This window comes from Cajanus cajan, chromosome 6, assembly GCF_000230855.2.
Source record: "Cajanus cajan strain Asha chromosome 6, NIPB_CcT2T_4, whole genome shotgun sequence".
NCBI lineage: Eukaryota > Viridiplantae > Streptophyta > Magnoliopsida > Fabales > Fabaceae > Cajanus > Cajanus cajan.
The window spans coordinates 20,475,852-20,601,655 of record NC_138522.1 but is presented as its reverse complement, the minus strand read 5'-3'; the positions used below and the strand labels follow the sequence as shown (position 1 = coordinate 20,601,655).

Below are 125,804 nucleotides of genomic sequence, written 5' to 3'. Positions count from 1 at the left end.
GTGACATCAAGCGTGACCTAGACCACATCAGGCAAGACTAAGAAAGAGAGTTTCCATACCTCTTCACATTGGGCACGGGTGATCCCATGCCATGTGTGAGTTTGGTAGAAAAACTTTAGTCTCTCTACACCAAGTGTGAATCAAATCTCATCAAGCACCATACCTCTTTCCTTTTAAAAATAATTTACTTGATTAATTGATTATTAAATGAAGAATCACAAGGAATGATTGATGTTATACACCAAAAGAAGGAAATAATTAATGAGTAATGATGTGTAAATTTATGTAATTTTTTTATGTTTTTACCTATATTGATGTATGATGAAATTTGATTGAGATACCATTAAATGGATATGATGGATTCTATGATGATGATGTATATGGTGAGGATTTTGATGAGATATGATGAATAAGTTCAGTGTTGGAAATTATCACTTGAGGAGTTAAGTATGCATATTTTTTTGTTGTTTTGAGTGGATTAAGTCCATGCATTCAAACTTTATTTCGCGAGATAGTGTAATTCTATGCAATGTGATATCATAGGTCATCTACTTATGTCCCAAGGGGTGTTTTGGTGAGGAAACATCTAATGGAAATAGTAGGCTACCATGGCTAACTATATAACACTTCGACATGATCCTAATAGATATTCCTTAGTTAAGGTGGTTCGAGGATCATTATTGATAGGTGGTACCGGTACCTACACTATTTGATGGGGTGCTCTTGTTACATTACTCCTAAGCTATTTTGTATACTTGATGATGAGGAGAAGATTGGTACTACGTGCATGTAGAGCTAGGAGCATGCATTACATGAGTCATAATTTATTATTATGTTGTATTTTGAGACAAAATGATAGTGAATGATGGACAAGAATGTACTAATGGTTGATGATTTTATACGTGAGGTGGATTGTGGAATGCATGATGTAATTGCTATTCATGTATGTTGTGACACCCTTACTACCCCAACACATATACTGTAACTTTACAAATAAATGTTTAAATAAAGGGTTCACATGAGAAACTTCAAAAATCGTTCTTCAATAACCACAATAATAAAGATTTAGAAAATGAAACACAAGAGTTTACAAATTATTTTCAAAATGATATTTACAATTCCAAATCCATATAAAAATTCTGTTCTAAAAGTCCTCTGCCCCGATGTCACAATATCAGAGCATACCCCTAATTTAACTGTTGGCATTCTAGATGCCACTCGCAGCCGAATCTTCCTCACCTAAAATATCCACAAAATTGTACGGTGAGAAAAGAAAACATCTATATGTAAAGTACATACAAAAACACAACATATCATCTCATTATAACTCAATACTCAATGAAATATTCATAAACATTTCAATGTATCATAACTTTATCAATCGTGCATCATCATCACATCACAATTCGCAATCACCACAAACATCACAAATCTTGCAATCAACCCTATGTCAAGGTCACGCCTATAACATCTCTTGCCCAAGGTCGTGCCTGTGACACCCTTCTACCCCATAATAGATAAGTAACAACAATAAGAATAATTCAATAAATATAACATCAAGAAAGGGTCCACATATTTTAATAAAAACTCATAGGTTCACAAGTCTTGAAATAAATAGAAATAATAATAATAATGATAATAAAGTTTTACTCTTAAAATAAAATTATCAAGGTCTCTAAAGAAAAATGAAAGGGATCTAGAATTTACAAATATAAGGTGAATATAAAACTCCTAAAAATAAGTCTCCTCAAACGACAAATAACAATTCATAACTAAAGCATCCTAAATTCATGCCCCAATGTCACATCCTATCAGAGCAGAACCCTTTCCCTTTAGAACTCAACACTATGAGTGCCTTCATCTTCACCTAAAAGAAAACCACATAAAAACAGGACGGTGAGAGATAGATAACATCATATATGAACACAGAGCTACCCAATTCCCACCCCACACCGTGCACCAAAATATCATCATTAAATATAAACAACAAATACATCTCATATAATTACCAAACATAATTTTTTTTCAATCATACAAGCTTTCATACACATGCTCACTATATGCTCATACATATCTCCTCTCCTAAGAGTCTCAACTTGGCACTCCGCACAATGGGCGTACCTCGTCAATTCCATTAGTTGTTGCCAATGCGGGCATACCGTTCTCACACCCTCCCAGGGCCGGTATGTTGCACGGTTAAACACCCAACGGCCCGTGCAAAGGCAATCCACCCACCGTTAAACCCTTTGTGGCCAGTGAGCTGCGCAGTTAAACACCCAACGGCCCACGCATGGAATGCCTCCCGTCATGGTCCCCCCTGTCTCAACCCCTCTCCGGGCCCAGGGTCCAATGCAATATAGCCACGTCTAGCTTCTCAAGCACCACATGCAACTCATGCATCCCACGTAACTCATAATTAATGCATCTCCATTATATAACATCATCACATGTCAATAACAATCCATGCAATATCATCCTCACATGCTAGGTACCTATCATTAAGTTATCAACATCATAGATCACAAATTTCACATAATTCTTCACACACATCACAATATCTATGACATTCAGTTAATAATTTAACCATAACTCGAGATATACATATCCTTTATAAGTGATCCCAACTCCATTAGAATCCTAACATCAATATATACAACTTTCATGAAGAACACAAATCCTAATAAAGTAATTTAGTTTACCATTCAGGGCTCACAAAAATTGATGTTGTGGTTCGCACACAGATTGGAAGGCTCAAATTGCAACTCACATAACTTGATCAAATATTAATATTTTTACACGATTCTTGTTTCTAAATGGTAGCCCCAGATGTCTAGTTTCTAACAAAACAAACGGCACTCGATTTGGATAACTACACAGAAAGATATCGCAAAATTACAAATGTATGTCGGGGTCCCGACGCCCGACGCCCAAAACTGGCGCTGAGCGCCCAAATCTCTGCCCAGACTCCCCTCTGTGAAATTAAACCTGCGTTTTACGAGTTCCAACAAGGTTTTTACCAATTTTCACTACTTCTACACCCGTTGGTTCAGTTTAACTCCATTTATATTCTTCATACGTTCCAAATCAATCCATACACATCTCAAGCCTCAAAAATTGGTTTCCATTGGTTTTACAAAAAAAAAAATTTAAACTCTTCTTAACACATAAAATTCAAGTCATCAAATTTAAGGATAAAGAATTAACAAGAAAGCCCCAATGGAATTCAAAGACAATTCAAGAAATAAGTTCTTCCAAATGAATTAAGAATTTAGAACATCGATTGCACAGATAATCGTTCAGAATTTTAAATAGAGTTCCTATAGGGACTTAGGGATTGCCCTCACTACCCGAACACCCCTATATTCACATATGAAGAAACCCATCTCCCCCGTACCTGGATGAGCAGAAGATGAATGATCTTGGTGTGATCTAAGATCGTTCCTAAGTACTCTTCCTTAGAGCTCTTTGTTTCTCCTCTTTTTTTCCCTAACCCTTTAGAACGCAAATGAGGCAGATAGGGTTAACACCACCTGACTCCTTTCTTAAAATTAATCCATTGGACTGGGTCAACCCAACCCATTTTCCTTCTCTTCTAACCCACTTCTAATTTTCCTCAAAATAATTAAATAAAATAAATACATGTATATTATAAAATATTTTTTTCTCTATAATAATAATATATTTCTGACCCTAAATATAATAATATAATTTCAATAACAAAATATCATATAAAATCAACCTTCTCTTAAAACATATAAATATTTATTTAAAAATGCTAATAAAAATATTTATTTAATACGTACAAAATAATTGTCCAAAATAATAATTATTTAAAACGTACAAAATAATATTCCTCTATAATTATTAAAATAATTATGACCAAATACCATCTAATAATAATAATAATAACCTTTTTGAAAATTGGGGTGTTACAATACTTCCCTCCTTTAAGAAATTTCGTCCCCGAAATTTTTGTAATGGTAGACTTCTCTCTTCTTACTTTCTAATCCTTATACAACCTCACTACCTTATTGATGTACAACTCTATCAATTTCACCAAAGGATATCTAAAGGTAAAACAAGTAAACTTGGCGAGTCTATCCACTAAAACACAAATAGAATCGATCTCTTAAGTATCTCAAACAAACCTACAATTAAGGTCTATCCATTCACCATTACAGTTCCAAAATGGGACGTCTAAGTGCTACAAAATTCCAAAAGACTTCTTGCATACTAAACACGAGCATACAATTTCTCTACTCCTCTCTTCACCTTAGGCCACCATGCTTCCGCTGCACCACTCTGATACATCCTCCTAAGGTCCCGATACATCTCAGTAGCTCCTAAATGAATGTCCTTCCTCTAAAATCATCTTTCTTAATTGAAGGTTACTAAGCACCCAAATTTGTTCTTGCACCTCAAAATAACATCGATTCTACTCAAAAAAATTATCTACACTCCTACCAATCTTTTCCACTTGGTTCTCTAAGAAAGGCTCTAACTCCTAGGCTTCTCTAATCTCATCCATTAATTCACTAGTCACTTTCAACATAATCAATTCAATGCTCCTAAGGATAATCTCACACACAAAGCATAAGTCTCTAAATTCTTCAATCAAATCCAACCCTTAAATCATCATAAACGATATACCAGAGGTTATCATAATCAAGGCATCTGCTACAACATTGATTTTACTTCTATGATCATCTCTAAAGATTAAGCACCTAAGCGTAAGTTCACTAGGTATACATATCAGATCTCTAATTTCACCACTCCATCTACGCCCAAGTCAAACTCTTATCCATCACCTTATCATATAGCCTCATATCTTGTCACCAAAATTGTGCTTCTCCAATTTCCTTCAACAATCCATTCGTTACTCAAGTCATACTTAGTCTCACACTACTAAGAGTAACCTTATAAGCCAAACTTAAATCTCTAATTTGAGCCAAAAGGATTCATCTCTCTAATCATAAGGGAAGATAAATATAAAGGTTTCCTACACAAAACATCGGTCACCACAATAGCTTTACTCAATTAACAACTAAGTTTGAAATATTAGTCCTCTAGAAATTAAACTATCTCTTTAGTCACATAATTAACTACTCAGTCAATAGATAATTAAGGCTCTAACGATCAAAAAATACTTCAAGCTTGGAATCATATACATAATGTCTCCAAATCTTAGTATAAATATTAAAGCTACTAACTCAAGGTCATAGATAAGAAAATTCCTCTCATGAATTTTCAATTGCCTAAAATCATAACCTACTACCTTTCCTTCTTGTCACAATACTCCTCCCAAACATATCTTTAGAAGCATAACTATATATCACAAAAGGCTTACTAAGATCGGCCAATGCTCACACTAGCGCACTAGTCGATCTTTCCTTAAGAATTTGGAAACTACTATCACACTTACTATCTCACACAAAAATAACACTCTTCTTACTCAATATGTTCAAAGGTAATTCTATCTTAGAAAGTTACTCAATAAATATCCAACAACAATGAGTTAATCCAAGAAACTCATAACCTCGCTAATAGACTCATGTATCTCTCACTTAAGCACAACTTCTATCTTAGATAGATCTACGTTATACCTCCGCAAGAAAATTACATGGCCTAGAACACTCATCTCATACAGTCAAAATCATACTTAGATAATCTATCCTAAATTTATCTTGGATATATCTTCACACTTAACTCTTAATATGGTGATATCACATCCTAAGATCAATCTCATTAATACACAAACATCCACTAATTGATCCATAAAGTCATCTATCCTCATATATACATACATGCATATCAAATCATATTAGAATACCTACTTTAAAATCTTCATATATACTATCCCTAAGCATATACGAATCAATCATCGTTTACACCATAAAGCATGAATCAACTTTACCACATAACATCATACAATCTTAAACAACCTCTCAATCCACCTAACATCTTAGAATCATGACAAAAATCAATTTTTATCCTTGCATTGTCTAACGATTCAAAAATATCATGACACCATACATATCCCTTCAACAATGATCAAAGAAAATGATACCTAGAGAGTTATACTCATCCAAATGATCTCAAACCTATCTCAAAAGAAAGCTAAGATAATAAGTTAAAACTCTTATGAAGACATAAAATTCTAAAAGATCCTCTTCTTAGCTAAAAATTTCAAAAACCGCAGCAGATATATTCGGCGCTTACAGCTAGACCTTTGATCACCAAAGTAGCTATAACTGGAGTTCTAGACCTCCGTTTTACCTGATTCCAATTCCATTAGAAAGATAACGTCTAAGGATACAACTTTTATGAAGATCATAAAATCTAAATCTGTCAATATGGTAGTCATAATGGCACAACAAAACTGCAGCGAAAATATCCTCTACACCAAACAGCAATAGTATATCAATATATCTAAGGCCACAAAAATACATCAACCCTTCCAAACTCACACCTCAACTTCATATTCAAGCTTCCCACTACAATCCTAAACCAAACAACTCACATATTTAGCACAACAGACTTAGAAAATAAAACTCACATGCTACCTAAACCATAAACGGTAAACATGCCAACACCAACACTCAAGGGAATTACCAACATTTCAATCTCTCATCAAGGATACCAAAACTCCAATTCTCATATACAACCTCCTTGGATTCAATCGCTACAACTATAGATTCTAGAAACTCCATTAACCGTAAACTCTCGACAAATCAATGTCTCACCCAAATCTAAGGTCCCAATAATTTCTAGTCGATTAGCAAGGCTTCGTCCACTACTACTGGCACATATGCTCGCAATACGAGCGATACCACTCAACCACTACTTCTTACGTAAGAAAGAAGTATCAAAACAAATAAGCAATCATGAATAGCCTCAACTAAGCTATATCATGTCTTTCAGCCAAATTCTGAGAAATCAATATAAATGTAAGCACAACACCAACAACACAAGGGAAACATCATCATCATCATTATCCTCATCATAAAGCAAAACATATTCCATCATTCATCTACCAAACAAGCATAGTAGACTCATAACTCATGGCCAATTGGATCGACCTGCTCTGATACCACTAAATGTGACACCCTTCTACCCCATAATAGATAAGTAACAACAATAAGAATAATTCAATAAATATAACATCAAACAGGGTCCACATATTTTAATAAAAACTCATAGGTTCACAAGTCTTGAAATAAATAGAAATAATAATAATAATGATAATAAAGTTTTACTCTTAAAATAAAATTATCAAGGTCTCTAAAGAAAAATGAAAGGGATCTAGAATTTACAAATATAAGGTGAATATAAAACTCCTAAAAATAAGTCTCCTCAAACGACAAATAACAATTCATAACTAAAGCATCCTAAATTCATGCCCCAATGTCACATCCTATCAGAGCAGAACCCTTTCCCTTTAGAACTCAACACTATGAGTGCCTTCATCTTCACCTAAAAGAAAACCACATAAAAACAGGACGGTGAGAGATAGATAACATCATATATGAACACAGAGCTACCCAATTCCCACCCCACACCGTGCACCAAAATATCATCATTAAATATAAACAACAAATACATCTCATATAATTACCAAACATAATTTTTTTTCAATCATACAAGCTTTCATACACATGCTCACTATATGCTCATACATATCTCCTCTCCTAAGAGTCTCAACTTGGCACTCCGCACAATGGGCGTACCTCGTCAATTCCATTAGTTGTTGCCAATGCGGGCATACCGTTCTCACACCCTCCCAGGGCCGGTATGTTGCACGGTTAAACACCCAACGGCCCGTGCAAAGGCAATCCACCCACCGTTAAACCCTTTGTGGCCAGTGAGCTGCGCAGTTAAACACCCAACGGCCCACGCATGGAATGCCTCCCGTCATGGTCCCCCCCTGTCTCAACCCCTCTCCGGGCCCAGGGTCCAATGCAATATAGCCACGTCTGGCTTCTCAAGCACCACATGCAACTCATGCATCCCACGTAACTCATAATTAATGCATATCCATTATATAACATCATCACATGTCAATAACAATCCATGCAATATCATCCTCACATGCTAGGTACCTATCATTAAGTTATCAACATCATAGATCACAAATTTCACATAATTCTTCACACACATCACAATATCTATGACATTCAGTTAATAATTTAACCATAACTCGAGATATACATATCCTTTCTAAGTGATCCCAACTCCATTAGAATCATAACATCAATATCTACAACGTTCATGAAGAACACAAATCCTAATAAAGTCGTTTAGGTTACCATTCAGGGCTCACAAAAATTGATGTTGTGGTTCGCACACAGATTGGAAGGCTCAAATTGCAACTCACATAACTTGATCAAATATTAATATTTTTACACGATTCTTGTTTCTAAATGGTAGCCCCCGATGTCTAGTTTCTAACAAAACAAACGGCACTCGATTTGGATAACTACACAGAAAGATATCGCAAAATTACAAACGTATGTCGGGGTCCCGACGCCCGACGCCCAAAACTGGCGCTGAGCGCCCAAATCTCTGCCCAGACTCCCCTCTGTGAAATTAAACCTGCGTTTTACGAGTTCCAACAAGGTTTTTACCAATTTTCACTACTTCTACACCCCGTTGGTTCAGTTTAACTCCATTTATATTCTTCATACGTTCCAAATCAATCCATACACATCTCAAGCCTCAAAAATTGGTTTCCATTGGTTTTACAAAAAAAAATCTAAACTCTTCTTAACACATAAAATTCAAGTCATCAAATTTAAGGATAAAGAATTAACAAGAAAGCCCCAATGGAATTCAAAGACAATTCAAGAAATAAGTTCTTCCAAATGAATTAAGAATTTAGAACATCGATTGCACAGATAATCGTTCAGAATTTTAAATAGAGTTCCTAGATGGACTTAGGGATTGCCCTCACTACCCGAACACCCCTATATTCACATATGAAGAAACTCATCTCCCCGTACCTGGATGAGCAGAAGATGAATAATCTTGGTGTGATCTAAGATCGTTCCTAAGTACTCTTCCTTAGAGCTCTTTGTTTCTCCTCTTTTTTTCTCTAATCCTTTAGAACGCAAATGAGGCAGATAGGGTTAACACCACCTGACTCCTTTCTTAAAATTAATCTATTGGACTGGGTCAACCCAACCCATTTTCCTTCTCTTCTAACCCACTTCTAATTTTCCTCAAAATAATTAAATAAAATAAATACATGTATATTATAAAATATTTTTTTCTCTATAATAATAATATATTTCTGACCCTAAATATAATAATATAATTTCAATAACAAAATATCATATAAAATCAACCTTCTCTTAAAACATATAAATATTTATTTAAAAATGCTAATAAAAATACTTATTTAATACGTACAAAATAATTGTCCAAAATAATAATTATTTAAAACGTACAAAATAATATTCCTCTATAATTATTAAAATAATTATGACCAAATACCATCTAATAATAATAATAATAACCTTTTTGAAAATTGGGGTGTTATAGTGCCACCCCCGACATAAGTATTAATTACCTCACACATCCCACACCATGTCAGGGGTACGCTCGTCCTTGTAGCATCACTTACCCAAGGTTCGTATCATCCCTGGTCATTAGTGCGAGGAACCACAATCACATCACAATCACATCACAATCAATTCATCACAATCCACAAAAATCTTACAATTAACACTATGCCAAGGCCACGCCACAACTAACATAAGTGATATGGGTTAATTGCCTCACTCATCCCACACCATGCCAGGGTCACGCCCTCCCTGTAGCATCACTTACCCAGGGGTCGTGCCATCCCTAGTCATTGATGTGAGGAACCACAATCACATCACAATCCACAAAATCTCTTGCAATTAACCCTATGTCAGGGCTGCCATATTTGACATAAGTGATATGTGTTAATCGTCTTACTCATCCCACACCATGCCAGGGTCACGCCCTCCCTATAGCATCACTTACCTAGGGGTCGTGCCATCCCTGGTCATTGATGTGAGGCACCACAATCACAATCATAATCACATCCATACAACATCTCATTTCATAGCTCAATTTCATATCACATACACAATTCCATATACACAACAGATAAATCTAACAAAATAAGGGTTTACACACCCCTCAAGCATTTCACATCTAGATTATCAATTTTTAACAAGTAATACAACAATAACATTCATAAATTAATATAATAATCAATGGAATGACCAATTTAATATAATTTCAACATAACGGTAAAACCCCTAATTGTTCCAAAACCTAGCTCACAGACACTTTTCTACAATTTTGTTCTCCCTCTCAGATCATCATTCTTATAAATTAAATATATATTTCTAATCCTCAACACATACAGAATCTAATGGGATCATCAATTCCTCAAACATAAATAATCCAATTTTTCCAAAACCTAACCTACAGACACTTTTCTATAATTTCGTTCTCTCTCCCAGAGCATCATTTTTACAAATTAATCATATATTCATAGTCCTAAATACATACAGAATCACATAAGACCAATAATTCTCCAAACAGAAATAATTATAAAATTATTCATAATTCTCTTCTACCCAATTCCCTCATGTAACTTTTCATACAAATAATCCCCTTTTTCCCCCGTATATGGATAAATAGCAGTTGAACTAAAATAGGGATCTGTGCCCTTGGTCTTCAGAGAGAAGAAGAGGGGAAAGAAGAGAGAACAGAAGATAATAGGAAGAGAGAATGAGAGATGTGTGAAAATGACAGGTGAGGGGCGTTATTTATAGGATTTCAGGCTCACCTACCGGAACGGCCAGTTCCAAAAGTGGAATGGCCGTTCTGGACCCTTCGAAACTACACAAAATTCTCAATTGGAACGGCACGTTCCAAAACCAGAACGGCCCATTCTCAATCCCAGCAGAACGGCCCGTTCTCCAAACTAGAACGACCCGTTCTGCTTCTCCAATTTTGGGCATTTTTCTTATTCCGGAACGGCCCGTTTCACTTTTGAAACGGCCCGTTCCGGGCAATCAATTGGGCCTTTGGCCCAGCGATTTTGGGCTGTTACATATGTGTGTTTATCTTTATATCTTGTATATGCTGCTTATGGATGAAATGTATTCTCACTTCCTATGTTTGTTATGCTTGTATTTGAGCTGAAAACCATTTGAAGGACTAAAGTAGGTACTGAAAAATGAGTTTGAGGAGGGAGAATCATAAAGAGGGGTCTTGCTCTACTAGTGTGACATGGAGACTGTTTTAAAATTAGTAGCTTAATTTTGAGTTGGATTTCTATTAGATTTTTGTAAATGTGTAACAAATGGGAAAAATACTTTCAATAACAAGGAAATAATGCACTCAAGGGACAAATTGGAACAAAATTGAAACTTTAAATCTAGGTGCGATTGTGCTTGCCTATAGCACAACCGTGCTTCAAGAGAAGCACACCCCTAATTGAAGATTGCATGCTTGTTCTATAAATCACGGTCGTGCTTGCTAATACACACGATTGTGCTTCCCTTGAATACACTCCCTAGTTAAGGAAGCACACACTTTCTACTAAGGAAGCACACACTTACTGTTGAGGAAGCATGCCCATTTCACCAAACATGGTCATACTTGCTGATATGCATGGTCGTGCTTCCCTTTAAAGCACCCCCTGTCGGAAAAAAGAATGTCCTTTTTGATAAGCTCACCTTATTATTAAGTATGGTTGTACTTGTTGAGATGTACGATCGAGCTAAGTTTTTCGTAATTTTACCTAATAATAAGGATGTTTATACTATGTTTTTAGTATCCTATTTTATGTTTTAGTCTTTAGAATTTCTTTTTTTTTTTTTCTCTTTGTTCCCCATTAAGGTTTTATAAAAGACTAAAAGTCAAATTCTCAGACAAGATTTATTCCACTCTTGAATAGTTCTTTTGTCTTGTTTTATGAATTCTAGTATACTGTTGGGTTATTTGCCTACATGTTTGGCTAGTTTTCTTATTCTATGTTTGTGATGTAATTATTTCTCGTGAAGCTTCAATGATTAATTGAATGAATTTCTTTTGTTTGTTGTTGTATTATTTTAGTGTTTTTCACTCCTATGTCTTTTAATTAAAAGTGCATACTCATACTCTTTTATTTAATAAAATCCTAAAATAATCAAACTTTGAAAATTTGCATGATTAAGCTAGTTTTCTTGGTTTCCAATTGAATTAATTTATCAATTCACTTCTACGTTTTTATGCTTTGGTTTTACAAATAATCTTCTTACAATTAATTTGAGTTTTTCTTAAGGCAAAGACTGTTAACTTCCTTGAATAAAGGTTATTTTAACAAATTTAAAAGTAAAATTGGAGGCAAAAGATTGGAATTTGTGAAATTCATTTTTGGAGAGGATCAAGGATGACAAGTCACAACTTTAAGGTTTTTACTGTTGAATCTTATAACACTTTCTTATTTTATATTTTAATGTCACACTCAATTTAATTTCTATTTTTTCAAAATACTAAAAATCACAATTAGGTCCATAATTGTTTGAACCTAATTCTTTGAATGTGATATTTAAACTCTACCCATTTTTACTACCACAATAAGATGCATTTACCTTTAAATGCATCTTTAATTTTATGCAACATCTGGTTGACAATTAATTTTCAATAGTTACTTTTTACCTCTATCATGTCTTCAAATCTTAACAGATATTTTCCATCTTATTTAAGGGAAGTCTTAAAGAACATTACGATTCCCTAAAGCAAGAAAAATAGTGTAGCTCATACTTAAAGCCTTTGTTGAGGAAAACCTACTTTCCGCATCACCCCTCTTTGAAAAATAGAGACCCACTTCTATATATTACAACCAAAGTGTTCATTGTATAAACAAAAAGAAGTGAGATTTAATTTCTTGAAAGAAAACCTCTATAGGAAAGAGTGATCTTGTAGCCTATGCAAATCACAAAATATAAACTTGTTATTTGTATTTTGGGTATCCTGACCAAGACCTAAGAAGTGTTGTGGTCAAGGATTTAGTGCGTGAACTTTGAGTGCATCTGCTTTGGGTGTTTTTGAAAGGGAGTGTGCTCTGTTTTATTAATAACAAGGTGTGGTTGTTGTGTGATCAACTATTAGAGGTGATGTTTGGTTATAGTGAAAATTTCACTAGTACGTAAAGTGATAACCGGATGTAATGCTAGATTTAGTGTGAACCAGTATAAATATGTTGTATCTATCTTCTCTATCCTTCTCTTTTACTTTGCTGCATTTAATTTTGTTAATTTGATAAAAGAATTTAAGTGTCTAAATTAGATAACCCATTAAAGAATATTATTTCAAAGTAAAACAATATGCTTCACTAAAACCAACATTATTGAAAATCATTATAAGCCATCTAGTGTTTTGCAAACCGATGTTGCAATTTTAGCACATAGTACGTTTTCCATTTTGAACTAGTAATATAACTTAAAAATAACAAATTAATTTTAATCAATTCAATTTAGTTTAGACTTTAAGAATATTAATATTTTTTTGTCAAATCAACTCAATATTAAACAAGTTGATTCGGTTCGATTCATCGAATATCGAATGAAAAAAATTAAGTGAAAAATGTTTCGAAAAAGAAACATGATTTTGTATCAAGTTTGATAGATAATATTGTAAAAAATGTAAATTACACATTTGAGTGTAGTTGACTCTCAATCATTAAATAATAACATAAAATAAAAAAATAACACATGAATAATTGATTAAATGATACTACTTTATCTATAATAACAATAAAAATTAACTAAAATAACCAACAAAAATCAATGCTTTTAACATACACCAAATTATCTAATAAAAGTCAAATTCACGCTTAATTGTCTAACTACATAGTCAAATTACTATGTAAATAAATAAATAAAAAATAATAACGCACTAATAGTTTATTTGTTTTGAATTTCAAAAGTGGAAATTCAGTACTTGAATCAATCAATATTGAATTTCAATAATTCAATATTTGATTTGGCTTGGGTCCAACCCAAACAAGAAAAAAATCTAAATCAATTAATTTGCTTCATGTGAGGATGAGCTATATAGCTAAAAAAAAGTAAATTAAATGGCTTAAGGACTTCATAGAATGCTCTTAGAATATTAAAATATTATTGTATTTTATTTAATATTATTCTATTTTCTTAAAATAGGATGATCCACTTGTAGGGTCATCCTTGATTGTTATATTAGGTTATAAATTTTCCCTCTGGCCTTTGAAGGCTTCAATGACAAATATTAATGATAGTTTTATCTTTTTTATAACTTCTTGTAGCTCTTTAATGGTATAAATATATAGGAATAGTGATAGAGTAGTATTTTACTTTTTATTTCATCTTGTTTACTATGCCTCCCGTGCAGGACCACCTCCAAGTCATCTCCAATAAATTAAATGTGTTGCAAATTAAGCTTGTTTATTATTGAACATTAAGAATTCACACACACACAAATATTTTTACATTAGTATGATATTATTTACTTTAAATCTAAGTTATCATGTTTTTACTTTTACTTTTAGTCATTTTTGAAAAAACTTATTATCAATAGAAATTGTATATATCTTTTATAGACATTTATTTCTTGTTGTAATCCAATAATGTGAGATTTTATGTTTTTCAAAACCTATCAACAACAACTAGAAGATTCACAGTATCTCATGTCTCAACAAACTATGCATGACATTTTTGCCTTATTGGAGCAACTCCCATCCACTTCACCAGCCCCTCTTTATCCTACTTCTCGCAGCACCCTCTCAATTTTTCCCCAAAATTTCCCCATTAATACACCAAAAAACCCACTGTCCAAAACCCTTCAAACCCAAAACACCCTCCCCCTCCCCCCAAGGCAAAAGAGATAATTCCCCACCCTTAGACTCAATTTGTCGTTCCAATATTTCTCACAAGTTGCTTTCCATTAATGATTGAGTGACCAGTCCAATTTCTTTGCTGCATGTTCGGTCTAAGCAACTTGTTTGCTTACTTATAACTACACACACCCATTGCCATGTGGTGGCTTTTAAGGCGTTCCTACAACCGTTAGATTCCCAATTTTTCTTTCCACGATCTCAGCCACCCAACACATACACAGCCAATATCATTTCTCTCTCAAAACTTTTCAAGAGAAGATTTTATGTGTAATGTTAGGATGGTTTTAGGCTCAAATAAAAAAGGAAATTAAATAGTATTAGCTAGGACTTCATATGATGGTCTTAAAATATTAAAACATTATTATATTTAATTTTAATATTATTTTATTTTCTTAAAGTAAAATTGTGAGACTTGTAAGATCATCCTTTAAAGCTATTACTAAGTATTAAATTTGTATCCTCTAACTTTTGAAGTTTCAATAAGAAAATATCAATATTAGTTTTATCTTTTCAATTTATAACTTCTTGTAGTTCTTTCTAATCAGTAGAAATATAAGAGTAATGATAGAGTAGTAATTTACTTTTTATCACTTTAATTTGAAATATTATCAGATTTGTGGGATATATATTACGGACTAATGAACACACACTATTGTGTTATTTTAGTAGCTTGAGCATCATCTAAGGAGTTACACTTGATGGACTTTCGAATCATATTTCATAAATGAGAAAATTTTACGCGCCAAGCTAGTCTTTAACCCGCCCTATTTTCAGAACATGAAGAATCATCCATAATTCAGTGCAAGTAGTTGTTGAACAGCCCTGTGATATATTAAACTATTAAATAAACACGTGACAAAAGTAAACTAATTTTAGCTACTAAGTATAATTAACTTACCTTTAGTCCCACCTACTACTTACTGATATTCACAAAACTCCTAAATTATTATACAAGTGGCAAAAAATAAACTAATTTTAGCCATTAATTAACTTGCATTTAATTCTACCGGCTATCTTAGGTTTTGAAATTCAGTGATCCATGTAGCTACTGATCAGTGTTGGTGTATGAGATTCAGCGGATTTTATGTTTCAAGCTACAAAAGAAAATATAAATAAATAGAATAATATTCAATTTAATATAAATTAAACTTGTCTTTTGATAAGCAAAAATGGATTAGGAGTGAAAAGAGAAAAGCAATTGGTAGCTAGCGAGTGGAATTTCGGTTAACTGGGTCCAGCTTTGTTCAACTTTAATTCATATTATTGCTTTTATGAAGTCAAAAAGAAAAGTCATAATACAATCACTTTAATGAGTATCCAAAGCTTGTGAGGAACAGAAGCTTCACACTGCACAACACAAGCCTAGCCTTTGTAACACAAGTAACATTAAGAAACACAATCCCAAATCCAACCAGATATAAGAATAAGGTGGATGAAAAACTTTGGTAACAGATATATGATGAAACAGCATATTTATTTATGCCTCTATTTCAAACCTTGAGCACTTGATAGAACCCATGGCTATGTCAATCTCTATCAAATTTTCTTCCTCATTCATTTCATTAAACTCTGCCAAGAACTCCATGAGGCTTTGTTGGTTGAAAAGGGCCTCAGCTGAAAGCTCCCTCTTCTTCTGTTGCAAACTGCAGGACTCTTCCTTGTGATGATGACCCACAAAGTGTCCACTTGGAAGTGCAATCTCTATGAGGCTGTCCTCATCAGAAATTGTCCCATCTGAGCACTCATCAGGTGTGTGATCTACTTCATCATAGTCCTCACAAGTGGACAAAAACAACACATCTTGACATTCACTCTCTGATATCTTATGATCTAGTGATGGTGCAGATGAGTCATCATCACTGTCTTGTTCTTCTTCACTTTCCTTTGCTTGTGTCACACTTTCATTCTTAATAACAATACTTTGCGCTCTCTTCTCCTCAGAACTCAAACTCAAACAGTTTCCTTCAACGACTACCACTGCCTTGTGTTTCCACATGTAGAGAAGAGTGGAGAAAAGCAGTGCCAGAGATGTGAAGAGGAGAGAGAAGAACATGTATCCCACCACCACCAGTTTGTAACTGGAAAAAAGCAGCAAGAGAGCAAGAGGAGCCATGATCCATGAGGGGGTCACATTATTCCTGATGAATATGCAAAAACATGAAAGCATTTGGTGTGCTACTTTGCTTTTCCACCACCCCATCAATTTCAAAAAGCCTATTTAGCTATGACTATGAGTATGACCCCCCACAAAAGTGTTATCAAAGGAGAAAAAGCAGATGAAGAAAAATAAATAATTAGTAAAATAATAAAGAGGACTTTTTTTACTTAGGAAGGAACATTTGTGATAGCAAGTGCAAAAACATTGGCAGTTCAGTGATTGAGATGCAGCTTCTCAGACAACAGAAAGAGAAATTCATGACTAAGGCTTAAGGGTTTTCAAGAGCAAGTTTCTTCACTTGTTAACATGCTAAGCAACGTTAAAGCAACAACCAGATTTCCAAAGATGAGACTAAAGTGGTTTGCAAGAAGGGAGCAAGTAAAAACAATGGTTTTTGTTTCTTTCACAATGCCTAGTACTGGCAAGTGGCTTGCGTTAAGATAGATTTACAGTTCCCAAGTGCTGCATTGAATTAAAAAAACCAAAACGAGTTAATTTATTTATTCTAACAACAGTTCACTGGCTTACCGTCTCACTGATTCTCTTAATAAATTCATCCAGTTAAACCCTGGCTTCCCAGAATATTTAATTATTTTGTTACTGTTTAAAAGCTAGAAATAAGAGAAGCCATGTGCAGATATCTGAGCTCACCACATGGCACTACCTCTCCCACTCCGATGCCATATTTTTTTATGTAAAGTAAAAGGATGTTCCCTATATTAAAAACAGAATTACCCTAAGAGGGTAGGGTTGCCAAAATAAATCGTTAATCAATGATTCAACCTATTCATTCATGGTAAAGTTAAAACTAATTCATATATTTATAAAAACAGAATATGACATTTGGGTTGGATGGATTATTTTAATCGATGGATTTTTTTTTATCTATTAAATTATTTAACTAAAAAAATTTAACTGTCCCCCAATGTTAAACTAAAACTGATTCTTGTACATTCAAACAATCTATTTTGAGGTCTATAAGAGAAAGAAAGAAAAGAGAAAAATATAAATAGGATAGTTAATATGATATAATAATAAAAGAGATAGAAAAAAAATCACAAGTATTAGTGACGCATATAAAATGACAGTATCTAATTATATATCATTATTTTTTTTTATTAAAATGTATATCTCATACAATTAATTGTCTAATATTGAATAGAAAATAGATAAAATGTTTGACTTATATATTCAAAATCTTACAGTATATTTTGATAGAGAATTTTATGAGGGTGAAACATTTATTTTTAGTGAATTTGAAATGCAATTTGTTTGGATGGAAAATTAAGAAAAATTGAAATTTCAGTAAAAATTTTGATTAGTTCAAATAGTAAAATTTTAATTTTTTTTTAAAAAAATAAGAATTTGAAATTCTTTTATACTTACTCTGTGTGTATTTGTTTTATTAGAGCACCTCCAACGGGAGGTGCTTATGCTGTCCCTTAAAAATAAGCTCCAGTGCTTAGAAGCACTTCCCATTGGAGTAGTCCTAGCTGACATAGAAAGTTGCTTATTTTTTAGCAACGGAGCTTCAGCAAGCAACGTTGCTTAACTCTTATTAACTGTACCAAATTTTATAAAATGTAGTGTGAGGTGTCAAAAAGTGTAATATAAGTTGTAAAAAGTAGGAGTGCTTATAAGCAATTTTCATTGGAACAAAAATTATAAAAATATAGTATGAGTTGCTTATGAGTGACGTGGCACAGTAGGACCCATTTAAAGTGATTGGGAGTTACTTATAAGCAACTCCCATTGTAGATGCTCTTAGTAGTATTCATTCCTAGACAACTAAACAGAAAAATATATGAAAAGAAACTTCCAAATAAACGAACTTTTACCTTTCTCAAACTAAAAACCCAACACACTCTATTTTGGTCTAACTTGTCTCTAGTAAGAGAAAGAGATACAAATCAGTTGTGTTTAGACTACAAAATCGGTTTTGGATTGAAAATCGATGTTGCTCCCACCGATTGTAGGGACATACTCTTAAAATTGGTTTTTGAATCCTTTCAATTAAAAGTATCCTACCAAATCATTTATACTTATAACCAATTTTGTATGTACGACACTTATGAAATAGGTTATAAACAATCAATTTTGTATTCCAACAAAGTGCGTGGAAGATGAATTAATATTATCACTCCAAGTATTTGGTTTTAAAAGATCACCAATATGCCTTGTGATAACCATTTACAATCAAACTCATTTTAGCAATATAAATACCCTTCACTTCACCGTATTTCAACAAACACCTTAGATGTATAAAAAAAAAATAAACAAAAACAAAAGCTCATATTTCTTCATTACAAATAAAATTAAAATTCAAACAAAATAAAAGAAAATTACAATGTGCTAGTATACTCAACTAAAAATAAATTGAGCAAAATATGAATGTGCTTCTAGAACTAAATAGCGGTAATTTTAGCACCAACTTCAAAATTATATATTTGGATAAAAATTATAATTAAAAAAAACAGAACTTTGTATTTTTTTTGTATATATAAAGAACTTTCAGCACATAAAAATTCATTTATTGTAGCATCCATTCAAATGGTAGCCGAAGAAAAATAGTTGTCCATTTGTCATGGATCAGAATGATAAGATTGCAAAAGGAAAAAAAACGATTAAGCAGTTGAGATGACATGGTTATAATTAAAGCCTATTTTTTTTTCATTAAAAAAATAACAAATACCTAAATCAAATTTTGGAAGACTTGTCTGTAAACTACATTTGAAGTTGCGGTTGTAACATGACCCACATCGTTTCATATGGAAATTTTTAATTTAAAATAAGATGTAACCCTTAATATTATATCATACAATTGACAATGTGATCTTTTGCAATATTCTCTTATGCTTTTGTCTTAAGTTTCAGCTAAATAGAAGTACATTCATGCATTATATAACATAATTACTATAGGAATTGTTTTTAAGTTTAGTTTTTCCTTTTACACTCGTTGCATTCTACTTTTCTTTGTTATTTGCATAAATTAGGTAAAAATATTATTCCTCATCGTCGAAGATCAATGAAGCAAGATAAGAAAAGAGGAGAAAAAGACAAGTTAGAAAAGGATCACAGTCATGACCGGAGGGTTACGCCCATGATTGCTTTGAAAGAAAGAAGAAGAAACAAAGACATAAGAGGTTACAGTCGTGACCCACCAGTCATGCCCATGACCAACCCAACAATAGAAGAGAAGAATCAAAGGTCGAATGTGTCATAGTCGTGCCCATTAGTCATACTTGTGACATGGTCCTATTGTCAAAAATTATCTTTTAGAATATCTTATTTTATCTTATCATTAGAGCTTCATTTTGAGTTATCTTGTAGGCTTTTCTAGTTTATAAATTAGATTTTTTTTGGAGTTAGAAAGGATACCTTTGATTTCACACTTGATAGATAGATTGAAGAGGAGTAATTTGTGTTAGAGTTCCTCTAATTCTTAGGTTCGATTCTTTTTATGTTATTTTTTTTTTCTTCTGGGAGAACTACTATGAACATGTGTGAGTACTCCCTCTTTTTTTGGGATAAGGGCTTAGCCCTTGAGAATTGTATATGTTAATTTGAATATTTAGTTATTTAATTATTATTTATCTTCGATCTTATTTCTTTACAAATTATATATGTTAATCAATTAGTTATCGCTTTTCACTTAAATGTTTAGGGAAGTATTTAGAAGTAAACCTAAATATTGGAACCTAAAGTAATAAACTTAAGTTTTAAACCACGAGATTAGGTTTAATCCTTTGAAGATCAACTAAATTAGCATAGGTCATAATGGTTTTAATTGAATATAACTATCATGAGAATAGGAGTTAATTCCATTAAATATGCCTTCGTATCTTGAGAGGGTTGCTAAGGACACCTTAGGTTAATTTACTTTCAATAAGAATAATTAAATATTTAGGTAAAATCATTTGAATATAAAGGAACTCATTGAGCGAACGCTAATTCCTAGAAATCCCTTAATCAATTAAAATTCTTGTTTCATTCACAATTAATCTTAATTATTCTAAACTTATTCTTTAATTATGAATTTTATTTTTATTTGTTTAAATTTATTAATAATTACAAGGTAATAAAAAATGTAGTCCCTATGGATTTGATGATTTATTACGTACATAACAACAGTACACTTGCGATTTTCTCACATCACAATGTGAAAATGCAACATGTTTGAGAAATTGCCTTTCACATTATTTAACTATTCTGATGTTTGAGTACGAGTATAATCTCCTAAAACAATTTGATAATATTCTCAAATAATATAAATTTTCCACTCCTTGGAGGAATAAATTGTAGTCTTTCAAGTATACAACTTTTTTTTATTTTTATCAAGGACACCTGTGATTTTCACATTTTTTTCTGAACAAATTTTTGAAGAAAACACATACAAAAGATTATTTCAAGATATCTTTTGTTTGCATCCATCCATGAAAAAAAAAATCTCTTCCTTATTGATTTATCAAGAACCTGTTGAAGATTGTCATTCATATTGTACAAAACAAATTGTAGTCCAACTAAATGTAATGATAACTTTTTCACAACAATTTCTCTATAATGCATGTCAAATTTAAAAATTCTCTATATTGTCTCACATGACAACATTACCTACAATTATAATACATCTTGATCTCTGCAACATCCTATTTTCTGTAAATAAAATAATATAGTTTAATATATAATTTATTTTATTTTCTTAATTTGGTTAATTAGACTTTTAAAATAAATAAGTCTTTTTTTAAATAAAGTAGATATATTATGTTAAGTGTGTTGAGTTAGTGGGTTTGGTTGCATAAGTCCAACCACAGTGTAGACTTAAATAGTTAAATAGAAGGAGTTAAAGTCACATATTTTCATAGTTTCTATTTTTGGCTTTTCATGCTTAGAGAGAACCTATAGATAACTTTGAGAAGAAATGAGCAATGTTTGGAGACGAGGGACCGCACCACATGCATCGGATTAGAGGTGTGAGATCACATCGCATGCATTAGAGATCATTGTTCGAGTTAAAAGGAGTAGGATTGTCTCTCCACATAGGCTTGTATAATGACTATAGGTAGTAAGTGGACCCTAAGCCTCCATGGGTATCATTTAATGTGTTTGATGAATTTGTGGACATTATTGATTAATTGTTATGGATATGACTGTGTTTTTACAAATTTGTTAAGTATTATATTGGATTGTGCTCTATCATGTGTTTTGTTATTGCAACTAAAGTGAATTATTCAAGTATCATGTGCTATAGGAGTACCTTATATGTTATTAAGTCTTTGTTATGCAAAAATAGAGAGAAGAGATGGAACTTTTGTGCCTATCAATTGAGTTAGATGTGATTTCCCAACTTTGTACAAATGGAATTTCAAGTATAGTAAATGGAAAAACCAACCTTAGAGGTAAATCTAGAAGTTATAGATAATTGTCTTTAACTTTCTAACAAAATTAAGATCAACTTGATAACATATGTATAGCTCTAGATGTTAAGTTTAGATCACACGAGGTCATAAAAGTTTAAGATACAAAAAGACAGTTTATGAGTGGTAATGATGAATTTTCTATCCTTGAGTGCTTAATCATAGGAATGGTTTGAGATACTTATATCAATAATTAAGAAAAAGAAAGTGTGAGAGATAACATTTATGAGTGAGTTATGATGAGGGTGTGAAACTATGCTTGAGATCTTGTGTTTGAGACCTTGTACCTATGTGTGATGTACATGATATGAGATACTTATGTGTGATATGAGTTAAGTTTGAGTAATGGTTTAGCTATGAGAAATATAGGTTATCTTGGTAATTTGTTGAGTCTAGAAACAATAGTCTAGCCGAGTGAAAGTCTAAGCTTGACTTAGCAATGCGATAAGTGTGTAATGCATTTGGAGCCCATGCATTCATGCCTAACTTATTTGGAGGTGGATTTGACTCTATGTGAAAGGGTTTATATTGTCTTCTACCTTAGCTTTGGGGGTGTTATCATGAAAAACATGTTATTTGAGTGGGATGAGAGGTAACCATGCACAGTTGTGATACCTCAACTAGCCCTCGGTAGATTTTGTTATAGTGAGAATGGACTGTGTGTTGATTACTCATTGTATGGTAGTCATTTTTCTTATTCATATATCCCTAGACTATTTTGTATGTGTGCTACTTGTGTGATGTATGATTGGTAAAATTTACATGTAGAATTAAGAGCATAAGTCATATGTTTCTTATGACGTGAATGTGTATGAGCTTGAATTATTGTTGTTTGTGTTTAGATACTAACTATTTTCATTATATGTGCTTATACATATGTAAGATATATTCTCACCCCTTCTAAGTTGTATTGTGTTTCTTACTTGGGATGAATACTTGTAAGTGTAGATCAAGAATATGAATTTGAGCATATGGAAAATGAAACTTAGGCTTTTATTTTACTTTGATAGGACTAGTCAGATTAGTGTGACATCAGGGTTTAAAGGACTAGTTTATGCTTCATTTTGCTTATAATTGCTTTGTGTGAACCTTATTTTATATTGGAACTTTCTTTTATGATGCTTAACTTTTTAGGCTTCTTTTGAAAACTTTTAAAGGAAATTTTATGCCTATTTATATTCCTTATCCATAACTTATTTTATTAATAAACATTATAGCTTTATTGAGTATAACATACGATGTAAATTATTTTTTACTTATGAAGTGAGATTATTAAGTCAAAAGATGGTCTTAGATCTCTCAAACTTTATAGTTTTAATGCTAACAAATGAAACATTATTATAGGAGAAAATGTCTTAAAAAACATCTTTGAAAATATGTTTAAAAATGTTTATTAGACAAAATGTAAGACGTAGATCGTTTGTAAAACATAGTAAATTAGACGAAGCATACAATTTGTTTCATGTTCATTATTTATTAAGACTAATGATAAAATTTGTTTTGAATACTTCATTCCTTAACAAATCGAACTAGAAAACCATCTTGGAACTTACAAATCTGTTAAAGAGAATAAGATCATACTTTCTGTCAAGACCAAGGACGAAGATTCCTAAAATCACGAGAATAGCAAATAAAGTCATGATTCTTGTGCACTATGTTGACATTGTTTCTACAAGCTCCATTTGGTATGAAAAATTGATAAGTAGTCTCCTTGATCGGATAAAATGTACCATTTGGTGAAATGCATTTAAAGCTTGCATTGAATGAGTCAAGTAGTTACTTGCCATCACAAGAAAAGATGATAAAGATAGATGAAACAAACTTGTGAGTTGGACTTAAAGTGTACAATGGTCATCTTCTCCAAACTACTATATAAGAAGATTCAAAGCTCAAGAAAGGAGTGACACACAATATATAGAAATGACTTGTACAAAAATATATACAAAGAAACACTTTTTGTAAATCATACTTATTCTTTTTTGTAAAAACTTACTACTTTGTATTAATTGTATAATGTTTAAGTGAGACGAATACAATATCTGTGTAATCTTTATAACCATTGTTATAAGATTAAGTCTAAAGAGACTTGTCAAAAAAATAATACTTGTTTAAATCTGGAAAGATTTGGTTGAAAAGAATATTTGCTTATTAAACTTGGAGAGACATGTTAAAGGAATACTTAAATAGTTGTTTGAAGAGACAAATCACATGATACTTAAGATTGAGCTAGAAGTAACTTGTTAAAAGAATAATTATATCTTTGTTGAAAGATGGTAGAATTCAATTTGGTTGATTTGAGAACTAGACATAATTTTGATGGTTGAGATAAACCGATATAAAAATACTTAATATTCCATTTGACTACTCTTTACACTTTATCTAACTAGCATTACTACTTCACTGTAAAAAACTTGCGAATTTTTGATACACACCATTTAACCCCCCTCTTCTAGTGTTTATATTTTCTTCACAAAGATTTTATTTATAAAATGTGTTTATGTTACGTATTTTTCATGTTTCCATAGAGTGTTTCATTAAAGTGTAATTTGAAAATTTTGTTTGTGGCCAAAGGTCCTAGTTGCTTTGTTAGTGGTAAGAGTTAAAATAATACATACATGATTTTAAGTTTGAATCTTGTTGTCATTATTATAATCATTTTAGATAAAAAAAATTATGCCATTAAATATATAAAAGTCCTCTCCTTTCAACTCTTCCGTAAAATAAGATAGTAACATTTTAAAGTTTGATATCGTTTTTTTACATTTAATTAGTATGCATTACAGGGCAAATGAAATGATTGCTAATGAACAAATGCCACAATTGGATGTACTGTCTACCAACAACAGACACATAAATCTTAATAATATAATATAATCATTTGTTTTTGCATATCACACAGGTGTTTATCTAATTATATCTTAATGGGAGAAAGGAGAAGACGAAGAAAAATGTAAAAAAGTGGCTTTATAACCATTACATAGCATTTCACTATGTTTGCACAACTCCTTTGTTCACAAGCATATCGTAGACTCTATCCACCTTGCTTGGCTCTACCTTAAACAGTGTACGTGCATCAGATTTATTGGTCACATTGCCCTTTGAAATTTCGGATGACATGGTCTGCAGCATGTTGAGATAGTGCGACGGTAGAACTCTGATCTCGTTACAAAGCTTTTTCTCCTGCACGTTAATCATTTACAAAGAACCAATCAGATAGAACACTCCTTCCATCAAAGTCCAGTACACAAAACTCCCACTATTCTGGGGTGTAGGAAGGGTCTGATGTACATAGCCTTCTCCTCCAAAAAATTTAAAAATAAAAAATAAAAAAGCCAATGAAAGCTGAAAGAAAGAGAACAGCAGCGTAGAAATCAAACAAGGATAGAATTCTCACAGATTCGGATAGTAATTCAGCCCCAGCAAATCCACTGATATCCCACTCTTCTAGCGACCTTGTGATGGTTTGTATGGCAGCAGGTGAATCCTTGGCACCAGCAAATAAAGCTGAAGTCCCCTTTTGAAGGCCCCGCGGACTAGTATCAAGTTCTCCTTTGAGATAATTTGGCCTCAGTAATGTCTTGGCACTTGTTCCAATCTGACCACTTTCTTTACAGGCACTCGATTCAGCTTCCTTTGTCCTCTTTTGTTCAATAAATCGATAAGCATCAGCAGCAGTTACACAGCCAGCAATTCGGGCTTCCTACAACATATTTCAAATGGAAATGGCATCAGATTAGGTCCTTAAGAGATGTGGCCAAAATTAGTATAATTTGATCAAGGCTAAAAATCAAGAAATCCCTCCCACTATAAGTCAAGCGTAGAAACTAGTAAACCTCCTATTGTTTGAAGCTCGCCAAACAGCTCCCTAAACTAATCAAAATACAAATGCAGGTGACCCAATAATGAATCTAAAATAAGTTTTGATATAATCGTAGAATTTTAGCTCAGGACTTAACATTATAAAATCGACTTGTAAGGTGAGAATTGTCAAAGTTTATAAGTTCAATTTAAGCATATCTCTAATCAATGTAAAACTAAACCACCATCTTTGAGGCTTTAATTAATTCAGAAAAGGGCCACAACTAAAGCAGGTAGGAGTGAGTGCAATTAAGGTGACTTCCCAATATTAGTGTTACAGATATTGTGGATAAAGATATTATGGTTATTATTCTCATTATCAATCAGGGATATGATTAGATTAGTTTCCATAATACTAGAGATTAGTATCTTTATCATTTATTGTATTCTCTCTATAAATAAGATTGATGTGTGTTCAACTCACACAATTCCTGAATCACAAAATGGTATCTAGAGCTTAGGTTTTTCTTTTAGAATTTTTTTTTCTCTCTTCTTGCAAAGGCTCTCACCCACCTCCGACCACCGCTTCTGACCACTGCCGCCGGCCGCCGCCCTCGACCGCCGTCGCCGTCACTGACCTCCGGTCACCGCTGATATTCATCTTTCATGGTTGCTTCTACTTTGACTACGACATTTAACAACATCCTTCCGATTCCGTGTGAGAAGTTGACCGGAGCAGCAAATTATACCACTTGGGCAGCTACGGTTCAGCTTTGGTTTCATGATCAAGGACGTGCTGCCACTTAACCACTCATTTTTCTACAATTGCTACTGATAAACGTGGCTAGTGGCAACAAATTAATGCCTCACTATGTACGGTTATTTGGTTTTCTATTGCTCCGAACCTTCAACATTCTTATCAAGCATTCGACACATGTTACGATGTTTGGCACAAGGCCAAGAAAGTTTACGCTAATAATGTTCAACGTCTTTACAACGTCATCACCACTATGATGACCACCAAGCTTGAGAATAGGGACATACAGACATATTTGAGTAAGCTTGACCGTCTAATTGCTGATTACAATAATTTAATGCCTTATCCCTCTGATGTGGCGACCTTTGAGAAATAGCGAAACCAGTACTTCATGATTCTTGTTGGTCTTCCTCCTGAACTAGAGTCTGTCCGTAATCAGATTTTGTCTGCCCCTATTATTCCTACATACGACATTGTTAGTGAACAATTGTTGCGTCTCTCCATCTCTCATACTGTGGCTACTCCTTCTGCAACTGCTGTAGACTCCTCTGCCCTTGTTTCTCACTCATCTGATCGTGGTAGTGGACGTAATGAAGGTCGTGGAAAACAGAATCGTCATTGCAATTATTGCCGCTACTTTGGTCATATTGAAGTTAACTGTCACAAAAAGGCCCGAGAACAGTCATCATCAGCAAATGTTGCTCATGTGCCCAACACTACCTCCTCTACCGACTTTTGCTCTCTTACAGATATCACTATTTCTGCCTCTGATTAACAAGATCTCCTTCAACTCCGAGCAGCCCAACAATCTGCCTCGCCTGCCACTACCATGGCTCACTCTGGTAATCCATTAGCCTTTATGTCCCAGTCTCCTTCTCTTGGACCTTGGATTCTTGACTCCGGTGCACCTGATCATATGACTGGTAATCAATCTTTTTTCTCTAAATTGTCTTTCTCCGACTCCTTGCCACCTCTTGCCGATGGTTCTCAAATTAAAGTTCATGGCATTGGTCAAATACACCCACTCCCTCACCTCCCTTTGCACTCTGTTCTGTTTGTTCCTGGTTGTCCTTTTAATTTAATTTCCATTAGCAAACTCACCAGTACCCTTGATTTCTCTGTGTTGTTTGTTAATAATTCTGTTCTTATTCAGGATCGGCGTACAGGACAAACAATTGGAGCAGGACATGAGTCTGGGGGATTGTATCGTCTCTCACCATTGATTGCGCGTGTCTCCACCTCTGCCGATCTTGCTCATCAGCGTCTTGGTCATCCCAGTTTGGAGAAATTACGACTTTTAGTTCCTAGCCTTTCTACCATTAAAAACATCCAGTGTGAGTCATGTCAATTAGGGAAACATGTCCGTCAGTCTTACCAATCTAGTGTCAATAAATGTGCTGCATCACCATTTACCCTGGTTCACTCTGATATTTGGGGATCCAGTCGAGTCTGTTCAACTTTAGATTATTCTTATTTTGTTACCTTTATTTATGATTTTTCGCGTTGTACTTGGGTTTTCTTAATGAAACACCTTTATGATATTTTTCACATTTTTCAAAGTTTTTTCATTGAAATTTCTTCTCAATTTAGTCAATCTATTAAAATCTTATGCATTGATAATGCAAAAGAGTATTTATCTTCCAAATTCTAGTCTTTTTTTCCCTCCCAGGGTATTCTTCATCAGACCTCTTGTGCCCACACACTACAACAAAATGGTGTAGCTGAACGCAAAAATCATCATTTGGTTGAGACAGCTCGTACTATTCTCCTTCATCATAAAGTTCCACTTTGATTCTGGGGTGATGCGATTCTTACTGCCTGTTACTTGATTAATCGCATGCCCTCCTCTGTTCTCAGCAATCAAATCCCATACACCATATTGTATCCACAAAATGATCTTTATCCTGTTCCACTTCGTGTCTTTGGATGTACATGTTTTGTCCATGATCTCACCCCAGGTAAAGATAAATTTTCTGCTAGGTCTCTCAAGTGTATATTTCTTAGGTATTCTCGACTCCCGAAAGGGTATCATTGTTTTTGTCCACAACTTCAACGCTATATTGTTTTCGCTGACGTTTCCTTCTTTGAGTCATCCTCTCCTTTCTTTACTGAGGATATTACTAGTCATACTTGATGGAATCATCCCTAGGAAGGCAAGGGGTGACACATTGAAAGAGCCAAGAAGAATGGGCTAGACAGGAAGGTTTGGGCCAGTCAAGGCCCAATGGGCCCGATGGGCTTGGAAGGCCAAAGTTGAGATTCTCATGGGCCATATCTTGTTTTATCTATTTTCTTTATGTCTTGTATATATCATGTTAGTATAGGTTTTCTATATTTTGGGTCTTGTATTTTGGACCATCTAGGATAACATTTTAGGCTATAGGCTTATTGGGCCTAGTTTTGGGCTTCATGGGCCTTTGGGCTTTTGGTACCCAATATTGGGCTCATTTTCATTCTTGTAATTTTTACTTTCCATTGTATTTGCTTGGCCATTGTATTTAGGCCATTAGATTAGGATTATTGAGGGATTACTTAAATAGGTTCATTAGGCTAAACTAGATTTAATTTAGAAGGCATTTAAGTTGAATTTGGGATCACATGGATGGTGCCACTTGTGGCTGAACATGTGCTTAGCCAAATCAACCCTAAATGCTTCCTAAATCAAATTAAGATGCATGAGAGCACCTAGATTCACGGACTTTCACATGGGAGTGAAGATTTGAATTCAAATTTCAAATTTGAACTCAAATCTTGGCGCCACATGTGGTATTTGAATCTTAGCACCAAATGCTTCCCTAGCTGAGCCTATATATGCATGATCCTTCATAACTTGTATTCACTTTTGAATGAATGAGAATTCTAAATTTTACTTCAGCCAAATTCTCTCCAAGAGTCACCGAAACCTCACCCACTCTAGTTCTAGGAAAACCTCCATTCCTAGACTTGAAAGTGAGCTTTCCTTTGGATCTTTAGCTTGGATGCTTCCATCCTTAGCTTAGGGATTCTTCCACCATTCCAATCATCTTCTTCCATCATTTGAACCGTGGCAAGCTCAAGGAAAAGGACTTCACATTCGGAGAAGGTCAAAAGAAGCAAGAATCCTTCACTTGCTTCAACCATACTCCATCAATACTTCTTTGGATGATTAACCTACTATTCCAACTTCAACTCCGACTGTAGTAACTGATCCACCACCATTACTTGTCTATCAACGTAGGACAAGACATCCACAGGTGGTTCCATATATAGCTCCCCCAGCTTCATCTTCTGCTCTAACCGACTATCTAACAACGCCTCCTGCACTTGAACATTCTTTGCCTGAGTTACCCATTGCCATTCATAAAGGTATTCGATCTACCCGCAATCCTCATCCTTTATATGCTTGTGCTCTTTCTTGTCATCGATTGTCTCCTTCCTACTTTTCTTTTATTTCCTCTTTGGATTCTGTGTCTTCCCCAAGTCTACAGGTGAAGCTATGGCTGATTCTCGGTGGAGACAGGCGATGCTGGATGAAATGGATGCTTTGCAGACTAGTGGCACGTGGGAGTTAGTACCTTTACCACCTGACAAGTCTATCGTTGGTTGTCGATGTACATAGTGAAAGTTGCACCGGATGGTAGCATTGACCGCTTTAAAGCGCGATTGGTTGCAAAGGGCTATACTCAAATCTATGGTCTAGATTATGGGGATACTTTCTCTCCTGTCGCCAACATGACGTCTGTTCGCTTGCTTCTTGCTATGGCTGCAATTCGTCATTGGCCGCTACACCAATTGGATATTAAAAATGTCTTTTTAAATGGTGAATTACAAGAAGAGGTTTATATGGACCAGCCCCCTGGCTTTATTGCTTCTGGTGACTCACCTTGTTTGTCGTCTTTGTCGTTCTCTTTATGGCTTGAAGCAATCTCCTCGTGCTTGGTTTGGACGCATCAGCTCCGCCTTGATTGAGTTTGGTATGACTTGCTGTGAGGCTAACCACTTTGTTTTCTTCCTTCACTCCTCATCTGGACTTTGTATTTATTTAGTGGTGTATGTTGATGACATTGTCATTACTAGAGATGACTCCGATGGTATTTGCCGCCTCAAATCTCACCTTCAACGCCAATTTTAGATGAAAGCCCTTGGTCCACTTAGATATTTTTTGGGGATCGAGGTTGCTCACTCCACTTCTGGTATTGCAATTTCCCAAAGAAAATATGCTCTGGACATTCTCACCGAGACTGGTATGGTTGACTGCCGCCCTGGTGATACTCCAATGGATCCCAACGTCAAGCTTCTTCTGGGTCAGGGGGAGCCATTGGATGACCTAGAAAGATATCATAGACTTGTTGGCAGACTTAACTATCTTATTGTCACCAGGGCAGACATCGCATTCCTAGTAAGTGTGGTAAGCCAATTCATTAACGATCCTCGTGATAGTCATTAGACTGCAGTAATACGGATCCTCAGATATATCAAGAAGGCACCGGGCTGAGGACTACTATAGGAGGACAAAGGCAATTCCAAAATTGTCTGTTATTCAGATGCTGATTGGACAAGATCACCATTAGACAGAAGGTTTACCCTCTGGCTATTGTGTTCTAATTGGAGGCAACCTAATTTCATGGAGAAGCAAGAAACAAACTACAATTGCTAGATCCACTATGGAAGCTAAATATCGTGCTATGGCAGTAGCTGTCCACCTTGTACACTTGCTTTCCTTTTGGGCAAGAGTACACTTGCATGACCATCTTGTACCCCAGAAAAAAGTTTAAGGGAGATTTTTTATCTCCATTTTCAGGTTCAATTCTAGCTTCAATCCAAATGTCATGTTTGGAAAAATAAGGTGCTCATGAGCCTCCCTTAAACTTCTTGAAGATGAGGTTGGCTGAAATGACTTTCGTGCTCGTGGAAAGTGACATCCCTTGACACAGAAATTTGGGACGGTGGGTAATAGCATTTATTCCATTTTTGTGTGGATGAGTACCCTACAAAAACACATTTTAAGGCCCTAGGATCAAGTTTTCCCCGATCAGTACTATGGACATGAACAAAGGACACACCCAAATATTCTAGGTATAAGGATATTTGTAATGGTCAGGTCTGAAAAAGAAGGATAGGACTTTGGTAGGACTTTTTGAAGCTACAATCCTAGAGGGAAATCTATTAAATAAGGTGAGTGGCAGTGAGTATGGCTTCCTCCCAAAAAATTTTAGGAACACAGTTTTGAAAGAGAAGAGCCCAAGTTTGATCTAATAGATGACCATTTTCTCTATCCACAATGACATGTTGCTAAGGTTTTTTGACAAAGACTTGTGAATTATAACTTCCTTTTGACAAAAGGAATTAAGCACGTGATTGAAGTAATCTTTTAGCATTGTCTGACCTAAGTTGCTTGATATTAGCTCTAAATTGGTTTTTTATCATTGAGAAAAAATGCGTACGAAAATAGAGCTAACTTCTAATTTTTGTTTAAGTAAGAAAACTCAAGTAACCCAAGTACAATCATCTATAAAGGTAACAAACCATTGAGCACCTAATACATTTGGAACATTAGAGGGGTCCCACACACCAATATGAATCAGGTCAAAGGAAGAAATGCTTATTTTATTGCTAATTGAAAAAGGTAGACGCTTGAGCTTAATGAGCTCACACAACTCCCAATGAATACTCCACATCTAATTTTTCAAAATAGAAAGGAAATAACATTTTTATAACTTAAAAGGACAGATGTCCTAAGCAACAATGATATAGCAAAACATTTTGCCAATTGGTCATCACCGATTAGATATGGAGTGGCTTTTGTCAGGCAAATTTAAGTCTTCCATGTAATAAAGACCATTCCATTCTCTAGCATGTCCAATCGTCCTCTTCGAGTTCTTATCCTGCAACATACAAGCATTGTAATGAAAAACAACATCCCTTGATAGATCCTTTGTAAGCTTTTGCATGGATATTAGGTTGGTGGACAATTTGGGAATATGGAGAACATTTTTCAAGTTTATTAACAGGCTTGTTTGGACATCTCCTTGTCCAGCTGCAGTTATGAGAGTTCCATCAGTTGTGAAAATTTTCATGTTGTTAGGACATGGTTGATATGTGGAGAATATTTTATGTAAGGGTGTCATGTGGTCAGTGGCTCTAGAATCTAGCAGTAATGTTGGTTAAAGGGTGTATCTAAGACATTGAGTTTAAAAGAAAATGGAAACTTACTTGAGTAGCCCAAAGAACAAGTACCTGTTGGTTTCTTAGGTCTACTAAAAAAGGATCTTACTCTTTTTCTCTCGTCCAGATTGAGTTGGACATATTCTCCTCTCTTTCTTTAGAAGTTTTGGGATTTATTATCCTCTATTTGAGCCATGGCAAATTGTGCGATGAAGGCACTAGATAAAGAAAATAAGAAATTGTGCAGCAGCAACATAGTCCTTGTGCAATGAAGGCACAAGGATTTGCAGCAACAATAAAGGAAACCATCTAAGGTTAGCAACAGAGCAGTGGCAGCTGCCTTCTAGGGTTTGTAGCAGCAATGGAGGCTACCGTCTAGGATTTGCCACAGCAATGAAGGCTGTTGTCTAGGGTTTGAGTTGAGCAGTTAGAACCTCCCAGATTTTGGAAGCTCTAATATCATTTTAAGAAAGTGATTTGGGACTTAATTCAACCTTACAAAACTGGTTTGTAAAGTGAGGATTGTTCCTTACTTATTTACACTATTATGGTATCATCTCTAATCGATGCGGGATCTCCAATAATTAGCATCATATCTTTTTGCTACAATTGTAACCTGTTCCTCATATCTACTTTCTCTCGCATAATTTTCCATCTTCAAACTATAACAAGCTTTCCCTTTGGGCAAGAGTACACTTGCATGGCCACATTGTACCCCAATCTAAACCATGTTTGAGACGACATACTACTACAATCTATTGAGACCTATTCGCTATAGATATGACCAATGTAGTCCTTATAAAGTTTAGACCTTAATTACTTTACAAGTTGGTTTAGTGGATTCCCTAAGTATTATAGTATGATAATTGTGTCTATTAGAGTGGGTGCACAGGCTCTTACTATGAGCACAGACGTATTGTATCTTTTCTCTTGTTAGTTAGTTTGTTATTTTTCTATTAGAGTTCAGTTGCAACTGAACAATTGTATCTCTTCCTTTATATTCCTTCGATTTTTGTATCAAAAGTTAGATGAATAATAATACAGTTTACTTTCTATCAAATCTATTTAGCTTCACCATGAAGTTTTACATGGTATCAAGAACTTAATGTTCTTCCATAGCTTTTGACGAAAATTTTTCCACAGCCACCAGTTGGCGCTAACCTAATCTGTACCCACCATTTCTGTATCTAATGCACCCACCACCTTCTCTTACAATTTCATAAAATAGAGAACAATTTTGTTCTTTGAAAATGAAAAATCAAAAAATCAAGGGACATCAGCTTCCTCAATTTCTTGTGAATCCTTCCATTTCGCCATGATTTCTCATAGAAGTAGATCACAAAGAAGGCAAACTAAATTTTGTGTATGCACAATGGGAGTATTTTGTGTATGCACAATGGGAGTAGCAAGATTCTCTCCAGCTTTCAAGACTATAATTGCCTATTACTACACCAATTTTGTTATGTATCATTAGTTGTGTTCTTCGTTGGTAACCTTGGTCTAACTTGTCAAGAGCAAGAATACTCAGAATGCCATAGCGAAATAATAAGACAGAAGATTACTCCATCTTTGAATTCATCCTCAAAATCAAAGCAATTGTTAATTCTTTATGCTCCATTAGAGACCGAGTCTCCTCTTAAGAACAACTTGATGCCATTGTTGAAGGGTTACCCGAAGGGTATGATTCTCTGATTAATCTTTTTAATAGTCGTTTGGAGCCTTTCATTCTTGCTGAATTAGGAGCACTTCTCTTGGCCCAAGAAGTCAAACTTGACAACGTAGTGGCCCTTTTTGTCATGTCGTCGACGAGTGGGTTGCATGGTGGCATGTGGGCCGGAGATCTGCCCTGAAATTTAGACATCCGATTGGCAATGGAGAGGCACTCATCCTGGTCTGACCACTGATCCCAAAGGCAGCTACAGTGACAGCTGACAACAGCAGAAATGCAAAGCTCCCAGGATTGGCAGCTCTAATACCATAATCGAAATAATAATTGTACATTAATTCTGTTCAATACATTCTCTAATCTCCCTATTAAAGCTAAAGGACAATGCTAAAAAGGGGAAACTGAGAGGGAAAATGGATATGGGAAATAAATAGTATATCATGAGATATCTATGACCCCGAAATATACTCCACAAAATATCTTCCCCATTTACTGAAAAATATCTTTACCATTTACAGCAGAGGACCAAACACATTGACGTAAATTGCCACATCATCATGTAGAAGACCAAGTTAGTAGATATAACTACTAACTTTCTCTAGCGATTAATTTGCAAATGTCTTCACCAAACTCTTGAGAGGTCTAAGAATTAGTGATATGCATAACAAGTTTGGTGGATATAATTTATATGCTCCAGCTTGAGGGGAGTGTTGAGAATCAGAATGAATACTCTCCATTTATTGTATAGTGATTTATAGGAAAGTAAATAATAATCTAAGGGAAACAAAATATCCCCTAATCAGGCATATTGAATATTATGTGCTTGTATAAATAAATCTCCGTTGTGTAGTTGAGATAAACAGATTCACTTATCGTGTCTCTATTCTCTCTCTCTCTCTATCTCTCTGTATTTCAACACTTTCAAATTTATTTTAAGAGTATACCGCAACTCTTTATAATCTTTAGAAAATAGCTACAATATATCTAGATAAAGCAAGTTACATCATCAAAATGTGTAGAAGAATGTAATACCTGTAAATCTTGTATTCTTTTGACCAGCCTGTGTTCTTCAATAATAGTTTTTAGCAAATCCAGATGCTCTTGTTTTGAGTGAAACCGTGTGAAGACCTTGTAACGCTGACATATTTGAAGCTCTTCAGGCAAGAGAGATTTCTCAAAAGGATCAGGATAAAGTAAATCTCTTTCGAGTATAAATATCTTTCTGCGCTTCCGTTCATCTAACCTGCCCAGAAGTTTCATTATGTAGGGGTGTTCAGAAAAACCAGTTTAGACAAATCAAACCAATAACAAATCTAATCCTTTTTTAAAAAGCCAAATTATTCAAACTGGTTTTTGAACCTCAATTGTTTCATTTTTCAAACTATGCTTTGGTGGACTATTCCATTTAAAAGGTTTGGATGAAGAAAAAACCAATTTTGAGCTAGTTACTGTTTTGTGCCAAGCCAAGAACTCTGCATGGGAGATAAATGCTCTAGAGGTTTCAGAGAGGTTTGGATCCACTCCTCACAACTTTCCAATTCTCCTAAAGTCCCTGTAACATGACAGTTGTCCCCCTTTCCATAGGTAGTTAGTGACTTATCGTTTATAACAGAAAACTACCTTAAATGGGCCTAACAAATTGCATGCCCATTCCCTTTTATTCTAATAGATATATGCTTAATCACGAGCTTCTTTTCCTAATTATCTCATGCCCTAACTAAATTATTCCACTAACTATCTCTATGGATTATGTAATAATACACCCCCCCCCACCTTCCTCTTTAAACATTCACCTTGTCACCAAGGTGAAAAGCTTGTGGTAGATGAAAAAAAACCTTTTCATTCTCCAAGATTCCAATTGTTCACTTTACTCTTTTCCATGACTAATACAATTCTAGTGGTTCTTGCTATGGCAGTGTATTCACCAACAATTTCCTCACTTCATTCTTTTTTTCTACCTTTTTGTTTAGGGGTAGATAAAAAATTCGTAAGCACAAATACTCCCTACAAGTTCTGTTGGATAGGAATCCCAAAATTTATGGGATATTATTATGTTGCAGAATTTCAAGGATTAGGATCTATAATTTATCTTTTATTGTTATTACTGATTTATAGGGCTTCCTATCTAATTATAGGAATTGCCTATTATTTGTTTCCTTTTTTACTTCCCTGTTTTACCTATTTATATACTAGACCAATCATTTGAATAAAATAAGAAGAATGATTTCTTCCGCTTCTAATAATATGGTATCAGAGCCAACTGTTCTTCATCCTAGATGAAAACTAAATACAGTTTCATGGCTGTTGCACCACCCACACAACCATCCACACCAGAAAATATTTCGCCTTCCAATAGAAATCTAAACAACCCAGCCCATATGGCTTCATCCTTCCAACCTATGACCTAAACCCCTCAATTCAAATAACCCAACACAAATTAAATGGGTTAAACTTCCAAGAATGGTACCAGTCGGTCCTTCTTGTCATCAAAGGGAGAGGAAAAATGGGCTATCTTACAGAGACTTTTGCAGCTCCACCAATGACTAATCCTTCCAACAGTAACTGGGATGCAGAGAACTCCATTGTCATGGCTTGGTTGATAAACTCAATGGAACTTAAAATTGACAGAACTTATCTTTTCTGCAAAACTGCCCATGAAATATGGACCATTGTTCAGGAGATGTACTCAGACCTCCAACACTCTGCCCAATGCTTTGAAATAAGGTCAGTTTTGCATAATACTCAACAAGGTAACAAATTTGTAACCGAGTATTTTAATATGTTGGTAGAGTTATGGCAAGAAATGGACTTGTTCTATACTGTTTCATTGAAATGTTCTGAGGATAAATTGTTGTATGACCAAATGCTGGAAAAAGAGAGGGTATTTGATTTCCTATAGGGACTAACAAAAGAATTAGATGAAGTTAGGGGGCGGATCTTTGGCCTCAAACCACTACCATCTCTCAAGGAAGCCTTTGCCATGGTTAGAAGAGAAGAAAGTAGGAGGAAAGTGATGCTGCAAAACAATCCTACAATTGAGGATCCTCATCTAAACTCAGCTCTTGTATCTCGGAAAAATGATCTATAGACTATCCGTCCTAAAGAGGCCAAGACATGGTGTGATCATTGCCAAAGACCTTACCACACAAAGGAGACATGCTGGCTCATTCATGGAAAACCTGCAGATTGGAAACCTAGAAGTCAGCGCAAAGCTGCTGCCTCTGTTAATGTTGTTGAATCTTCTACAGATTTAAAGAAGCAATGTTCTGCTATTTTTTCTGATGAGCAAATGGGTATGCTAAAGAACCTACTCTCTCAACTCAAACCTAAAGCTTCTGCACTAGCAAACTCTACTGCAAACATTGCTCAAAAAAGGTAATAGTCAGTTTTCTTTCATGTCTAGACAGGAAAATACAGGAGAATGGGTCCTAGATTCTGAAGCTACTGACCATATGAAAGGGTCATTTGCTGACTTTACGTCATACAAGAAAGCTGATAAAGGTGTCACTATTACAGTAGTTGACGGTAATTCATCAATGGTAGCTGGTACTGGTGACTTAAACCTATCAGGACTAAAACTAAAATCTGTCCTTTATGTTCCTGAATTAAAATACAATCTCATATTTGCCAGTAAATTGACTAAAGATCTAAATTGTGCAATAATTTTTTACCCTACTCACTGTATTTTTCAGGATTGGTCTTCGGGGATGATGATTGGCAGTGCTAAGGAACACAATGGTCTGTACTTTGTTTCTGTTAAGATATTCTAAGATATAGTTTAGATATATTAGTTTATCTTTTCCTAATTTATAGTTTATCTTAATCCCTAAACTTTAGGGATTGTTTCTGTTAATTGTCTATTTATTTGATTGTACCCATCAATTCAGAATAATAAGAAATTATTCATATTCAAGTTGGTACTAGAGCACTCTGGTCCAGGAACCCTAATCCAGCCGCCAACATCTAGGGTTTTCAAGTTTTGTCCGCGATTGCCGGAGTTGACACCGCCTGAACATTAAGAGGTCGCCGATCGACCTCTCCGTCGCAAGCCACTGTCATCCGCTGTCTCACGCTCTCTCACGCGCGGTTCTTGTTGAGGAAGCTCGCCGGCGCATGGGGTTCACGCGCCGCCCTCCAGGCCTCCGTTTGCGACGCGGTTCACTCCGTTGGACTCGCCGGCCCTCCCTCTTCTCGTTTTGACCCTTTTCAGGTTGTGGGTCACACTCTAGGTGGTCTGTTGGTGGTCGTTTGGTTGCGGCCTTTGAGTTTCGTGGTCGTTTGGTTGCTGCCTCGAAGTTCCGTGGTCGTTTGGTTGCTGTTCCGGAGCTTCGTGGTTGTTTGGTTGCTGTCTCGGAGTTCCGTGGTTGTTTGGTTGTTGTCTCAGAGTTCCGTGGTCGTTTGGTTGCTACCTCGATGTTCCGTGGTTGATTGTTTGCTGTTTCTGTGGTTTTTATTGAGTTTTTATTTTTCCCTCCTTTTTCTCTTCATGGTAGAGATTCCTAAGGAGAATCCAAAAATTGAATCTTCCAAAAGGGGGTTGGTCTCGTTTGCCTTTTCTGGATCACCTACTATTACATCTGAAAAGCATAATGGTAAAAATTATTTGGATTGGTCCACTGCAGTTGAAATGTGATTTTTAGGTCAGGGTCTCTATGATCATCTTACTAAAAGGGCGTCCGAAGTTGATAAAGAGGTGAAAGATGAATGGAAACAGGTAGATTATCAACTTGTATCTCTATTGTGGCAGTCCATTGAGACTAAATTAATGGTGCATTTTCGTCCATACAAGACATGCTATGATATTTGGAAGAAGGCTCAGAATGTCTATGCCAATGACATCCAAAGATTATATGAGTGTGTTATGGTCTTGCAACCCTTCGTGTTGATAATGATTTGCTGACATATTTGAATCGTGCTTAATCCACTATTGATAAGCTCAAGCTAATGTTGGTTAGTGATGATCCTCAACAAATATTCAACAAACTTGATAATATGTTTATGGTGTTTATCCTTCAAGGACTTCACAAAGATTACGGATCTATCCGAGATCAAATCTTGACAAATCCTGTCATTCCTACAGTAGAAGAACTCATAGATCGATTGATTTGGGTCCCTTCACCAGAGGCAGATCCTAACACAGAATCTGAGTCCTCTGCTTTTATCTCTAGTACAGCTGACCGTGAAAGTCGAGGGCGCGGTCGAGGTCGTGGTCGTGGTAAAGGGGTAGAGAAAACCTCCATTGTACCTACTGTCAGAGAGATGGACATACACGAGACAGGTGTTATTCCTTGCATGGCTTTCCGAGCAAGATAGCTAATGTGGCTCAATCTCCAACTTCAGCTCTAGAGCTCAAGATTGAATCTGAGGAAAATCATCCAATCTCATTATCTACCGATAATTACAAAGAGTATCTTCAACTGAAGGCAGCACAACAAGCCTCTTCCTCTGTCACTGTTGCTCACACGGGTAATTCAACCGTCTATCTCTCTCATTCTACATCTATTGGACCTTGGGTTTTGGATTCTGGTGCTTCTGATCACCTAACTGGTAATGTCTCCCTTTTTCCTAGCCTATCATCACCTAAAACTCCACATCATATCACTCTTGCAAATGGGTCAAAAGTCCAAGCCACTAGTATTGGCCAAATATCACGTATCCCTTCACTACCATTAAAATGTGTTTTACTAGTTCCTGGATGTCCCTTTAATTTGATTTCTATAAGTAAGTTGACTCGGTCACTAAATTGTGCCATAAGCTTCACTTCTGATTCTTTCTTGATACAGGACCAGAGTACGGGACAGACGATTGGAGTTGGATCTGAATCACATGGTCTCTACTACCTTCAACCTTCTACCTCTACCATATGTGCATCTGTTGAGTCTCCTAGTTTAATTCATCGTCGCCTAGGTCATCCAAGCTTGAATAAATTAAAGAAAATGGTACCTCATCTCTCACGCCTGGAATCCTTAGAGTATGAGTCGTGACAATTAGGGAAGCATGTTAGAACTTCTTTTCCTAATAGTATTAATAGTCAAGCTGTGTCTTCTTTTGATATCATTCATTCTAATGTTTGGGGCCCTAGTCAGGTTCCTTCTCTTTTAGGGCATAGGTATTACGTCACCTTTATTGATGATTTTTCTAGATGTACTTGGATATTTTTAATGAAAAATCATTTTGAGTTATTCAATATTTTTCAAAGTTTCTATTCGGAGATCAAAACTCAATTTGGCAAAGTAATTCGGATTTTACGAAGTGACAATGCTAAAGAATATTTTTCAGATTGCTTCAAATCATTTATGACTTCCCATGGCATACTACATCAATCTAGTTGCCCTCATACGCCTCAACAAAATGGTGTAGCTGAGCGAAAACATAGGCATATTGTGGACACTACTCGTACTCTTTTATTGAATGCCAATGCACCTCTAAAGTTGTGGGGAGATGCTGTACTTACTGCAGGGTATTTAATAAATCGAATGCCATCCTCTGTCTTGAATGATCAAGTACCTCATTCCCTATTATACCCATTGGATCCCATTTACTCTGTTCATCCTCATGTCTTTGGTTGTACTTGTTTCGTCCATGATCTTTTCTCAGGACGTGCTAAGTTGTCTGCTCGGGCTATCAAATGTGTGTTCTTAGGATACTCCCGTGTTTAAAAGGGGTACCGCTGTTACTCTCCTGCTACGCATCGGTTTTACACTAGTACAGATGTCACTTTCTTTGAAAATACACCATATTTCGTTACTACAGATGTCTCTTCGGTTGACTCAGATCTCCTTTCTCAGGTATTGCCTATTCCTCATTTTGATCTCGGTGTGCCTTCTACACCTACTACTTTAGAGGCACTAGAGATTCCTCCCACACCACCAGGGTTTGATCGTCCTCTACATCGATTTGGGATAACTTATGAGCGTCGGTCACATACTACTGTTCCTCCCAGTGCTTCTATAATTAACCCATCCAGGATGGTGACAAGCAATTGATGAGATGACAACTTTAGACTCAAACTACACTTGGGTACTTGTCCCACCTCTGCCTGGAAAATCTGTTGTTAGTTTTCGGTGGGTAATGTTAAAGTAGGCCCTTATGGACAGGTGGATAGATTGAAAGCCCGTCTTGTGGCTAAGGGATACACGCAAGCAAGTATATGGTTTGGACTACAGTGACACTTTCTCTCCAGTTGCGAACATGGCCTCGGTTTGTCTCTTCTTAGCCATGGCTGCTATGAGGCATTGGCCTTTGTTTCAATTAGACATCAAGAATGCCTTCTTACATGGTGATCTAGAGGAAGAAATTTATATTGAGCAACCTCTCGGGTTTGTTGCTAAAGGGGGCTCTGGTCTTGTGTGTAAATTACAGAAGTCCTTGTATGGCCTCAAACAATCACCTCGCGCTTGGTTTGGTCGGTTTAGCAAAGTTATACAGGAATTTGGAATGATCTGCTGCGAGGCAGACCACTCTGTCTTCTTTAAACACTCACTGACACATGAATTTGTCTATCTTGTTGTTTATGTAAATGATATTGTGATTACAGGTGATGATCAGGAGGGCATCAAGGCTCTGAAGCAACACTTATTTAAACACTTTCAAACTAAAGACTTAGGTCCCCTGCGTTATTTCCTAGGGATTGAGGTCGCTCAGTCAAAGTCCGGTATTGCGATTTCTTAGAGAAAATATGCCCTTGATATTCTAGAGGAAACCGGACTTACAGATTGTAAGCCAGTTGACACTCCTATGGATCCCAATGTGAAGCTTATGCCTAATCAAGGGGAGCCTTATCCTGACCCAGGAAGATATCGGAGATTAGTAGGAAAATTGAATTATCTCACCATGACCAGACCTAATATATCCTTTCCTGTCAGTGTTGTAAGTCAGTTTCTTAACTCTCCTTGTGAGAGTCATTGCCATGCAGTTGTTCGGATCCTTAGATACATCAAAAGATCACCAGGAAAGGGACTTGTTTACAATAATAGAGGACATACAGACATTGTTGGATATTCAGATGCAGATTGGGTAGGTGATGCACGTGATAGAAGGTCAACATCAGGCTATTGTGTCTTCATGGGTGGTAATCTTGTCTCATGGAAGAGTAAAAAGCAAAGTGTTGTTGCACGATCAAGTACATAAGCAGAATATCGTGCTATGGCTCACACCACATGTGAGCTCCTGTGGCTAAAATTCTTAATTCAAGAGTTGCAATTTTGCAAGGTTAGTCATATGGAACTAGTTTGTGATAACCAGTCAGCTTTATACCTCTCCTCTAATCCATTTTTTCATGAGAGAACAGAGCACATAAAGGTTGACTGTCATTTCATCAGAGAAAAGATCCTCTTCGGTATCATCAAGACCTTCTCAATTTGCTCCAAGGATCAACTTGTAGATATCTTTACTAAATCTTTACGAGGTCCTAGGATAACATATATATGTAACAAGCTAGATGCATATGATGTATATGCTCCAGCTTGAGGGGGAGTGTTAAGATATTCTAAGATATAGTTTAGATATATCAGTTTATCTTTTCCTAATTTATAGTTTATCTTAATCCCTAAACTTTAGGGATTGTTTCTGTTAATTGTCTATTTATTTGATTGTACCCATCAATTCAGAATAATAAGAAATTATTCATATTCAAGTGTTTCTAATTCACCATCAAATTCGGATTCTCCTCAAACCATCTCCCTGTCAACCGTGTCAAATTCAAATGTTTTTCTATGGCATAACCGTCTTGGTCACCCTAATTTCAATTATTTGAAACACTTGTATCCAGATTTATTCATCAATAAAAATATTTCTTCTTTTCGATGTGAAAATTTCATTCTTGCAAAACAATCTTGAACTAATTATCCCTCTCATCCCTATCAACCATCACAACCCTTCCACCTCATTCATAGTGACATATGGGGTCCTTCTCGAATTCCTAACATAAATGGAACCAGATGGTTTATCACCTTTATAGATGACCATACTCGTGTGTGTTGGGTGTACCTCTTGAAAGAAAAATCTGAAGCTAGAACAACCTTTAAATAGTTTCATAAACTTGTCACCAATATTTTTGGCTCATCAATTCACATCCTTCGTACTGATAATGGGCGGGAATACTTCTCTAATGATCTTAATGATTACCTACAGGAACATGGCATATTCCATCAAAGTTCTTGCAACCATACCCTGCAACAAAACAGGGTTGCTGAAAGAAAAAATCGGCACATTTTGGAGGTTGCTCGTTCTCTTATGTTCACCACAAATGTTCCCAACCATTTTTGGGGAGAAGCTGTGTTAATTGCTACCTATCTTATAAATCGTCTTCCCTCCAAACCTCTCCAATTTTTAACCCCCCCCCCCCCTTAACTGTCTAAAAGGTTTTTTTCCTTTAGTTAGAATGTTGGAGTCTATTCAACCAAAAATATTCAGGTGTACAGTCTTTGTTCATAACTCAAGTCCTACAAGAGGAAAACTAGATCCAAAATATCATAAATGCATATTCCTTGGTTATTCTCCCACACAAAAAGGGTACAAATGTTACTACCCAAAATCCAAAAGGTTCTACATATCATGTGATACCACTTTTCTTGAAAATCAACCTTTCTTTCACAATGATTCGTTTCAGGGGGAGAATATGATTGAACCTCATCATTGGGATCCTTCCATCTCTTCCAATTTCTCTTCCTTTACCTCAACCTAAACAAAAAGAATCCGAAACAGAATCTACTCAAATAACCAGTCAAGGGGGAGAATTAGAAAAAGGACTCAAAATGAGTTCAAATTTTTTCCAAAATTCTACACTAGGAGACATAATGTTCCTTTGCAAGGTCAATCTTCAGACCTGGAGCCAAATCATGTAGAAGCAATAGATTGTAACACTGAAGGTAATTGTGTAGTTGAAAATCTTAATGTTGAAAAGGATACTATAGATGAACTTGACTTGCCTATTGCCTTACGGAAAGGAGTTAGATCTTGTACAAAGCATTCTATATCAAATTTTGTTACATATTCTAACCTATCTCCGAGATATAAAGATTTTGTTACAGAATTGGATAGAGTTCAAATCCCAAAAACTGTCTTTGATGCTCTAAAAGACAAAAAATGGAGAGCTATTTTCCTAGAGTTAATGGCTGCACTAGAAGAAAATAAGACCTGAGATATTGTCAAGCTTCCCAAGGACAAGAAAGTTGTGGGCTGCAGATGGATATTTACCACAAAAATGGGTGCAGATGGGAAGATAGACAGATATAAGGCGAGGCTAGTGGCCCAAGGCTATACCCAAACCCATGGTATAGATTATGAAGAAACATTTGCATTAGTTGCAAAACTTAATTCTATTAGAATTTTCATTTCTCTTGCAGCAAATCTGGATTGGAAACTACACCAATTAAATGTGAAGAATGCTTTCTTGAATGGGAAGTTGGAGGAGGAAGTTTATATGAAATTGCCCCATGGATTTGAAGGAGAAAAGAATGATGTTGTGTGCAGGTTAAATAAGTCCCTGTATGGACTGAAACAGTCCCCAAAGGCCTGATTCACAAGATTCAGCACTACTATGAAACAACTTGGCTATGTTCAAAGCCAAGTAGACCACACCCTTTTTGTAAAAAAATCCAAAAATGCAAGAAGGGCTATTCTTATTGTCTATGTAGATGACATGGTAATCACAGGTGATGACAATCAAGAAATTGACAATCTCAAAAGTTGTTTGCAAGCAGAATTCAAGGTTAAAGATCTTGGACAGCTTCAATACTTTCTTGGGATGGAAATAGCTAGAAGCAAGAAAGGTATTTTCATCTCACAAAGGAAGTACACTCTTGATTTGCTTCAAGAAACAGGGAAACTAGGGTGTAGACCTGCAACAACTCCCCTAGACCGAAATTGGAAGCACAAGATTATTGAAGATGATCCTCTAGTTGAGAGGGAGAGATATCAACGCCTTGTAGGAAAACTAATCTACCAATCTCTCACTAGACCAGATATTGCCTACAGTGTTAGTGTGGTCAGTCAATTTATGCATTCTCCTAGGAAGAGGCATTTGGATGCTATAAATCAGATTCTTCATTATCTCAAAAGTACTCCTGGAAAGGGATTACAGTTCAGAAAAAATGAACACAGAAGTGTAGAGTGTTTTGCAGATGCTGATTGGGCAGGTTCAGTTGAAGATTCAAAGTCTACCCCATGATACTGTACAAAAGTATGAGAAACTTAGTGACATGGAGAAGTAAAAAACAATCTGTTGTTGCAAGAAGCAGTGCAGAGGTTGAATATAGAGCAATTGCTCAAGGAGTTTGTGAATTGATTTGGATAAAAAGATTACTGCATGATTTATTTATTCCCTTTCAAGAGCCTGTGAAACTATACAGTGATAGCAATTCAGCCATCAACATAGTACATAACCCAGTGCAACATGACAGGATGAAACATGTAAGAATTGACAGAAACTTCATCAATTCAGAAATGGAAAATGGTACATTTTCTCTACATTATGTTCCAACCAAATTACAAGAAGCAGACCTACTGACAAAGGCTTTATTGAAGTCAGATTTTGAGTCTAATATTAGCAAGCTGGGAATGACTAGCATCTATTCACCAGCTTAAGGGGGAGTGTTGGATAGGAATCCGAAAATTTATGGGATATTATTATGTTGCAGAATTTCAGGTATTAGGATCTACAATTTATTCTTTATTGCTGTTACTGATTTATAGGGATTCCTATTTAATTATAGGAATTGCCTATTATTTGTTTCCTTTTTTATTTCCCTGTTTTACCTATTTATATACTAAACCAATCATTTGTAACCACTAGGGTTAGCCTAGTGGTTGGGTGGGGAGGGGTTGGAGTAGTTAGAAACATGAGGACCTAGGTTCAATCCTCACTGCGACCATCTTTGTAATATTTCCTATCTTTACCAAAAAAAAAAAACCAATCATTTGAATAAAATAAGAAGAATGATTTCTTCCGCTTCTGATAATAAGTTCAAAAATGAATAGTTAAATGGTACTTATTAATGATGTAAGAGCGTGGATACAAAGGTACCTAGACCTGTGGATATCTACACTTTGAAATTATATAAACACATTTAATTATATACAAAGCTGTGATATAATTTATTTCTAGTATAGATATATGTTGAGATTTGATTAGATTTTCACTATTTCTATTCTGTATTTCTATTATTATATTTCTGGTTTATTTCCGATTTGTATCCGTTTATTTCCATCCCTACAATTAAAGGATTATGTAATTAAATATATTGCATATCATTGAATATAAATAAAGTTGTTGAGGACCTTCTTTCTCAAGCATTTGGATTAGGTCATATAACCTTATTTTCAAGTTCATATTAGAGCTAGGTTTCGTGGGCCAGATAAAAGTCGAGAACGTCTCCGAGAAGGGTTGCTGTCAAACTCGTTGTCCTAACGACCACCTCTATTTGAGGTCAAACCGTCGACACCAGAAATAGATAGAGTCGGTCTGTCAAATTCTAAAGTCAGCGACACAAGTAGAGCCCCCACGTACCCTCACATATTTTTCCTTAGAGCCTCATCAGCTTGTGGGCTTCATGCACCACCTTCCCAACCTCCGCTTGCAACGTGACTTGGTCTATCACACTTGCCACTTTTACCTTCCTGTAAAAGGTCGTCCAACCTTTTTTGGCATCTGTTGTCCTTGTTCATCTATGTCCAAATGGTCGAATCCTTTAATAAAGGCACGATTTCCTTTGTTTTCTCTAAAAGTCCTTCCACTACATAAGAAAAATCTTCAAAAGTAATTATATGTAATGGAAAACAACTGTAGAGATATGGCTCCTTGGTCAAGGACTGGCCAATCACTTGGAAAAAAGACTCAAAGATATTACTCAACAAAATTGTGACCAATGGAAGAAAGCAGATGCACAATTGGTCACTCTTTTACGACAACCTATTGACGCCATGTTGATGGTCTACTTTTGTATTTACAAGACGTGTTAAGACATTTGGAAGAATGCTTGGGACTTGTACTCAAATGACGTCCAATGCCTTTATGATGTAATTCATAATTTGGCCACTCTCCAAATGACAGACCATGATGAGCAAAGCCCAGTCTACAATTGATGAAGTCAAAACCCTTTTAATTGATGATGACCACAAGAAAATGATTAGTAGGTTGGATAATATTTGTATGGTGTACGTTCTCCATGGCCTTCACGATGATTTTGAATTTGTTCACAATCAAATCTTGACCATCCCGAATGTCCCTACTTCAAAGAACTCATGGGACATTTTTTGCAAATGCCCTATCAGGAAACAATGTCAGGTAATGATCCCATAACTACTCCAAAAATTTTTGCTTTTGTTGCAGGATGTGGAGGTCATGGCCAAGGTCAAGAGCATGGAAGAGGTCGTCGTGGGGCTGGAGGAGGTCGCCCAGTTTTCATACTATAAACACATCAAACATACGCAAGATAAGTGCTATCAATTATGTTAAGATAGTGTGGAGATTTATTAGGGTTAATCATATCTTAACTAATCATATGATATCATGTAAATCCTTATTTTTTCATTATAAATAAGAGTTGTGTGCTGAAGATTGACACACAATTTCTAAATAACATGGTATCTAGAACTTAAAATTTTTTTACGGTGAACAATATCGCACATGGATAATACCTACACGTGAATAGTACCTACATGTGACATCGTTTTCCAATGACCCCTCAATTGTGGCCGACTGCCTCCAATGACCTTGTTTGGCTCTGTTTGGCCTCTACTTTGCCTCTTTGGTTTTGGTCCCTTTTCCCCTCATCTCCCATGGCTGCTCTCACCTCTTCTTTGTCCACGACATTTACCAATGTTCCCCTAATTTTGTGTGAGAAATTAATAGGATTGGCCAATTATACAATCTGGGAAACTATGGTTCATCTTTGGTTTCATGGTCAAGGACGTGTTGACCACTTAACCACCAAAGCTTCTGCCATTGCTGTAGATGATCAAGCCCAATGGCAACAAATTAATGCCTCATTGTGTACAATTCTTTGGTTTTTCATTGCCTCGCCTCTTCAATATTTGTATCTTATGCTAATGATGTTCAGTGCCTTTACAATGTTATCACCTGGATTTGCAGACATATTTGAGTAAGCTTGACCGTCTGATCGATCAGACTACAACAACTTGATGCCTTATCCCTCTGATAAGGAGACTTTTGGGCAGCAACAACACTAGTTCTTCATGATTCTTACACTTGTTGGTCTTCTTCTTGAGCTTGCGTAGGTCCATAATCAAATTTTGTCTACCCCCACAATTCTTATATACGACACAACTAGTGAACAATTATTGCATCTCTTCATTCCTCGTATTGTGGACAATCCCTCTACATCTTTTGTTGACTACTCTACTCTTGTTTCACACTCATCTGATTGTGGTAGTGGATGTGGAGGCAGCCGTGGAAAACAAAATCATTGTTATAATTACTATCTCTTTTTTGGTCATATTAAAGTTGATTGTCACAAAAAGGCCCAAGACCAGTTACAATTAGCAAATGTTGCCCAAGTGAGCAGTGTTTCCTCTCCTACATATTTCACTATTTCTGCCTCTAACTATCATGATTTCCATCAATTTTGGCCAACCCAACAATTTTCCTCGCTTGTCACTGTTGTGGCTCAATCTGGTAATCCTATAACCTTTATTTCCAATTCTCCTTCTTTTGGACCTTGGATTCTTAACTATGGTGATCATATGACCGGTAACCAATCCCCCTTCTCTCACTCTCACTTGTCTTTCTCAACCTCCTTGCCATCTATTACTCTTTCAAATGGTTCTCAGATTAAAGTTCATGGCATTGGTCAAACATAGCCACTCTCTAACCACCCTTTACATTCTATCTTGTTTGTTCCTGATTGTCCTTTTAATTTAATTTTCATTGGCAAACTCACTCGTACCTTTGATTTCTCTATCTTGTTTGTTAACAATTCTATTCTTGTTTAGGATCGACATACTGGACGAACGATTGGAGCAGCATATGAGTCTGGGGGATTATATCGTCTTTCACCACCGATTACTTGTGTCTCCACTTCTATCGATCTTGCTCATCAGCATCTTGGTCACCCTAGCTTGAGAGAAGCTACACTCTGGGTTGCATCAAAAAGACGTTGAATATCATTAGCAAAAATATCTTGGTCTTCCTTCCAAAATGAACGACATGTCTTAAATGACCTGAGTATCTATAACACCTCAGGTTCAACAAATTGCCATAGGACATCACATAATTGGAAGTCAAGTTTCTGCCATTGAGATTTATGTTCAGTGGGTATGTCACTAACTTCCTTCTCCAAAGTCATGATATCCTTGACCAAGAAACCATAACTCCATTGAGGCAGACCAAGACAAATAATTTTTCCAGTTCAGCTTTGCAGTAGTGATGGTGGGAGTACCAGCAAAGGGAAAAATAGGGCCTGCGGAGGACATTTCACTTGACAAAGAAGGAGGAGAAGAAGATGAATAGTATTCGCGTTTCAAACAGCCCCCCAAAACCGTGAACAGAGGGCTGGAACAGACTCAGAAGGAGTGGACGAGCACAACGGTGAACGCGCGGAGAAGCTCTGACGAACAGAAGGCGGCGCATGAATCACACGCGTGTGACTGGGCAGAAGATTGGAGCGGTGCGTGAGGGTGCATGAGATCTCCTCTATCCCCAAAAAGACACAAGGTTGGGTTGCGCTCAACAAGGCACACCAAACCCTAAGGTCGCCGGAAAATTTTGGTCGTCGGCGGACAGCGGCGACAAACGCCAGACAGGGAGGGACAGCAGAGCGGGATCAAACCCGCTCTGCTACCAAGTTAAATTTGAAATCTTTGCAAAAAAGGTGCTCAGCCACACCTCAGCTAGGGTTTATATATATATATATATATATATATATATAAACAAAATACATTAATCAGAAACTCTCAGCCTATGAGCCTACTTCCCTTTTTGACAGATAGAGCCAAAAATCAGCTTTTAAAAAGCTGAACAACCTACAAAATAATTGTTTTTAACACTAATCATTGGCCCATCAATTGCCACCGGATTAAATGACTCGTCTCCTCGGACTCTATTAGAAAGTTTAGGGTTTAGGGTTTAGAAAGTCAGTTGTCTAAGATACAACAAGAGTAATATACTCTTATTTGGGAATGTAATTATGAGACTATAATGATATACCTCAAAACCAAAACCTAAATCTGAAATAAAGAAAATAAAAATCATAATCTTGACATAAAGATAGAAACTAGTTTGGATGCTTAACAATCATGAAATTTACACAAATGGACGAATTTAATGATCCTTTTTTATAAACAGAGCTTAATATGATAGTAAAGAAGTTGGAATCTAGGAATGATTTAACAATTACACAGAATTGACAACAATAATTCACTCATACCTTTTTGAGTAGATATGAAGCACATGCAGTTTCATTTTATGTTCGGCTTCAGTATCAGTGTCCTTAAATTCCATATCTGCCAACACTTGCTCTGCATCATTGTCATATTCAATGTCAAATTCCTCTCTCTTAAAACTGTATCCACTCAACTCTGTCATAGAAGGCCTATCTTCCCCAGATAATTTAGGTTTCTTCTCTCCAATGCTCCGATCTGCTTGAGACTCTATTACATAAAATGCAGTTTTAAACATTAGTATATAGAATTTATATTCTGCAATTTCTTAGCTGAGTATGCAGACAAACATGATTTCTTTGAAACTATGAAACATTTAGATATCATATGATACAAGAACCTAAATTAGGCATTTTAAGATGTATGTGGATTACTATTAGCTGATTCCATATTAAATATGCCTATGTCAAAGAATATGGGTGATAGTAGATCCCGACCCAATTTGGTTAATATAATCCCTGCCTCAAATGCTAATAGAGTAACATTACCAATTAGTAAATGTTAGAATAACCACATGCATTTCATGTGTCACACATGAAATAGTTCCACTTTACTAGCCATTTAACTTGTCTCATTCAATGTGTTTGAGCACGTGTGTGGTCTCGTTTCAATTCTCTCGAGCTATTCCATCTTACCCATCTAAGTCTAAACTATATAATATAGATACAAATACAGAAGTGGTTAGTTAGAGGAATAAGCTGAGCCACAGGACTCTCAATCACCCAAGTGTGTAATTTATTGCAGCATTCATCCTTTTCTGTCCTATTTCCTTTCATAGAATTTCACCTGCATTAAAAGAGAAGAGCTGCAAACCTAATTTGCATGCCATTTGTTCTTACTTCACAGCAAGAGGTAGACATTCTTACAAAAGTATTAGAGTACAGGATTTTACTGTTTTATATTACGTTGTATAATGTTTTCAAAACATGAAGTCCAAAATAGGGGTTGAACAATTCAAAATTTAAAACTAGCCAATGTTTACATTCTGTTGAAAACAATAAACATATGAAATGAAATGCTAACTCAAAAAACAAAATGAAGAGACACTATCTTTCAGAACATTCTTCAGAAAACATACCTTCCATCTTAACTCCGTCATTATTTTGGCTCACATTGGAAGCCTTCTTAATTGTACTTGAGTAAGCTTTGCCACATTCTGAACCCATATCAAGCATATAAATTATACCAATGACAAATTTCAGAACAAAATGTTAAAACAACACTTTTCTCAAGCTATGTGATCCTACCTGAGGTTAACCTAGACATTGTTTGATTATAGATCTCTGCCTTCTTCGACTCTTCGTAGCTGTTACACCAAAGAATTAGCCTAAATGATCAATTCAAATAATCATAGTTAATGGGTGAACCATACCTTATTCCATCAGAGAAGGGAATTTCTTCTTTCAGAGTAAGCTCTGCAGTTAGAGGAATTTCTACAAGAATAACATGTAAAGGGTTTAAACATGTAGAAGAACTTTGATGAAAGTACCAATCCCATGTAATGGCCAATGAATGATAACAAAAAAAATGAGAGAATTCTCTTTTAAAGGACTCCCCTTTACAAATGGTTACTATTTAAGGCTTTAAGCTAAGTCCCCCATCCTTTCCAACTAAAACAACCAAACTAATTGTATAACTACTTGTTGATAGGATGTCAAAAGTGGATTAAATCTCTATTTGATTCCCTAAAATATTTTTGTCAATAAGTTTGATTGTGTAATTAATTTTTTTCCTTGTATAGCTAGTAATTACTTTATTTTTTGTATGATTACTTTGTTACCTTTTTTAGTTTAGCTTGTTTTAGGTATTCATTATTACTAATGTAATATCTTCTTTAGTTATATTAGGATTTAGTTTCCTTCATTCACTTGATGTAATTCCCCTTTATAAAAAGGAAGAAACCCAACACAAATAATTATCAATAATATATCATATTTTTCAACTTGGCATCAAAGCACAATCTATCCGCATCTGATTTGCAATCATGGCCGACAGTTCCTTAGCCATCAACGATGATCAAAATTCACAACCATAGGAACAAAGGGTCATTTTTGGCGATTCTCATTCTATTCAAATCACCTCTTTCGGCTTTGTTAGAATAGCTTATTAGAGTAGCCTTTGTATTCTGTTATTTCTTCTTTTGATATATGTCTGATGTGTGTCTTAGACTCCTAGGGTTTTACATACTTTATGTACTCAATGTTATATAAATAATGAAAAAGGAAAGAAGTGTGTAACACACACACTATTTTTCTCAAACCCTAATATTCAAGTTGGTATCAGAGCGGGTCCGATCCCGCTCTGTCGTTCGTCTGCCGCCGCTGTCCGCCGCCGCTGTCTGTCGCCGATGTTCGCCGGCGTCCGCCGCCGATGTTCGCCAGCGTCCGCCGCCGCCGGCCACCGTCCGCCGCCGCCTCCGGCGACCAAATTCTTCGGAGAACTTAGGGTTTTGTGCGCGCAACCCAACCCTGCTGGTTTCGAGCTCATCCAAGCCTCCACGCGCTCCCACGCGCCGCCCCAAGTGTCTGTCCGTCAAGCGCGTGTGTCTCACGCGCCGCCTCCTGGTCGCCGGAAGTCCGCCATGCCGCCACCGTTGTGCTCGCCTGAGCCTTCTGGGTCTGTTTCAGACCTCAGTTTAGTGTTCCAATTGGTCGTTTGGGTCTTGGTCACTGTTCATCTTCTCTTTGAGTTGCGGTTACTGTTCATCTTCTCCAGTTGTTCCTTCTTCTTCGTATGGCATCTCCAGGTCAGGTTGAAGCTTCTACAATGGTTTCTAGTCAAGGGAGAAACGTTCGTCCTCAATGCTCATACTGCAAGAGGATAGGTCATATCCAAGAGAATTGTTATTCTCTTCATGGTTTTCCAAATCTGTCCAAGTCTAAGAAATTGAGAAAAACTGATAGAATGGTCCCTAAAGATGACTATCAGAAATTTCTTCAATGGAAATCTATGAATCAAGCTCAATCTTTCTCTACCACTACTGTTTCTACAGCTTGTATTTCTCATTCAACTGCAAATCAAAGTCCATGGATCATTGATTCAGGAGCCTCTGATCACATGACTGGTAATAGGTCTATGTTTTCTACCATGTCTCCACTTAAATCCCCTCAACTAATTACCTTAGCAAATGGATCCAAAATTGCTCCCAAAGGAATTGGTCAAGTCTCTCTGTCTCCCTCATTAAATTTAAACTGTGTTATTTGTCCCTAATTGTTCTTTCAACTTAATCTCTTTAAGTCAGTTAACCAAGTCTTTAAATTATTCGGTAACCTTTAATGCTGAATCTTTTGTTATTCAGGAACATGGTAAGGGTCGGAAGATTGGTGAAGGACATGAATCTAGTGGTCTCTATTATTTTGAAACACAACCTCTTGTGTCTTGTGTTGCTGCTTTGTCACCCAAGCTCCTGCATGACCGTTTGGGTCACTCAAGTCTATCCAAGCTGAAACTTTTGGTTCCTAATCTTAAAAATTTAGAAGAGTTAGGTTGTGAATCATGTCAATTAGGCAAACATGTTAGATCATCTTTTCCCAAGGGAACCGATAAAAGATGTAACTCAATTTTCACTACCATTCATTCTGATATTTGGGGTCCAAGTCGTGTAACATCTTTTGGTTTCAGATATTTCATAACATTTATTGATGAATTTTCTCGATGTACTTGGGTATATCTAATGAAAGATCGTTCTGAACTGTTGTCTATTTTCATGTCTTTCTTCAATGAGATCAAAAACCAATTTGGGAGAACAATTAAAATCTTTAGAAGTGACAATGCTAAAGAATATTTCTCTTCTGAATTGTCTTCTTTCCTATCCTCACAGGGTATCTTACATCAGTCTACATGTCCACATACACCCCAGCAAAATGGAATAGCAGAAAGGAAAAATAGGCACCTTGTGGAGACTGCACGCACCCTAATGCTCAATGCAAAAGTTCCGGTACATCATTGGGGTGAAGCAATCCTCACTTCTTGTTTTTTAATAAACAGAATGCCTTCTTCTTCCCTTGAAAATAAAATCCCTTACTCCATTATCTATCCTAAAGAACCCTTGTTTCATGTCTCACCTCGGGTCTTTGGGTGTACTTGTTTTGTCCATAATGTCTCTCCTGGTTTGGATAAACTATCTGCTAGAGCCATTAAGTGTGTTTTCTTAGGCTATTCCCGTCTTCAGAAAGGGTATAAGTGTTACTCTCCAGAGACCAGAAAATACTACATGTTTGCAGATGTCACCTTCTTTGAACAAACTCCATTTTTCTCACGCACCACTCATGATTCTCTTTCAGTACAACAGGTGCTACCAGTTTGTTCTCATGTTCCCATTCCACCTCAAGTTTCACTTCATAACCAAGAGGTTACTCAGTCTATTATTCCCGAAACTACTCCTATTCAAGCTACTCCACCTCCTCTTGTCACATATCAACGTCGAGCACGACAAATTGATCCAACATTACCTGAAGAGTCACCTGTTTCATGTCCTTCACCATCAGATGTCCCTGCTACGGATCCTAGTGAGGATAACTCAGGATGGCCCATTGCTCTTCGAAAAGGTATTCGGTCTACTCGAAACCCTCATCCTATTTATAATTTTCTGAGTTATCATCGCTTATCCCCCTTGTATTTCTCCTTTGTCTCTTCTATATCTCCTCTTACCATTCCTAAAAATGTTCATGAGGCTCTTGGTCATCCTGGATGGAGACAAGCCATGATTGATGAAATGCAAGCTCTTGAGCATAGTGGTACATGGGAGCTAGTTCCACTTCCTCCTGGGAAACAACCAGTTGGATGCAGATGGGTCTATGCTATTAAGGTTGGCCCTGATGGTACAGTTGATCGGCTCAAAGCCCGATTGGTGGCAAAGGAATATACTCAGGTTTACGGCCTCGACTATAGTGACACTTTCTCTCCTGTGGCCAAGCTTCCTACTGTTCGTCTCTTTCTGGCTATGGCAGCTATTCGTCATTGGCCTCTCCACCAATTAGACATTAAAAATGCCTTCCTTCATGGTGAGTTGGAGGAGGAAATTTACATGGAGCAACCTCCTGGATTTGTTGCTCAGGGGGAGTCTGGTTTTGTTTGTAAATTGCGAAGATCTCTTTATGGCCTCAAACAATCTCCTCGAGCTTGGTTTGGAAAATTTAGTCATGTTGTACAAGACTTTGGGCTTAAAAGAAGTGAAGCAGACCACTCAGTTTTCTACTGTCATACTTCACCTGGGAGATGTGTTTATTTGATTGTTTATGTCGATGACATAGTGATTACAGGAAACGATGTATCTACAATCTCTCAATTGAAGAAACATTTGTTTAACCATTTTCAGACCAAAGATTTGGGACCTCTAAAATATTTTCTTGGTATCGAGGTTGCCCAATCAAAGGAAGGCATTGTGATCTCTCAAAGGAAGTATGCTTTGGACATTTTAGAGGAAACAGGCATGACTGATTGCAGACCCATTGATAGTCCTATGGATCCTAACCAAAAACTAATGACTAATCAAGGTGAACCGTTTGCAGATCCAGAAAGGTATAGGAGATTGGTTGGAAAACTCATTTACCTTACAATTACAAGACCTGATCTCTCTTTTGCAGTGGGGATTGTTAGTCAGTTTATGCAGGCTCCTCATATCGATCATTGGAATGCTGTTTTGCGTATTCTTAGATATATCAAAAAGGCTCCAGGACAAGGATTACTGTATGAGGATAAAGGAGACAGTAGGATTTCTGGATACTGTGATGCTGATTGGGCAGGATGTCCCATAGACCGACGTTCCACTACTGGTTACTGTGTATTCCTAGGTGGAAATCTCATATCTTGGAAGAGTAAAAAGCAAAATGTTGTTGCCTGATCTAGTGCTGAGGCTGAATATCGTGCTATGGCCTTAATTACTTGTGAGCTTATGTGGATTAAGCAACTTCTTCAAGAGTTAAATTTTTGTGAAGGCCATCCAATGAAATTGTATTGTGATAATCAGGCTGCGCTCCACATTGCTTCCAATCCAGTATTTCATGAGAGAACCAAACATATAGAAGTTGACTGTCATTTTGTTAGAGAAAAGTTGTTGTCTAAGGAAATTGTCACTGAATTTGTCACATCCAATGAACAACTTGCAGATGTTATGACTAAGTCATTGAGGGGGCCTCGCATTCAGTTTTTATGTTCCAAGCTTGGTGCATACAATCTATATGCTCCAGCTTGAGGGGGAGTGTTAGAATAGCTTATTAGAGTAGCCTTTGTATTCTGTTATTTCTTCTTTTGATATATGTCTGATGTGTGTCTTAGACTCCTAGGGTTTTACATACTTTATGTACTCAATGTTATATAAATAATGAAAAAGGAAAGAAGTGCGTAACACACACACTATTTTTCTCAAACCCTAATATTCAAGTGCTTAATTGGTTGAACTATCTCCGGTGGTTCCAATTTGTTCAAATGTATATTTGTGGAAAAGGAAAGCTTGAATACCTTAACGGGGAGCAAGCCAAGCCCAACACTAATGACCTACAACACACTGTGTGGGATGCTAAAATATCCATGGTGATGACATGGTTGGTGAACTCCATGGAGGAGGATATCAATAGCAATTATATGTGTTATTCCACAACCAAAGAATTGTGGGATAGTGTCCCTGAAATGTATTCAGACTTTGGGAATAAATCTCACATTTAGGAAGTGATCTTACAAGCTAGAGAAATTTGGCAAGGAGGTGACAATGTCACAAGATACTTCCGCTCCCTGAAGCAAGTGTGGCAAGACCTTGATCTCTTCAATACTTGTAAGTGGAAGTCAGCCAAGGTCACCAAACACTGTCAACAAAAAGTAGAAAAAGGAAGAATATTCCAGTTTCTTGTTGGTCTTAGTGAGGAGCTAGATGAAGTTCGTGGTAGAATCATTGCGAGAGCAACCTTGCCCTCACTAGGTGAGATCTTTGCAAAAGCTAAAAGAGAGGAAACTTGCAGATATGTGATGATGGGAAAGAAAAAAGTTCATCCACCTTCTTCTGAGACTAATGCTTTGGCTGTAGAAGCTACTGTGTTTAAGAGTTCAACAAACTAGAAGAACTCCTCAAATATATGGTGTGAACACTGTTACAAACCGCGTCACACAAGAGAAACTTGTTGGAATCGGAGACCAACACATTTAAAGGGCTTAGAATGTGGATTATAGGCCTAACTCAACCTTATAAAATTGGCTTGTAAGGTGAGGATTATCTGTTACTTATATACTTTTTAATTGTCTTATCTCTAGTCATGTGAGACTTGGGTTTTCCCCAATATACCCCCTCACGTCTAGCACTATTAGGTTTGATACATGGATAAATGGTGGATGACCCTTTTTAATGATCTAGGATAGGTAAGTCTTAGATTTTACTCATACACACCTTCACGCCCAACACTATTGAACTTGGTGCATGTATCAAATGGTAAGTGGCCCTTTTCAGAGTGGATGTAGATAACTCTGTTAACATCTTAGAATATGGGTTATAGGTCTAACTCAAACATATAAAATTGGTTTGTAAGGTGAGGGTTGTCCCCCACTTATATACTCTTTAATTGCCTTATCTCTAATTGATGTGGGACTTGAATTTTTTTCCAATACACTCTCATGTCCAACACTATTGGGTTTAGTATGTAGATAAATGATAGTGCCCCTTTTTAGTGATCTAAGATAGGCGGGACTTGGATTTTTTCCAATAAAAGGAAAATAAATTAGGTCCTAAATTAGGCCTTACAGCTACAGCCCGAGGCAAAAAAGACATGTTTGTGTAAGTAACAAGTTGAGGAACTCATAAGGTTGCTAAAATCTAGTTCTTTATCTAGTATTCCTAGTGGTTCTCTAGTAATTTTAGTGCCTCAAAGTCTCTTAATTGCATCTCAAATTTGGGTGTACTATGGATCATTGATTCAAGTGCTTCTAATCACATGACCAGCCTTTCTTCTTTATTTAAAACTTATTCTCCTTGTTCCAGAAATAAAAAAAATTAGAATTGTAGATGGTAGTTTTTCAACAATTGCAAGAGAATGGAGTATTAAGTTATCTAAACACATTAACTTAAAAAATGTGTTACATGTGCCAAAATTGTCTTATAACCTTCTCTCCGTTAGTAAATTTGCAATGATTCTAATTGCAATGTGAAATTCTTTAACATTGGGTGTGTTTTTAGGACCGAACCGGAGGAAGATGATTGGCAATGCCAAAATGATGAACAAACTTTACTATTTTGAAGATGCTTTCGATTCGAGAATAAAGTAGCTCAAGGTCGCAGTGGTATTGGTTCTTCCCTATAAGGGACCAAATAATGCTATGGCATAATAGATTAAAAAATGTTGATTGTTCTTTTTAAATGTGAAAGTTGTGTTCTTGCAAAAAGTCATAAAACTTCTTACTCCTCTCAACCTAATCATGCATCTAAAGCTCTTCATTTAATCCATAGTGATGTATGCGGTACATCGAAAATTACAACTCAATTTGGAAAAAGGTGGTTCATAACCATTACCGATGATCACACTCGGATATGTTGGATCTACCTTATGCATGAAAAATCTGATGTTCCTAATATATTTAAATGTTTTTCACAAATGATAGAAATACAATTTGACACAAAAATATTCATTTTGAGAAGTGATAATGACACTGACTATTTTAATAAGAAACTCAAAGAATTCCTTCAAAATAAAGGTATTCAACATCAATCGACATACCCAAACACTTCTCAACAAAATGGAACTACTAAAAGAAAAATAAAACTTCTTGATGTAGCTCATGCCATCATGTTTGAGTGTAATGTTCCAAAGTATTTATGGGGGGAATGTTATCCCAACAACAAACTATCTCATAAATAGAATGTCCACTTGTGTGTTAAATTATCACATGCCTTTAGACACTTTTAAAATCTTCTTTCCATCATGATGATTGCATGTTGATCTGCCTTTAAAAGTGTTTGGTTATACTGTTTTTTTGCATACACCTTTTTACCTCGGTCTAAACTAGACCCAAGAGCGGAAAAATGCATTTTCATTGGTTATTCACCCACCCAAAAAGGTTATAGATGTTTTAATCCCATCACAAGGAAGCTTCATGCTAGCATGGATGTTACCTTCTTGGAACATCAAATTTTTTTTCAAAAAAGTTTCATTCAAGGGAAGAATATGAATGAAGTCAATTTTTTGCATGAACAATTACTCACTCTTGTTTTCAACACTGAGGATACAACTTTAGTTGATCAAATTAATGAATTTAGTAAGAAAAAACATTTTGAAACATATCCTAAAATTGATAAAGGAAACCTTATCCTAGACTTAAGAGGAGCCCAAACAAGGAAAGAAAAAATATCAATTAGAAAAAGAGGTTTGTGTTTAGACTCGAAAATATCCTAAACGAACTAGAAACCAGCCCATCATCTTTACGCCATGCCATCTAGAAACCCCAAAAGATAGTATAGCATAAATACCACAAGATCTTTCAGGTAACACTACAATTCTCACTTTTATTATTGATCTCCCACAACTCTTAGGAAAGGAACCGGAGCCAGCACAAAAAAATACCAAAACCCAGCACAAACCATCCCATTTCCAAATATGTTTCCCATCAAACCTTTCCAAAAATCACCAAGCCTTTACCTCTAAAATTACAAATTTGTTGGTGCTTAGACACATCAAGGAAGCACTAGATTAACCCTTCTGGAAATTAACAGTCTTAGAAGAGTTGGATGCACTTAAGAAGAATGGGACTTGGGAGATTGTAAACTTGCCCCATGATAAAAAACAAGTTAGGTGTAAGTGGGTCTTTACCATTAAGTGCAAAGCTGATGGAAGTGTAGAAAGGTACAAAAATAGATTGGTAGCAAAGGGATTTACCCAAACATTTGGAGTAGATTATGAAGATACTTTTGCTCTAGTTGCTAAACTTAACACTATACAGATTCTTCTATCCCTTTTTGCCAATTTCAACTGGCCTTTACATCAATTGGATGTAAAGAATTCTTTTTTGAACGAGGAACTTGAGGAAGAATTGTTTGTGAGTCTTACCCTAAGGTTTGAGAAAGAACTTGGAAGAAATAAGGTTTGTAGACTAAAGCATGGTTTGAGCTGTTTGGAAATGTGGTAAAAGGGCTTGGTTATATCCAAAGCCAAGCTGATCACACACTTTTCTACAAACATTCAGCAAATGGTAAGATTGCTATTTTAATTGTATATGTGGATGATATTATCTTCACAGGTGATGATTGCTTGGAGATCAAAGAATTGAAGGAAAAACTTTCCAAGGTTTTTGAAATAAAGGAACTTGGCCCATTATTTCCTTGGAATTGAATATGCCAGATCTAAGGGATGTATTTTTATGTACCAGGGTAAGTAATCTGAATCTTCTAAAGGAAACAAGATCACTTGGATGCAAGCTGCTGAAACATCCGTGGAACCCAACATAAAACTACAACTAGCTGAATTTGAAGAAATGGTGGAAAAAGGAAGGTATCAACGATTGGTGAGAAGGCTAATATACCTATCCCACACGTACAAACATATCCTTCGATGTAAGCACAGTAAGTCAGTTTATGCATGCACCGAGACCCAAACATATGAAGGCAGATTTTAGGATCCTAAGATACTTGAAGGGGTCACCTGGTCAAGGGCTCTATAAAAACCATGGCCACCAACATGTACAAGCCTATATTAATGTTGATAGGGCTAGACGTATTACAAACCAAAAATCAACATCAGGGGAGCGTTTGTTTTGGGGTATCATATTGCATTCCTGGGAATCATATTCTCAGGAATATTTCCATTGGAATGTTATTCCCATGTATCTTTATAAGATATGTTTGGTTATATTTTAATATTCCTTGGAATATTTTTCAAAATTTAAAAATAAAAAAAAAATAATTAGAACAGGAAGTTACAAGTGTGTTAAGATGTAACTTCCAATATTCCCATGGGAATATCACATTCTCACACCCTCAACATGGGTATAAAAAAGTAAGAAACATGGTAGGAAGACATTCCCAGGAATGAACAATACCAAGGAACTCAAAACTCATAACAAACATGGGAATATTACATTCCTATCTTCACATTCCCAGGAATCAAATTTTAATCTATGAAACAAATTCCCCCAGATAATTGCACCTTCATTGGAGGAAATCTGGTTAGTTGGAGAAGCAAGAAACAAAGTGTTGTAGCAAGAAGCAGTGCAGAAGCTGAATTTAGAGCAATGGCTCATGAAATTTGTGATGTGTTCTGAGTGGAAAAGGTTCTACAAGAATTGAAGGTTTTTGATTCCGCACCATTAAAGTTATATCGTTACAAGTCTGCAATATGTATTGCACACAACCCAGTCCTACATGATAGGACCAAACACATAAAAGTTGACAAGCACTTCATTAGGGAGAAGAAAGAAAGAGGACAAATTCGTATTACTTATGTTCCCACTCAAGAACAATCAGCAGATATCTTAACCAAAGGATTACCCAAGAAACTCTTTGAGAACATAACTAACAAGCTGTGCATGGAAGACATCTTCAAGCCAGATTGAGGGGGAGTGTTGATATGCTGTTAAAAGAGGATTAAATCTCTATTTGATTCCCTAAAATGTTTTTGTTAATAAGTTTGATTGTGTAACTAATTTGTTTCCTTGTATTGCTAGTAATTACTTTATTTTCTGTATAATTATCTTGTTGCCATTTTTAGTTTAGCTTATTTTAGTTAATTCATTATTGTCATATTTTCTTCCCTTATTTTACGATTTAGTTTCCTTCTTTCACCTAATGTAATTCTCCTTTATAAAAAGGAGGAAAACTTGCACAGATAATTATAAATATTTCATATTTTTCAACTCTACACTATAACTATCTTGTAACTTCTTGAATCTTATCAATTTCAACCGGTTGGTGGCATACTATATAAGTTCATGAATGAAACTGTTGTGATTCAGGAATTGTGTGTATTGTTGTACACATACCAATCTTATTTATAGAGTGAATACAATAAATGATAGAGATACTAATCTCTAATATTATGGAAACTAATCTAATCATATCCCTAATTGATATATATGCTCCAGCTTGAGGGGGAGTGTTACAGATATTGTGAATATATTACAGATATTGTTGTACACATACCAATCTTATTTATAGAGTGAATACAATAAATGATAGAGATACTAATCTCTAATATTATGGAAACTAATCTAATCATATCCCTAATTGATAGTGAGGATAATAGCCCATAATATATGTATCTACAATATCTGTAATATATTCACAATATCTGTAACACTCCCCCTCAAGCCGGAGCATATATATCATATGCACCAAGCTTGTTACAAATGTAATCAATCCGAGGTCCTTTAAGCGATTTTTGTGAACATATCTGCTAACTGGTCACCGAAGGCAGTTGGAGGCAACGACCGAAGGCGGCGACCGGAAGGCGGCGACCGGAAGCGGCGGTCGGAGTCAGCGACCGGAGGCGGCGACCGGAAGCGGCGGTCGGAGTTGGCGACCAGATGCGGCGGTCGAAGGCGACTACCGGAAGCGGCGACCAGAAGCGACGGTCAGAGACGGCTATCAAAAGCGACAGTCAGAGTCGGCGACCGGAAGCGAGTTCGGAGGCGGCGGTCGTTGACGACGTGGCGACCAGAGGTAGCGGTCGGAGGCAACAACTAGAGGCGGCAGTCGGCGGCACAGTGACCAGAGGCGACGATTGCCGGCGCGGCGACCCGAGGCAGCGACCAGTGGTGGCGGTCGGCGGCGCGGCAACCAGCGACACGACGACCGGAGGTTGCGGTTGGAGGTAGCGACCGAAGGAGGCAATCAGCAGTGCGACGACTGGAGGCAGCAGCCGCCGGCACAGCCGCCGGCAGTGGCTAGAGGTGGCAGCGAGGGCCTTTGCAAGAAGAGAGAAAAAATATATTCTAAAAGAAAAGAACCTAAGCTCTAGATACCATGTTGTGATTCAGGAATTGTGTGTATTGTTGTACACATACCAATCTTATTTATAGAGTAAATACAATAAATGATAGAGATACTAATCTCTAATATTATGGAAACTAATCTAATCATATCCCTAATTGATAGTGAGGATAATAGCCCATAATATATGTATCTACAATATCTGTAATATATTCACAATATCTGTAACAGAAACAAACTAATCAAGTCTTGCATGCAAAATCTTAAAAAGTTGTGATTTAGCTCATTGAGAAACAAACCTTTCATGACTTCACGTCCCTTCACCATTGCAAAGAGTTCCTCTCTGCTCTTTCCCATAACATGAGACAAATCCTAGGTGTGCATATGAACAATTACACTGTGAATTCAAATGATGGTTGCATGTATACTATTAATAACATAGTTCCCAAATAGTCTTACAGGGAGAGGAAAACATGGTGAGTTCATATATACAGCATTGTAGTGATCAATACATTGAAATTTGCTTTTTGTTCCGACATACTCAGTAACTTCATTCCAATTCCCAAATCCATACATTTCAATGCCCTATAACAATAAAACATTTAGAAACACAAATTTTAATGAGAAGTAATATGACAGAAAAGTATATATAATTTAACATATAATGCAAAAGAAAAAAGAAAACACAAGCGTTCCCCATACTCAAATCTCATACCTCTAAAAGTAACATCTCTTCATCTGTATTCCAATCTGGACACATAAGTGGAAAAGATAGATTATCCTGTGCCAGAAAAAAAAATGCTTTAAAAACTTAAATTAATACACTAATATACTAACAATAAACATGGATACACGTACACTGGAAACTTTATTCACAATGGAATGTTATTATTTTCATCTGAAAATGCTACATGTATGATGATAGCATGCATATCAAGAAAGTTAAGAACTTTCATTCAGTTTTTACCTTCTTGTGAGGACCATAAAATGAAGAAAGTGGAAAGAAAGATCATGCGCATGCTCAGAACAAAGTTAAAAAAAATATCCATCATCCGAGAAGTGATATATTAAAATAGCTGGTTAGAGCACAGACAAAAAGTCAGCAACAGCCAATTCCAACCCAAGTAAACCCCCATTAAAGTCTCTGAATTTGTAAGGCAGTCATAGTAACCCCTAAATTTAGAAAAATGTCAAATAAATCCCTGAAATTAAAATTATTATCATTATAGTCCATAGTGAAGTTAATGGCGAGGACCAAGTGACTAACAGACTTCAATTTCAGGGATTTATTTGACATTTTTGTAAATTCAGGAATTAATATGACAGTGCTTCACCAATTTAGGAACTAAAATGAGGGTTTACTCATTCCAACCCATTTAGAAAAATATTTCAAAGGAAAAAAGTTGTTATCATTATGAAATAATGCACAAAATTACATAGAATTAAAGAAGCACTAACTAACAAGTTATCAACAATCTGGTTTGTCAAGTAACAAAGTATTGCCATTAAAGAATAAATACCAACCAACTTTCCAAGTACAGTCTCAAGCATTTAGTTCTTGCCTGTTCTTCATTCTTTTGAGGAAAGAAAATTTTCTTAGAAGGAAAGAAGAGAAGCATAAGAAGGAAGAAGCTATTGTCAATCATTCTCAGTATATCTTAGAGAAAAAATTGAAGATGCGAATCAGTGAAAGTATTACAATAAATATAAAAAGGAACAATGCTTAGAAGATTTACCATAGTCCGATATGGATGATTGCTTTTGTGAGGTGTCACCTCAGCACCAACAGAGAAGCACTCTATGCAGAGATCAAAATCTTGACACAAAACACACTTGATGCGAATCTTCCCCGAAATATCCTTGTTACAATAATTACAGTGATAAAGAGATACCTTGCTATTAGTTATCCCTTGGCCTACCACGTTTAGAAAATAGTGTTACAGAAAACGTTAATGGACCTTTTGGAAGGAAGGGCAGGTAAGTGTTGATCAAAAATCACCTGTAGGTAAAGTTTCTGAATTTTCTACAGTCAGAGCAGCTTTTTTTCTCTTTGACCTAAAAACAGAAAGCAATGGAAGAAACATCATTACAACATAAGGGTAACTAAACAAAAATATGTGGCAGCTGGCAGGAAGCATTCAAGAAGAATTTCAACGTATCCAAGGGTGTGCCCAGAAACAAAAATCTACAGCAAAACAAAATCATTCTAGGACAAAGGAAAGTATAAATTTTTCTTTCACAAGAGCAAAATAACTAAAAGTGTGTAAAAATTTTAAGTTTTTTCCCCCTTATTTCCATCCTCAAACTTGAAAACAACCACTTTATTGACAAAAGCATTTTTAGATTCCATTGCATCCAAAATGTTGACCCTGTGTCCTGTGCCCATGTAGGCCTCACAGCTGATGCACAGAAAAAATACTAAAAATCCACATTTCCTCAACATCATTTTGCAGAAAATAATAACCACTGTTCATTTCTTATTCTGATGAACATTTGGATATGTTAAAGAATTTAATCACTCATTGATATATAAATATATATGAGAAATGAATGTTAGTTAGTTAGTTTTAAAGCTACTGTTTGTTAGGATTTTATGGTTTTTGAGTAACTGCCTCTAAATAAAGCATGGCTATTGTATTTAGAGTTTAGACAGACTTAATGTATAATAATTTTTAATAATTTTGTTTTCCTGACCTTTTTTATTTGATAAACATGGTTTTAAAAAATCATTATTTTAAATTGGAAATGGATACACATATGGCCTCATAATAGGTGCCGTTTTGGGAGAATATTGATCCATGCTTTGCATTTTGATTGTCGCGCAAAAGCGGCATGAAATTTGAGATGAGTTCAACGCATGTACTAGTCTCGGTCTCCTGCTCTTCATCTTCTTTGTCTCTTCTCATAAACACTAGAAAAATTCAAACTCTTCAATCTTCACACTCCCTTTCACTAAAGAGGCTTTGGTTAGCAATGCAAGTTGGTAGTGGCCTATGAAGCACAAATATTTCATTTTTGTTCACATATCCGTATCCAATACGTATTTGATACTAATACTCTTAGATACTTCACTGATACATATCGGTGAAATATCCAAAACTTTAAAAATATTATAAAGATTTTATTCGATCTTGATACTTTGGGATACTTCATCGATACTTATTAGTGATGTGTATCGGAGAAGTATCCAAACCTTTGGAAAATTAAACAGCTAAATAAGATATATAAATATGTTTGAGTAAAAAAAAGGATATATAAACATGTTTAATATAGAAACATTGTCTCTTTATGAACTAAAAATGAAAATTTTCCTCTTTATGGATGATTTTAAGAAAGAAATGAGATTGAGTGTATTATTTTTATTTGTAAATAATAGGAAGTAATTTATGATGAAATGATCAATAATTTTTTTGCTTTTAGTAATGTACAAGAAGTATGTTTTTATTTTGGATTTGCAAAATTACAAGTATATATTTATTATGTTTATGAATTTTAATCAAAATTACAATTACACATTGATTACATTTATGAATATTTATACATATCAAGACATGTATCTGACATGTATGACATATCATATCCTATATATTTTAAAATAATCGTATCTTCGTATCGTATTTGTGCATCATAAGTAGTGGCAGTGCAGCTTTAACATCCAGCTGCTGCAATGGCAAAGGGACCAAGAATGGGAGAAGAGATAGGGTGGCGCAGCCAAAGGAAGTTTTTCTTGAACCTTTGGGGGTGATTTTAGGGTTCCAACGATCACTCCGCTCTGCTGATTCGGGCCCACCCCAGCTACCACATTGAAACACCACGTGATGGCATCACTGTGGCAGCTCCATGACACTCCATCTCAATAGCGAACGATCCAGCCGCTATTGGCAACCATGTTGTATTCTCTTCTTCGTTTCTTTTTCCCCTTTCCTTCATTCATTGTCTTTCTATTTCTTTCTCTTTCCCACCTATATTCTATACCACTCATCTTAAATCTGAAGTGCCTGGACCTTCAAGGTCTACAATAAACACTGCTCCCAGATCTACAGACCATATGACGAGGAAATATGCTGATTTCTTGAATTCTTGAAATACCCACAGTATGGGAAAGACATAACATTGTTACAACTGTCAGTAAAATCTTATTGGAAGCTGGTTCTACTTCCTTCACCCAAACTCTAGTACCACACAGGGCAAACTTGATCCTAGGTCCCAGAAACACGATATTCCATGCATATTCTTCGACACATGAAAGGATTTACAGATTCATCAAACTTCATTAATCAATAATTGAAAATGGGACTTTACTCTTACTACATTCCAACAAAATCACAGGAAGCAAATGTGCTCACAAATGCCTCGTTGAAATCTGAGTTTTGAGTTTAATGTTGATAAGGTAGGAATTACTCATATTTATTTGCCAGCTTAAAGAGAAGTGTCGGAAATCAACCCCTAAATTTTGGGAGAATCACAGCAGCTCATAGAGATTATCTCATAACCTCCCAATCGTTCCTTATTCACTTTTATAAACATATTATATTATAATTCTCCCAATTCAGAGATGAAAACCTACCCTTCTACTTCCAACTCCAAATCCACCTCTAAACAAACCGTAAGAATCTCAAAGCAATAAATAATACTCCATTAAAACAAAAGGCTTCATGTGACCATATCAAACCACCAAGTAGTAGTACTCCACGAAACGAACCATGCCATTGATTCCAATGATAATGGGGGGAACAATAATAGCATTAACGAGAACAGAAAAGCACGTTCCGTAACATATGAAGCGCTTAATTAATTGAAATTTCCCTAACGCAAAGTCCCCGAGCTTAATTTCACATATGCGAAGTCAAAACGCAAGAATTGAAAGAAAAGCGCTTTCAGTAATCAGAAACAAACCTGTGGTTGGGATCATCGTCGGCAGGGCGCGACGCAGCTCGACACCGACCCATTTCTCCTGATCAGTGCCGGAGAAACCTTGCTTGCCGCCAAACAAATTGTTTATGGAACTGTCACAACAGTCTTTCTTATTTCGAAAGAGTAAATCTCCACTTTTGCATTAAAATGCTGAGTGTTGGTCACTTTATGCTTAACTAGTAGAGAATGGCTCTACTAAAAAAAATTGTAATTATTATATTTTATTTTTCAATATTAATAAATAAATAAATTATTATTATTATTATTAGCATTTACATTTCAATTTTGGAATGAAATGAATATATATATAAGAAAAAAATATATATTAAAATGAAAACTAAAAAACGACTATTAAACATTAACTCTATGATTGGAATTTGGAAGAGATAAAAATGGGAGGATAGAAAATAAAAAGAGAAAAATTGAAAAGAAATATTATTAGAGAAAGTGAAAGAAAAATGGGAAGAAAAGTTGAATTTTAGAAACAAAAATTTAAATTTTATTCTTCTTCCACTTTTCCTTCAAATTGAAATTCAAATATTTATCTTTAATCTCATTTTTCATCCACTCAACCAAATATAGATGAATGGAAATATTTTATCATTTTGATTTTCACTCTTTTTAAAAAAAGGAAATAAATAGAGAAAATAGAAGAAGAAAAAAATATAAGAAAATATGACGAAGTAGGTAAATAGAGAAGAAATAAAAATTTTGTAAAAGATAATAGAAGGAAAATAAAATGAAAGTTAATTTTTAATAAATAACTTTATTTAAAATAATCAATAAAAAATACTTTTTATTACTATTTCATTTATTTATAAATATTATTATAAAATTATTTCATTTGTTTTTTATTTTTAAAATCAATGCATGTATGTAACATAAGGCAAGTTTGCAACTATATTGTAAGTCACACTTTTAATGTAAGTTTACAACATGTTGCACGATTAGGAATTTGACTCCATATCTTTGACACACTTTTCCTCATTGCAAGTCTACTACATGTTGCATGGCCAAAAATTTGATTTTTTTCCTCTACTTCTCTTTTTCCAAACATATTCATCATGAAGTTAGATACTAAATAAATATTTATAATATTAAATACTAGAGTAAAAATACTTGCCAAGGTTGGAAAGGCCATGAATTTGGATTTATGCTATTTATAATTAGATTTGGACCATCTAAATTTTTAATTCTAATAGTTAAAAAACTAATTATTCCGTAAATTTTATTTTATTTTTAAGCATTGTTATATGATTAATGAAAAAATACATTCATGAACATTATACTTGCGGATGGAAATCACCTATCCCCAAAACTCTATCAACATTCCTAGCCTTCCAAAGAGAATAACTCATATCAATTAAAATATTACATGTCACATTAACATATTTTAACATTGTTACTACATGTACAAGTTCAATTTGATAACTTCTCGTTCCTCTATCCTATCACCTCATCGCACTAAAATTTGCTTTAAACAACACCACTTTAAATGTTTTCACTGTAGATTTACATATTGGAGGGACTGAAGCAAGAAATTCACAGATATCGTTGCAGACCCTCTCAAATTTATAGTCAAGGGAATGATAAGTGTGTAGTTTCGGCATTGTAAAACGTGGTCTCAAATGTAGCTTAGCCCCTCATACAGCGAGTTCCTCTCGCAACCCGAAAATTTTTTATCTTGCAACCTATGATTTAGACATCCTTTTAAAAATTTCATCAATTAAGGAATATCCGGACACCAGGCTAATCCTTAATTAATGATTTTGAAAAATGAGTTCATGTAGTCGTCACCAATGTTTTACTCAAAACATTGAAAAAAGAAAAGGTTTTTAAAATTTCAATAATGGTCTTAATAGCCAGAATTGGGTTCGGGGTCGGTTACGTGTAGGAAAGGTATTAAGCACCCCTACAGCGCTCTCAATCGGTACCCTATGATGAAGTTAATGTGATAAGAATTAATAAATTAAATATTAGATCCCCTTTATTAATATTTATTTACATGCTATAAATTTAAATTACACAATTGACTCTAAAATGTCTACATGATTGCTTTTATTATAACAATGTTTATCAAAGATAAGAAATAAAAGAGAGAGAAGAAGATTGACTGAAATACCTCTTGAATGAGCTTCTATTAAATCTTCAAATATGGTGATTTTTAGGTGCTTTGTGGCAACCTTTCACACTACTATAAGCCTCACAAAACTCAAGAAATATAATAAGAGAGAGAGAGAGAGAGAAATTTCGAGCTCTAAGGAGTTTTAGACGAAATTTTGTGGCCTTGAGAACTATGCCCGAGTCTGCTACTTATAGACATCAAAAAGTTGGCAGAACGGCCTGTTACAGATTTGGAACGGGCCGTTTTGGATCTGTACATTATGTGTTAATTTCTCATCTTGGAACGGCCCCTTCTGAAACTAGAACGGCTCATTCCAAAGTTGAGTTTTACACGTAACTGCCTATGCTAGAAAGGCCTGTTCCAATCTAGGATTTTAGGCTTTTTTTTAGTAATTTGGAACAACCCGTTCAAGTTTGGGAACGGCCCGTTCCGGTTTTTGAACAGCCCATTCTGGGCTACTAAAACCAACTTATTTGGGCTTTACGCCTTCTAATGTCATGTCCTGTGGTTTCCATGCTTCGGGAGCTCTTTTCCGTGATAATAAACATCCATTTCATTGTTTGTATGCCCCCCGAACGAAATTGGTTGTCTACAGCTGCCCCTCTTTACTTGTCCTTTGGAATAGCTATGTGTTGTTTTTTCGAAGGCAAGTAAAGACATAGACATTTCATCTAGGTCTTCTCTTCGTCTCTTTGGTGTTGGTGCTTCTGCGTTGTTTCCCTTAGATAAGTGTATTTGCTCGTATCCTCGCCCTTTAGAGTAGTTGAGTGTTGGTTGTGTACTCTATTGGGTAACAAGGCTGAAAAATTATACACCTAATCTTCAGTCTTTGAGCAAATGCTCCATGTTATTTGCTCTAATTGCTTCTCTTGTGATAGTGAGGTGGAGATCTGGATCTTCGGCCTGCTGATGTTGAGTATTATTGTGTTGGCCTCTCCAAGCTGCCTACTGATGTTGTGAGTATTGTTGTGTCGGTCTCTCCAAGCTGCCTGCTGATGTTGTAAGTATTATTGTGTCGGCCTCTCCAGGCCACCTGCTGATGTTGTGAGTATTATTATGTCGGCCTCTCCAGGCCGCCTACTGATGTTGTGAGTATTATTATGCTGACCTCTCCAGGCTACCTGTTGATGTTGTGAGTATTATTATGCCGGCCTCTCTAGGTCGCCTGCTGATGGTGAGTATTATTATGTCTGGCCTCTCCAGGCTGGCTGCTGAATGCTGATAATTATTATGCCTGGCCTCTCCAAGCTAGCTACTAATGGTGAGTATTATTATGCCGGCCTTTCCAGGCTGGTTGCTGATGGTGAGTATTATTATGTTGGCCTCTCCAGGCTGGCTGCAAATGGTGAGTATTATCATGCCGGCCTCTCCAAGTTGGCTGCTGAATGCTAAGAATTATTATGTCTGGCCTTCCTAGGCTGGCTCTTGATGGTGAGTATTATTATGCCGGCCTCTCCAGGCTAGTTACTGATGGTGAGTATTATTATGCCAACCTCTCCAGGCTAGCTGCTGATGGTGAGTATTATTGTGTTGGCCTCTCCAGGCTGGTTGCTAATGGTGAGTATTATTATGCCGGCCTCTCCAAGCTGGCTGCTGATGGTGAGTATTATTATGCCGGCCTCTCTATGTTGGCTGTTGAATGCTGAGTATTATTATGCCTGGCCTTTCCAGGTTGGCTGCTGATGGTGAGTATTATTATGCCTGGCCTCTTCAGGCTAGCTGCTGATGGTGAGTATTATTATGCCGTCCTCTCCAAGCTGGCTACTGATGGTGAGTATTATTGTTTCGGCCTCTCCAGGCTAGCTGCTGATATTGTGATTTGATTGCCCCCTTTTCTTTGGCGAGGATGTTTGATGAAGACGAGGATTGCTGGTAAGTGGTGCCCTTGTGCTGGTGGGCAGAGGAGTAGATGGGTGACAGGGATTCTAGTGTTGCCCCTACCATGTGAGTATTGTGATGCCTCTCCAAACATCTTCGTTGTCGGATGGTTGGCAAGAATTTGGTGTTATTCTTGTCAAGGTGAGTATTCTGATGCCTCTCCAGGCGGGCTGCTTGTGGTAGTGTCTTTTCTAAATTTCATTTTTGTTTAGCTTCGGCTCTTTGAAGCTTGCCTTTTTCTTCTATTTTTCTAAATGCTTCGGCTTTTTCAACATTTACAAAGCTTTCCTTTTTCCCATGTTGTTGCTTTTGCTCTTTATTGTCATAATTGGTGGAGGGATCCCATCCCATGATGATGTTATTTGCTCAATCTTTATTAATGAGTATTATTTGGAAGCCACTCCTGGCTTTGGTAGGAAAACATTCTTGATCTTGGCATTTTCATGGATCTTCCATCATTCAGTTGAGGAGTATAGCTCGGTCGAAGACAGAATAAGGATTGGTGGTTTCTTCATGCTTATGGACTTTATTATTCTTCCTCGTCCGATTCTATCCCGTCTTGTTGTTGACGTGTCATTCTTTTCTTGGTGGCTATATGAAACCACTTGTATGGAATGCCCTTGTTGGTGTTATGCTTTTTAACATGATCTTGGCTCTTAAGGCACTGTCTATCTGTTGATCTTTATTTACGAGTGCTTCGGCCTCCTAATTCCTTCGACAAGCGATGGATAGACACACACAAAGAATGCAAGAATGCAAAGCAGGAATGGATTGGATTTTTCAAATTTATTTTTTAGTGAACTTATACCCTTTTGTGCACACTTGTGCCATATGCATGTTATGCAATGATGCTTCTATGCTAATGCTTAAAATGCAAATTTATTTTTACTTTCAAAAAATTAATCTATGCGCATTGATCAATGGCATGGATTGTTAGCTTTTAGCCCTGTCGAATTCAGTGTTGCTTCTTGAACTTGAGGTTTGTGTAGTTCAACCGTCTCACTTGTACCGAATATGATATGTTAGCCCTTAGATCAGGTGTACCTAGACTCTGTTGTAGTACACCTCCAACTTTTCTTGTGAGTGTTCACTGTGCATATTTCGTGTATCTCTCAAATTTACCTTAATGCCATATATATACATATATTTTTTTGCAAAAGTTTTGTTCGAAAGGATTTTTTCAAAAATGTTTTTTAGAAGAATGACTGGCCGAGGTAGGCTAGTGGTTTAGGCTGATGAACAAGCACATTCAAAATGAGGAAATCATTTTTCGCGTTAGCTTGTTATTCCCTTCAAAGTTAAGCAATGACTTGGGATTGCATATTGATTAAATGATCTTCCCGAGCCGCCTTTCGGTTTTCAGCTTGGGATGCTGCTTTGTCCTAACTTTTGATTAGGTTACTTGAGATGTGTTCCCTAGAGGACATTTTCTTTTTTGATCCTCACTTTTGCCTAGGCTACCTTTTTTGTTTGTGGGTCTCCTAGCGGACCTTGCCCTAATTTTTGCGTTGCCCTCTCAGTGGATTTCTTGCCGGGCTTTTGTCTTTGCAGCATTTGTGATCATCTTTCATTCCCTCATTAAAGGGGGATGCCCCTTGCACTGATTTCTTTGGACTTTTATCCACAAGTCATGCCAAATTTGATTGATCCTTATGTGTTTTTTATTGCGTATTAAGCCATTGTTTCTAATGACGTCCTTATTTCAAATGTACTTGTTCATTTAAGGTTTGTTGACGAGACTTAGAGTAGATAAAAGGGAGAAGAGAAATGAAGTAGAAAAGTATATGGCATTAAAATAGAATTTTAAATTTATACATGCCCATTTAATGTAGCTCGAGGGCCCGGGCATGCCCTGAGTTCGTGATTCATACACAGAGAAGTAAAGGGAGGTTGCCCCTTATAGAGACATAGGTTGTCTGACTGTAGGACTAGTCCTACACTTGCTTGGATGTGGCACTTCAGAAGATCTTGTGTAGAGGGAGGTCCTCTGGCTTCTTCTCTCATGAAGGTGTTGTCAACCCATATTCTGAGACTTTCCTAAGAAGTAGGAATGGGTAGAAGCAATGATAGAGCTTTCCATGGAGTCTTGCTCCTCAAGAGGAACATTCAAACTGTCTCTCGATTTTTAGCTCAAACAAACATCATTCTTTTTTTTTTGCCTAGAATGCCCTTTACGGGTTTTCATTCTAGCAACTTCTTAACAAGCAATGCTTCTCTCTTGTTGAAATCACCTTTCGAGAAAGCTTTATTCACTTTGCCTTAGTGTTTGAGGGATTCGTCCTCCTCAGGTTCTCTTTATTAGCTTGCAACTCGTTAGGAGTGTGGATCCATCCATCCCTAGTCGTCTCTCCTATTCCGCTTGGATTTCACGGTTGCACGACACGACTTTATCCTCTTGGGGTAAGAGTTGGCGTCTTAATGATTGTGGAGTTCTTTACCCTAAACTCTTTATACATGGCTTACTTTCCATTACTTTCGACAAACGCACATAGGTTAATTTTCCTTTTTATTCTCATTTATTCTTTTACAAGGAGGAATATGTTCTAAATGAATGTAATGCAGAATGTAGAGAAAGTTGAGAATAATAAATATCAGTCTTATTGATTTTTTTATCTGTGAATGCTCAAATAGATTTTGACAGTATTAAGCGAGAATCTATATTAGATTCTAAGAAGACTTACTTTAACAAACATATCAAAGCAAGGGCCCAACCATAATATTTTTTAAAATTTGATTTGGGCTTTTCTTTAGAGCGCAGATACTGTCGTATATTAGAGCATTCACTTTTCTTAACTTTCTATACGTACTGCAACCTAATCCTCCTTAGCTAATATAATAAAATGAATGAAATTAATGAGCTAATCTAGAATGCATGTCATTTTTTTTGCCTAATCTTTATCATGTTTCTATTATCTAAAGGGGAATGATGCATGGAGATGAGATTTCTTTTATTCATTTTAAAAAAAAAACGAAACTACCTATATGATGTTAATGAAATGATGATCTAAGAATGTACAAAGGGGTATAAATTTTTTTTTTCTTTATTATCTGTTTGCTTATTTTAAAATTCCAATCCATCTTATTAGAACAAAATAATACAAACAAATGCACACACACATGCTTAATCAACGTACACCCACGAACAACCATGTTCAAATCCTTATTCTGCAGTCCCTATCGAGAAAAGTGCATTGTCGTAGTATTTCGGGCTAGAGTAACCGGTTATCACATTGAGTGTGATTTCCAACAAGGCTCGCAGGCTCCAAGGCCAAATTTGGGCCGGTCGTAAAGGGGAAAAATATTTAAATTATAATTCTTATATTATTAACTTCATCATTTATATGGGCTTGACCCTCTTTAAACTTCCCTAGTGGAGTCGCCATCTGTCGCAACCCGAAAATTTTCGATCTTGCAACCTATGGTTTAGACATCCTTTTAAAGATCTCATCAATTAAATAATTCCTGGACACCAGACTAATCCTTAATTAAAGATTTTGAAAAATGAGTTCATGGAGTCACCACCAATGTTTTACTCAAAACATTGGAAAAAGAAAAGGTTTTTAAAAATCCAATAATGGCCTTGTTAACCAGAATTGGGTTCGGGGGTTGGTTACCTGTAGAGAAGGTATTAAGCACTCTACAGTGCCCTCAATCGGTACCCTATGATGAAGTTAATGTGATAAGAATTAATAAATTAAATGTTAGATCCCCTTTATTAATATTTATTTACATGCTATAAATTTAAATTACACAATTGACTCTAAAATCTCTACATGATTACTTTTATTAGAACAATGTTTATCAAAGATAAGAAATAAAAGAGAGAGAAGAAGATTGACTGAAATACCTCTTGAACGAGCTTCTATTGAATCTTCAAATATGGAGATTTTAGGTGTTTTGTGGCAACCTTTCACACTACAATAAGTCTCACAAAACTCAAGAAATACAATAAGAGAGAGAGAGAGAAATTTCGAGCTCTAAGGAGTTTTGGATGAAATTTTGTGGCCTTGAGAACTATGCCCGAGTCTGCTATTTATAGACATCAAAAAGTTGCCAGAACGGCCCGTTACAGATTCGGAAAGGCCCGTTCTGGATTTGTACATTATGTGTAAATTTCTCATCTTGGAACGACCCATTCTGAAAATAGAACGACCCGTTCTAGAGTTGAGTTTTACACGTACTGCTTATGCTGGAATGGCCCGTTCCAATCTAGGATTTTAGGCTTTTTTTAGTACTTTGGAACGGCCCGTTCAAGTTTGGGAATGGCCCGTTCTAGACTACTAAAACCAACTTATTTGGGCTTTAGGCCTTCTGATGTCATGTCCTGTGGTTTCCATGCTTCAGGAGCTCTTTTCCATGATAATAGACATCCATTTCATTGTTTGTATGCCCCCCGGGCGAAATTGGGTGTCTACAGTCCCCAACATCATAGAGAATTCTTTATAACTTTCTCATTGATGACTCACTCCTTAAACCTCCATCGTGCTTTCGTTGTATTGCAAGTTCATGAACATAATCAAAATCAATACAATCACATAACTACATTATTCATCTATCATGAATCTCATATATTTTTGTCTCGTCTACGTACAAAATAATGGTCTAGATCTCGTTAACAAAATGAACAAATGAGATCGGTTGGATGTTTTCAACGATATTGTTCATCTGTCAAGAATCTCGTTGACTTTTTTCTCGATTGCTAGGTAAATTAACGTTATAGATCTTGCTGAAAATAAAAATACACGAGATCTCTACGCTGTTTTTAGTTTTACTGTTCATCTGTCAAGAATTTTGCTGACTTCTATTTCGTTTGCAAGGTAAATCATTGGTATATATCTGAAAAATGGGAAAGAAAATACCGCACTCCTTTGATGCTCCAATGATCATTGCAACAAATTTAAGGCCTTGGATGAAGAGATGACCTAAGAGAATTGAAGTACAAGAAAGAGATGAATCTGAACTGGGCTCACTCTTGCGAAAGTAAGAAGAATCAAGATCACTCCTCACAAGGAAGGTGTACTTGGGAAAACTTTTAAGGAAGTTAGGCTCCTATGAGCTCTCGGTGACTTTGAAGGAGAAGGAATTCTCTAATCTAAAAATACTCTCTCATATAAAAGAATCAAAGTGATGGAAATACAAGTTATAACCTTATATAGAGCGAATTGGCACAAGGAAGTTTTAGCAAGTTGTGCGTCAAGATTTGAATTCAATTTTGAAATTTGAATTCAAATCTATTTGAGCTAATTAAACCTATGTGCAATCAATTCATTTGGTGCTATACATGTGCAATCACCATTGGCTAAGAACATGGTCCCCAAATGACACCTAAATTAGACTTAATTAACTAGATGCTCTAATTAGGCCTCAAACCTATGTTAATGGCTAAAATACAATAACCTAAAAATCCTATACAATGTAATCTAAAAAGATAAATAAAATGAGTCCAATATTGGCATCCTCAAAATTCGAGGTCCATTAAAGACCAACTCACCAATGCATCAATTCTAACTCTTCCAAACTTTTCTCAAACCTTTGAGCTATAATGTGATACATCTAGAATAGGTATAGGTGTTGTGTTACTTCAAGGTGGTCATCCCATTGCCTACTTTAGTGAAAAACTAAGTGGTCCCACCTTGAACTATCCCATTGCCCAAATAATCGATTATTTCATAGGCTCTTGGAATTCTTCATGTTCCAGATAATCAATTATTACCCAAATAATCGATTATTTTCATAAGTTTACTTAAGATAATCGATTATATCTTAAGATAATCGATTATTCCAGAGAAGTTTTGCTTCTTAGAAATTTAACTTCTCAAATTTCACTAAGTCTTATTTGTCACTTTAAATACTCTCTTCCAAACATCTCTAATTATCATTCTCAAAGCATGATCAATTCAAACATGATTCATTGATTATTCCCAATTCAATTCTCAAATTGTTGAATCTTTCCCTTGGTAGAGGTTTTGTAAAAATATCAGCTAGTTGTTTGCTAGTTTCTACAAACTCTACAACACAATCATTCCTTTGCACATGGTCTCTCAAAAAGTGGTGCCTTATCTCAATATGTTTTGTCCTAGAGTGGAAAATTGGATTCTTGGTCAGATTTATTGCACTAGTATTGTCACACCTCAAAGGAATTTTATTCAGCTCAACTCCATAATCTCTTAACTGTTGTTTCATCCAGAGAATTTGAGCACAACAACTTCCAGCAGCTATATACTCAGCCTCAGCTGTACTCAAAGCAACACAAGCTTGCTTTTTTCTATGCCATGAAACAAGTGCACTACCTAGTAAGTGACAAGTTCCACTTGTGCTCTTCCTATCTAGTCTACACCCAGCATAGTCTGAATCTGAGTAGCCTATCAGACTTAGTGAGACTCCCTTTGGATACCACAACCCCACAGTGGTTGTACCTTTCAAATACTTAAGGATTCTCTTCACACTCTTCATATGAGATTCTTTAGGATTAGCTTGGAATCTTGCACATAGGCACACAACAAACATTATATCAGGCCTACTTGCTGTCAAGTACAAGAGTGATCCAATAATGCCTCTATACTTTGAACTATCAACAACAATTCCTTTCTCATCTAAGTCAAGATTGCAATTGTTTGATATAGGTGTGGCAGCCTCCTTACACCCTTCCATACCAAACTTTTTCAGAAGTTCATTGCAATACTTGCTTTGACTTATGAAAATTCCATCATGCATTTGTTTGATTTGTAGTCCCAAAAAGAATGTAAGCTCTCCCATCATTGACATTTCAAATTCTCCTTGCATGGATTTAGCAAATTCTTTACAAAGAGAGGTATTTGTGGATCCAAACACAATATCATCCATATATATTTGTACATACATTGTATCATTTTTAAATTTCTTGACAAACAATGTATTATCCACCTTTCCTCTTTCATAGTCATTCTCAATCAAAAATTTGCTCAACCTGTCATACCATGATCTAGGAGCTTGCTTCAAGCCATAGAGTGCCTTTTTGAGCTTATACACATGATTAGGATTCTTAAAGTCCACAAAACCTGGTGGTTGTTCAACATACACTTCCTCTTGTATCAACCCATTGAGGAAATCACTTTTCACATCCATTTGATACAGCTTGAAATTCTTTATAGAGGAATAAGCAAGAAGTAATCTAGTGGCCTCAATTCTTGCTACAGGGGCAAAAGTCTCATCATAGTCAATCCCCTCTTCTTGATTATACCCGTTAGCCATTAGTCTTGCCTTATTTCTTAGAATTATTCCAGATTCATCAAGCTTATTTCTGAAAACCCATTTGGTTCCAATAATTGGATAATCTTTTGGTAATGGCACTAAATCCTACACTTCATTTCTTTCAAACTGATTTAGTTCCTCTTGCATGGCCATTAACCAATGCTCATCTTTAAGTGCTTCATCAATGCTCTTAGGTTCAATTTGTGACACAAATGCCATAGTGTTGCAAATATTTTTAATAGCACTCCTAGTTGACACTCCCTTACCAATATTTCCAATTATGTTATCCATTGATAAGTCTCTAGAAGTTCTCCATTCCTTAGGCAGTTGTTCACTTGTTTCCTTTGCTTTCTCATGTGATTCACTCACTTTAGGCACTTCACTTGGTTCATTCTCCAATAGGGGTTGATCAAGTAATTCAGTTAAATCTTCAATTTCAGTTTGCCTAGTCTCTTGCTTATTTGACTCATCAAATACCACATGGATAGATTCTTCTACAACTAGAGTTCTCTTATTATAGATCCTATAAGCTTTACTATTTGTAGAGTATCCTAGAAAAATTGCCTCATCAGCCTTTGCATCAAACTTTCCAAGCTGTTCTTTCCCTTTGTTCAGCACATAGCACTTACACCAAAGCAGTGTTAATAGCATCAGCCCAAAAATATTTTGGCAAGTTTGTTTCATTCAACATTGTTCTAGCAAGTTCTTCTAAGGACCTATTTTTCCTCTCAACAACCCCATTTTGTTAAGGTGTCCTAGGTGCTGAGAAATTATGGTTTATACCATGTTCCTCATAGAATTTTTGAAACATTATGTTTTGAAACTCACCGCCATGATCACTTCTTATAGAGGTGATGTTTGAACACTTCTCATTTTGAACAAGTTTGGAAAATTTTCTAAAGGTATTAAAAGCATCATTTTTATTTGCAAGAAACATAACCCATGTGTATCTTAAGTAGTCATCAACAATCACTAAACCGTAGTAGTTTCCGCCTAAGCTCATGGTTCTTGAAGGACCAAACAAATCCATGTGAATTAATTGCAAAGGTCTAGTTGTGGAAATTTTATCTTTGCTTTTAAAGCTAGCCTTCACTTGCTTGCCCTTTTGACAAGCATCACATAGTTTGTCCTTGCCAAACTTGAGTTTAGGTAGACCAACCACTAAATCTTTCCTACACAGCTTATTCAAATGATCCATATGAATATGTGCAGCTTTCCTGTGCCAAAGCCATATATTTTCTTCTTGGGTTATTAGACACTTAGTACTTGAGATTGCTATTGAGTGTTCTAAGTCAAGCATGTATATATTGTCAATTCTTTTTCCTATGAATCTGATTTCTTTTGTCTTTTTTTATCACAAATCAAGCAACATGTATCATCAAATTCAATTTTAAAGCCTTTATCACTTAGTTGACTAATACTCAGCAAATTATGTTTCAAACCATCAACAAGCAATACATTTTCAATCAATGTTTGAGAAGAGGAATTACCAACATTGCCATGGCCAAGAATTTTCCCCTTGTTGTTGTCACCATAGGTAACATACCCTTCATTCTTCAATTTCAGACTTGAGAATTTTGAAGGATCCCCAGTCATATGCCTTGAGCATCCACTATTAAGATACCAAAGTAGATTTTTGGCCCTCAAGCATTCCTACAACACAAATTCAGAGGAAAAATTTAGGTACCCATGTGAAGGGTCCTTGTTGGTTAGTTCTCAGCCTTTGACTCTTTTCAACCCAAACCATCTCTCCATTTGGAACTCCATATTTTCTAGAATAGCAGTTCCTAATTGTATGGCCTCTTTTACAGCAATAAAAACAAGTTGTTTGTCTAGAAAAGTTGCTTTTAAATTTTCTAAAATTTTGGTTTTTCACAAAAGCTTTTTTCTTTGACTTAAATGGCATGCTCATGCTTTGGTTAAAACCAAGTCCACTCCTATCAAAAGTGTTTCTTTGTTTTCCCAAAAGAATGTTTAAGTTTGAATTTCCATTTGTGAACTTTGCAAGAGTTGATCTCAAATCATCATTTTCTTTTTCAAAAACTTTGCAATGTTCACAAGCATCTTTTGAGGAAGTGGAGTTTTCACAATGAGCTTCATTAAAGTTAAACATAGTTTGAAGATTTTCATGCTCACGCTTTAAATCCTCAAGCTCTTGTTCAACTTTAATTAAGGCATTTTCATACCATTTCAGCTTATTTTTCAGCTTTCAATTTAAGGCTCCTAATTTGACAGCTTCTTCATGGATTTGTATAAAAGCTTCTTGGAGTTGATCATAATCCGGATTTGATTCAAGGTCAGAGTCACTTACAATTGTGTCTTGGTCAGTTCCAGCCATCAAGCATAAGTTGTTCTCCTCACATTCGGATTCATCACTTGATGTGCTTGAGTCATTATCTTCCCAAGCAATGTAGGCTCTCTTCCTTTTTCCATTTTTCTTAAATTTCTTCTCCTCTTGTTGCTTCTTCAAGAGATTTGGACACTCAGCTTTCATGTGTCCCGGTTTTCCACATTCAAAGCAATTAAAGGAGGATGTGCTTGCTTCCTCTTTCTTGTTTGTCTTTTTATTGAATTTGTAGGGGGAATTCTTCTTTCTTCTCATGAACTTTCTGAACTTCTTCACCAGCAGATTGAAGTTCTCGGTTTCAGAATCATCGGAGCTTGTTTCTTCACACACCTCTTTTCCTTTGGCAGATTTCAAGGCTTTCAATGACACTCCTTTGCCTTTCTTATCTTGCTGCTCATGTTCATCAAATATGTGTAGCTTTTGCTCATGCTCTCTCAGCTTCCCAAAGAGAGTAGCTAATGTCAAGGAGGTCAAATCCTTTGATTCTTCAATGGCTGTCACCTTTGCTTGCCATGATCTGTCCAAGCATTGCAGCACTTTTAAATTCAGTTCTTCCTTCTCAAATTTCTTGCCAAGGTCAACAAGGTGATTTATCAAGTGTGTAAATCTCTTTTGAAAGTCAGAAATAGATTCACCATTTTGCATTCTAAACAGCTCATATTCTCTAATGAGAGTATGCTTTCTTGATCTCTTTACATCACTTGTTCCTTCATGAGTGACTTGCAAAGTGTCCCACATTTCTTTAGCAGATATGCATTGTGAGATTCTAAAAAATTCATCAATAGACAATGCAGTTGTTATGATGTTTTTGGCTCTCTTATCATGTTGGGCTCTTTTCTTTTCCTCATCACTCCATTCACTCCAATGTTTTTCGTTTAACTCATCACCATCTTTTTTCATAGGGATATAGGGTCCATTTTCTATAGCATCCAATACAGCAATATCAATAGCTTCTATGAAAATTCTCATCCTAATTTTCCAATAGACATAATTTTCACCATTGAAAACAGGAGGTCTATGAATAGACACACCCTCACCATAGGGTAGGTTGTTGTTGGCCATTTTTGAAATCTTGAATAACTCTCAAGAACCTTGCTCTAGATACCAATTGTTAGAAAAGAATGACACAATCCAAGAGGGGGGGTGAATTAGATTCTATGACCCTTTAAAAATTATCAGAGTATTTAGGATCTTTATTTCACTTAAACTTTTCTAAGACTGAATTTTTCAAATGAAGCTCTCTTAAAGACTTATTATGAAAGTATGAATGCAATATGCTTTCTTGATTACAAAATTGTGAGGTTCAAATATAATGTTCTAATTCAGATTTAAACCAACAATTTTCACATACACATGTTAATCAAGAATTATCTTCTTTAATGTTCAATCAAGCAATTACTCAAAGTAAAAGATAAGGTAGAAGAAGATTGCACAAGTCTTTTATACTGGTTCAGCCACTCCACATGTGACCTACATCCAGTCCTTAATCAACACCTGATTAAGATTTGTTCCACTATCTTAAGCAAGAAGGTTTACAAGCACACACACATGCATATACTTCAACACAAAAGATAACCACTTTCTTGACCCCAAGAAAGCACCCCTTGTAGAACCCACTACAAGAAACCTTATCACTTGAGAAACCCTTCTCAAGATTTTTACAAAGATTCACAAAGAATAAAGGAACGAATTCACCTGGAATTCTTGAAGCAAATCTTAATCTTCCCCTTTCAAGATATGATGATGATGATGATCTCACAAAGTTTTTCACAAACGTTTTTACTCTTGGATTTCACAAAGAAAACACTCCAAGATGTCACAAAGACTCCACAAAACGCTTTTCACAAATTGATTATCAGTTCTAACTCAATGTCTGAAGTTTCTCAAAGTTCAAACTATTTATAAAAGTTTCAGACGCAGATAATCGATTATTTTAAAGAATAATCGATTATTTTGTTCTTCAGATTTTCTGGAAATCAACCAAGAACAATATAATCGATTATTTTGCTGGATAATCGATTATTCTAGAGAGTTGTTTCTGGGATAATCGATTATTTTGGCAAATAATCGATTATTGCAGCAAGGCATCCCATTTTTCCTGTTGCTGGAATAATCGATTATATTTAACGATAATCGATTATTTTGAGTTAGTTTTTAAAACTTCGTTTTTAAGTCTCAAAATAACTTTCCAACCTTTTCACTCATCATCATATACTCTCTACTCAGCTTTAGATATAGATTTGCTTATGCACAAAGCATACTAAGCACACGCAATATAAAAACTCATTCAAAACAACTTAATTTCTAAACTCTATTACATTTCTCCATTACATAGCATTTTCTTGACTTTTCTTTGACTTTGTTTTTGTGCTTGTCGCCACCGGCCCAAACGGGCCTCGGCGGTCGCGAAGACGGTCGAGCTCGCTTATTATTTTAGTTTTGAAAATGTATTGGATTATTAGAACGACTTGTTCTCAAACTGAGACCTTGTCGATCCTATCCAATTTATTTATTAAAACGTCTCACCAATCCATATTAATCCCAAGCGGGACCCTCCATGGATTAGTGGTTTTCGTAAAAGGAGGGTTCGTGGAGTCGCCACCAATGTTTTACTCAAAACATTGGAAAAAGGGATAAGGCAATTGATTTTATAAATCAACTTTGGCCATTACAACCAGAGTTGGGTAAGGGAGTCGGTTACGCGTGGGGAAGGTGTTAGCACCCCACAGCGCCCCTTTCGGGTTCCCTATGACAGATTATTTTCTAAAATAACAGCGTAAAATTACTAAATTACCCCTATTTATTCTAAGCAATCATAAATTAACTATCTACATGATGACAGTTTAAATATGCACACAGAAAGCAGTAAAAGGAAGGATTTAAGAAGAAACCTCTTGAAGTGTGCTTTTATGTATTGAGTAAAACTGAGAAGCTTTTTGGCGTTCCCTCGCTCTACAAGCTCGCTCGCTCCTTCTAAAAACTTTTAACTATGGAAATCCGGAGGATTTCCCTTCGACTAGGTTCGATCCTCAAGCAAAATGGCTCGGGGCTCAAGAACTTCGTCGGATCAACTCTCCGAGTGATTTCTAGGGCAGAACACTGCTCAAAAACCCCAGAATACTCAAGGAGAGGGTTAAAACTATGTGAAAAAGTGTGGAATGACGTCCAATTGACGTCATATTTATAGGGAATAGGCGCAATACGGCCTACAGGAGCAATACGGCCGTATTGAAATTTTTGAACTTCAATACGGCCGTATTGAGTTCAATACGGCCGTATTGAAATTCAGAAATTTCAATACGGCCGTATTGAGTTCAATACGGCTGTATTGAAGCTTCAATACGGCCGTATTGATTTCAGTACGGCCGTATTGAAGTTTCAGAAACTTCAATACGCCGTATTGAGTTCACTGCGGCCGTATTGAAGCTTCAATACGGCCGTATTAAGTTCAGTACGGCCGTATTGGGCTTCATTCCCTCCACTTCCTTATTTTGAGCTATTCTAAGACCTCTAGACCTACAGAGAACCCTCCTAGGGCCTTCCAGGAGTCCTTCTGGCTGATCTTCCTTCAGTCTTCGAGAGTCTTCAAGCTTTATTTCCGACCCGGACAATTTTAGGGGTCTACAGCTGCCCCCCCCTTTACTTAGTCAAACGGTCTTTTGGTGTACCGGCTGACAAGTAAAGGAGTTGACCCAATTGTCCGGGTGATGCGCCGACCTTCTGACTTGTAGCGTCTTCCGGTGGAAAATTGTTGAGTAACCTCTCCAGGTTGTTGCATACCTCGGCGCTCCTGACAACCTCGGTAGCTAAGTTTACCCTCTTCAGGTCCTGCCTCTTAACATTCAGCAGTGTGAGTTTACCCTCTCCAGGTCCTGCCTCTTAACATTCAGCAGTGTGAGTTTACCCTCTCCAGGTCCTGCCTCTTAACATTCAGCAGTGTGAGTTTACCCTCTCCAGGTCCTGCCTCTTAACATTCAGCAGTGTGAGTTTACCCTCTCCAGGTCCTGCCTCTTAACATTCAGCAGCGTGAGTTTACCCTCTCCAGGTCCTGCCTCTTAACATTCAGCAGTGTGAGTTTACCCTCTCCAGGTCCTGCCTCTTAACATTCAGCAGCGTGAGTTTACCCTCTCCAGGTCCTGCCTCTTAACATTCAGCAGTGTGAGTTTATCCTCTCCAGGTCCTGCCTCTTAACATTCAGCAGTTGAGTTTACCCTCTCCAGGTCCTGCCTCTTAACATTCAGCAGTGTGAGTTTACCCTCTCCAGGTCCTGCCTCTTGTAGACCCCTAAAATTGTCCGGGTCGGAAATAAAGCTTGAAGACTCTCGAAGACTGAAGGAAGATCAGCCAGAAGGACTCCTGGAAGGCCCTAGGAGGGTTCTCTGTAGGTCTAGAGGTCTTAGAATAGCTCAAAATAAGGAAGTGGAGGGAATGAAGCCCAATACGGCCGTACTGAACTTAATACGGCCGTATTGAAGCTTCAATACGGCCGCAGTGAACTCAATACGGCGTATTGAAGTTTCAGAAACTTCAATACGGCCGTACTGAAATCAATACGGCCGTATTGAAGCTTCAATACAGCCGTATTGAACTCAATACGGCCGTATTGAAATTTCAGAATTTCAATACGGCCGTATTGAACTCAATACGGCCGTATTGAAGTTCAAAAATTTCAATACGGCCGTATTGCTTCTGTAGGCCGTATTGCGCCTATTCCCTATAAATATGACGTCAATTGGACGTCATTCCACACTTTTTCACATAGTTTCAACCCTCTCCTTGAGTATTCTGGGGTTTTTGAGCAGTGTTCTGCCCTAGAAATCACTCGGAGAGTTGATCCGACGAAGTTCTTGAGCCCCGAGCCATTTTGCTTGAGGATCGAACCTAGTCGAAGGGAAATCCTCCGGATTTCCATAGTTAAAAGTTTTTAGAAGGAGCGAGCGAGCTTGTAGAGCGAGGGAACGCCAAAAAGCTTCCCAGTTTTACTCAATATATAAAAGCACGCTTCAAGAGGTTTCTTCTTAAATCCTTCCTTTTACTGCTTTCTGTGTGCATATTTAAACTGTCATCATGTAGATAGTTAATTTATAATTGCTTAGAATAAATAGGGGTAATTTAGTAATTTTACGCTGTTATTTTAGAAAATAATCTGTCATAGGGAACCCGAAAGGGGCGCTGTGGGGTGCTAACACCTTCCCCACGCGTAACCGACTCCCTTACCCAACTCTGGTTGTAATGGCCAAAGTTGATTTATAAAATCAATTGCCTTATCCCTTTTTCCAATGTTTTGAGTAAAACATTGGTGGCGACTCCACGAACCCTCCTTTTACGAAAACCACTAATCCATGGAGGGTCCCGCTTGGGATTAATATGGATTGGTGAGACGTTTTAATAAATAAATTGGATAAGATCGACAAGGTCTCAGTTTGAGAACAAGTCGTTCTAATAATCCAATACATTTTCAAAACTAAAATAAAAGCGAGCTCGACCGTCTTCGCGACCGCCGAGGCCCGTTTGGGCCGGTGGCGACAGATGGCGACTCCACTGGGGAAGCTTCGAGAGTCAGTCCCATTTAGTGACAGATTATTTTTAACAAATAATAGTTAAAATTACTTCATTACCCTTTGCTTGTATGATAACATGCTTTATATATTTGGCTTTAAATAACTGTTGTTTGTTTAAATTTCCGCAATTGTTCGAAATAAAAATTGCACACAAACCTTTGCACACAACAGTTCCCTCTATACCCGGGGGCATGAGTGGTAATCCATAGGGAGTGGATGTTAGTACGGCCGGTTGAATGGGTCTATAGGAGCCTACGAGACCGTTGTCGGAAAAACATCACTCAAGGTGATAACCATGAACTTGAGTCCGACAGTGCGTTGGAGCTTTCCATCGACGTACGACGAGAGGAATTGGGTCCCTATAATGGGGGCACCTTGGGGGCCTTTGACCAAGTGAGAACAGTTAGATCCTCCTTGAATATGCACTTTTCTGCAGGAGACCCCTACCTCGTGATTCGCTCGTGACTGTTCGTGGATGAGTGAATTGTTTGTGTAAATGCTTATGTGAAATTGTTTGTGCATTAATAAATAACCTCGTGATAAGGTCTAAAGAATAATCCCCATGCATGAAAAAACCATGACATAAGAGGAAAGACCATGTGTGAAAATATAATAAAAGTAAGGAGCATGTACATCATTACCAATAAGACATCATGCATCCTCATAAACCATGCATTTTAGGTTCACTAATACCCTCTCGATGTGAGTGAAAGAGACCCGTGACTATTGAGTTTCTCCGTTGAGGAGAGATCATAAGTCAAGGAGGGTGGTAACACTCTGTTTTAAAAAAGGCAGCGCCTTAAAAATGGAGGGTTATCAAGCTCACGTCAAGAGTGTATTCATATCATAAATAAGCTAATTAGAATAAACATTCATTTTAGAAAGTGGCTGGTCATCTCTCTGTCCTCACGCGCGCGCAGAAAAGCAAGAAAATGGAAGCGCTGGGGGTGCAAAATAAGAAGCTCACAACCGAGCTCTCTCAGCTCAACAAGAAAATGGACGCGTTGGAGGAACGAAATAAGGAGCTTACAGCCGAGCTCTCACAGCTCAAAGAGCAAATGGCGCAAATGATGGAACTCATGCGTCATCACAATATACAAGGGGCTGAGCACAGTGACCATGAGTCCCATCATGTTGGAGGAAGAGTGGAACAAGAGCTGAAAAGCGGGAAGTTAGCTAAACCTTCCCAATCATTTAAAGCTAAGAAGACCTTTGGAAAGAAGAAGGAGAGAGAAGTCAGTGCCATAACCATCTCTTCGTCTTCTTCCACTTCGAAGTCAGGAAGATCGCAATTCAAACCTGTGAAGAAGTTTGATAAACTTCCGACCACATATAGCGACATCCTGCCGAAGCTAGTGGAAGCACGTCTTCTAGCTTACGTTCCACTAAAGAAGATTGATCCACCTCATCCCAGTTGGTACAAACCACAAGACAAATGTTTATACCATTCGGGGGCATCGGGGCATTCAACGGAGAACTGCAGAACTCTCAAATATAAGGTCCAAGACCTTATTGATGCCGGGTGGATCACTTTTGATTCGATAGCGCCCGACGTGAGCAAGAATCCTCGGCCAAAGCAGGAGTAGAGAATGGCAAGCCACGATAGGGCCCCTTCATATTTTTCTTTTCTTTTAGGGACTCATGATCAGTACCCGAGATCATGAGAACCTTTTCATGTAAATAAGGGTTTTACAGTTTTTTTTTAAAATATCAATAAAGAGGCATTTTTCACATTACTCTCTTTTTTGTTCTTTTCTCTCTTTCCCCATTAACATTAATAAATTCTAAACCTAAACAGAACCAATAAAATAATTATGTCTGTAATTGTTCGCTCTCACCGGGATCCAAAAGTGAATGGGTTGAGTTGGAGAGTGATGAGGAGACCATCTCTCCGGATCTGCAAAGACTGCTAAAACGAGAAGCTCGCTTACTCCAACTCGTCAAGAGAAATTGGAGACTGTGAATTTGGGGCATGGCCGAGAAATAAAAGAGGTCAACATTAGGACCCATACCAGTGATGAAATAAGGACACATGTTTCCACTATGATTATAATAAAATCATTCTTCATTGCTTCTTTTCTTGCTTATAATAAAATTCTAAACCACATCATTTTTAACCCTGTTTGAATAAACATGAATGAGGTTAAAATCATCTTAATAATAATAAACCCACATCATTTTTATGTGGAAGTGTGTGTGACAACTTGGAGCACCTTCCCTTGGCCTTGACAAGTGCCATCATGGATAAAAATAAATCCTTCAAAATAAAAGAAGCTCGGCAGGAAACCCAAAAAGGGGTCTGCGCAAAAATAAGAGCAAAAGACCCGCTAGGAATCCCACAAAAGGGTGACCTAGGCAAAAGTTAGGGTTGCAAAAATGAACAAAAACAAAAGTCCGCTAAAACGCCACAAAAGGGTGTTTTAGGCAAAAATAAGGACAATCAAAAAACAAAAGAAATCCATGATAGTACCATGAACCGAATTCAAAAAGAAAGGTTCAAGAGCAGCTATCCAAGTTGTCAAAATCACAACGTCAATAAACAAAGATTTTCTTAACTTCATAAGTGTTTAATCAAGCAAGCCTAAACACATAAGCCTACCTTGGCCATCCATTCTTACAAAAACCATTTTTGAAAAATAATCCCCTCTAAAACACAAACTTCAAAACAAAAATATCTTTCCCTTCTTTTCTCTCTTGTCCCGAAAGATTTTAGAATAATCTAGTGGAAGCATGGAGAAATAAATCATCACTGATAATGGATCTAATCTGAACAACAAAATGGTGGAAGAACTGTGCCAAGAATTCAAGATCCAACACCACAACTCTTCCCCATATCGGCCAAAGATGAATGGGGCAGTCGAGGCAACCAATAAGAACATCAAAAAATAGTGCAAAAGACGGTTGTCTCATTTAAAGACTGACACGAGATGTTACCCTTCGCTCCTCATGGCTATAGGACTTCAGTACGTCCATTTACAGGAGCTACTCCATTCTCACTCGTTTATGGGGTGGAGGCAGTTCTACCCATCGAAGTCGAGATATTCTATCTAAGGGTAATCATGGAAACAAAACTTTCCGAGGCAGAATGGGTTCAAAGCCAATATGACCAGTTGAACCCTATCAAAAAGAAACGGCTGAACGCCATATGCCATGGTCAAGCCTATTAGAGGAAGATCAAAAAGGCTTTTGACAAGAAAGTCCACCCTTGAGTCTACCATGAGGGAGAGTTGGTAATGAAGAAATTACTACCAACTCAAAAAGGGCAAAATCGGAAAGTGTGCCCCAAATCACGGAGGACCATACGTGGTAAAACGAGCCTTCTCAGGAGAAGCATTGATTCTCACAAACATGGACGGAGAAGAACTTCGATACCCAGTCAACATTGACGTGGTAAAGAAGTACTATGCTTGAAGACGTTGCTTGCATAGGCCTGCTAGGATGAAAACCCAAAAAAGGCGTCCTAGGCAAAAGTTAGGGCAAAATAAAAAGCCCGCCAGTACAAGGGTACTAGGCAAAACAACGGCAAAATTATCCCCGCTAGGATACGTCCTAGGCAAAAGTTAGGGGCAAAAGAATAAGATGTAAAAGCAAAGCAAGCAACGATCGTTTGAATCGAAAACCGAAAGGCAGTTCAAGCGATTATCTTCTAGAAGCAAGCGTCTTGCAGCATCTACACTCCTGGCTCAGGCCGAAGCAATTAGGGGAACGTAAAGAGCAACAATTACAGATATAATTGTTAAGCCCAATGTATATAGCCTACCCTGGCCAGCCATTCTTCAGAAATTTCCTTCTGTATATCTTTCTGTAAAAACACTTGTGAATATCAATAAAAATATCCATTTGTTTCTTTTCTTTCTTGACCATGTGATTATGCCTCTGAATTGGTTTTTCATAAAAATTGTACGAAATTCCATTAATAATCGGTCAATAAAAGAAAATTGGAGGGGTTCCTGTAAAATCCATAATCTCCTGCATAAAGGCTCACAAAAATACTCCCTCGCGTCAATGACAGAAAGTCCTCCAAGAAGAAGAGGATAGGGAGAGCCACTCACTTTTCTAAATAAATGAACAAAAATAAAAAAAATTGTATTGCATTTGTGCATCACACACACATTAGTTGCACATTCAAAGACCTTATCATGAGGCAACCGCATAAAATAGAAAAATAGAAAATTGCTTGTGTATGACAGCAGCAAGCAAAATACAAAGATTCAGAAAATCAACAGCATCATACAGAATAACTGAGCCTGGAGAGGCTTGCCGAAAGAATACTCTCAAAATAACTGAGCCTGGAGAGGCTCGCCGAAATAATACTCTCTCAGAATAATTGAGCCTGGAGAGGCTTGCCGAAACAATACTCCCACAGAATAATTGAGCCTGGAGAGGCTTGTCGAAATAATACTCCTTCAGAATAATTGAGCCTGGAGAGGCTTGCCGAAATAATACTCCTACAAAATAACTGAGCCTGGAGAGGCTTGCCGAAATAATACTCTCTCATAATAACTGAATTTAATTTCTTTAGCACTTTTAATTTCTGTACAGCAAAAGCCAAAAACATAAAAAAGGCAAAATACAGAAAAAGCCAAATCAGAAGAAAAGGCAAAATACAGAAAAAGCCGAAAATGAAAAAAGGCAAGGATATAGAAAATCCAACAAACAGTTTGTACCGAATAACTAAGCCTGGAGAGGCTTACCAAAATAATACTCCACATCCTCCACAGTATGCAGAATAACTGAGCCTGGAGAGGCTCGCAGAAATAATACTCCCCAGAGGGAACCTCAGCTCAAGCTCACGGAAAAATCCCAGCGAGAGCTATCAAAGCAAAATCGACGCAATCCCCAATGGAAGTGCGATCATCCAAACAGTATATACAAGTCAAAAGAATTAATACTTCCTCAGTGGAAGATAGCTCTCCGACTCAAAGCGCTGAGCGAGGCTAAGCCTGTAGAGGCTTCCTAAATAATACTCTGGGATACAATAAGATCCCCAAATCCCCAATCGCCTACTCAAGAGGCATCCTTGCAAAAAGGAGAAGAAAATCAAAAATATCAATAAGTATTCCCCAAGTGGAATCCGGCTCTTAGCCAAACATCGAACGTCAAGCCGATACGCCTAACAGAAGAGGCTAATCAAAATCAACGACAAAATCCCCCAGCGGATAATAGCCTACACAGAGGCAACACAATCAGAAAATCAAAGAGAGACACCCGAATAAGGACAACCGGGATACTCCATTCACGTCAAAAGGACGTCAGCCAAACATAAGGCATCGCTCAACTCAGAGAGAGAGCATCTGTGTCTACACCCCAAGGAGTCAAAAATTCCCATGGGTACCAACTAAGCAATGCAAGTTGGGACACAAGAACCTATGAATGACTGCACATCCCTTAGGCGGATCCCTGCGTTATCCAGCCCTCAGCGGCACAAAATCAGAAAAACAAACCGTCGAAGCAGCATTGTGGACTGTGGAGACAAGCTATACTCAACTGCCTCATGTTGAGAGGCAGGGCCTGGAGAGGCGATACTCAACTACCTCATGTTGAGAGGCAGGGCCTGGAGAGGCGATACTCAACTACCTCATGTTGAGAGGAAGGGCCTGGAGAGGCGATACTCAACTACCTCATGTTGAGAGGCAGGGCCTGGAGAGGCAATACTCAACTGCTGAATGTTAAGAGGCAGGGCCTGGAGAGGCAATACTCAACTGCTGAATGTTAAGAGGCAGGACCTGGAGAGGGTAAACTCACACTGCTGAATGTTAAGAGGCAGGGCCTGGAGAGGCAATACTCAACTGCTGAATGTTAAGAGGCAGGACCTGGAGAGGGTAAACTCACACTGCTGAATGTTAAGAGGCAGGACCTGGAGAGGGTAAACTCACGCTGCTGAATGTTAAGAGGCAGGACCTGGAGAGGGTAAACTCACACTGCTGAATGTTAAGAGGCAGGGCCTGGAGAGGCAATACTCAACTGCTGAATGTTAAGAGGCAGGACCTGGAGAGGGTAAACTCACACTGCTGAATGTTAAGAGGCAGGACCTGGAGAGGGTAAACTCACACTGCTGAATGTTAAGAGGCAGGGCCTGGAGAGGCAATACTCAACTGCTGAATGTTAAGAGGCAGGACCTGGAGAGGGTAAACTCAACTGCTGAATGTTAAGAGGCAGGACCTGGAGAGGGTAAACTCACACTGCTGAATGTTAAGAGGCAGGACCTGGAGAGGGTAAACTCACACTGCTGAATGTTAAGAGGCAGGACCTGGAGAGGGTAAACTCACACTGCTAAATGTTAAGAGGCAGGACCTGGAGAGGGTAAACTCACACTGCTGAATGTTAAGAGGCAGGACCTGGAGAGGGTAAACTCACACTGCTGAATGTTAAGAGGCAGGACCTGGAGAGGGTAAACTCACACTGCTGAATGTTAAGAGGCAGGACCTGGAGAGGGTAAACTCACACTGCTGAATGTTAAGAGGCAGGACCTGAAGAGGGTAAACTTAGCTACCGAGGTTGTCAGGAGCGCCGAGGTATGCAACAACCTGGAGAGGTTACTCAACAATTTTCCACCGGAAGACGCTACAAGTCAGAAGGTCGGCGCATCACCCGGACAATTGGGTCAACTCCTTTACTTGTCAGCCGGTACACCAAAAGACCGTTTGACTAAGTAAAGGGGGGGCAGCTGTAGACCCCTAAAGTTGTCCGGGTCGGAAATAAAGCTTGAAGACTCTCGAAGACTGAAGGAAGATCAGCCAGAAGGACTCCTGGAAGGCCCTAGGAGGGTTCTCTGTAGGTCTAGAGGTCTTAGAATAGCTCAAAATAAGGAAGTGGAGGGAATGAAGCCCAATACGGCCGTACTGAACTTAATACGGCCGTATTGAAGCTTCAATACGGCCGCAGTGAACTCAATACGGCGTATTGAAGTTTCAGAAACTTCAATACGGCCGTACTGAAATCAATACGGCGTATTGAAGTTTCAGAAACTTCAATACGGCCGTACTGAAATCAATACGGCCGTATTGAAGCTTCAATACAGCCGTATTGAACTCAATACGGCCGTATTGAAATTTTTGAATTTCAATACGGCCGTATTGAACTCAATACGGCCGTATTGAAGTTCAAAAATTTCAATACGGCCGTATTGCTTCTGTAGGCCGTATTGCGCCTATTCCCTATAAATATGACGTCAATTGGACGTCATTCCACACTTTTTCACATAGTTTCAACCCTCTCCTTGAGTATTCTGGGGTTTTTGAGCAGTGTTCTGCCCTAGAAATCACTCGGAGAGTTGATCCGACGAAGTTCTTGAGCCCCGAGCCATTTTGCTTGAGGATCGAACCTAGTCGAAGGGAAATCCTCCGGATTTCCATAGTTAAAAGTTTTTAGAAGGAGCGAGCGAGCTTGTAGAGCGAGGGAACGCCAAAAAGCTTCCCAGTTTTACTCAATATATAAAAGCACGCTTCAAGAGGTTTCTTCTTAAATCCTTCCTTTTACTGCTTTCTGTGTGCATATTTAAACTGTCATCATGTAGATAGTTAATTTATAATTGCTTAGAATAAATAGGGGTAATTTAGTAATTTTACGCTGTTATTTTAGAAAATAATCTGTCATAGGGAACCCGAAAGGGGCGCTGTGGGGTGCTAACACCTTCCCCACGCGTAACCGACTCCCTTACCCAACTCTGGTTGTAATGGCCAAAGTTGATTTATAAAATCAATTGCCTTATCCCTTTTTCCAATGTTTTGAGTAAAACATTGGTGGCGACTCCACGAACCCTCCTTTTACGAAAACCACTAATCCATGGAGGGTCCCGCTTGGGATTAATATGGATTGGTGAGACGTTTTAATAAATAAATTGGATAAGATCGACAAGGTCTCAGTTTGAGAACAAGTCGTTCTAATAATCCAATACATTTTCAAAACTAAAATAAAAGCGAGCTCGACCGTCTTCGCGACCGCCGAGGCCCGTTTGGGCCGGTGGCGACACCTCTTAATATTCAGCAGTGTGAGTTTACCCTCTCCAGGTCCTGCCTCTTAACATTCAGCAGTTGAGTTTACCCTCTCCAGGTCCTGCCTCTTAACATTCAGCAGTTGAGTATTGCCTCTCCAGGCCTGCTTCCGTGTCTTCTGATCACTTCGGCAATGATTTGATATGATTTTTGTCTCCACAGTCCACGATGCTGCTTCGACGGTTTTTCTGATTTTGTGCCGCTGAGGGCTGGATAACGCAGGGATCCGTCTAGGGGATGTGCAGTCATTCATAGGTTCTTGTGCCCCAACTTGCATTGCATTGTTGGTACCCATGGGGAATTTTTGACTCCTTGGGGTGTAGACACAGATGCTCTCTCTCTGAGTTGAGCGATGCCTTATGTTTGGCTGACGTCCTTTTGACGTGGGTGGAGTATCCCGGTTGTCCTTATTCGGGTATCTCTTTTGGATTTTCTGATTTTTGTAGCCTCTGTGTAGGCTGTTTATCCGCTGGGGATTTTGTCATTCATTTCTTGACTGGCCTCTTCTGTTAGGCAAATGATCTTGATGTTTGGTGCTTGGCTGGATGCCACATTCCGTTTGGGGAATATTTATTGATATATTTTTTTCCTTTTTTGGAAGAGTGCCTCTAAGTAGGCGAATTATCTTGATGTTCAGTGTTCGGCTGAGTGCCGGATTCCTCTTGGGGAATGGTTATTGATCTTTTTGTGATTTTTCTTGAAGGGGTGCCTCTGAGTAGGCGACTGGGGATTTAGGGATCTTATGTATCCCAGAGTATTATTTAGGAAGCCTCTGCAGGCTTAGCCTCACTCAACGCTTGAGCTGGAGAGCTATCTTCACTGAGGAAGTTTAAGTCCTTTGACTTGGATATTCTGCTTGGGAGATCGTACTTCCATTGGGGATTTTGATGATCTTGCTTTGATAGCTCTCGCTGGGAAATTTGGCCCGTGAGCTTGAGTTGAGGTTTCTCTGGGGAGTATTATTTCTGCGAGCCTCTCCAGGCTCAGTTATTCTGCATACTGTGGAGGATGTGGAGTATTATTTTGGTAAGCCTCTCCAGGCTTAGTTATTCGGTTCAAACTGTTTGTTGGATTTTCTATATCCTTGCCTTTTTTCATTTTCGGCTTTTTCTGTATTTTGCCTTTTCTTCTGATTTGGCTTTTTCTGTATTTTGCCTTTTTTATGTTTTTGGCTTTTGCTGTACAGAATTTAAATTGCTAGAGAATTTTGAATTCAGAAGTGGTAAATTTCATTACTAAAAATGAATTTGTACAAGGAAAATTTGAGAAATGGGGCTAAGCCCAACCAAACTAATGCATGAAAAAGCAATAAAACAGAAGCCAGTCTTCACTCCTCTGCCGGCGGGTCCTGTGGCGGGTCCGGGAAGCGGCGATGCATCCAGACGGAGAGGTTGTCGAACCCCTGCACCAAGGTATCTAGTCGAGCATCTGTACTCTGCTGCCATGTGCCGATGCTATGCTGAAAAGCATCGAATCGAGTATCGATGCTTTGCTGTAAAGCGTCAAAGCGGGCATCAAAGTAGGCCCTATCCGACTGCGAGGTGCCGGTCTCTGGCTGTGGGCTGCCATCGCCCTCAAAGTTGAGGTCATTGAGGATGTCGGCATAGGCATCGGGGCCATCTACTCGTACAAACCCCCCAGCTGATCTAGTAATGATCCTCATGCTAATCAAAGTGGTAGCACCGATCAGCTTTGGCGCCAGCGCCCTTGGCTCTTCGCCATCGGGGCATCCCCATGTCTCCGCCAGCTGTGAAAGGAGTGGGGCGACCAAGATATACCCCTGTCTAGACTCTGCTCCCTCTCGTGTCCCCAGCTTCTTCACATGCTCGAGGAAGAAATATCCAGGGTTGGCCTTCCGTCCGGTGGCCATGCAATATAATGCCAGCAGGTCCGGACGAGTAATCGACTCGGGGCTCTTGGACCTGCCATGGATAGTACTGGTAAGGATCTTGTGGCAGATCCGAAGAGCGGTCGGAAGCCGGGAGCCCTTTACCCCTGAATGGTAATCCTCTCGGCCAGTGAGCAATCTCCACATGTCAACCGGAGTCCACTGATCAGGCCACTCGCATATGGCATCACGAAATCCCAGCTGATCAGTGCGGCTGAAAAATCCTGCCTGGACATTGAACTCGTCCAAAGTCAAGGAGCGGTACCCCTGATTCATCCAGAAGTCAACCGAGCAGACATCTTCCCCATAACTGTTCGTCGACTCAGTAATACCGACGGAGGCCAGGAACTCCTTCGTGGCTGTCAAGTACAGCTGAGAAGGGGAATCAAGGAGAAATCCCCATCCTATGCTGCCGAAGTAACCCCTGACGTCATCCTCCAAGCCCACTGCTCGGAGAAGGTCAAAGTCGAGCACCCTTGACGGCTCGAAGTTGAATGTCTCTATGAGCTCCAGCCGTTGCCTGTGTCGATCCGTCATCTCACGTCGAGCTGGGGCTCTCTGTCTTTTTCGGGATGACTCTGCCATTTCTGAGAAGCTGTCTAGGGTGCACTCACAAACAAAATATGCAGAGAATGAAGATTGGTATGCAAAAATGAGAGGGGGGAGGCTTATTTATAGAGAAGTTTTCGCCAGTACGGCCGTATTGAATATAATACGGCCGTATTGGCTTTACCGTTATTGTACAAATGTGGCAATCAATACGGCCCGTATTGAATGGAATATGGCCGTATTGAGCGTCAATACGTCCGTATTGTGTTTAATACGTCGTATTGAATACGAAACGTTGCTTCAACGTTCACCTTGTTACGCCCGTATTAAACTCAATACGGGCGCATTGATTTTCATTTTTTTTTTTTTTTTTTTTTTTTTTTTTGAAGATAAACAGAGAATAAGTGATCTTCCAGTACACCTATCATCTGTATGCATGTATGCAGTATATGATGCACCTAATTCTATTTGATTCATTTTTTTCAAAAAAATTAATCGATGCGTTCTTCTGTTTGGATTTTTGCCATTCCTCTAGACGAGCTGTGCTCTGCCGATTTCTGTAACCGAGGAATGATGCGTATTTGATTTTGGGATTTGGTGTCATCAACCAAATAATCCTTCCCTTCCTTTAGAAGATGTGTCAACCCTCCTATTGACCACTATATCTCCATGTTTCCACTAGATTATTCAAAAATCGTTGGGACAAGAGAGAAAAGAAGGAAAAGATATATTTTCAAAAGTTTGTGTTTTAGAGGGGATTGTTTTATTTTTGAAAAATGGATTTTGTAAGAATGGCTGGCCAATGGTAGGCTTATTGTGTTTAGGTTTGTTCGATTAAACACTTATGAAGTTAAGCACATCTTTGTTATTAATGATTGTGCTTTGACAACTTGGATAGCTTTTCTTGAGCCCCTTGTTGAATTCAATTGATGGTACCATCATGGATTTATTTTGTTTTTTCTTCTTTTTTTTTTGACGGCCCTAACTTTTGCCTAAAACACCTATTTGTGATGTCTTAGCGGGCTTTTGTCTTTGTTCATTATTTTGTAACCCTAATTTTTGCCTAGGTCACCCTTCTGTGGGATTCCTAGCGGGTCTTTTGCTCTTATTTTTGCGCAGTCCCCTTTTTGGGTTTCCTGCCGAGCTTTTTGTCTTTAGGATTTCTTTATCCATGATGGCACTTATTGAGGCCAAGAAAAGGTGCTCCAAGCTATCATGCACATTTCCACATAAAAATGATGCGGGTTTATTGATTATTAAGACGATTTTAACCTCACTTATGTTTATTCAAACAGGGTTAAATGACGTGGTTTAGAATTTTATTGCAAGCAAGAAAAGAAGCAATAAAGAATTAATGAAGAATGATTTTATTATAATCATGATGGAAACATGTGCCCTATCGAGGCTCGGGGGTCGGGCTGTCCCCGAGGAGTGATCTCTAATAGTCACTGAATTTACACATCCCTATTAGAAGGAAAAGGACACTTGATGACGACAGCTGGCCTTGACGTTTGTGAACCAGCCTTCCTAAAGATCTGGCTTAAAGAACGTCGAGAAGGATCTTGATTCCTCTTCGTTCTTTGATCTTTAATAGGGTTGTATCCTAACCCTTGTTTCCCCGGATTGTCCTTGATAATGGGTAGCTCCGGGATTCCTTGGGAGTACTTGCCTAATCCTTGTCCTGGCAAGTATCCGTTCTTTGTGAGCATATGAGCTACCTTCTTCATTTCTCGGGGAAACGTTTCAACATTGGCAATTTCCAATGCTTGGAAGGCGGTTTCCAAAGCTTCCTCTGCTGCATCCACATAAGGTATGGTGGATGGCTTGCTGATGAGTATGTCATCTTCAGGTTGCACGGTCACCAGTTTGTCACCTACTATGAACTTGACTTTCTGGTGGAGCGTAGAGGGTACAGCTTTCGCATCATGAATCCAAGGTCGGCCGAGGAGACAGCTGTATGCAGGAGTAATGTCCATTATTTGAAATTCGACGTTAAAGATAGTGGGTCCGATTTGGATTGGAAGACTGACTTCTCCCACCACTTCTCTTTTAGAGCCGTCGAAAGCTCGAACGATCATGTTGCTTGGGCGCATTTGGACTCCCTTGATTGCCATCTGATCGAACGTTCTTTTTGGCATTACGTTCAAGGAAGATCCATTATCCACCAAGACCTTCGCGATGTGATACTCCTTGCACTTTACAGAGATGTGCAAGGGCTTGTTATGGTGCGGTCCCTCGGTGGGGATCTCTTCATCTGTGAAGGTGAGGTGATCATTAGCCGTGATGTGACTAACAATCCCCTCAAATTTGTCTTGGGATATGGTGTGTGATACATACGCCTCGTTCAAGACTTTCAACAGAGCTTGCCGATGCGGTTCGGAGCTTAGGATCAACGACAACAAAGTGATCTTTGCTGGTGTCTTGTGAAGTTGATCCACAATGGAGTACTCGCTTTGTTTGATGAATTTTAACAGCTCATCAGTCTCCTCCTCGGATTCTCTATCTTCCTCGGTTTTCTCCTTTTCTTTTCCTTTATTCTTGGGAGCTTTATCGTGCAGATCTTCGGGAGAGTAGATCCTGCCACTCCTAGTCATGCCCCCAAGTCCAGCGATGTTGGAGATATCGCTGTCGGCAGAAGAATGGACGTCGTATATCCATGGCACAGCCTTATTTGTTTTGTAGGGGAAAGGCCTTGGAGCGATGATCCTTAACGGTGTCGGACCTTCCCTTTCGTCTGTCTTGATTACCAACAACGGAGTCGCCGTGTGCTTGCTTGGTGCAGTTGTTGGTTTGCATTTAATGACCAATGGCGTGCGATCCATTCTGAACATACGCATCGATTATTTCTTTCTTTTTATTAATATTTATTATTAAATTACCGGGAGAGATAAATGCAAATGAATGACTATGAAATGCAAAGACCATTGAGAGATTTCATAAATCACAAAACTTGATTTCATTGATCATAGAAAGTGTACAACTTATCATACAATGCTTTGAAGCAATTTTTTACAATATGAGAAAAGCCGATAAAAACCCACAGGCGGGTTCATTTTTCTTCTCCATTCGTCTTCGGCTTCCTCCACATGGCGTGCTATTGCTTCAACTTGCATATGGACGGCTTGGCTCATATCATCACTACTTTTCTGAGCGTCCTTCGCCTTTTGAGTGTGATAGTTGATCATGGCCTGCAGTTCGTTAAGCTCGTCTTCGGCTCGATCCTTCTCCTCTCGGAGTCTAGCCATTTGTGCTAGTCCCTCCCTTTCCTTTTTGCGGAAATCAGAAAGGTTTGCGGTTTGTTGTTGAGCAACTTCCCGCCATTGTTGTGCGTCGGATCGAGTCAAGAGCAGATCGTCTTGCATGTTCTTGATCAACTGTGCCTGCCTTGCATGTTCGGCTTCAAGGTGTGCTATCTTTGTGTTGACTTCTTGGAGTTGACTACTCGGTTCAACCTTTGGCATTTTGGATACCCGAGTAGTCTCCTCATTGAGGTTAGCACACTCATCCTTGAGCCGCTCTATCTCGTGGTCTTTCTTCTTGCATTGCCTTTGAAGACCATCAATAGTAAAACTGGATTCTTCATTTTTCTCTTCAAGAACTCTCATTTGAGCTCCCATAATTTCCAGCTTTTTGGTCAAGGCGTCGACTTGTTCTTGCATTAACCTCCTTGTGGTTGCGGTTGCGCAAGAGGTGGATGGTTGAGACACCCCTCTCTCGTTCCTCCATATCTCGTAGTCGGTGGAGGCGGATACCCGAGGCTTTCCAAGCTCTTGATCTCCCTCATAGATTGGTTTCTCCCACGCTCTAATGACAGCGTGCATATCCCTCTGATGTTCGGAATCAAAGGAGAAACACAACCCTCCAAGCTCCTCTTTGGTAGGAACAATTTGAGTCCTCATGAGTTGCCTCATAGCCAATCTAGGTGAATAAGCTATGCAACCTCTGAGGCCCATTAATGGTATGCTTGGATAATTGCCGCATCTTGTCAATACATTGCTTGGACGGAACCAAGGACAAACCCACGTGAAGTGCTCAATACTCCACTGTTCCATCTCTTCCTTCCACTCGGAAGCATACCGGCGGCGTACGGGGATCTTCGAAAAACTTCTCAAAGGATCGGGCAAAGTCCCCATATGACTAGAGGCATAAAAGTGTGTGATGCCCCACACATACAACAAGGAGGTACAGCATCGGATAGTTTTCCCTTGCTTCTGTTGAGATAATCTGACAGAAAGCAAGGTGTCGGCAAGAATGGCAGGCACGGGACTCTTCATATGTACGTCCCAAGCGAAGAAGGCGTCCATAGCAACATGGTCCACTGTGTTAGCGTGAAAGGGGAATAGGATCATCCCAAACACGGCTAACGCTAGAGTCTTGTTGAAAGCTAACCAATCTCCCTCATCAGCCAAAGAAGAAAGGTGGTTTTCAATCATAGCAAGCTTCCAACCCTTGATACTGCCGTTCCCCACTAAAGCAGATAATCGTGGTGGTAGTTTGACTTGAGTGGCAACTCTCTCTACGACCACATGATTTCCATGGAAAATATAGACCCCTGTTGATTTGGGCCATCGAAGCATGAGTTCGTACTCCTCGAGAGTAGGAACTAAGTCAAACTGGGGGAATTCAAAACAGTGCAGATCGAGACTCCAGAAATGGACCAAGGCTCTCAGAAAAGCTGGATCCACACAAATCTTCATCAAGTCAAGGACTCGTCCATAAGATTTTTCGAACTCTAAACGAGCCTCTCTTGGCATCAAGGTACAGAGGTGATCCAACCTCTCGGCACGGTACAATAAGAAGTCCACTTTCTTCAATTGCCCTTGCATTCCCCTAGATCCCTCCATGATCTACAATAAAATGCATGTAATGAGATGATGGTGGTGAATATGCATGCATAGTGTTTATTCAACTAAGCATTATCATGTTTTTGGGATGTTCCTAAAATGATGCATGATATTACTTGGTTTGGATAAATACGTATTTTTCTTTTTTTCTTTGGGTATTTTTCTTTTGTATTATTATTATTATTTTTTTTTGGGTGAAAAGGGAAACTACCTATATGAATGTGATGAAGGTAGATGTTAACACCATGTACTAGAAGATCTTTATTTCTATTTATTCTTTTTATTTTAAAAGGAATGTTGTATGTTTAAAAGGTGCAATGTATGCTCATACAATGTCACATAAAAATGCACAAACAATTCACTCATCCACGAACAGTCACGAGCGAACCACGAGGTAGGGGTATCCGGCAGAAAAGTGCATATTCAAGGTGGATCTAACTGTTCTCACCGGTCTGAGGCCCCCAAGGTGCCCCCATTATAGGGACCCAATTCCTCTCATCGTAGGTCGATGGAAAGCTCCAACGCACCGTCGGACTCAAGTTCATGGTTATCACCTTGAGTGATGTTTTCCGACAACGGTCTACGGGCACCTATAGACCCATTCGACAACCGGCCGTACTAACATCCACTCCCTATGGATTACCACTCATGCCCCCGGGTATAGAGGGAACTGTTGTGTGCAAAGGTTTGTGTACAGTTTGTATTTCAAACAATTGCGAAATTTAAACATACAACAGTTATTTAAAGCCATATAATAAATTATGTTATCATACAAGCAAGGGGTAACGAAGTAATTTTTACTATTATTTGTTAAAAACAATCTGTCACTAAATGGGACTGACTCTCGAAGCTTCCCCAGTGGAGTCGCCATCTGTCGCCACCGGCCCAAACGGGCTTTCGGCATTCGCGAAGGATGGTTGGACTCGTTTAATTATTTAAAAATATGGATTGCTAGAATGACGTATTCTCAAACTGAGACCTTGTCAAACGAGCAATTTTATTAAATGATTCACCAATCCATATTAATCCCAAGCGGGACCCTCCATGGATTAGTGGTTTTCGTAAAAGGAGGGTTCGTGGAGTCGCCACCAATGTTTTACTCAAAACATTGGAAAAAGGGATAAGGCAATTGATTTTATAAATCAACTTTGGCCATTACAACCAGAGTTGGGTAAGGGAGTCGGTTACGCGTGGGGAAGGTGTTAGCACCCCACAGCGCCCCTTTCGGGTTCCCTATGACAGATTATTTTCTAAAATAACAGCGTAAAATTACTAAATTACCCCTATTTATTCTAAGCAATCATAAATTAACTATCTACATGATGACAGTTTAAATATGCACACAGAAAGCAGTAAAAGGAAGGATTTAAGAAGAAACCTCTTGAAGCGTGCTTTTATGTATTGAGTAAAACTGGGAAGCTTTTTGGCGTTCCCTCGCTCTACAAGCTCGCTCGCTCCTTCTAAAAACTTTTAACTATGGAAATCCGGAGGATTTCCCTTCGACTAGGTTCGATCCTCAAGCAAAATGGCTCGGGGCTCAAGAACTTCGTCGGATCAACTCTCCGAGTGATTTCTAGGGCAGAACATTGCTCAAAAACCCCAGAATACTCAAGGAGAGGGTTAAAACTATGTGAAAAAGTGTGGAATGACGTCCAATTGACGTCATATTTATAGGGAATAGGCGCAATACGGCCTACAGGAGCAATACGGCCGTATTGAAATTTTTGAACTTCAATACGGCCGTATTGAGTTCAATACGGCTGTATTGAAGCTTCAATACGGCCGTATTGATTTCAGTACGGCCGTATTGAAGTTTCAGAAACTTCAATACGCCGTATTGAGTTCACTGCGGCCGTATTGAAGCTTCAATACGGCCGTATTAAGTTCAGTACGGCCGTATTGGGCTTCATTCCCTCCACTTCCTTATTTTGAGCTATTCTAAGACCTCTAGACCTACAGAGAACCCTCCTAGGGCCTTCCAGGAGTCCTTCTGGCTGATCTTCCTTCAGTCTTCGAGAGTCTTCAAGCTTTATTTCCGACCCGGACAATTTTAGGGGTCTACAGTGCTTCCAAGTTGTAAGTTGTTGTTGTACACTTATGTTGTGATCATCAAAACTCCTTTAGGTTTCAAGCTCTCCTAAGCTCAACAAAAACTTAATATCTCAGTTTTTCATACCATTTCTCTTTAGAAATTAATTTTAAAACTTATTTTCTTAATCAATCATCATCTAGATAGAGATCTATGGCTAAGTTTCTTACCAAGCATAAAAAACACGAGCAACAAAACTTTAAAGACACAAACAAAATACGACTTACACTTTTTTCTTTTAAGAAGCTTAAAACACAAAACAACACTACAAGTTGAACTCTTATATTTCAAGAGGTTCATTTTTAATCATCAAAACCAACTAAAACCATGTCTTCGTCTTGAGCTTGATCAACAAACTCTTTTTTTATTTTTATGATGACAAATCTTCCTTTTACTTGTTTTGATTAATCCTTTTTAAACCAAATTGTAATCTTGTATTGTACTCTTGTTGCTTTAATACATTTTAGATTACACGATCACTTGTATCATAAACTTCAATAACAAATCCATATATAAGCACCATACAAGCAATGTAAACTTAGCATAAAAACAACAATGAAAATTTTCAGATTCAAAGTCATTACCAAACATGGTCATACTATTATAAACCCAAAAAATGAAATTGTTTAAAGAATTTAAGCATTGAACATATTAAAGCATTATAGTAATTCAAATTATTCTAAAATAGAAACCATTACAAACCATAGACTTAGCAACTAACGAGAAAGCATAACTAGCATAAGAACAAACCAACAAAGCAAAACAAAAGATCCTAAAACTAAGGTCTCCAATCTGAATCATCCTCTATGCCCAAGTGATATTTGATTTTATTGATCTCATCTTGAAGCTCATCAAATCTATCAAACATCCTAGAGAATGTGGATCTATGCTTCTTGTTGGCTTCCATGATAATATCCATTTTGTTAATTAAAATCTACTTAATTAGAGAGAACGATTTGAGTTATGGTTCTGTTTCCCCAACATGCTCCATTTCCTATTCTTTAGAACCTCATCACCAATTACCCCATCCTCATCAACCATAGGATCAAGAGTTTGAGGCACATCACCTTTAAAGATCTATTTGTTTTCTTGATTCTTCGTCCCCATGTAATAAAGATATGTTTTTTTTAATCTTATTAGATGAATAAAGAACAATATTTTTCTCTCTTGTGAGATTCACTCCATGTTACTCAAATACTTTTGATAACAACAAAGCATAAGGATAAGGATCGTCTTCCTTTCTCCTTGCTTTCCAAATGTAGTCATTAACATCAAATACCTAATCTATCTATACCTTAATCTTAATAGCAAACATAAGCAATAAGTCATCCCAAGACATTTGAGCATGGTTATGCTGTAACGACCCACCTTGGCCGTCACACTACGAAATAACACAACACCCTACTGAAATATATACTAAAATAGTATACTATCGATCAACATAAGTAAAATTACAACCATCCAACACAGTAGTGGCTCAACAGGCAATAAAATATATACAACTGTCTACAAAATAAACTCTACCACTAGGGGTAGTCAACAAAATATAACTCTTTAGCTCCTGCCACCAAGGGATCTCAATCAGCTAACACCAGTCTATCCATGTCCTGCTCCCATACATCGTATGATCATTGTTGTTCAAACCACATGGAAACATGCAAGGGTAAGCTAGTGAAAATAAACAACTCATATATAATAGTCACCATATTCAACACAACAACAAGCAATACATGTATTATATTTAACACAACAACAAGCAACACATGTACTACATACCTCTTAACAACACATATATTAGAAAACAACTTACAACACTAGCAACTTAACATCACTATCATCATCAAATATTTTAACACACAACACATGCAACTTAGCATTACTGTCATCATTTTCATCAACTTGTTCAACATACAACACATAATACTTAAAAAACTTATGAATATAAAAGCAACCTGCAACACAACATCATCTAATAGCAACAACATTCTCAACACATCGTACTTTACTCAAATTGGCCACTTCCAATCGGTATAGCTCAGCCTGGCTCCTATACCGTGGTCACTTTATACACGTGTGCCTCGACATTGCCCACACACGGGACCAACTATGTCCAAGAGGAGAACAACACATCATCCACTCCAAGGGACGACTTCCTAGGGAGGGTTTTTCAAAAAATTGGGCTCTTAGAGCACCACAACTATCTCAATTCGCACAATAGGATGAGCAACTTTTTGAGATTGGGGGAGATTGAGATCACCTCTGGAGATTAAAGATTTTGATGATAACAAATGTGTGGAACAAAGCTGACCAAGGACATCAACAACTTAGAAGTCAAAAACAAAGTCAAAGAAAAATGTTATGTAATAAGAGTAGCTTATAGATTGCTTTGATTGAGTTTATTTGGTTTGGGTGTGCTTTGTGCTTTGGATAATCTGTATCTAATCTGATTAGGAGTGTGTATGATGATGAGTTTAAAAGGTTAAAAAGTTATTTTGAGACTTAAAATAGAGTTTTGAAAACTAACTCAAAATAATCGATTATCATTAAATATAATCGATTATTCCAGCAACAGGCAAAAAAGATGCCTTGCTGCAATAATCGATTATTTGTGAAATAATCGATTATCCCAGAAATGACTCTCTGGAATAATCGATTATCCAACAAAATAATCGATTAAATTGTTCTTGGTTGATTTCCAGAAATCATGAAGAACAAAATAATCGATTATTCTTTAAAATAATCTATTATCTGGTTCTGAAAAACTTATAAATAGTTTGACCATTTTGAAACTTCAGAACAGAGTTAGAATTGAGAATCAAAATTAGAAAAACGTGTTTGTGAAGTCTTTGTGACAATCTTGGGGAGTTTTCTTTGTGAAACCAAGAAGAAAAACGTTTTTGACAAACTTTGAGAAAAGATCATCATCATCATCACATTCTTGAAAGGAAAGAGACTAATATTTGCTTCTAAATTCCAGGTGAATTCGTTCCTTAATTCTTTGTGAATATTTTTAAAATCTTGAGTAGGTTTCTCAAGTGGTAAGGAATTCTTGTAGTGGGTTTCTACAAGGGGTGTTTCCTTGAGGTCAAGAAAGTGGTTATCTTAAATGTGGGAGTATATGCATGTGTGGTATGCTTGTAAAACTTCTTCATTAAGATAGTGGAACAAATCTTGATCAGGTTATGATTGAGGACTGGATGTAGGTCACATGTGGAGTGGCTGAACCAGGATAAAAGACTTGTGCAATCTTCTCTTACCCTTATCTTTTACCTTGTGTAATATCTTGGTTGTATGTAAAGATCATTCTTGATTAACATGTTTGCATGAGCATTATTAATCTGAACTGAATCAAAGTATTGCATATTGATTAATCAAGAAAGCATATAGGATTCATTCTTCATTAACAAGTCTTTAAGAAACTTCTTTAAAATTCATTTTAGAAAAGTTTGAATTGAAATAAAGATCCTAAAAACTGAAAATTTTTAAAGTTTCATAGAATCCAATTCACCCCCCTCTTGGATTGAGCCATTCTTTTCTAACAATTGGTATCTAGAGCAAGGTTCTTGAGTGTTATTCAAGATTTCAAAAATGGCCAATAGCAACCTACCCTATGGTGAGGGTGTGTCTATTCATAGACCTCCTATTTTCAATGGTGAAAACTATGTCTACTGGAAAATTAGGATGAGAATTTTCATTGAAGCAATTGACATTGCTGTGTGGGATGCAATTGAAAATGGACCCTATATCCCTATGACCAAAGATGATGATGAGAAGAGAGAAAAACATTGGAGTGAGTGGAGTGATGATGAGAGAAAAAGAGCCCAATATGACTATAGAGCCAAAAACATCATTACATCTGCATTGTCTATTGATGAAATCTTTAGAATATCACAATGCAAATAGGCTAAAGAAATGTGGGATACTTTGCAAGTCACTCATGAAGGAACAAGTGATGTAAAGAGATCTAGAAAGCATACTCTCATAAGAGAATATGAATTGTTGAGAATGAACAATGGTGAATCTATTTCTGACTTTCAAAAGAGATTTACACACTTGATAAATCACCTTGTTGACCTTGGTAAGAAATTTGAAAAAGAAGAGTTGAATTTGAAAGTGCTGCAATGCTTGGACAGATCATGGCAAGCAAAGGTGACAGGCATAGAAGAATCAAAGGACTTGACCACATTGAGCCTTGCTACTCTCTTTGGAAAGCTGAGAAAGCATGAGCAAAAGCTGCATATATTTGAGGAAAATGAACAGCAGGACAAGAAGGGCAAGGGAGTGTCACTAAAGGCCTTGAAATCAGCCAAAGGCAAAGAGGTGTGTGAAGAATCAAGCTCCGATGATTCCGAAACTAAGAACTTCAACTTGTTGGTGAAGAAGTTCAGAAAATTCCTAAGAAAAAAGAGGAATTCCCCCTACAAGTTCAATAAAAAGACCAACAAGAAAGAGGAAGCAAGTACATCCTCCTATAATTGCTTTGAGTGTGGGAAACCAAGACATATAAAAGCTGAATGTCCAAACCTCTTGAAGAAGCAACATGAGGAAAAGAAAATGAAGAAAAATGGCAAAGGGAAAAGAGCCTACATTGCTTGGGAAGACAATGACTCAAGCACAACAAGTGATGAATCTGAATTTGAAGAGAACAATTTGTGTTTGATGGCTGGAGCTGACCAAGACACAATAGTAAGTGATTCTGACCTTGAATCTAATATGGACTATGATCAACTCCAAGAAGCTTTCATACAAATTCATAAAGAGGCTATGAAATTAGATGCCTTAAATTCAAAACTCAAAAACAAGCTGTCATGGTATGAAAATGCTTTAATTAAAGCTGAACAAGAGCTTGAGGATTTGAAACATGAGCATGAAAATCTTTAAACTATTTTCAACTTTAGTGAAGCTCATTGTGAAACCTCCTCTTCCTCAAAAGGTGTTTGTGAAAATTGCAAGACTTTTGAAAAAGAAAATGCTGATTTAAAAATCATTCTTGCAAAGTTCACAAATGGAAATGCAAATTTGAATATTCTTTTGGGAAAACAAAGAAACACTTTTGATAGGAGTGGAATTAGTTTTAATCAAAGCATGAGCATGCCATTCAAGTCAAAGAAAGGAGTCTTTAAGAAAAACCAAGATTTCAAAAAATTTAAAAGCAATTTCACTAAACAAACAACTTGCTACTATTGATGTAAGAAAGGTCACACAATAAGGAATTGCTACTTTAGGAAATATGGAGTTCCAAATGGACAAATGGTTTGGATTAAAAAGAGCCAAAGGCTGAGAACTAACCTATAAAGACCCTTCACATGGGTACCTAAATCCTTTTTCTGAATCTTTGTTGTAGGAATGCTTGAGGGCCAAGAACTTACTATGGTATCTTAACAGTGGCTGCTCAAGGCATATGACTGGAGATCCTCCAAAATTCTCAAGTCTAAAGTTGAAGAATGAAGGGTAAGTTACCTATGGTGACAACAACAAAGGGAGAATTCTTGGTCATGGTAATATTGGTAACTCCTCCTCCCAAACATTGATTGAAAATGTATTGCTTGTTGAAGGGCTGAAACATAATTTGCTGAGTATAAGTCAACTTAGTGATAAAGGCTTTAAAATTGAATTTGATAATACATGTTGCTTGATATGTGATAAAAAGACAAAAGAAATCAGATTCATTGGAAAAAGAATTGACAACATATACATGCTTGACTTAGAACACTCAATAGCAATTTCTAATACTAAGTGCTTAATAACCAAAGAAGAAAACATTTGGTTGTGGCATAAGAGAGCTGCACATATTCACATGGATCACTTAAATAAACTGAGTAGAAAGGAATTAACAATAGGGTTACCTAAACTCAAGTTTAGCAAGGACAAACTATGTGATGCTTGTCAAAAGGGCAAGCAAGTGAAGGCTAGCTTTAAAAGCAAAAATCAGATTTCCACTACTAGATCTTTGCAATTAATTCACATGGATTTGTTTGATCCTTCAAGAACCATGAGTCTAGGTGGTGTAGACACCCAATTTCATCTGGGGGCATACAAACAAGGAAATGGACCTCTGTTATGAAGGGAAGGAGCTCCCGAAGCATGTAAACAACAAGATAGGACTTTAGAAGGTTCAAAAGCCCAAATAAGCTAATTTTAGAAGACTGAAACGGGTTGTTCCCAAAACCGGAACGAGCCGTTCCCAATTTGGAACGGGCCGTTCCAAGATTGGAACGGGCCGTTCCAAACTCTTCAAAAGAGGGCTAAAAATTTAACTGGAATGGGCCATTACCAAATTGGAACGGGCCATTCCAAGTTATAAAAAGAGCCTAAAGATCCTTGTTTGGAACGCCCGTTCCAGTTTACCAAAGGATGTGCTAATTTTATCTCTGGAACGGGCCGTTCCAATTTCAGAACGGACCGTTCCAATTACAAAATTAACACAGAACGGTCAGATCCAGAACGGGCCGTTCCGATTTTGGAACGGGCCGTTCTGGACCCTTTCTGAAGTCTATAAATAGACAGCTTGGGCTCATTTCTCGGGACTCCAAAATTTCGTTCAGACTCCTTAGGACTCAAAATTTCTCTCTTTTTCTCTCTCTTTCTCTCTTTTGTATTTCTTGAGATTTTGTGAGGCATTGTAGTGTGAAAGGTTGCCACAAAGCACCTCAAATCTTCCTGTTTTGAAGATTCTATAGAGCTCGTTTAAGAGGTATTTCAGTTAATCTTTCTCTTTTTTTTATTTCTTATCTCTAATAAATATTGTTATAATAAAAATAATCATGTAGATATTTTAAGGCTAATTGTATAATTTAAATTTCAAGCATGTAAATAATTATTAATAAAAGGGGATTCAATATTTCCATTATTATCATTTATAATGCTAATTTCACCATAGGGTACCAATTAAGGGCGTTGTAGGGGTGCTTAATACCTTCCCTACACGTAACCGACCCCCGAACCCAATTCTGGTTATCAAGGCCATTATTGGATTTTTTTTCAAAATCTTTTCTTTTTTCCAATGTTTTGAGTAAAACATTGGTGGCGACTCCATGAACTCATTTTTCAAAACCATTAATTAAGGATTAGTCTGGTGTCCGGGCATTCCTTAATTGATGAGACTTTTAAAAGGATGTCTAAACCATTAGTCGCGAGATCGGAAAAATTCGGGTTGCGACAGATGGCGACTCCACTGGTGATAGACTATGGCCAAGGCCAAGGAATCCAAGAGGTGATATACTAAAAGAACCAAGAGGAATGGGATGATCTTAAAGACCTTTTTCTTATGTTTGTACATATAGTAGCTCTTTTGTATAGGTTATTTTTGCCTTTGTATTTGTGAGGCACTTTACTTGCTTTTTCTAGTGTTTGTATATTGATTTTAAGGTAGGCTACTTGGAGAGTTTAACTCCATTTAACCTCCCTAGTTGATACATTCATTTTTTATTTTTTGAGTAGAGAAAAGGGGGTGACATTTAGCAATACTTGAGGGTGTGACTAGTAATTGGGCCAGAACTGGGCCTAGGCAAAATTTTGCATATTAGACTCATTTTGCTCCTAATTTTTCATAGATTTGATTTAGCTAGGTCTCATCATCATATGATGAACCTAACTAAACCAAATCAAATATTTTTGAAATAAATCTTGGAGCAATTTGGAGCCAAGGCTGCCTAGCATTCTCTCTTGTTCATGGCCGAAAATTACTAGTTTTCCTTCTAGTTTTTGAAGCTTCTCCTCCAAGTTTCTAAACCATTGTAAGTTAGGCTGACCTTACCATGGTTCTTAAGTGAACCATGGTCAAGGAAAGCTTCTCCTACAATTTTTAGAAACCATGGATGGTTAGCTACACCTTACCATGGTTCCTAGTGAACCATGGTTAAGGTTAGCTTCTCCTAGAAGCTACCTCCCCTATATATTTGTAAAACCCTCTCTTGTAATCACTGTTGGACATTTATGAGAATTAGAAATCAGATTTCTCTCTCATTTTCAAGAGTCAAATTCGTGAGGAACCTTCTCCTAGGTTCTCTCTCAAAGTTCCTTCTCCTAGAAGCTTGGTTTCTCAAGCTTCTTCACCTCTCTAAGAGGTAACCGAACCTCCTCAAAGGTGCTTCTCCTCCATTGAAGCTTCTTCAAAGGAGAATTCCAAGGTCAAAACGTGATAACCTCATGGAGCATTTTCGGTCCTTGCATGGAAGCTTGGATGAACATCAATCTTCACCAAGTGCTTCCATTAACTGGGGACGTTTTAAGAGGGCCAGACCCATATAAATGATTGTCGCCACCGGCCCAAACGGGCCTCGGCGGTCGCGAAGACGGTCGAGCTCGCTTTTATTTTAGTTTTGAAAATGTATTGGATTATTAGGACGACTTGTTCTCAAACTGAAACCTTGTCGATCTTATCCAATTTATTTATTAAATGTCTCACCAATCCATGTTAATCCCAAGCGGGACCCTCCATGGATTAGTGGTTTTCGTAGTAAAAGGGTTCATGGAGTCGCCACCAATGTTTTACTCAAAACATTGGAAAAAGAAGTTTAAGGCAATCGATTCAAAAATCGACTTCGGCCATTACAACCAGAGTGGGGTAAGGGAGTCGGTTACGTGTGGGGAAGGTGTTAGCACCCCACAACGCCCCTTTCGGGTTCCCTATGACAGATTATTTCTAAAATAATAGTGCAAAATTACTAAATTACCCCTATTTATTCTAAGCAATTATAAATTAACTATCTACATGATGACAGTTTAAATATGCACACAGAAAGAAGTAAAAGAAAGGACTTTAAGAAGAAACCTTTGAAGCGTGCTTTTATATATTTCGTAAAACTGGGAAGCTTTTTGGCGTTCCCTTGCTCTACAAGCCCGCTCGCTCCCTCCTATAAAATTTTGACTATGGAAATCCGGAGGATTTCCCTTCGACTAGGTTCGGATCTCCAAGCTAAGTGCTCGGAATTCCAGAACTTCGTCGGATCGACTCCCAGAGAGATTTCTAGGGCAGAACACTGCTCAAAAACCCCAGAATACTCAAGGAGGGAGTCAAAACTGAATGTGAAAGTGTGGAATGACGTCCAATTGACGTCATATTTATAGGGAACAGGCCCAATACGGGCTACAGAATCAATACGGCCGTATTGAAATTTTTGAACTTCAATACGGCCGTATTGAGTTCAATACGGCCGTATTGAAGCTCAGAAATTTCAATATGGCCGTATTGAGTTCACTGCGGCTGTATTGAAGCTTCAATACGGCCGTATTGATTTCAGTACGGCCGTATTGAAGTTTCAGAAACTTCAATACGCCGTATTGAGTTCACTGCGGCCATATTGAAGCTTCAATACGGCCGTATTAAGTTTAGTACGGCCGTATTGGGCTTCATTCCCTCCACTTCCTTATTTTAAGCTACTCTAAGACCTCTAAATCTACAGATAGCCATCCTATGGTCTTCTAGGAGTCCTTCTGGCTGACTTTCCTTCGATCTTTGAGGGTCTTCGAGTTTTATTTCCGACCCGGACAATTTTAGGGGTCTACAGCTGCCCCCCCTTTACTTAGTCGGACGGCCTTTTGGTGTACCGGCTGACAAGTAAAGGAGTTGACCCAATTGTCCGGGTGATGTGCCGACCTTCTGACTTGTAATGTCTTCCGGTGGAAAATTGTTGAGTAGCCTCTCCAGGTGGGTGCATACCTCGGCGCTTCTGACATCCTCGGTAGCTGAGTTTAACACCAACGTGCCTCTGACGACGCTGATGGCTGAGTATTGTCTCTCCAGACCTTGAGTATTGTCTCTCCAGACCTTGAGTACTGTCTCTCCAGACTTTGTTTGAGTGTTGTCTCTCCAGACTTTGTCTGAGTACCGTCTCTCCAGACTTTGTTTGAGTATCGTCTCTCCAGACTTTGTTTGAGTATCGTCTCTCCAGACTTTGTTTGAGTATCGTCTCTCCAGACTTTGTTTGAGTATCGTCTCTCCAGACTTTGTTTGAGTATCGTCTCTCCAGACTTTGTTTGAGTATCGTCTCTCCAGACCTTGTTTGAGTACCGTCTCTCCAGACCTTGTTTGAGTATCATCTCTCCAGACCTTGTTTGAGTACCGTCTCTCCAGACCTTGTTTGAGTACCGTCTCTCCAGACCTTGTTTGAGTACCGTCTCTCCAGACCTTGTTTGAGTACCGTCTCTCCAGACCTTGTTTGAGTACCGTCTCTCCAGACTTTGTTTGAGTACCGTCTCTCCAGACTTGTGCATACCTCGGTGCTCTCGACAACTGGGTAGCTGAGTATTGCCTTTTAGGCTTTGAGATGATTTTGTCTCCACAGTCCACGATGCTGCTTCGACGGTTTTTTCTGATTTTGTGCCACTGAGGGCTGGATAACGCAGGGATCCGTCTAGGGGATGTGCAGTCATTCACAGGTTCCTGTGCCCCAACTTGCATTGCATTGTTGGTACCCATGGGGAATTTCTGACTCCTTGGGGTGTAGACACAGATGCTCTTTCTCTCTGAGTTGAGCGATGCCTTATGTTTGGCTGACGTCCTTTGACGTTGGTGGAGTATCCCGGTTCATCCTTATTCGGGTATCTTTTTTTGATTTTCTGATTTTTGCTGCCTCTGTGTAGGCTGTTATCCGCTGGGGATTCTGGATGTTGATTTTGTCTCCACAGTCCACGATGCTGTTTCGACGATTGTTTTTGATTTTTGTGCCACTGAGGGCTGGATAACGCAGGGATCCGTCTAGGGGATGTGCAGTTACTCATAGGTTCTTGTGTCCCAACTTTCCATTGAGTAGTTGGCGCCCATTGAGGAATTTCTGTTTCCTTGGGGTGTAGACACGAAGATGCTCTTTCTGAGATGAGCAGTGCCTTATGATTGGCTGACGTCCTTTGGACGTTGGTGGAGTATCCCGGTTATCCTTATTCGGGTAACTCTTTTTAATTTTTGGATTTTGTTGCCTCTGTGTAGGCTGTTATCCGCCAGGGGATTTTGTCATTGGTTTGTGATTGGCCTCTTCTGTTAGGCAGATCATCTTGATGTTCAATGATAGGCTGAGAGCCGGATTCCACTTGGGGAATGATTATTGATCTTTTTATGATTTTTCCTTTTGAAGGAGTGCCTCTTATGTAGGCGACTGAGGAATTGGGGTTCAGTGTTCGGCTGAGTGCCGGATTCCGCTTGGGGAATATTTATTGATATTTTTTTTGATTTTTCTCCTTTTGCAGGGATGCCTCTGAGTAGGCGATTGGGGAATGAGGGATCTTATGTATCCCAGAGTATTATTTAGGAAGCCTCTGCAGGCTTAGCCTCACTCAGCGCTTTGAGTCGGAGAGCTATCTTCCACTGAGGAAGTGTTATGTCCTTTGACTTGTATATACTGTTTGGATGATCGCACTTCCATTGGGGATTGCGTCGATTTTGCTTTGATAGCTCTCGCTGGGGATTCGTTCCGTGAGCTTGAGTTGAGGTTTCTCTGGGGAGTATTATTTCTGCGAGCCTCTCCAGGCTCATTTACTCTGTACAGTTGGGGGAGTATTATTTCTGCAAGCCTCTCCAGGCTTTAGTTATTCTGAGGAAGTATTATTTCTGCAAGCCTCTCCAGGCTCAATTATTCTGAAAGAGTATTATTTCAGCAAGCCTCTCCAGGCTCAATTATTCTGAGAGTATTGTTTCGGCAAGCCTCTCCAGGCTCAGTTATTCTGCGGGAGTATTATTTCGGCAAGCCTCTCCAGGCTTAGTTATTCTGTGCAATCTGTTTGTTGGATTTTCTATATCCTTGCCTTTTTTCATTTTCGGCTTTTTCTGTATTTTGCCTTTTCTTCTGATTTGGCTTTTTCTGTATTTTGCCTTTTTTATGTTTTTTGGCTTTTGCTGTACAGAATTTAAATTGCTAGAGAATTTAAAATCAAACAGTGGAAATTTTCATTAAATAGAAAATAAGTTTGTACGAGAGAAATCAAAAGAAATTAAAAGATGGGACACAGCCCAAACAAACTAAATACATAAAAATTAAAGGAAGCAATCCGGTCTTCACTCATCAGCCGGCGGATCCTAAGGAGGAGTGGGGTAGTGGCTATGGAGCCAGACTGAGAGGTTGTCGAAACCCTGCACCAAGCTGTCTAGTCGAGTATCGGTACTCTGCTGCCATGTACCGATACTATGCTGAAAAGCATCGAACCGCGTGTCGATGCTCTGCTGAAAAGCATCGAATCGCGTGTCAATGCTTTGCTGCAGTGTGTCGAAGCGGGCGTCAAAGTATCCCCTGTCCGACCGTGATGTGCTAGCCTCTGGCTGCGGGGCGTCGCCTCCCTCAAAGTCGAGGTTGTTGAGGAGGTCGTCGAAGGTCTCGAGGCCATCTACTCGCACAAACCCCCCTCCTGGCGATCTAGCGATGATCTTCATGTTAATCAGGGTGGAGGCACCAATCAGCTTCGGCGCCAATGCCCCTGACTCTGCACCATCGGGACATCCCCATGTCTCCGCTAGCTGTGAGAGGAGTGGGGCAACCAAGATGTACCCCTGTCTGGACTCTCCTCCCTCTCGTACCCCAAGCTTCTTCACGTGCTCGAGGAAGAAATATCCAGGATTGGCCTTCCGGCCGGTGGCCATGCAATATAAGGCCAGCAGATCCGGCCGTGTAATCGACTCCGGACTCTTGGACCTGCCATGAATAGTACTGGTGAGGATCTTGTGACAGATCCTAAGAGCAGTCGGGAGTCGGGAGCCCTTCACCCCTGAATGATAATCCCGTCGGCCAGTGAGCAAACTCCACATCTCAACCGGAGTCCACTGATCAGGCCACTCGCATATGGCATCTCGGAATGCCAGCTGATCAGTGCGGCTGAAAAACCCTGCCTGGACGTTGAACTCGTCCAACGTCAGCGAGCGGTATCCTTCATTCATCCAGAAATCCACCGCGCAAACATCCTCCCCATAGCTGTTAGTCGACTCCGTGACACCGACTGTAGCCAAGAATTCCTTCGTGGCCGTCAAATATAGCTGGGATGGTGGATTAAGGACAAATCCCCATCCTATGGCGTCGAAGTAGTTCCTGACATCATTCTCCAAGCCCACTGCTTGGAGAAGCTCAAAGTCGAGCACTCTTGACGGCTCGATGGTGAACGTCTCTATAAGCTGTAGCCGGTCCCGGTGTCGATCTGTCATTACACGTCTGGCCGGGGCTCTCTGCCTTTTGCGAGAAGATTCTGCCATTTCTGATAATCTTTGTAGGAATGCACTCACAAGCAAGGAATGTGGAGAATGAAGAAAGGTATGCAAAATGAGGGAGGGGAGGTCTTATTTATAGGCAAAATTCTGCCAATATGGCCCGTATTGGATTCAATGCGGCCGTATTGGCCTTTCCGTTGATGTACAAAGTTTACAATCAATATGGACCGTATTGGATTCAATACGACCGTATTGGGGTTCAGTACGGGCGTACTGGATTTTAATACGCCCGTATTGGAGTTGAAACGTTGTACTTAACGTTAACTCCAATACGACCGTATTAATACTAATACGGGCGTATTGGATTTTTCTGATTTTTGATTTTTTTTTTTTTTTTTTTTTAAAAATATAAACAGAGAATAAGTGATATTCTAGTACACCTATCATCTGTATGCATGTATGCAAATGAGATGCACCTAATTCTATTTGATTCAGTTTTTCAAAAGAATTAATCGATGCGTTCTTTGTTTGGATCTTGCCATTCCTCCAGACAGACTGTGCTTTGCCGATTTCTGTAACCGAGGAATGATGCGTATTTGATTTTTGGTGTTATCAACCAAATGATTCTCCCTTCCTTTAGAAGATGTGTCAACCCTCCTATTGACCACTATATCTCCATGTTTCCACTAGATTATTCAAAAATCGTTGGGGACAAGAGAGAAAAGAAGGAAAGGATATATTTTCAAAAGTTTGTGTTTTAGAGGGGATTATTTTATTTTTGAAAAATGGATTTTGTAAGAATGGCGGGCCAATGGTAGGCTTAAGTGTTTAGGCTTGTTCGATTAAACACTTATGAGGTTAAGCACATCTTTGTTATTAATGATTGTGCTTCGACAACTTGGATAGCTTGTCTTGAGCTCCTTGTTGAATTCAATTGATGGTACCATCATGGATTTATTTTGTTTTGCTTTTTTTGACGGCCCTAACTTTTGCCTAAAACACCCATTTGTGATGTCTTAGCGGGCTTTTGTCTTTGTTCATTTTTTTCAACCCTAACTTTTGCCTAGGTCACCCTTTTCGTGGGATTCCTAGCGGGTTTTTGTCTTCATTTTGTAACCCTAACTTTTGCCTAGGTCACCCTTTTGTGGGATTCCTAGCGGGTCTTTTGCTCTTATTTTTGCGTAGTCCCCTTTTTGGGTTCCCTGCCGAGCTTATTATCTTTAGGATTTCTTTATCCATGATGGCACTTATTGAGGCCAAGAAAAGGTGCTCCAAGCTATCATGCACATTTCCACATAAAAATGATGCGGGTTTATTGATTATTAAGACGATTTTAACCTCACTTATGTTTATTCAAACAGGGTTAAATAATGTGGTCTAGAGATTTATTGCAAGCAAGAAAAGAAGCAATAAGAAATAATGAAGAATGATTTTATTATAATCATAGTGGAAACATGTGCCCTATCGAGGCTCGGGGGTCGGGCTGTCCCCGAGGAGTGATCTCTAATAGTCACTAAATTTGCACATCCCTATTAGAAGGAAAAGGACACTTGATGACGACAGCTGGCCTTGACGTTTGTGAACCAGCCTTCCTAAAGATCTGGCTTAAAGAACGTCGAGAAGGATCTTGATTCCTCTTCGTTCTTTGATCTTTAATAGGGTTGTATCCTAACCCTTGTTTCCCCGGATTGTCCTTGATAATGGGTAGCTCCGGGATTCCTTGGGAGTACTTGCCTAATCCTTGTCCTGGCAAGTATCCATTCTTTGTGAGCATATGAGCTACCTTCTTCATTTCTCGAGGAAACGTTTCAACATTGGCAATTTCCAATGCTTGGAAGGCGGTTTCCAAAGCTTCCTCTGCTGCATCCACATAAGGTATGTTGGATGGCTTGCTGATGAGTATGTCATCTTCAGCTTGTACAGTCACCAGTTTGTCACCCACTATGAACTTGACTTTCTGGTGGAGCGTAGAGGGTACAACTTTCGCATCATGAATCCAAGGTCGGCCGAGGAGACAGCTGTATGCAGGAGTAATATCCATCACTTGGAATTCGACATTAAAGACGGTGGGTCCAATTTGGATTGGAAGATTGACTTCTCCCGCCACTTCTCTTTTAGAGCCGTCGAAAGCTCGAACGATCATGTTGCTTGGGCGCATTTGGACTCCCTCGATTGCCATCTGATCGAACGTTCTTTTTGGCATCACGTTCAAGGAAGATCCGTTATCCACCAAGACTTTCGCGATGTGATACTCCTTGCACTTTACAGAGATGTGCAGGGGCTTGTTGTGATTAGGTCCCTCGGCGGGGATCTCTTCATCGGTGAAAGTGAGGTGATCATTAGCCTTGATGTGACTAACAATCCCCTCAAACTCGTCTTGGGAGATAGTGTGCGACACGTATGCCTCGTTCAAGACTTTCAACAGAGCTTGCCGATGCGGTTCGGAGCATAGGATCAACGACAACAGCGTAATCTTTGCTGGCGTCCTATGAAGTTGATCCACGATGGAGTACTCGCTCTGTCGGATAAACTTTAACAGCTCGTCTGTCTCCTCCTCGGATTCTTTATTTTCCTCGGTTTTTTTTTTTTTTTTTTTTTTTTATTCTTGGGAGCTTTATCATGAAGATCATCGGGAGTGTAGATCCTGCCACTCCTAGTCATGCCCCCAAGTCCAGCGATGTTAGAGATATCGCTGTCGGCAGAAAGGTGGATGTCGTATATCCATGGCACAGCCTTATTTGATTCGTAGGGAAAAGGCCTTGGAGCGATGATCCTTAACGGTGTCGGACCTTCCCCTTTATTCGTCTTGATTACCAACAACGGAGTTGATGTGCGCTCGCTTGGCGCGGTTGTTGGCTTACACTTAATAACAAATGGCGTGCGATCCATCTTGAACATACGCATCGATTATTTCTTTCTTTTTATTAATGTTTATTAATGAATTACTAGGAGGGATGTATGAAATGCAAACCTAGATCCCTCCATGATCTTTGATAAGAATGCATGATATGAGATGATGGCGATGAATATGCATGCATTGTGTTTATTCAACTAAGCATTATCATGTTTTTAGGATGTCCCTAAGATGATGCATGATATTGCTTGGTTTGGATAAATGACCCTTTTTTTCTTTTTTGGGGTATTTTTTATTTTATATATTTTTTGTATTTTTTGGGTGAAAAGGGAAACTACCTATATGAATGCAATGAAGGTAGATGTTAACACCATGCAATGGAAGATCCTTATTCCTATTTATTTTTATTTTAAAAGAATAGGAATGTTGTATGTTTAAAGAAATGCAATGTATGCTCAAACAATTTCACATAAACAATGCACAAACAATTCACTCATCCACGAACAGTCACGAGCGAATCACGAGGTAGGGGTATCCTGCAGAAAAGTGCATATTCAAGGTGGATCTAACTGTTCTCACCGGTCTGAGGCCCCCAAGGTGCCCCCATTATAGGGACCCAATTCCTCTCATCGTAGGTCGATGGAAAGCTCCAACGCACCGTCGGACTCAAGTTCATGGTTATCACCTTGAGTGATGTTTTCCGACAACGGTCTACGGGCACCTATAGACCCATTCGACAACCGGCCGTACTAACATCCACTCCCTATGGTTAATCACTCATGCCCCCGGGTATAGAGGGAACTGTTGTGTGCAAAGGTTTGTGTGCAGTTTTTATTTCAAACAATTGCGGAATTTAAACATACAACAGTTATTTAAAGCCATATAATAAATCATGTTATCATACAAGCAAGGGGTAACGAAGTAATTTTTAACTATTATTTGTTAAAAACAATCTGTCACTAAATGGGACTGACTCTCGAAAATTCCCCAGTGGAGTCGCCATCTGTCGCCACCGGCCCAAACGGGCCTCGGCGGTCGCGAAGACGGTCGAGCTCGCTTTTATTTTAGTTTTGAAAATGTATTGGATTATTAGGACGACTTGTTCTCAAACTGAAACCTTGTCGATCTTATCCAATTTATTTATTAAATGTCTCACCAATCCATGTTAATCCCAAGCGGGACCCTCCATGGATTAGTGGTTTTCGTAGTAAAATGGTTCATGGAGTCGCCACCAATGTTTTACTCAAAACATTGGAAAAAGAAGTTTAAGGCAATCGATTCAAAAATCGACTTCGGCCATTACAACCAGAGTCGGGTAAGGGAGTCGGTTACGTGTGGGGAAGGTGTTAGCACCCCACAACGCCCCTTTCGGGTTCCCTATGACAGATTATTTCTAAAATAATAGTGCAAAATTACTAAATTACCCCTATTTATTCTAAGCAATTATAAATTAACTATCTACATGATGACAGTTTAAATATGCACACAGAAAGCAGTAAAAGAAAGGACTTTAAGAAGAAACCTTTGAAGCGTGCTTTTATATATTTCGTAAAACTGGGAAGCTTTTTGGCGTTCCCTTGCTCTACAAGCCCGCTCGCTCCCTCCTATAAAATTTTGACTATGGAAATCCGGAGGATTTCCCTTCGACTAGGTTCGGATCTCCAAGCTAAGTGCTCGGAATTCCAGAACTTCGTCGGATCGACTCCCAGAGAGATTTCTAGGGCAGAACACTGCTCAAAAACCCCAGAATACTCAAGGAGGGAGTCAAAACTGAATGTGAAAGTGTGGAATGACGTCCAATTGACGTCATATTTATAGGGAACAGGCCCAATACGGGCTACAGAATCAATACGGCCGTATTGAAATTTTTGAACTTCAATACGGCCGTATTGAGTTCAATACGGCCGTATTGAAGCTCAGAAATTTCAATATGGCCGTATTGAGTTCACTGCGGCTGTATTGAAGCTTCAATACGGCCGTATTGATTTCAGTACGGCCGTATTGAAGTTTCAGAAACTTCAATACGCCGTATTGAGTTCACTGCGGCCATATTGAAGCTTCAATACGGCCGTATTAAGTTTAGTACGGCCGTATTGGGCTTCATTCCCTCCACTTCCTTATTTTAAGCTACTCTAAGACCTCTAAATCTACAGATAGCCATCCTATGGTCTTCTAGGAGTCCTTCTGGCTGACTTTCCTTCGATCTTTGAGGGTCTTCGAGTTTTATTTCCGACCCGGACAATTTTAGGGGTCTAAAATGATGAAGTTATCATTATAAGAAAAATAATAATAATTTAAATATTTGTCTCCTTTATTTTGTTTGTTTTATTTGTTTGGCTTTCATATTTGTTTGTCTGTTTACATTTAGCACTTGTTTGAAATAAAAATTGTACACAAACCTTTGCACACAACAGTTTCCCCTACACCCGGGGGCATGAGGGTATTAAACATAGGGAGTGGTTGACGTACGACCGGCCCAAGTTTGGCCTTGGAGCCTGCGAGCCTTGTCGGAAATCACACTCAAGGTGATAACCGATTACTCTAGCCCGAAATACTGCGATAGACCTTAGAGTTTGCCAGGTGATGGCGACAGAGATACTGGGTCCCCATAATGGGGGCACCTTGGGGGCCTTAAGACTAGTGAGATTAGAACTGTCCTATACAATGCACTTTTCTTATAGGGACCACAGACCATGGATTTATACCACTCGTGGATGTTTGATTGTTTGAGCATATGATTGTTGCATAGTTGTTTGTATAAAAAGTTTTCCTGCCTTTTGTCATAATCCCTTTCTTTTTTATAAAAATATACACAAAAATATAGTGAGGCGCTTATATGCTATACATATATTAGAACTGGTAGGAGTACTCGACAAAAATCAGTGTAACCTTTGTCATATCGTAAAATATTACGAAAAGGGGCACCGATGATGACAGACCTTCTAAGGATCGATGTAACCTTTGTCATATCGTAAGATATTACGAAAAAGGGACACCTACCTTCATAAGGGCAAGCGTCATCCTTTCAGTAATCTCCTTCAATAGATCTATAAATAAGCATAATAGAAGTCCATTGTTATCCCTCGAAGGTGGCTTCTCAACACTCCGTACTCACGAGGACCCAAAAAAGACAAGCTATGGAGGCACTAATGGAAAGGAACCGCGAGCTGAATGAAGAGCTTAGGCAGCTCAAGGAGCAAATGGCTCGAATGTGCGAAACCATTAACAAGCTCCAACATGATGACTACAGCGCTAGTCACGTAGGAGACGCGTCCAAGGATCACCTAAATGCTTTGGAAGAGAGGTTAAGAGCGGTGGAAGGTCATAGCTTTGACATTCAGGAGGCCGCTAAAATGTGCTTGGTACAGGATATCCAATTCCCGCCCAAGTTCAAAAGTCCTGACTTCCGAAAGTATACGGGATCTAGTTGCCCCAAAATGCATCTGACGATGTACTGCCAAAAGATGGCCGCCCATGTGGACAACGAGAAGCTCCTAATACACTGCCTTCAAGAGAGCTTATCGAATGTGGCCCTCAATTGGTACATGCAACTGGAGGGAGGAAGGATCCAGACATGGAAGCAGCTTGCTGACGCTTTCTTGCAACGATACAAGTACAATATTGATCTCGTCCCCGACAGGTCTGATTTGCAAGGGTTAAGCAAGAAGGGGGACGAACCTTTCAAAGCTTATGCACAGAGGTGGAGGGAGCTGACCGCACAAGCACTACTACAATATGCACATTCTACATCGGTTCTTTAAAGACATCTACATCGGTTCTAAAACCGATGTAGAATAGAACGATGTAGAAAATGTATAGTTTTTTACATCGGTTTTGAAAAACCGATGTAGATTTAAGCATAAATCTACATCGGTTCTCTTGAGAACCGATGTAGATTGATTTTTTAAAAAACAAAAATCATGCTTATTTGCAGGGCAAACAGCTCCTGAAACTCTACTCTCAATTTATCAGCATACTTAGGACCTAAGTCAAATGGACTAATATAGACAGGTGGTGAAGTAATAGTTTGATAATCCTACATGAAAAAAAATAATTAATGGTAAATGGAAGCAAATATATAATTATTGAAAAATGGTAATGGATCAGCAATAAGAAACATGCACTTATCAAAACAAACTCAATTAAACCATAATTCAAAACAAAATATTTGTCAGATATTCATGTGAAATTCTGCACATCACAACAGTCCATTTAAACATACTCACAATTTAAAACTATGTCTAACCAAAAACAAATCATGATGTCGCAG

General features: G+C 37.8%; 2 protein-coding genes across 2 annotated transcripts; both read right to left on the bottom strand.

The window, feature by feature from the left end:
• Positions 1-16,141: 16,141 nt before the first annotated feature.
• Positions 16,142-17,618, bottom strand: LOC109817137 (uncharacterized). The gene has a single exon (XM_020382338.3). The coding sequence runs from the start codon at positions 17,100-17,102 to the stop codon at positions 16,380-16,382; it is 723 nt and encodes a 240-aa protein (XP_020237927.1). The 5' UTR covers positions 17,103-17,618; the 3' UTR covers positions 16,142-16,379.
• A 7,565-nt stretch (positions 17,619-25,183) lies between these two features.
• ADA2A (ADA2 2A) lies at positions 25,184-69,203 on the bottom strand. The gene is made up of 13 exons (XM_020382337.3): positions 69,032-69,203; positions 66,135-66,190; positions 65,872-66,050; positions 64,851-64,916; positions 64,595-64,720; positions 64,435-64,507; positions 52,610-52,670; positions 52,485-52,543; positions 52,316-52,393; positions 51,225-51,447; positions 35,872-36,082; positions 25,869-26,174; positions 25,184-25,654 (listed from the first exon to the last, which is right to left on the bottom strand). The coding sequence occupies exons 1-13, from the start codon at positions 69,082-69,084 to the stop codon at positions 25,463-25,465; spliced, it is 1,683 nt and encodes a 560-aa protein (XP_020237926.1). The 5' UTR covers positions 69,085-69,203; the 3' UTR covers positions 25,184-25,462.
• Between the last annotated feature and the right edge of the window lie 56,601 nt (positions 69,204-125,804).

What these genes read in the sequence shown, in the direction of transcription:
- ADA2A (XM_020382337.3), bottom strand. Translation starts at nt 69,084, where the DNA reads ATGGGTCGGTGTCGAGCTGCGTCGCGCCCTGCCGACGATGATCCCAAC. An exon ending in AAGAGATGTTACTTTTAGAG is followed by an intron (nt 64,721 to 64,850) that starts GTATGAGATTTG and finishes TTATTGTTATAG; the next exon opens with GGCATTGAAATGTATGGATT. An exon ending in GGGACGTGAAGTCATGAAAG is followed by an intron (nt 52,671 to 64,434) that starts GTTTGTTTCTCA and finishes TTATTCTTGTAG; the next exon opens with AAATTCCTCTAACTGCAGAG.
- LOC109817137 (XM_020382338.3), bottom strand. Translation starts at nt 17,102, where the DNA reads ATGGGGTGGTGGAAAAGCAAAGTAGCACACCAAATGCTTTCATGTTTT.